This window comes from Prionailurus viverrinus, chromosome F2 (genome assembly GCF_022837055.1).
Source record: "Prionailurus viverrinus isolate Anna chromosome F2, UM_Priviv_1.0, whole genome shotgun sequence".
NCBI classification, from domain to species: Eukaryota; Metazoa; Chordata; class Mammalia; order Carnivora; family Felidae; genus Prionailurus; species Prionailurus viverrinus.
Genome location: NC_062578.1, coordinates 48,954,725 through 49,076,620, shown reverse-complemented (window position 1 = coordinate 49,076,620; position 121,896 = coordinate 48,954,725). Strand labels below are relative to the sequence as shown.

Genomic DNA, 121,896 nt, shown 5'->3' with positions numbered 1-121,896 from the left:
ACTGGGTGACAGAGCAACGTGTGTGCGAGGTCAGAGGAGATGCTGCTACCCAGTAGAAAAGTCATGAGTAAAGGGAATGTGCAGTTCTTAGTGGTTGGGTGTTTGGACCCTAGAACAGACTGTCATCCACTGTTGTGTGACCTTGGTCACTCAACTTCTCTGAGGGTGAGTAAAAAATGCTCATCTCAGGGGCGCCTGGGTGGCGCAGTCGGTTAAGCGTCCGACTTCAGCCAGGTCACGATCTCGCGGTCCGTGAGTTCGAGCCCCGCGTCAGGCTCTGGGCTGATGGCTCGGAGCCTGGACCCTGTTTCCGATTCTGTGTCTCCCTCTCTCTCTGCCCCTCCCCCGTTCATGCTCTCTCTCTGTCCCAAAATAAATAAAAAACGTTGAAAAAAAATTAAAAGGAAAAATGCTCATCTCATAGGGACAGTCAAGATTAAATGAGGTAATCCCTGCAAAGCACCTAGCACAGTACTTGACTCAGTCAGTACTTGCCAAATGTTAAATATCCTGTCATTGTGACAGGACAAAGCGGCCCAAAAATTAGGGGCTTAAAACAACAATAATTTATTATTTCCTCGCAGATCTGGGGATTCTCCCTTAGGGTCCCTCATGTACTAACAGTCAGATGGTGAGGGGGCTAGAACCGCCCTGAAGGTTCTCCCATATGTCTGGCACCTGGGGCCAAGAAGACACAAATAACTGATGGTTGAATGGCTCCCCAACCGTCACACTCTGTCTCTATAGCATGAGATATATACATGTTTGCTCTATGGACTCTCCAGAATGGTGGTTTCAAGTAGCCAGACTTCTCACATGGAGGCTCAGGGCTCTAGGGAAAGTGGACAGAGACACAGACACAGACACAGAGACCTGACCTTTCCTGACGTAGCATCAGAAGTCTCAAGGCATCACTTCCTCCATACTTTTTTGGTCAAGGCAGTCACACAAGCCCATCCAGGTTCAAGGGGAGGGAGCACAGTCCTCACCTTTTGATAGGGGGGTGGCAAGGTTCTAAAAGAATATGTGGTGTGGGAAAGATTGTTATGACCATTTTTGGAAAAAACAGTCTGACACAGTATTATCACAGTTACCGTATATTGAGCACCTGCTGTGTGTTTTGTGACTTCCATATACTATCTAGAAAGATTTAAAAAAAAAATTTTTTTTTAACGTTTATTTATTTTTAAGAAAGAGAGACAGAGCGTGAGCAGTGGAGGGGCAGAGAGAGGGAGACACAGATTCCAAAGCAGGCTCCAGGCTCGGAGCTGTCAGCACAGAGCCCAGCATGCGGCTTGAACTCATGAATCATGAGATCATGACCCAAGCAGAAGTCAGACGCTCAACTGACTGAACCACCAGGCACCCTCTTGAAAGATTTTTTTAAGTTTATTTATTTATTTTGAGAGAGAGAGAGAGTGTGTGAGCAGGTGAGGGACAGAGAGGGAGGGAGAGAGAGGGAATCCAAAGCAGGGTCCACACTGCTAACGTAGAGTGGGGCTCAAACTCATGAACTGGGAGGTCATGACATGAGCCTAAGAAATCAAAAGTCGGACGCTTAACTGACTGAGCCAGTCAGAAGCCCCTCTAGAAATATTTTAAAGCACTGGATTGGTTGAATTAATTGTAGATTTAGGAGCTGAGCCTGAAAATAGACATGATATGGGGGATCTGCAAGAATCACAGAACGTAAAATCCTTTTCCGCAGAAAGGGGACACGGGGATAGTTGCTCATTATCAAATGTACAACAGTTACACACAACTCACAGCTCAAATTGCATTCAATTACTCAAAACAAAGCTTACCAAATTTTGTTTAAACTGACTGCTGGAGAAAATTAAACTAATTTATCTGCACCCGCTAAAAATGATTTGTTCTATTTCTAACACATAATGTCTTTGAGGCTCTGGCAGCCTTGCTTTGTCATAGTAACCAATGCTAGCATGCATTAGCCTGATTGTGCTCCAGCCTTCCCACGGGCCTAAATGGGAAGGTGTCGAAGGAGGAAGGGACGCACGAGCACCCTCATGTTGCCTCACGCATGGGCAGAGGAGATGTCTATGCCTGTGTGCATGGAAATGACTGGTGAGCCCCTGGGACTGTGATTTCCTCCACTTCTGACATCCTCTAAAGGGCTTCTTTTTTTTTATTTTTTTACGTTTGTTTATTTTGAGAGAGAGAGAGAGAGAGAGAGCGCGCGCGCGTGCATGAGAGTGGGGGAGGGGAGGAAAAAGCGAGAGACCGAATCCCAAGCAGGCTCCACGCTCTCAGCTCCCACGAGCCATGAGTCTGACATTTAACCTCCTGAGCCACCCAGGCACCCCCACCAAAGACCTTAAGAAGCATATTTATATAAACCAAGGAAGCAGGTTATCTGGGAGGGAAACACTTCAACTAGCTAGTATACTAGGGGATTGGGCCATCTTCCCAACACCCGTGACCAGGTCCTGCTACCTATCGGAATGCAACCCCAAGGGTGTGGGCGATCGAGAGGAAAGAATGGAAGGCTGGCAGGGTGGTGTGCAGCCTGGGGTATTGCATAGTCGCAGGGAGCATCTGGGAGTCAGAGCCCCGAAAGGAGGTGTCCCGGATCCAAGAACAAACCTCATCATTCACAGCCAACCCTACACATGGAAATCAGTCCCAAAGGGACGTGTATCAACCAACTGGGCGTCAATGAGGAAAACAGAAACTACATGAGTTGCTCTAGCAGAAAGCTCAAAACGAGTACAAATAATGTATAAATAAATGATAGGTGGATTTAAAAAATAAAGTCTGATACCTGAAGGAGAAAGTCTGATACGTATTCCAAATAGGTCCTCTTCCCAGGCCAGTACTTGCAGGACTTGGGCTCAGATGGGTCGGCTGACTCCGAGTGGAGTCAGAGAATAGGGGCACAGGGTGAAGGGATGTCACTTCAACTCCAGACCTAGACAATGCCAACTGAATAGTCTCTGTGGATAAGGAAGAAAATGGAGCTTGCCGTATGCCAAGACAGCATGCTATTCCATCCCCTTCCGCTAGTACTTTCTTGACCTTTCTGGGAGGTCCTAATGGACTGTCCACCTCTTTCTATACAGCAGCCTCTCTCTATAGAGATGGCCACATGACCCAAGCCGGCCAATCAGAGCTTCCCGTCTCTTAGCCAAAGAGGTCGATTCACGGGAGGATGTGACCTGGGTTGTCTCTGGGGCTTATGGCTATTCGGACACAGCTGACACGAGTGCGCTTTCTACTGTGGTTGCTGAGCATGAGAGATGGAGGGGGCCGGGAGACATTGTGCCCGTCATACGGGGGAGAGTTTGTTGAATGAAGTGAAGCGTCACTAGCAGAGCTGGGAGAGAGAAGCAGCCCTACACCAGCTATGTGTGACGCCAGACCCACCCCTGGACTGCCCAGCTATATGAACCAAGGCATTCTCCTTCAGCTAAGCTCGTCGGAGTTGGGTTTCTGTCACTCCCCACCAAAGAAGTCTTGACTAACACCAGCAGTAAAACATCATCAGATTCCAGCATAGAATTTGCGGTACTCAAGATACATTAGATTCTTTGTAAACTATACGGCTGTTGTAACGCTATTTTGTGGTTTAATGCATTCCTACCCATTTCAAGATTCCTAAAAACCTATCTCACTTAATTGTAATCTTATCCAGTCATCTCACAAACATCATGCAAAGTACAGTTGAAGGAACAGTCATCTCTTCTTCTTTCAATGCAAAAAGAAATCCTTAACGGAAATCTATGTTTTTATTGCTAACTTGAGATTCAACCTAAATAAAGTTAATGACATGCCCTTTATGTAATAGCCCCTTAGCTACAATAAGGAGAGTGGGCTCTGTTTTATTTCCAGGAGAGGAGGTTCCAAGGTTAACATTTATCTAACTACAACTTCTGTTAAAAGAGTAGGAGGGAATATGGTACAAACAGAAAAAGATCTCGATTCTTCCTGACCACTGCTTCTTTAAGCAACTGCTGACCAGTTGTTCCTCCCTGTCCCTGGATGAATTCTAAGCAAAGTCCCACAGCTTTTCCAGTCATTCTGTTGATTAGTGAATAGGCTCCTTCTTCAGCTATTGGAAAGTCCAGTTCAGTCTACTATCAAAGCTATAATCCCACAACCAATTTAAAGTTCAGGACCGACTCAGGCTAAGAGACTCAAAACAGGGGCGCGTGCGTGGCTCAGTCGGTTGAGCGTCCGACTTCGGCTCAGATCATGATCTCACGGTTCGTGGGTTCGAGCCCCGCATTGGGCTCTGTGCTGACAGCTCAGAGTCTGGAGCCTGTTTCAGATTCTGTGTCTCCCTCTCTCTCTGCCCCTCCCTGAAACACGCTCTGTCTCCCTCTGTCTCAAAAAATAAATAAACATTAAAAACAAAAATTAAAAAAAAAAAAACTCAAAACAGAAGAGGAAGAGCATGGTGGGCTTCTCCCCCACTCCTCACCTCCATCAAATACTGTCCTGCCCCTCCCCCAGACTCGGAGCAGGGAGGGGAGAGCGGTAAGGGCGGCAAGCCCCAGGACGGTACTTGACCAGTACAGGCCGTGTCAGGAACCAGGACTCAGGGGTGCAACCTGCCCCAAGGCTGACTCTCTCCCACCTGGAGCTTTTGCAGATTCCTCGGAGGTCTCTCTGTGAGGGAATACTAGACACAGGGCTTGCTCCTTGACCTGACCACTCATAACTACCCTCCTGGCCCCTGACTTCTGCCCCATCCTGAGTCACTCTGCTGGGGTCACTTTGCCTTGCAGATGGTCCTTCAAGGCAGAGTCCCTTTAAAGGTAACTCAGGGAGCTCCTGGGGGGATCTTTCGGTTAAGCGTCGGCCTTCGGCTCAGGTCATGATCTCGCGGTTGTGAGTTCAAGCCCCGCATCGGGCTCTGTGCTGGAGCCCGGAGCCTGCTTTGGATTCTGTGTCTCCCTCTCTCTCTCTGCCCCTCTCCCTGCTAGCGCTCTGCCTCTCTCTCGCTCTTTTGAAAATAAATAGACATTAAAAAAACTAATAAAGGTACCTTAGCGCCAGCTCCCTTCCATGGGGTCCTCATGCAGCTATGAGAAGCTCCCCACTCTGAGCTCTCTCCTCGTCCTGCCACCATGGGCCACTCCATCCAGGCTCTGCATTCATGGTTTGAAATGTGGCTCAGGGTCAGTCCCTTTGTCCCTCCCAACTCCAGAGGGCACCTGACTGGTTTCTGTGGGCGCTCTCAAGCCTCAGAGTCTCACCAGGCTCACTGTGGGGAAGGGGCTGGGGACCGTCACAGGCAAAGGGGCAGAAGCGGCACCTCACAGTGCAACGGCTCCCGCCCTAGAGAGCTGCTGTCCGCTATCTCACGCTGCACCCCAAGCCTCTTCTTCTGGGGTCTCCGGGGCTGTGACAAGCTGATTTCATAATGGCTTAGAGAGTCCTGCACACATAAGCATTATTTCTCTTTCCCTTTGGGGGGGGTCTCTGCTGAAACTCTGAGACAACAGAAGGTGCGTCTAACACCCTGGTGCATGTGAGTCACAAGATTTTTTTTTTTTTTTTAAGTTTTATTCATTTAAGTAATCTCTACACCCAATGTAGGGCTCGAACTCACAAGCCCGAGATCAGGAGTCAAGTGCTCTTCTGACTGAGCCAGCCAGGTACCCCCACAAGATGGCTTTTTTTTTTAATTGTTTATTTTTAAAAGAGAGCACGAGCTGGGGAGGGCAGTGAGAGACAGCGAGACAGAGAATCTGAGGTGCGCGCTGCGCGGACAGCAGCCCGTCCGACACGGGGCTCCAACTCCCAAACCGTGAGATCATGACCACAGTCGAAGTCGGACGCTCACCCACTGGACCACCCAGGTGCCCCAAGATACAGTTTTCGAACACAGTTTCCTCTGTTCCCTGCCGGCACCCCGAGAGACGCACAGGCCAGGCATGGTCACGCTCGTCCTCCATGTTACCAGGAAAGTGGAAATGGGAGCTCCGGAGCTCCAGGCGGACAGAGGAGAGGGACCCGGTGCTCTCACTTCATCTCTTGGTTGACTCTTGAATGCTCTTTCCATGGCGAAAGGCCAGCACGGGGCTGGGAGGCTCCCCCATGGAAGTCCCCCCACCCCCCACAGCCTGCTGGTCACAGCCGCCCACAGCCCAGCCGGAGGGATCGTGGAGGCCCTCTCCTCACACATCACCTCCAGCTACGTGGGACTCACCACCCTTCTTCACACACACGGGCTCTTTCTCCCACCAGCTTGCTGGGGCTTCCAGAACAAGGTAGCACCCGCTGGGGGCTCCAGCCACTGGGACGTGTTCTCCCACAGTTCCGGAGGCCAGGAGTCTGGGTGTCCCGTGGCTTGCACACACATCACTCCCATCCCTGCTTCATCTCTTTCTTCTCCCAAGCTTTCCTAAGGTGGATGGACGTCTCTGATGGATTTGCAAAAGCCTTTTTAACAATCTCCCTAGGATCCCATTCTGGCATCTGCTGGCTCATGATGTTAAACACCAAGTTAAACACCAAGTTACAACTGAGGCCCATCTTCCCCCCCCCACCCCCACCCCGACCCTTGAGGGTGAGAAGACCAGTCAGAGAAGGACAATGTCGCCGCCCTCACCTGGCATGGCTCACGTCACAAAGAGAGAGCGGGCTCCCCCCCCCCCCACCTTTGGTGAATGGGGACCAGATCTGGGTGATTTCCCTGCACCCTACACTGTCCTGTTCCGAGGAAGGATTTGATTTCACCGATACAAAACCTGCCACGTATTTCTTCTCCCAAATGAGTCAGTGGGGAGGAGCTGAAATGGCAGTTGTTTAAGAAAAGAAGTGTAATATTTAAAGAGAGTTTTCCGCTTCCCCCTCGCTTGGGGAAAGGAGCCCTTAATATTCCCATCAACCGTGACACGTGTGAATCACACCCCTTTCGTTCTTACAGAAGCGGCATGATTCATCGCGAACCCTGCCTGCCAGCTGTGGATTGCGTGTTATTCTTCTGACAGGGCAGACTTTCCCCGAGGAAGAGCTCTGGGGACCCGCCACTCCCAGCTGCGTGTTACTGTCAGCCAGCCTCTGTTCGTGTCCTTTCAGAGACCGGAGATGGGCCAGGGTAACCTCGACACCAGCTGTGAGCTTGTGACACGTTCCCAGAGTCTGCGGACGGGCTGTGCTCCTGGCGTCGTGCAAACCAGGCCGCCGTGGCTGAGAAAGTGAGCCTCAGTTTGTGTGTCTTCTGTTAATTTCAGATTTTGTGCATAAAGAAACATTGATTATGTTTTAGATTTTTCTAATTAAAAACATTTTTCATTAATTATTTATTTATTGATTGATTGAGAGAGAGAGAGGCAGAGAGAAAGAATCCCAAGCAGGCTCCTCCCTGTCAGTGCAGAGCTCAACTAGGGGCTTGAACCCACGAACCATCAGATCATGACCTGAGCAGAAATCAAGAGTCGGACGCTTAACCAACTGAGACACCAGGCGCCCCTATTATTATTTCAATAAACCTTCCTGAAAATTTACATACAGCTGACTGCACCCATTTCATATATATATATAGAGAGAGAGAGAGAGTTTTGACAAATGGATAGATCTGTGCAACCTCCACCCCAATCAAGATAAAGAACATTTCCGCCGTCCCAAAAAGTTCCCCGCGCCCATTTAACATCAACCTCCCCCTCTCCCACCTTAGGCAAGCACTGAGCTGCTTTCTGTCACAACGGATTGGTTTTGCTTATTATAGAACATTATGTAAGTGGAATCACACAGTATGTGTGATTTCTCTTGTTCCGTCTGGTTTCTTTAGCCCAGTGTCATGTTTTTGAAATTCGCTGATGTGACTGCATGTATCCATAGTCTATTTCAGTGGCTGAGTGGTATTCCGCAGTATGGATACATCACAGCTAGTTTACCCATTCCCCTGTTGAGACGCGTTCGGTTGTTTCCAGGTTTTGGCTACCATGAACAAAACTGCTATGAACATTACTGTACAAGTCTTTCTCTTGCACACATGTCTAGAAGGAGAGCAAGCTGCATTGTTAAGAATTCGTCAAAGGTGATGGTGCAGATTGTGCCCAGGAATTGGGGAGAAATGTGAATACTGCAGGTGATTAGATAAGAAAATTATAAATAGAATTTAAGAACTTCAAAGAAAAATAAAGAGCCCTCCTCTAAAAAAGAAAATTATAAGATTATTATACAGTGAAAATCAAATGGTGTGGGTTCCTGTGGGATGGGTAAGACGGCAGCAGATACGGAATGTTCTGGAGTTGAGGGATTTAACAGTTCCCTCGTAAAACAGTTCCCTGACCTTTCTCCAGTCTCAGACTAGCCCCACACCTTCCGGAACCACCACAAAATGAAAGTAGATATATCTGATCCTTACTTCACAGAGCTCTAAGGTCATCTCTTGGAAAATGTTTGGGTCCTTTAGGAGAACATTAGCTATAAAAGGCCAAGGTGATGTATGCTGTACTTATAAATATGGACTGAGTGCGGGAGGCCAGACACAGAACAGGCATAAGGTATTTAACCCAGAAATTCTCTCCAAAAGGTAGTACAGAATAAGATCCGTTTTATTACTGAATAAGCATTAAGCCAGAATGTGATGTGCAGCACAATGTGCTGCGAATTGCAGAGAAAGAACAAAGTCTCACTCTTTTATAGAGCCAGGCAGACACGACCCGTTCCATACGTGTTCTCAAGACAAACCATCACTAGTCCTCAAGTACGGGGAAGTGATGGCACCATTGGTCACACGTAGTGCATTCTAACTCTACCTGGTAGTTGAGGACCTTGTGTGCTAGCTAACTGGCTTTATCCAGAGGAGAAACGACCTTCCGACTTCATGATAGGAGGTTATCTTGAGACTTAGAGGGAGGTGCTCACTGAAGTTAGGCTCCTACGCTCCCGCCTAAGACAGAGCACTGTCTCCCTTGATGTTCACATTTCAAAGACATGGGGCCTAGGTCCCCGACAGAGACACTCCTGGGTCACAGCATTGGCAAAATGCCAATCTAGTCTTCAAAACGATTTGTGTATTTTTCGGGGCACCTGGGTGGCTCAGTCGGTGAAGCATCTGACTCTTGGTTTCGGCTCAGGTCATGATCTTGTGGCTCACAAGTTCGAGCCTCGCATCGGGCTCTGTGCTGACAGCTCAGAGCCTGGAGCCTGCTTTGGATTCTGTGTCTCCCTCTCTCTCTGGCCCTCCCCCACTTGTGCTCTGTCTCTATCAAAAATAAATATTTAAAAAAATTTTTTTCTTAAATGATATGTGCATCTTTCAAAGATGGGAGAAGGCACTTATAATGGCAAGTTTCCTAAAATCAATGCTTGGAAAAAAAAAAGAGAGAGAGAGAGAGAAGGGAAATCTCTTCCTTTATTTTCAGCAGGAGGAATTGAATCTGCTTTTAGTTTGTATTTGTTCTGACAGTACACACTGGATATTCCTTAAAATGATGCACACAAAATAAATCCGTTTTGGCCCAGCACCCAATCCGGGGCCTCCGGCTTTGGAGTGAGTAAGGTTGAGGGATATGGAGCAAGGGGCTTTGATGCAGAATGCTATTCTGGAGGCTTCCCTCGGACCCTTCCCATCTTATGGCTGCTAAGAAACCATCCTCCTCTCCTCCCACTGCCAGCTTGAGGACCTTGACTCTTATTTGGTCCTTGCAATCTTCCAGAGGCCCCAATAAAGTCCCCAATTGACCCCTCACCTCTGGAGGCACCTAGGGTCAAGGACACCTCAAGGCAGGGGCCGTAGCTGGGCACTGTTTGGGCTCAGTGAATCAACGTCTACGCGGAACACAGAGAAGCTTGTTAGATCCAAACCCAGCATGACCTGCGCCCCCTTTCCTGAGCCAACGTCCCTTTTGTTCTGTCTACAGAGACGTGTGACGCTGCCGGTCCAATTACCGCAGTCTCTTTCTAAGACGTTATCAGTTTCTAAATGTTTTGAACTGAGACTGGGTGGCTTCCCTTCCTAATGAACTCAAGCGGCCTCTTCCCTGATGGTGGCAGCTAGAATTATGGCTAGCTTCACTCTGAGAGGGGGGTGTACAGAGTGACCCTTTTGTCACTCTTGTTTATCTGGGCTTGTTTCCGGGGAGGAGGAGGACATTGTCCAACAGATGCGTTACTTTACCCCAGCCACTCTGCTCTCGCGTAGAGCAGCTGACACAGCGGGTGTGGGGCTGAGAGTTTGTGTTTGCTGCTGTGTGACACTGCGGGAGGGGGAAGATGGTCGATACTGTCATTATTTAAAGTCACTTCCACCTACTGGGCTGAGTCACTGGAAGGAACGTCGCTGCCTGGGATTTTGCATCAGTCTCAAAAATATGCCTCTTACAAGGCCTCCTTAAAAGGAAGGCTGAGTGGGTCTGCAGTCCTGCACACAGCTGCCTCTCTGCTCAGGGCCTGGGGTCCCCCGCGGCACCCCAACAGCAGTGATGCGGCACGTTTGTCTCTGACAGGAGCTCTGAGGGAGGCAGGGCTCGTTCCCCCACTTGGCCCACAGGCTGAGAGTGGATGAGGCGGGGGCGCTGCCCCAAGGCAGCGGGAGAGCAGCCTGGCCCAGAATCGGCATTCCCTTCCTCCTGGCCTAGTCCCAAACCAGTAAGGGAGGAGAAAGGGGTTTTGCGTCTGAAAACATGGACCCCAAAAGTGCACCTGTGGCCGGCCAAGTCAACAGAGACAAAAATCCACTTTGGCTGAAATGACCCGACCCCCTGACATTAGATTTCAGAAGAAATGAGACCATTTCCTTTTTTTTTTTTTTTTTTCTTATTCTTCAGACTATGGTCAATATTCTCTCCCTGCCCTCTTGTCCCAAACAAGAGGCTTCCTATAAAAGCCTTGACTGGTTTCCAGAACACCTGTGACTATTCACAGGGAAACCAATGATTTCCCAAGCGGTGAGTTCTAACGGTTCTAAGAACACAGCTTTGGAGCCGAGGCAAACTTTGGTGACTTTGGGCAAGCGACCGTGACCCTGCATCTAGTTACTCGTGATTTTTTCATCACAGGGTTACTATGAAGGTTAAAACAGATAACAGATGCAAAACACTAAGCACAGAGTCTGACACTTATTAAGCCCCCTATAAATGCTGAAGATAAAATTATAAAATGTTCAATAATTTTTTTTTTAATTTTTTTTTTCAACGTTTTTTTTATTTATTTTTGGGACAGAGAGAGACAGAGCATGAACGGGGGAGGGGCAGAGAGAGAGGGAGACACAGAATCGGAAACAGGCTCCAGGCTCCGAGCCATCAGCCCAGAGCCTGACGCGGGGCTCGAACTCCCGGACCGCGAGAGCGTGACCTGGCTGAAGTCGGACGCTTAACCGACTGCGCCACCCAGGCGCCCCTAAAATGTTCAATAATTATCTCGTGCTACCTATCTGGACACTCTAATCGCTCTTGTTTTACTTTTTAAGCACTTTCTATAATGACAGTCCCTTAAGATTTCCTCAGTAAAAGAGGTTTAAGCATGTGTCCTAAACTCTACGTTCCACAAGCTACCAAAACAAAGCTCCTCTAATGGAAACATTTACTTTTCACTTGTCATGTGGGTGACTGGAGCCCCCTACTGTCAGGGGCGCCCTCAAGTACTTGGTTTAGAGGATTTTCCATCCAATTTCCAAACTCTTGGGAGCCTTTCGAGAAGTCCTGGTTAAGGCTCAGGAGGATTGGTTAACCCATGAGAACAGGTCCCACACCACTAAGAAGGTGAGAAAAGAAAGCTTCCCTCTGCATAGTAACAGGGCACGCTCTCCAAGAGTGAGGCGAGCTGGGACTTCTCAATGCTGCTGCTTCTTTTTTTTTTAATGTTTATTTATTTTTGAGAGAGAGAGAGAGAGAGAGAGAGAGAGAGAGAGCACAAGCAGGGCAAGGGTAGAGGGAGGGGGACAGAGGATCCAAAGAGGCCTCTGCGCTGACAGCAGCGAGCCCGATGTGGGGCTCGAACTCGCCAACTGCGAGATCACAACCTGAGCCAAAGTCAGACACTTAACCGACCGAGCCACCCAGGCACCCCTCGATGCTTCTTGAATACTCCAGAGCCCCTCTCCACCCTCCTCACCTCCTCGCAGAGTCAAGCCTCCTTTCACTGCACCTCTGGACCTTGAGGTGTCTTTGGGGTTCTTTGCTACATGGATGCCAACCAGAGCTACTCATGGCAGACACCTCATTGCCCCCACTTGGCCCAGCTCTGAGGAAGGGATGGGGTCTGGGAGCTTCCCCCAGCCTCCTAAAACAGGCAGCAGAGGGATTTAGCCACATGACATCAGTAAGGGCTGGGGGGCGGGGTGTAGAGATGGGCCCTCTGCCCACAAGTTGTCTGCACAGAATTCAGACCACCGCTAGTGAGTGGCTTTTCCAATGGAAGGTCCAGGTCCATCTGTCTGATCACTTGGGAACGAAAATAGCAGCATAACAACAAAAGACAGACACTTAAATAGCCCTCGCTCTGTGCCAGGTATCGTTCTCAGCATGCTACTTATATTAACTCTTCAGTTCTGTCCTTAGGCCCCAGAATGGAAAGAGTCTGAACTCCCTCCAGGTCCTGGGGTGAGGAAGAATGCCAGGTGAGAGGTGTAGGAAAAAAGAGAGCTTTCTCTTTTCTGGAAAGTCTGCCAACTTGGAACCCCTCCCTCCCCATCTCCTCTGAGATGTTCCTGTTTCACAGAAATTCAGCCTTTCTTCTGTTTTGGAATTCGGGCATCCCCAAACGCTCCCCACCCCTGCAATGGCTGGTCTCCTTCCCCAACACCATCAGCAGACCACCCACCAGGTGGCTCTGGGGCTGCACTTACCTTCTCTGGGCCCCACTCAGGTTTCTAGATCATCACCAGCATCTCTAGCCTAGGCAGCTGCCTTCACATCCTCTGGCCCCAGCAGGACATAAAGATCCTCGGTCCACAAGGAAAGGTCCAAGAGGGACCCCTGAGCTGGAGAGCAAATGATATTTTGAATCCTTCCACTACTGCTAAAGAAACAAACCCATGAACTTCTCCAGGGCTGGAATTTTTTCTTTCGCTTTGTATCTCCTGCAGCTCCTGTGACTACACACGGCAGGCACTCAATAAATGTCCACTTAGGAAAAGAATGAATGATATACTTGCTCGGCACACTCAGACCTCCCTTCAGGAATATCCAGATTCAGCATGTAGTTGGTGAGCAACCGGTGGGCACTTCTAACCAGAGCACTATACCAGTAACCAAGCTGAGAGAGTGTGGCGGAATCATAAAACCCTTTGTCCCTCTGCCAAGACAGTTTGAAGGCAGAAGTGTTTCGTGATAAGGGCAGAAACGAGCTGTGCTTCAGAGGCCCTGTCAGTTCGAGGATTTCACACCAGGTCAAAACTTCAGAGACTCCACGATGGGTCAATAACAGCTAATGGGTAAAGAAATGCTCCAGCCGCTCTGGGTGCTGTAAAACCGAAGTGATTCCCCAGAATAAGCGCCCGTCTCCTCAGTCGGAGCCCGCAGCTGCCGCCCACATGCCCAAGAGAAAGGCCCAAGGAGACAAATGCCAAGGGAGAAAAGCACCAGGGCTCTGGTTAAATCTGCTCCTCTGAGAGGGAGGGGGGAGAGTCACCCAAAGGGAAACTCCTGTGGGTAACAGAGCAGCCATATCACTGCCCAGAGAGTGGAAGGTGCTGGAGAGGCCAAGCGATGTGGTGCACTTTTAAAATAACTGATGATCGATGGGTAGTTTTTTTAAGTTTTTACTTTTAAAGTTATTTGAGAGAGAGAGAGAGAGAGCACGTGCATGGGGAAGGGGGCAGAGAGACAGAGGGAGAGAGAGAATCCCAAGCAGGTCCTACTACTCTGTCGGCGCAGAGCCCAACACGGGGCTTGATCTCACACACCGTGAGATCATGACCCAAGCTGAAATCAAGAGTCAGATGTTCACCGACTAAGCCACCCAGGCACCCCTAATAATAAATGTATGGTTTTGATGAAATAGTATTTTCCCAAGTTTTTAAAATGCAAATTTGTCATTAAGAACCCAGGCTCTCTCTTCTGCTATCTCAGAGGACTGGGTTTTTTCTAGGCTTCTCATCTCATTGATGCAGGATGGCTGCCACAGCTCCAAGCATCACATCCTCATGCAACTACATCCAAACACATAATGAAAGGAGACAGGGAAGAAGGGCTCTTGTGCATATTTCTTTTTAGTAGGGAGGAAAATCTTTCCTACATGCTCTTCAGCAGATTTCCCTTTATATCTCATTGGTTAGACTGGGTCATATACCATCCCCTAGCTACAGTGGAGGCCAGAAATATCTGACATATTTAGTCTCTACTGTGGGTGGTGAGCCCTTCTAACAGGGTATGAAAGGAAAAGGAATCTGGACTACGCTGAGAGACAACCAACAGTGTATCCACAACCCTGTCTCTCTAATACCAGGATGCCCATCATCCATTGACCATCTTCCACCCACCATTAGACAGGGGGCACCTGTCTGTGCCCAGGAGTCAGTCTGTTTCTGACTTATGTTTTAATGTTCCAAACACACATAAAGCCTCTTCAAGGAGAGGAGGTCCCTAGACACCTCGAGGTGATGGCATTGGGGGAAGGAAATATTTGACATTGTACACAGGCAGGGCTAACTGGAGGGTTTGTTTGGGATTTGACTCCTTGCTACCCCTTCAAGCCAAGACACAAGGGCACTCCCTAGCCACCCCCGCCCCCCATTATATTAGAACATGAAGGCTTTTAGCCACGCCAGGCCCTGCTCTCAGAATGGTCACTAGCAAAATACCATGAGAAGTGTGAATTCAAACCCACAGTTTTTCCAATCACCAGTCTAAGTGGAATATTCCAAGGAATAATATGGATTGGAAACAGAACTTGGGTCTGAGCATGCTGGCAGGTGGGACTTCTTTCAGTAGTAAATAAGGCAAGACTGGCTGCTGTTTTTCTATTTAGGACTCACCGCTTCTTAAAGCCAAACAGCAGAAGCACTGCTTCGTTGAGTAAAAATAGAAACAAATAACATGATCATCTATATCTAGGTCTATTTCCTTTTCTATTAAAGGGAAATACCCCAAACACTTGCAGCAAAATCAATAGTAGATAATTAGGCACACTAAGTAAGAATGCAATAGGTAAGTGAAAACAGAATACCAAACAGGACACTAAAAATTATTGTATTACACCACATGCGGGTGCACGTGCATGCACACACGTGCAAACACACACACACACACACACACACACACACGCAGAGTAATGTGTTATAAAAATAACACAGTTATGTGGGATCATGAATTATTTAAGATCTTCTCTTTTTAGAAAACAGATAGGAAAGATAACTGAATTAATTTGGCTTTCGACATATTGGAGCAAGATCTTGTTCCCTCCCTCACACTGAGGCTCTCCCACACCCCAGTTATAAGTCACACAGTGCAGTGGATGCATCAAAGGCTAACTCGGGGTGCCCGGGTGGCTCAGTCGGTTAAGTGTGACTTTGGCTCAGGTCATGATCTCACAGCTCATGGGTTCGAGCCCCGTATAGGGCTCTGCACTGATGGTGCAGAACCCGCTTGGGATTCTCTCTCCCTCCCTCTCTCTCCCTGCCCCTCACCCACATGCACTCCCTCTCTCAAAAAAACAAATAAACAAATAAAACTTAAAAAAAAAAAAAGAGAGAGAAAAAAGAAAAGAGCTACCTTAGCTCCAAAAGCGGATGAGCAAAATGAGCTGGTTGGGATCAGGGAGACAAGCGAGAGGGGATAGTTAAGTCTCCATGTATAAATGTAGGTCATGTGCGTTGAGTTCAGAAATTTCTCTTATTAAACGTATTCTGTGTGTGTGCTTAATACCATGCGTTAGGTTTATAAGAACAAATATAACTATACTGTTGCACAGCAAAGACAAATTGTGTATCTATCCTAGACCCGTGACTTCAGAAAATTCACCTTCCAAATTCTTCCATGTGTGTGATAGGACTTCTTGATCCTTTATTCACAAATCTGAAATACTCATGATTCTAAATGTCTCTTTTTGATGTTTGGTAACAGGAAATCCAGGCTGACAGAGCAGTTATTTAGCTGCTGGTTAGTTTCCTCGTTAAGTTACAAAGGAATGCTGCGATTCGGAAGCCAGAAGCCTCTTGAACCTCATTTGGAAAGGCTCTTTACCCGTGCTAATGAGCACTTAGAAGGAGCAGACTACGTTTCTCTGTCACTTACAACTGCTCTCGGTTCTGCTCTTCCAAAAACTGAACTTAGTGAGAAAATGGCAAGAATGAATCTGCCGTGCCTGCTTCTCTTTTTCTTTAGTGTTTAATAATTCAAGACAACATACTCTGCAAATACACCAAAGGGGAAAAAAAATATTCAGGTTTGTTTAGCAGCCTCCCAAGAAGAAAATGGGTTAGTGATTTTTCAAACTTTTGAGGCCACAGGCCACAGCGAGAAATACATTTCACGTGACAAAGCTTCACAAAACAGTATTTAACCTTAAAGCTTGTGAAGCACACAGTTTTGTTTTATTCGATTCTGTTCTGCTCTGTTGTCTCCTATTTTCTTTCTTTCCTTTTTTTTTTTTTTTTTTTTTAAGAAAGTGCTGATGGAAACCTCTACCTGGGGTTCACCACCCTTGGACGAATCCTGGCCCACATCTTAAAAACACTGGATTAAATGGTGATTATAAATTAACAAGGATTAATACAAAGGATATTTTAAAAGTCACGTATAATACCGGGGCTGAGGGAATAAAACAAATCCCCATGTTACAGACCAGACTATAATAGCAGGTCTTGTGGGATTTTATTACTTCTTCCTCTACTTAAGCCCCCTCCCCCCAAAAAAGAAAAAAAATCTGTGTTAATTAAAATAATACTGGGCTTGAATACAGTCTCACTGTAAAATTTGCACAACATAGAGCTAAAGTAAAAATCTTTGTGGGGCCCCTGGGTGGCTCAATCGGTTGAGCATCCAACTTTGGCTCAGGTCATGATCTCATGGTTTGTGGGTTCAAGCCCCGTGTCGGGCCCTCTGCTGACAGCTTGGAGCCTGGAGCCTGTTTCAGATTCTGTGTCTCCTTCTTTCTCCGCCCCTTCCTGGCTCGCACGCTCTCTCTCTCTCTCAAAAATATTTTTTAAAAATAATAAAAAATAAAGTAAAAATCTTTTCAGGCCATTCCTCACTCCCCACCCTGAGCCTCCCCAGCAATAACTCTTTCCAGGCCTTTCCTAAGCATTTACTATATAGGTCTATATAAAAAAAGTGGAGTTTTGCTTTCTGTTTTAATAATATAGTCACATATTATAATACTGTTCAACTTGCTTTTTTTCTCATTAGAATAGCTAATATCTATTTCATGTGTGTGCAAACTACTATACTAGGCACATTATATTAACATGCTTTTGGAGGATTTATTTTATTTTTATTTATTTTTTTAATATGTGAAATTTATTGTCAAATTGGTTTCCATACAACACCCAGCGCTCATCCCAAAAGATGCCCTCTTCAATGCCCATCACCTACCCCCCACTCCGTCCCACCCCCCCATCACCCCTCAGTTTGTTCTCAGTTTTTAAGAGTCTCTTATGCTTTGGCTCTCTCCCACTCTAACTTCATTTTTTTTTTCCTTCCCCTTGGAGGATTTATTAAAATGCTAAATTAAATTGAGGTAAATCATTTCTTAGAAACCAACCGACACCTTTTAGTGTTTAACCATACCTAAGATACCTAGCTTTTTGTCTATAAACATGAATCTTCGTATTATTTTTTCAAAAAGCCTTACTCCACTTGTCAGATTCATGTTTTCTTCCATGTTATTTTTTTCATTTGCTGGGTTTAGCGCCTCCCCGTTCAGCATGTTGGGTTTTCCTCAAATACTGGGGGATTCCTGGACGTACGCATGTGTTAGCGCTTGAGTGGCCTTCTAGGTCTGGCTGTGAGCGCTGCGTCTGTTGAGCAGACTGCCTCAGGGACAGGCCAGAGGGGAGCAGAGCAGACAGGGCTCCTTCCTTCCCTGGCTGGGTGTTATAGCCCCTCAAAGCCTGGCTGGCCTCATGGGTGCAAGTATTCACGGTCTTGCCAACATCTCCCTAGAAGCAGACATGCCTTCCTACTGCAGCTATATAGGCACAGAACTACTTACAATTTTTTAAACGAATAAGCAGCCACTGACACTAGATGTATAACTAAAGAGAGCTTCTTCCACGAATTTGTGGGAGCAGTTGACCTTCACATAAATTCCAGAGAAACAATAACAGGTCCCACAAGTAGTATAAGGTCTTTCAACAAAATCTCCATGAAGACCCAGAAGACAGAGCTACATTATCGGAACACATAAACCCTGTGATTCCACCTTCACTCACTGCCCAAGTCACGACACACGGTCATCACAAACCCAACCTGACCCCGCTAAGGCAAGGAAGAGAATTTATTGCTACATTATAACTTAAAAGTTCAGGTGCACATCAGGCTTCAGAAAATTCTAAATCCAGGGGCTCAAACTAGGTCAGCACAAATCTATTGGTCTCCATTTTTTAGGTCTGCTTTGATTTTTCAGGTTGGCCTCATTCTCTGGCAGGCTCTTTCTTAGCCTGGTGAGGTCAAGAAAGCCACCTCCATCTCTGGGCTGCCATTCTATCCAGCAGTCTGTCCCACTGAAAGGAGAAAGGCCTCTTGTCCAACAGTTCCAGGAAAAGTCCCCGATCAATGTCTCAGTAGCCTGATGTCTGTCGGGTCCCCATTCCTGGCCCAATCACTCTTAAGCTGTGTGGTCACGGCCCACCACCGAGCTGGCCGACTGATTCAGCACCACCCCACTTACCCTGAGAACAGGGGCTGGAGGATCGGGGTACCATCACTCAGGGGAGGAGGACCAGTTCTGGGCTGCCAAAAACAACCAATAACCACGTCGCTCACCATGCCCAAGAAGAGGTGCCTGCTATTACAGAGACAAAGGATTCTTTGGAAGAAAATGACGCACAGGATCATCAAGAAAGGGAAAAACATTTGTGATATTTCAGAGTTCAGAGAGAGGATAGGTGCAGCAGACAGAATAAGGGCCCCTCAAGATGTCTACGCTGTGGTCCCTGGAACCTGTGAATGTATTACCTCACATGGCAAAAGGGACTTTATGGATGTGATTAAGGTTATGGACCTTGAGATGGGGAAATTATCCTGGATTATCCAGGTGAGCCCGTTACAATCACACGGCAGGAGCAGAAACGGGTGTTGAGAGGTGGCCGAGTGAGAAGATTTGGTGCCCTGTGGCTGGCTCTAAGCTCTAGGGAGCTCCACGCAAGGACCAGCGACAGACAGCTACTCGCTAAGCATGGCCTCCAGCCAATAAGCCAGCAAGAAAACGGGAACCTCAGTCTTACAACCTTATGAAGTGAATTCTGCCAACAACCCAAACTGAGTGACGAGACGGATCTTCCCCTGGAGGCTCTAGGAAGGAACCTGCCAACACGTTGATTTTACCAAGTGAGATCGGGGGCAAACTGCTGACCTATCAGACCATAGGATGGGAAACGTGTCATCCAAGCTACTGAGTTTGTGGTAACTGGTTCAGGCAGCAACAGAACACTGGAACAATAGGAATGGTGTTGGCGAGTGATGCTCAGAGGGGAAGGGGAAGGGGAAGGGAAGTGGAGAGCCCCCAGTGGCATTCTGCCCAACTATTCCTGAGAACTCTATCAGGTGCCTTAATGATATGATCTCATCCGAGTCCGTGAGGCACATAGGGGAACCCAAACACTACTCATCCACAGCGGGGCGTGTGCCAATGTGCTCCCCCTCGGGGGTGGCTGAGTCACCATGCAGCCCGAGGGAAAAGGTGTCATGGGAAAAAGCCCGTGCCCTTTCCACCACATCACGCTCAGCAAGTGAAGGAGAAACTGGAAATCAGGTAGACAAAACACACACCAGAAGAGAGACACGCATCTCACAGTGGGAACAAGGACGGAAGGAGGTGCAGGGGAAAGACTCCAGAGAGAAATAGAAGGAGGAGGAGAAGGAGAAGGAGAAGGAGGAGGAGGAGGAGGAGGAGGAGGAGGAGGAGGAGAGGAGGAGGGGGAGGAGGAGAAAGGCATTTGAGCTGGCCTGGAAGGAGCAGGCACTTTCTAAGCAAAGGAGAAACATGGAGATGTGAGGGGGTGGGGACAGTGAATCTTTGAGAGAGAGAGAGAGAGAGAGAGAGAGAGAGGGCAAGCTGGGGGTTGGTGGTGAGCAGAGGAAGCAGGTTGACAGGAAGACAAGAGTTAAGGCTGGAAAACTGGGTTGGAATCAAAAGAGCCTTATAGGCCACACTAAGGAGTTTAACTGTATGTGCGACAGGGATCCATGAAGATTCCTAAGCAGAGAGTGGCCGGGCCAGGCTGTGTTTTAAAAAGCAAGGGGCAAGGATTGGGGCACAGAGATTGGAGGCTGGCAGGGGGCAGCTGCAGTGATCTAAGGCAGAAACCATCAGGCCCCTAGGGACAGCCGTTATTTGCTGAGTGCCCGTCTGTGTCAGGGAAAAGTGCTTGGACCTCACTGCTAATCCTCGCAATAACCCTGTGAAGGAATTCTTATCTTCTCTTTATGAAGATGCTGAGACTCAGAGAGGTTAGTTGGCTTGCCTAATGTCACACAGCTACTAAATGGCCCAATGAGGATTTTAATTGAACTCCTGCCAAGGAGCCGGATGTTAAAACCTGTGCTTTTAACTCCAGAAGTAGTTAAAATCAAGGATTAAGAGCTGTTTTAGAACTAAGTGGATGGAATTGGTGACTAATTAAAAGGGAGGGAGGTTGAGGGAGAAGGGAGAGGTCTCTGCTTGATTGATGGGGTGTGTGCTAGGATACAGGAGGTGCAGGATGGGGGAGTCCAGTGCTTCTCAGCTGGGACGGCACCACACCCCCGGGGGCATTTGGAAATGTGCGGGAGCGGGGGGATGGGGAAGTGGGGGGTGTCTTGGTTGTTCCAGTGCTTAGGTGGGACCAAATATCCTGCAAGACACAGGACTGCCCCACTCAGCACAGAACTGTCACAACCCAAATGCCACTGAAGATAATCCCCAAGGACATCTCCCTGCCAGACCAGAGAGATGTGGAAATGAGAGACTGAGTTTCAGAAAATAAATGACACCAGAATCCATGAGATAGACAGGATGACACTAAGGAGAACTCACAATGAGAGAACATTCTGGAAAAACTGCAATGTCAGCATCGAGAGTGTGGTCTCTGGAGCGGCAGTGGCATCAGCGGAGTCCAGTTAGAGGCAAAACCCTTGGGCCCACCCTGGACCTGCTGAATCGGCAGTCCTGGGGTGGGGCCGGCAAGCCCTCGGGGCGATGTTCACGCACAGTCGCACAGTCGAGCGTGAGGACCACGGTGGAACAGCTGCACAGAAGACGGAGAGTGCCGCGCAAGAACCAGGAGGAACGAGAGTTCCTGGGGGAAGGAATGGTCAGCAGTGACAGATGCGACGGAGTCAAGCAGGGCGGCCGCTACATGTGACTGAACAGGATGCTCTCCGTGGCTTTGCCAAGAATAGTTTCAGTGGATGGGCAGATAGCAGCAGCTTGGGTCTCAGCAGGCTAAGGAGTTAGTTATGTGGAGTTAAAAATAAAGACTGGGGAATAAAAGGAAAAGAAGGGATCAGGAGCAGCTCAAGAGGGACACAGGGTCAAGGGAGAGCTTTTAGGATGAAAGAACAGAATTAGGTTTACATACCACAAATATAAAGGGGGAAAATAAGCAGGAAAGAAAATCATAGGAGCCAAGTGCCAGAGGCCTGTGCACCAAGGGCAGGTAGTGGACGCTAAGATCAGTGCAGTGTTGCATGTGGAGGGTCAGGGAAATACTGGTTGCAGCCCTTCCAGAAATGGGAAGGACAAAGGCATCAAGGTTAGAGACATCGGGAAAACGAGAGCATTTAGCGCCTGGCTTGGTGCCTGGCTCCCAAGAGGCTCCCAGGACTGACAAGCCCAATCGCTCCAAATTAAATCCCAGTTTGACCATCCAATAGCCGTGTGATCTCAGGCCAGGTAACAGACCTGTCCAAGTCTCAGTTTCTCCCGTCTGCGGAAGAAGAGGCCAGATCTCAAGCAGAAAGCAAAGGGTCAGGGGTTAGGGAAAGATCTTAAAAAATTAGGACATCTGGAGCAATTCCTATGGTGAATGAGAAGCCATTGACCAATGACCAAGAAAAAGAGCACATACAAAACGTGGTAAGAGGGTCCATGACCAGAAGAGCAGAGCAGAGGGGCGTAAAACCTGCAAAATAAAGTCATAGCTCCGAACTGAGGTTTCAGTCCCTTTTCTCTGGGTTCAGCTCCTGTTCAAATCAAACAGCACACAACTCCAACTCCAGGCTACTGAGAAAGCAACAGCTGCCTGTGATGGTTAATTTTAGTGTCAATTTGATGGGGCCACCAGGTGCCCAGGTAGGTGGTCAAACATTATTCTGGGTGTTTCTGTGAGGGTGTTTCTGGATGAGATTAGCATTTAAATTGGTGGCCTTGGGGGCGCCTGGGTGGCTCAGTTGGTTAAGCGTCCAACTTCGGCTCAGGTCATGACCTCGCAGTTCGTGGGTTCGAGCCCTGCGACGGGTTCTGTGCCGAGAGCTCAGAGCCTGGAGCCTGCTTCGGATTCTGTGTTTCCCTTTCTCTCTGTCCCTCCACCACTCGCACTCTGTCTCCCTCTGTCTCAAAAATAAACATTAAAAAAAAATTTTAATTGGTGGACTTGAGTAAAGCAGATAGCTCTCCCTAATGTGGATGGGTCTCACCTAATCAGTTGAAGGCCTGAATGGAACAAAAGGCTGACCTCCCCCACGTGAGCCAATTCTCCTGGCTCATGGCCTTCAAGCTAGGACATCAGCTCTTACTGGTTCTACAGCAGTTTTGGCCTCTGGACTCAAACTGGGGCACTGACTCTGGAGATTTTGTACTTTCCAGCCTCCATAATCCTATGAGCCAATTCATTATAAGAAGTCCTTTTTGTGCTCGCTCGCGCGTGTGTGCACGCGCACGCACACACACACACAGCTGACCCTTGAACAACACAGATTTGAACTGTATGGGTCTACTTACACACAGATTTTTTTATAGTACAGTATTATAAATGCATTTTCTCTTCCTTACAATTTTCTTAGTACCACTTTCTCTAACTTGCTTCATTGTAAAGAATACAGTATATAATACATAAAACATACAACAGAAGTGTTAATCAATTGTTTATATTATCAGCAAGGCTTCTGGTCAACAGTAGACCAGAAGTTAAGTTATGGGATTTAATTTAGTCATGTGCTTGGAGAATCAGAAGTTATACCCGGATTTTCGACGGCATGGGACGGGGTGAAGGGGGGGCCTCTAACTCCCACGTTGTTCAAGGATCACACGTGTATCATACTGGTTGTGTTTCTCTGGAGACCCTGACGAATACGCTAAGTATTTTATGATCTTATCATTCATTCACTCAACTTAAGAAAGGTCATGCAATGGCTAGTGACATGAATTTCCAGGCAACTAGGTTTTCTTTTCAACTGCAATCCCTACAGGAGAAAAGCACGCTCACTGGAAAGGGGTTCTTAAATGAAGAAAGAAAAAAGGAAGAGGGACGCTTTGGTGGCTCAGTCGGTTAAGCGTCCAACTTCGGCTCAGGTCATGATCTTGCAGTTTGTGAGTTCAAGCACCACATCGGTCTCTGTGCTAAAAGCTCAGAACCTGGTGCCTGTTCCAGATTCTGTGTCTCCCTTTCTGTCTCTGTCCCTCCCCTGCTCATGCTCGTTCTCTCTCTCTCAAAAATAAATAATAACATTAAAATTTTTTTAAAAAAGAAAAAAGGAAGAAAGAATAAGCAGAATACCAAGGTGAAACAGTCAAAATGGAACCCGAATGTTAAAAGAAAGCCTTTGACCAAACAAAATTAAGAATAGGAGGTAAGACTAGGAAACAAAAAAAGGCAAAAAAGATAAACAATGGCATCGAAGCGGGGAACAAAAGAGGAGTCTAATACACGCTGCTGTTTCCTTACAAAGTTAGTGTGGGATTTAATGAGTTTCTGGAAGCTGATTAAACCAGGACAACACCATGTACCGGATTTCAGCTGCAGAGCTAACTTTCCCAGGCAGGAGGAACTGAAGCGCTATGTCTGCGTGTAAAGATAAGAGCGTTCCAAATCATTTATTTTAGAAAAGAAATTCTGACTCAGAGGCAAGCAGCCAACTAGATTCTGGAAAGCTCGGACTATGGAAAATTTGACACTTCCTTTCAGCATAAGTACCTATGACACAGGCCCCATTCCAGAACCGACACTAACACTTCTCAAGCAGTCCATTCATACACCCCAGGGTTCGTGTCTCTCCAAAGCTCTAGTATTTCTCCTGGAAGAACGTTAGGGGTCCGTTACAGCAGAGCCAAATGAATGCCTCCAATGACTTAAGAGGCAGAGGCAAGACAGAAGTTAGAGCGGCAGCAATTTGCGTGATACTTTTCACTTCCTGTATTAAGTTAGTGAGTGGGGATCACAGCCTCTTGTCTCCCAGCAGAAGGCTGGCAGTCTGAAGCAAAAAGACAACTTTCCCCTCTAAGGAGTGTGGAAGCGAGAAATTCAGACATATCAGAAAAATGAGGAAGAAACCAGAGTGTCCCTTCCATCCCCCAAAAGTCCCGTTGTCGTATGTTGGCTCTTATCAAAGGACTACTCTGTGACTAAATCAGATACAGCGTTAGCCAGTTATGTATCGAATGTGACTGAAAATGCCAACTTACTTTACAAACACGTGATAACCATAATCTTGAAGAAATCAGGGCAGTTGCAAAACAAAAACAAAAACAAAAAAACATCAATAAGTTTATGAATGGTTAAATTCTGCCTGGATCTTCACGGACATTTGCAGGACAGCATGAAGTATGTTTGCAAAACACTTTTCAAAAGAGTGACAAGGTGCAGAGCTCTTGGCTGCAGAGTCGGACACACTTCCTGGCATAGGGTACACTCCATTTGCCCATCCCCTGGATGAACCAGGAAGTGTGCTCGACTCACTACATTTCATGTACAGGAATCAGACAATATGTGACCTTCGGGGTCTGGCTCCTTTCACTCAGCGCAATGTCCTCAAGGTTCAGCCAATGTGTTTGTGGCATTGATCGGGACTTTGTTCCTTTTTATGGCTGAGTATAATATTCCCTGGTGTGGACATATCATATTTTGTTTATCCATTCATTCATCATGGCCACTTGGGTTGTTTCCACTTTTTGGCTACAATAAATAATGCTGCTCTAAACTTTTGTGTACAAGCCTCTGTGTGGATCCAGGTTTTCAATTCTCCTGGGTATATAAACCTCGGAATTGCCAGTCCCATGATCCTGGTGGGTTTTTAATGAAGGAATTTGCCTTCTAAATAGATGTACCTAAAGGGAAACGAATTTCAATTCACGTAAGCTGGAGGAGGACCAAAAAAGAAACGAAAGCCAACTAGTATAAAAAAGAATACTAACAACCAAATGGCTGTTAGCACATTGAACCCCCTCCTCTATCCATGTACTTTGCCAAAACTCTGAACATACCATGAGGTTTAAATGCTCACAATAATCCTACAGTGTTATCATAATTATCCCTCTTCTACAGATGAAGAAATGGAGTCAGCCCCAGGGTGGCAGGCTGCCCAGGACCACACCCGGACCCAGCCCCGGCAGATGTGGCCAGGAGAGAATATACCACCAGAGTATTCGTAACAAACACCCATGGTCTAAATTCCCTCGTCAAAGAAACTCCAGACAAAAATCAAAACAAACCTAAAGCAATACCCCGCTTTCAAAAAACACACAGAAAGGCTAAATTAAAAAGAAGGAAAAGAATCCAATATGCAAAAGGGGGCTTTGTGAGTCCCGTTGTGATCAGGATTTGTGAGCAGTGACCGGACAGTCCTCTAGGGTGATCTGAAGGTGAGCGGAGAGAGGACAAAAAAGCCAGTTAGGAGGCTGTCAAAACAGACTGGGGAAAGGAAGGGCTGGAGACTAGGGGGCATGGAGAGAGAACCTCCAGAATGCCTGAGTGCCTGGCCGCAGAGGTGGGAGCACGGGGCTGGAGGGAGGGGCTTGCTTTCCGACTGCACTCTGTCCTCCCTCAGCCAGCTGTCCTGCAAATGGTGCCACTGGGCTCAGGAACCAGGCAAGACCCAGGCCACCATACCGCTGATGAAAACAACCCGCAGACAGGTACTGTCCTCTCGTATATAACTCACCTCTTTCCCTGTACACCGTCCCTCTTCTTGCTAGAGACCTGGACCGCTTCACTGTTTTATGAACTTCTTAAATTCCTAAAGACAATCAACAGAGACAAGAGACAGGTTTCAAGAACCTGTGCTGAGCATCTCCTTGAGGTCTCCCTACAGAGCCTGGCATAGCGCATGCCCTGCACACAATGAGTGCTAAGTGAGCACTGACTGACAGAAGAAAGTAGGTCCCCATCAGAACCACATAGCTGTGTTTCCAATTCTGCTGATTCAATATTTCCCATCAGAAACAGCTTTTGGTCTTTCAATATTGCAACCAGTTTACCCTCATGCACGCACAGGCACAAAGTACACGTAGTTGTCTTTTGTGATCAAAGTGAAAGCTGTGTGTGTAGCCATCTGAGGCACATCAACAATGACTCAGAAAGCAATCCCTTCCTTGTTTCTCAAGCTGGCAGGGAAATTAAGTCTGGAAATAAGAGTGAATAGAAGCTAGGCTGGCTCTGCCAGTTATTGGAACAAAAAAAAAAGCCAAAGGACATGGGACACACTGGAAACTAAAAGGCAAAATGGCTCACTACCTGAGCCTGACCAACTGGGCCTGTGCTGGCTGATGCAGGAGCCACTAGCCACAGGTAGCTATTTACATTAACCAAGTAAGATTAAAAATACACTTCCTCAGGGCACCTGGGTGGCTTGGTCCGTTAAGCGTCCGACTTCGGCTCAGGTCACGATCTCATGGTCCGTGAGTTTGAGCCCCGCGTCAGGCTCTGTGCTGACAGCTCAGAGCCTGGAGCCTGTTTCGGATTCTGTGTCTCCCTCTCTCTCTGCCCCTCCCCTGTTCATGCTCTGTCTCTCTCTGTCTCAAAAATAAATAAACATTAAAAAAAAATGAAAAAAAAATACACTTCCTCACTCACACCAGCCACATTTCAAGTGGACTACAGCTCACATGGGGGAGGCTACCAGCCTGGGTGGTACAGACACAGAATGTCCATCATAGAAATTTTTTGTGGACAGTGCTGAACCAGATTAACTGTGTGGTCATATTTGGAGGCAAAAAAAAAAAAAAATCTATTCTTCACTCACTGACTGATATTATATAGGTTGATAGGTTGACTTTTATGGACAGATCTCCTCAAGTATGTTTTCAGACTTTTGATTTCACAGATCAGTAATTACAATACTTTTTCTAATCTGGGGTTGTCAGTCTCAGTGCCTTTTTCCTGCCCAGCATCACATCCCTGGTACCTAAAACAATACCTGATTGACGGTATGTGCTAGAAAGCTGTCTGCTGAATAAATGAACATATGTGCACACAGGTGGACAGGCAGGTTGTATATATCCTTACTTTTTGCATTTTATCTTTGGTGAAAACTGTCACTGGCTGGCACTAGTCACCTCAAGGTATTTGGGTTCTAAACACTGGTTCTATGCACAAAGCGCCTCATACATACACACACAGGTTGGATTAAGTCACAAAATGAATACAAGTTGTCTAGAATTTTCTGAGACCTTTATATGAATAAATGCTTGTAACAAAATATTCCAAATCAGAACATTACCTAGTTTTTGCGGGCTTCTCTAAATTGACTGTATGTTTCGTAAACAAACCATGAAGGGGAGTTGGGGGTTAAACTACCTGTTTGCTTCTAGATGGCACCAGAGCGCCCTCTTGTGGTGAAATATAGTACCTGTGTAGTCACAATTTCTTTAAAACAAAAAACAAAAAAAAGTGACTTTCTGCTTCTCACCTTAAAAACTGGACTGACCTGTACCTACTCTGAGAATCAACCCAACTATGTACCAAGATAGTTAAGATCTGGCAAGTTGTGGTGGTGATAAAAGGTAATTTAAGAATGATTTGTCACAGAACCATCCAAAGAGGTCATCCACATACCTAGGAAACAGCAAAATACATCAAAGCTGCTCTCTGGATTTGATATTCTGGATAGTTTCTGTTCATCCTCTGGTTAAAAAAAAATATTTCGAAGTTCAAATATATACAGTTTTTCCTTTTTCAGTCTGAAATCAACAATTATCTTTGCTGCACCCAACTGTTTTCACTTTTTTCTTAATATCCTCTTGTTTCCTCATACAAACCATTCTCTGAAAATCTGTTTTGGTTGTTCTTTTACACTCTTATAAGCAGTGATAAATCATTCCCAAAGTGGGTTTTCATATAAAGGATAGAAATGTGATTCTGGTCACTTTAGGTTATTTTTGCAAATTTCAATTTGATATTCTATGGCCTTGCCAGGGTAGAAGACACCTGCATTCATCAGTTTCTGCGGAGGCAGAACTTTCTGGTTCTGCTGATTAATAATAATGTAGAATGCTTCTTTAGGTGGCAGAGTAGCAAAGCTGATTTATCCTTAATGATCCTATTGAGTATTGTCTGTGAGAAAGAGAGAAGAATCACTATTTGAACGAGACCCCAACATGCTCCCAAATCCTAAATCAACAACCCTATCTGGGGGTTCAGAGGAAAGGTCTTCCAAAGGTGGTCTCATTTAGCTGGCTGATCACCAGCATCCGAGTCTCTTGGGTGTTTGTTAAAAATGTAGATTATTCGGGGCGCCTGGGTGGCTCAGTCGGTTAAGCGGCCGACTTCGGCTCAGGTCATGATCTCATGGTCCATGAGCTTGAGCCCCGCGTCGGGCTCTGTGCTGGCAGCTCAGAGCCTGGAGCCAGTTTCAGATTCTGTGTCTCCCTCTCTCTGACCCTCCCCCATTCATGCTCTGTCTCAAAAATAAATAAACGTTAAAATAAATAAATAAATAAAAATTTAAAAAAAATTTTTTTTTAATGTAAATTATTCTTCGGACCTACGCAAGACTTACCACATCTCTGGGGAGTATGGCAATGAATCTGCATTCTTATTAAATTCCCCAAGTAACAACCATTACAGATCTAATCAATTTCACTATTAGGCAAACTGTCAGGAAATCTGTTTGTGTTTGCTCACTACTGCTTCATTTTAAACGTTCTTCTTCTTGCATTATCTTGACCATTCTTGGTGTGAAGTACGTTGTCGTTTCTCATCAGTTTCACTTTCTTCTCTAGCTAACCATCCCACGAGCTATCCCCTACTGCCGATCAGTTCCATGGCGTTACCTTGTTCCCTTTTTCTCCACGTCACGGGGCCCGGATGAAAATCTGTTCTAAGGGTGAATCTGCTGGTAAATAAAATAGTTCTGGTGGGTTATATTTTCTAAAAAGGCCAGAATTACATTCATATTAATCTAAAGCTATCTAGGCTAGAAAAATAAAGACCCTAAACAAGTTTACATTACTGAAACGGTTAAACTTCAATTTACAGACAACTAAGTTACCATAGTTTTCAATGTACTTCCTCTAGAACATAATATTGTTACAGATCTTCTAGTAGAAACCATCTTTTACTGATGCTAATAGATAAAAACAACCATTTTTTTTTTTCTACAGAGCAAGGCTTTCATTATAGGCTATTCTATAATATGTGTATGTATGGTTTTTAACCTAGTGCATTTGTTATTTCTTTAAAAAAAGGGGGGGGGGGGAGGGTGCCTAAAGAGAATAAAGGAGAATAACCTCATATCTAGATCAATTTCTTGTTATCTTATTTCCAACATTTGGGACTATTTAATTTTGAAGTGAGAACAAAGGAAAGTTTACATTTGCTGAGTATTTGTGATGCACAAAGTATTACTTGAAAGGTATTACTTGGTATGTCCTTATTTAAAAAGCTGCATGGGAGTCTGACCCATCCAGACCACATGGTGTCTGCCTAAGAACAACTTCAGCCGGTAGGAAAACCTTCCAGGTTGAATTACCTGAGCTGCTGAAATTAGCATACAACAGCTAGACACATCATGACCCGTCACCAACGAAAATGTCTGGGCTCCCAAGTTCCTGCCAAACACCAGCGCAGTTTACTATCTCATGAACTACACTTAATTGCCTTTTCTATATCGTGACCTTTTGGGGTGAAGGTGAAGGAATATGTCTGGCTCACTCCTACAGGACCCAGTAGAGGGCGGGAGGCATGATATGGACAAAAGAGCCCAGCAGTCAGAAGTCTTCAAGACTTCTTCAAGAGCTCAAGTTCTGACTCCAACTCAAAATCTGTGAGATCTGAGAAACCACTACAGTGCTTTGCCCCTAAGCCTCCACAAGTAGAATGGGGACCACCAGTCCTTCCAGCACAAACAACATAGGGAAGGGGTGAGGCAACAAGCGTCGAGAGCACCGGCGGAATGGTCTCTGACAGACACCCAACAAATGTCTAATGAATGTCAAAGTCATCTGAGCTCTGTCTCAGAGAACCAGCAGCCTCTGAAGCAAACAAGGCAAAACAGTAGGAAGAGTCCCTTCCCAGGAACAGTGGCTGCCATCACGGGTGTAAAAACTTCAATGCAGACTGAAGCTCAGAGACCCACACTGCTTTAACATTATGCTACGTACACAAACTCTACTCACCCCACCACACACACGCGCACGCGTGCACGCACACACTTCCTTCCATCTTCAGACTCCACAATGTCACAAATCTTGAAATTCTCAGATTAAACATGGGTGAAAAGAAGCTACAGGCACTCATCTAGGATGGTGAGTCCGTGCATCTAATAAGCTCTCTCCCCAGCCACCATTCAAAGCACTCCGTGTGCAGGGGGGCATCTATTTCAGTCAGCACAGCAGCCCTATGAGGTGGGCACTCAGGTTGTCCCCAGTCTATGAAGGAGGGACCGGGGTGTGGAGATACAGGGCTCATCAGTAGCAGAGGTGGGCCTGGGCTCCACAGCTACACTCTCAGCCACTCTGCATCCCTGACAGAAATTATAGTGAAAGTTCCCAAGTTCCAAATGTACGCTGGGATTTTAAACTTGAAATAATCCCTACCTACATGGGTCAAAACATGTTATAGTCCAAGTAAAATCTTAAAGTCATCACGTAGGCCTACCAATCTTTTACTGTAATTGTCAAAACACGTCCCCGACCCCAGATTATGCCCATTGTACAGATACTAAGACTCAAAACGACGCTTGCAACAGAAGGCAGAGAACCAGAATTTTTCTGATATCAAAACCAAAAATTTTCAGCTGCCTCTTATCCAAAGGAAAATTGAAAATAAAATCTGCATTCTGAATGTGTCTTAAATTTAGAATTCTGACAGATAACTTGGCAGTTCGTGTCAAAACTTTAAATATACATACCTATGACCTGTGAACCCCAGTCCCAAGGTCTTGCATATGGAAATACTAATACAAGTAAACAAAGATATTAGAAGGATGTTTACTGCAGCAGTGTTTGTTAAGAGCAAAAGCAAAAAATAACCTGTATAGTCATCCAGTCAGCTATATTATGGCACAAATACATGATGGAAAACCATGCAGCCAGTTAAAAGAAACTGGCTCTAGACAGCATCTAGACAGATGGACCTGTAGCTATTCTGGATATTACTAGTAAGCAAAAAAGCAAGTGACAGAATATATGCAGTCTGATCCTACTTTTATTTAAAAATAAACTGTTGGCGTGTGTGTGATATACACGTTGTGGCAATCTAGTAAAAGGCCTGGAAGAATACACAAAAACTTCCTTAAGAAGAAATGTGAGAGGCAGGAAGGGTCATCTCTCATTGTTTACTTTACAAAAGTCTGAATTTGAAGTTAATTTCTCTTGAAATAACAATATAAATTTTTGAAGTAGAAAGTATTTGGAAGGTTAATTTCTAGAAGGAATAGAATAGGTTAGAAATGCCCTTACAACAGAAACTTCTCTCACCCAAGTGCAAGCCTGGGAGTGCACAGGAAGGCTCGCACTGCCACAAAACCCTCTTCTAAAAGTTCCTTCGGGATGTGAAACTAAGTCACACGATTTCAGAGATTTTTAAAACTAACACTGCCTCTTTTCAGACCATGTCATCAATGACATATATGTCAAAACGAAGACTTTTATCACAAATCTTAAGAAGGAAACCTGCAAAATAAGGACTTACACAACACAAATGACCGAAACCGCACAGTTTTGCTATACTTTATTCAAAGTTGGCCCTTCTCTTAATTTGAGCGAACTCAAAGTCTAGTGTCCAAATGTAAATATCCGTCATACGTTGAAAAATAATCTTTACATTTGTGCTGGGACCCAGATTTGGCACACTTAAATCACTTAAATCATACCCGAGTCAGACACAAACGGTCGACACTCCATACATAACAAAACCCTGCAAGTGGGACAGCAAGTTAGCTACAATATCATTTATCAAACTCACAAACTCAACTGTCCTTCCAAAGTTACACACACCACAATGCACCTTTGCACAGGTCATTTTATTCTCTCCTGTGGGTGTCAACAGTGCTCACAGATTGTAATTTGAAACATTCAGAAAGCACATACCTGAATATTGTCACATTTCTTTACATCATGATTCAGTCACTATTAAACAGTTATGTCTACTAAATACAGTGAACAAAATGGTATAAACGTTTACCATTCCCTTGTAAACAAGGTTTTTGTGCACAACAGTAACAAATGGAATTAATGCATACCACAATGAGGAAAGACCTTGTCTTTAAATAAACTATTCTGTTTATAAATAAACTCTGATTTTTTTTTTAGTACACATTTACAGACCTGATCAATAAAAAGAAACAAGACATCTATTCTCCTTGAACAAGAAAATACTGAGAAATGGACCACTACAGAAGAACTCACCTAGGAGAGGGGGGTCAGAAGCAAGCAAAGGACAATAGAGAGTTAAAAGTACTGTCATACTGTAACCTATTTCTGTTAGAATACACCAACACAAGGACAGGATTGTCTGGGAAGGAGCTCTTTTTTACTTGAATTCCAGCAAGTTGCAATCAATCTTGTAGTACACATAGGGGTAGTATTCCTGCTGACTCAGGTTTAAGCCTGGAATATCCATAGGAGCCTATGGAAAAAAATCAGAATTATTCAATGAAATACTTACAGAAATCAAAAAAAGAAGAAACCAAGTATTACCATTCACCTTCCTATTGAACACCTACTGTGGGCTAAGTTTGTATGTTTACCCTAATTTAATCTGAGTTAGGCATTATTACTCCTATTTTGCCAATGAGGAAACACAGTAAGTAGTAAAGCCAGATTTAAGCACTGACTCCAAAGCCTGTAGGTGTTTAACCATAATCCTACCAATGTATAAAATCTTTAAAAATTTTTAAATCTCAGGTTTGGGATATTGGGTTTATGGGACATATGGCTTATAAAATGTTGAACAGAAGTAAACCAAGCATAATTTTAATGATATAACTTACTATTTTAAATGTTTTAAAAATGTTTTTATTTATTTTTGAAGGAGACAGAGACAGAGCATGAGCGGGGGAAGACCAGAGAGAGAGAGAGAGAGAGAGAGAGAGAGAGGACGCGAAGCAGGCTCCAGGCTCCGAGCTGTCAGCACAGAGCCCTCCTTATGTGGGGCTCAAACTCACGAACTGTGAGATCATGACCTGAGCCAAAGTCAGTCGCTTAACTGACTGAGTCACCCAGGCACCCCTGATATCACTTACTATTTATGCATGTTTTAAGAATACACTGGTAGGAAATTATGTATCAAATAGTTGGACATCATTTTTTATTGATAATGTAGGAAGTAATTTCCTTCATTTTCTTCTATCAAGAAAAACTGACTTTCCATGGGTTCTAACTAATGCAAATGTGAGTGACATACTACCACCATCCTTAAAACGAAAAGAAAATCAACAAGGTATTTGAAATAAAAAATATGAAATAAAAGCCCACTACAATTTTAAACAGCAACAACAAAAACACACGTATGTTGTTTATATCCTCTGTTTAAAAGAAGATATAAAGACACCCGTTTAGAAAACTGACAGTTCCCTTTAAAATGCTCCTCTATTGACTTCGCTACTTCTACCAAATACAGTTAAAATAACTACTTATTTTCTTCTTCTCTGCCATTTATTAACTTTTGTAAACAAGTGTATCACTGGTTGCTTCTTTATTTCTACAGCTATGAACATCTGATCTATAGCAAGATAATGACTGGCTTACAAGCAAAGCACTGCTCTAACTAGTATAAAACGGTAAACAATGTAAATTACTTGCTATGTTTAGCTAACAAATTAATGGAGAATCTCAAAGCAATTAAAGATAGATTAAATAATAGGATATTTACTATCCCTTTTCTATCTCCTTCCAATAATTTTTTCTGAAATTAATTCCAGTTCCTACTCTAATAAAATACCGAATAAGTACTTACATCAATAATAGCTGCCGCACTGCTGTCTAGATGTTTATACAATTCATATAATACTTCTCTTAGTTTCTTCATTGTTTTCTTATTGGGCTGAAGGAGCATTGCTTGGAAGTTCACGGGCAAGCCATACCTTATCAGGAAGCAAACGTGTAGTGTGTAACACAAGTAAACATATAAACAGACTTTTGTTTCAAAGCAAATATTCTCATACTCTTCTTTAATCACAGTTAATAGAGAGAGGGTACCTCGTTTTAATGATCACCTTTGCAAGTTCAGCTAATTATACAAAGAAACTCAAATCTTCTCTGGTCCTCACTGTCCACTAGAAATCTTTCCTTAAAATGAGAGCCAATTGTCTACTAGGAATTATTTTTAATTAGTCTTCAGTTTCTAAGGTAATCTATGAATGCCCCCAGCAAATAGCAATAATATGTACACTTAGTAGACACCTTCATAATAATAAACATAATTACTCACATCTTGAAAAACCAATGAAATTTACAAAGAGTGAGCATGGCTACAGGCAAGTATTTTGAACTATTTCTAATATAAGCAAAATGTACAGAGGATCACAAGATGATTGAGATTTTTAAGTGTCTCAAAATAAAATATTTTAGGTTAATATGAAACAATGATTTCAAATAAGTCACCAATACACTGTGTACTAAACTACCTATAAAACATACAAAAGATCTACTTTTAAGCAAACATTGGCTAAATAGTGTATAATTTACTTTTAGCTTAACTACACAAGAAAAGAATCAGGGAGTACAGCAGCATGGATCACTTTTTCTAATCCTGGTATTAAGGACAAGACTAACATGCACGTGTGATACTGCCGATCTCTCCCTCATAGCTGTCCCTTCGGTTTCTCGGCTGCAATTTCCCATCACTGGACTGTGTGTTATAACAAAGAGGCCAATGTAAAGGGACCTATGACCTCTTCAATTTCAAGTTTCTTAATTAACTTTCTTTACCTTAAGACAGACTCAACAAAAACTCTCAACGCTTTCACATGAATCCACGCAATAAACGCCTCACTGAAATTTACTTTCAGCCACCGTACAAGTGGTCCCTATAAAGAAGGAAAAAAAATTACCACAAATTTAGTATAGAAATGGCAATTAAAAATAGACAAATCAAATATTTTTATTTTATTTTTTTAAACATTTTTTTAATGTTTATTCTTTGAGAGAGAGAGAGCACACGAGGAGAGGGGCAGAGAGACAGAGACATAGAATCTGAAGAAGACTCCAGGCTCTGAGCGGTCAGCACAGAGCCCAACAAAGGGCTCAAACTCACGAACTAGGAGATCATGACCTGAGCTGAAGTCAGACGCTTAACCGACTGAGTCACCCAGGCGCCCAACAAATCAAATATTTTTAAAGGAGTGACTATCTAGTAAGAATCTACAAGAAAATCAAATCACATTATAATTCGTTTTTAAAAATGTTTCATTATTCTCATTATCTTGGATGCTTCATCTTCAATAAAATTAAAGGGTTAGTCACTACTCTATTACCTCAGTAGACAATTCACAGAACCTACTCACTACACAGGAAAAGACATACATTTTAATGAAAGTAATTTAAACTGATACAGAATACAGATGTGCCCTATGCTTGAAAACCAAAATACAAAAACCTGGATATATTATGCAATACATTTCAGACATTTAAAATAGAACTCAATTTACAAACAACTTCTCAGGAATAAGGATAAAAAGTTATGCAATAAGTCTTTTTTTTTTTTTAATGTTTGTTTATTTTTGAGACGGTGTGCAGAGAGGGAGACAGAGGATCTGAAGTGGGCTCTGTGCTGACAACAGAGAGCCCAAGGCGGGGATGAATTCATGAACCGTGAGACCATGACCTGAGCTAAAGTCAGATGCTTAACCGAGTGAGCCACCAGGCACCCTGCAATAAATCATTTAATACCTATCCCTAGGTCTTAATTTTTTCTTTTGTAAAATCAGGGATGTTCATCTAGATCTCTTAAACCTCTGCACATTCCAAACTTTTAAAGATTCGATTACATTAAGTTCTTTTTGAACTTAAAGTATTCAGTATGATTTCCAGTATTAAATAAAAACACTTCTTCAAAGAAACAGCTTTCAAATAACTCAATACTGCCTCTCAATACTTAAAAGACATACATGATCAGTTCAGCTAAGTTATTTAGACAACATCATTAGACTCATTCAATGTACCAACCAATTAATTTAAGGAAAAAGGATCATAAGACAAAGTGAAAAATCTTTGGTTAAAATATCTGTTCTTTAAAAGGGTTTTGGTCCTTCCTAACAAGTTGGTTTTACTGGGCATTACTTGGTTAGGGTTAGTTTTATCCCAAATGAGATGATATGGTTTATAAAGTACCTAGGAATAATTTCAAATGGGATTTGCTTTTATTTCTTCTTGCATTTCAAGAGAAATCCATTTTCAGTCATTCTTCCCCTCCCAGACAAGCTTTTTGTCTTCACAATAATCCAGCACTTCAAAGATGGCAAGGAAGTTGACACCATCTTCCGTTTTCACAATTCTATCCCCCTTCCCCATTTTGCCCAGAACATACTAGAACTCTCCAGTGGTTTAAATACCAATTGCTTCAGTATAAGATTGCGGCATTAAAAAAATTTGCCTCAAGTCAAAATTCTTACTGAAAAAGAAAGAATACTATTTAATTAAAATAATCGCTCACTACAGAGGCATTAACACTGTATTTAAAATTAATTCCTGATAGGGATTTAGATGGAATAATTAAAGGTATGGATTTCAAGATAACTATTCATAGATCGAAGTTTGTTTAGAGATAATAACCAGGGGTGCCTGGGTGGCTCAGTGGTTAGCATATGACTCTTGATTTTAACTCAGGTCATGCTCTCACAGTTCATGAGTTTGAGCCCTGCGTCGGGCAATGCACTGACAGCGTGGAGCCTGCTTGGGAGTCAGTCTCTCTCTCTCTCTCTCTCTCTCTCTCTCTCTCTCTCTCTCTCTCTCAATAAATAAACTTAAAAAAAAACTATCAAAATAGAAAAAATAACTAAAACCAAGTGTCTGAAAAGTAAAATCAGAGTTTTCTTTTAAATAAAAAGAAGAAAGCAGTGCTGCCCTCTTCTTTTGCTTAACACTGATAATACTGAATATTAACAACACATACAAACTGCTTTTTCTTGTCAGTAGAAAGCCTGTTCATTTCTTCTTTATCTGCTTTCATCTCCTCTTCATTATACTGGAAGTCACGAACGATGAATCTAAATTTTGGGGGGTGGGGAGAAAACCAAAATTGTCCACTCTGTGTATATAGGTAATCAACAAATTAAAAATCAAAAAATAATAATCTTACTTGTTTTCCCTGGCTTTGTGTCTGAAGTCATCAACTGCCTTCCTAAACAAGGTGACATTGCAAAGGTAACTGTCTTGGTCCTCTGAGAGTACACTATGGGGGAAAAAAAGTCCATTTAAAGTTTGATATTTATTCTTCTCTTTCACACTGAGGGCAGACTTCACAAACAGGAGGAGGAGGAACAGTAAAGGGCAGCAGCCCTTCTTCCCAAACCACCTCAATGCTAACCATCTGTGTTTACGATTTTTTATTTACAATGCCTTCACAGCCCTATGTTACATTTACCTGTCTCTAACCCAACAAAATCCAACATTAACTCAAGTGAAGTGTCCAAACTCTAAGGACCATGCTTTTCCATCTGTAACAGTGCCAGGCCGGCTGAGGCAAAACCAGGAGCCAGTTTATTTCCAGAGTTTCCCTGCTTTCTTGCAATAAGTACCTTCTTCTCTTCTGGAAAACAAATTCTCTCTCTCTCCAGCCCAACCCAGCCCACTGAGGCCTGGCCCACCTTCTCTGCATTGCCAGTACCTGCTACCACAGATCTTTCCTTTGTCTCCCTCCACATCTTAACTCAAAAACTGACAAATGCAATGGTCTAAACAACTTCTGACGCATCTCAGATTTTTTTTTATGCATCTCAGGGCTTCCTTCTAGGCTCTAGAAGATCCCAGCAGCGAGATCAGAACTTCCTCCAGTCACAGTTCCCATGGACATCACTGGAATGACTTTTCTAGACATGATGGGGAAATTTTAACTACCACATACATCTGAAATGCCTGGGGTAAAGACCCACTGATTGGAAAGGCAAACTTCACAGTTCATGTATACTATGATCCTGATTTGGCTTTCAAAACTTACCTACAGCTACTTATGTACAGAATCCCATGTATGAGGTCTATGAAGCTATACACTGAATTGTTCCAACAGTGATGATGGTGGGGCAAGAGAATCACTTGGTGGTGGGTGGCGGGTCGGGGGGCGGGGGTCTCTTCTCCTTTCTATCTTTCCTGTATCGGGTTTTTTTTTTGTTTGTTTGTTTTTGTTTAGTTTTTGTTTACAACATGGTACTTCTAAAATCAGAAAAAAATGTTTTATAAGCCTGAGGGAGTGCCTGTGGAATTCAAAGATAGTTTACTAAATAAGGGGGTGGGGAGGGGGGGGAAAAGTTTAGTTTTTCCAGGAAGTCTAAGAACTGCCTGATTGGCAGTTAATTCAGGAGGCAACTACAATGCTTTAATGCAGAATGGCTAGAAGAACTGAAGCCACTGATTCTCAGTCTTCCTCTCCAGCAATAGGCCCAGCAGATGCCTCTGGGAGGAATGGCTACTGTCATCACTGACACAGACAGAAACTCAGCTACTGTGGATTTAGAACATTTAAACTTCCTTTTAAAAGGTGCCCTCTCTGGCTGGCTCAGTCGGCAGAGCATGTGACTCTTGATCTTGGGGTTGTGAGATTTGGCCCCACATTGGATGCAGAGATTACTTTAAAATAAAATTTAAAAAAAAATTTTTTTTTTTTTTAAATGAAAGGTGCCCTCTCAAAACGATTACCCTTAGTTCCTGCCCCCAGTGACTATCAAATCCAAAGCAAGGCAGCTACCAAGTGGACAGAACTTAATACAAAACCTTTAATGATCTTCTGGTCTACCAGGCTTGACTCTAATATGCACACTGTGATCAAAAGAAATCCAAATCCAACCTGACAGGCTACTACAGACCCCTAACAATATCCCACCACTGTCACAGTGATCTTTTAAATTCATATGGTACTCTGCTGTTTTAAAGACCATTTCAAAAGCGCCTGATGTCTGACATGCTCTGAGACCATGAGCAGGGTGTCTATTACGCAGGCTCCTCTGTCATGTAGAGACCTAGGTCACGGCGAAGTTGTTTGGTGTATTTAAAATCCTTATGATGAAGGGAGCCAGGATAAAAATTCAGTCTTATTTTAGGACTAAATCCTGCTGTGCTACCTTATTAAGAAAAAAATAAATAGAAACCATATATTTGCTTTTCCTTCCTATCCCCAGGAAAGAGATTTCTTAAAATCGTATAAAAAAACCAACCACGTGTCCTTGGTACAATGGACTTTCAATCATTTAACATGTACTCAGCCTCAAAAACAAAACAAAAACCACACACCACCACCACCACAAGAGCACGTACAGCGTCTCTCTATAAATGTGCACAGCTCTTGCTACGTATTAGGAATAAAACTAGGGGGTGCCTGGGTGGCTCAGTCAGTTAAGTGTCCAACTCTTGATTTCGGCGCAGGTCAGGATCTCATGGTTTCAAGCCCCGTATCAGCCTGTGCACTGACAGTGTGGAGCCTGCTTGGGATTCTCTCTCTTTCCCTCTCTCTCTGTCCCCTCCCTCACTCGTGCTTTCTCTCTCAAAACTAAACTTAAAAAAAAAAAAAAAGGAACAAAACTAAGACAAAGTGGTTCTCTGACCTCAAGACACGGGTCTAATAAAGGAAACAGAAAGAAACAAGTAACACGATACAGAGTTGTCAGTGTATCAGAAGATATATGTGACATATTGGGGCAAAAAGGGAATTAATAACTTTATCTCAGGGGCACCTGGGTGGCTCGGCCAGTCAAGTGTCCCACTTCAGCTCAGCTGGGGATTGCACAGTTCATGAGTTCAAGCTCCACGTCGGGCTCTGTGCCGACAGCGTGGAGCCCGGAGCCTGTTTCGGATTCTGTCTCCCCCTCTCTCTGCCCCTCCCCCACTCATTCTCTCCCTCTCCCTCTCCCACTCTCTCAAATAAACATTAAAAAAATAATTTCAAAAACCAACTTTACCTCAGAGAACATTAAAGAGTTTCACAAAAGCAGTGATGCCAAGTGGAAGTCTGAAAGACAGGCAAAGAAGAGAACATGCCAGTAGAAGCCCATATGCAAACGCATATAGGTGTGGAATAGCATGGTGCATTTGGGGGAACTGCCAGAAAGAAGTGTAGCTGGAACACAGGATACGAAGGGGGTGTGTGTGTGTACACACACGTGCCAGTAACAGACTGGTACACCACAAAAATGAAAATGGCAGCAATGCAGGAGACTGATGAGAAGAGGAAAATATTGGAGATAAGGAGCCCAGATAATGGCAGTTACAATAGGCCAGGCAAGAGATGGGAGTCTAAACTAAAGCAGTATTAGTAGCTATGGGAGTGAGGGGCGGGGGGGGGGGGGGGGGGGGGGGGGAGAGGGGGAGGAACAGCTTTAAGTTGGTGGACCCGTATGAACTGTTGGTATCTGACCACTTTTGACCTACAAAATAGCAATTTCCTATGGTTCAACCAAATGCTACGGATGGTAGAAATAACACAGCTGGTTAAATTGGGGTGGGGCGGGGGTGGGGGAGGGAGAGGGAAGAGTTCAAAATGAAGGACTCCCATGTTCTGGTTTGGTAACTAGGCAGGTCTTGCTCCCACACACACAAGGGAGATGGGCGACTGAGGCTGAGGTTGGGGGGACAATGTCCTATGGTAGTTACCGACGTACAGACATGTGCAGTGCCCGAGAAATCCAGGCGTGTAAGTCCGAAACTATGGGGATCACCAGGCCACAGACGGAGATTTCAGGGTCCCAAAGCCGCAGGCAGAGGCCAGAGCCCTGGGGGTGGTTGAAAAGGCGCTGACAGAAGAACAGGTGTCCCACTAAGACAGAAGAGCCCAAGTCCACTAGCCAATACTCAGGGCTACCAGATTCCGTCTCACTCATGCAATTCAGGCATAGAAGCCAGGAGGCTGCATTACAGGCTAATGAGGGGAGGAAGTCAAGGAAGTCACAGGGTCCAGAGACGATGGTGCATGCAGGACAACAGTTAAAGTGATGACTTCAGAGTCCAGGTTCAGCAGGAGAAGCAGCATGACTGGAGGAAATCAACAATGTCAATGTAAAGGGGTGGACTTGAGATGTGGACAAGGTCAAAGAGCAGGTTCTGTCACAGTGAAAAAAAGAAACAGAAAGAAGGCTCTGGGTCAAGAGCTGGATTACAGGTTTAAGCCTTTCTAAAAGTAAAGCCTTTCTAGAAGTCAGGGATGTGGCAAGGGAAGAGCATGCAAAAATCAAGTGGAGTTGGAGATCTGTGAGTGGCAGGGATCAAGGAGCTGACAAGCCAGAAGCTGGAGGGATTTCAAACCAAGCCAAAACAAGCAGTGACCTTAAGTGATATATGAGACCAAGGTATAGAAACAAAATGAAAACCAGAAGGAGAGGAAAGAGGTAAGAAAGTACCATCTTTTCATGATTAAACATGGACGTAAACACTTCCCAGATGTGATGCTGGCTAGGAACTGGCCAGGAACAGCCTAAAAAGGAGCTCAGTTTGGCTTAACTCAGCTTGCCTAAGTTCTACTAGATTCAAATAAATGACCCAAACACACTCCCTTCTTTTAGTTCTATTACAGAGAAGTACCAGCACTATGTTCACACAGATGTAACCAGGCCTGAAGGAAACGTCAACATTTTCCAGGTGTTTCACGGCACTTTCAGTAACCCATGTGAGTGGCCGTGCTTCTGGAGCTCACTGAACTCTGCCTGCCACTTCTGATTTCTTAGTTCACTCCTAAGACTCAGACCTGCCATCTTCTCTGTCCCCTAACCAATCTTCCCATGTCACTGCAGGGGCATCTCTCCTGCTTTTCTTCATAAAAGTTATCTTTGCAAGCCCAGCTATACAACCCAAAGGAAACTTTTCTCTGCACAAGTTTTTTCTAGGCTTTCCTAGCTACGTTCCTCTAGCCCTCTGAACACCAATCTCAGTGAAGAACCAATGCATTTGTGGTACTGCTTCCAAAAACACAGAAAAGGCAAAAGCTAACCAGCAATTGGACCTGGTCAGAGTATCTTCACAAGCAGAAGTACGTAAAAAAGAAAAGTGGTAACCCTAAGTACCACTTAGGTGGTGAAAAACACCTCTCTTTGAGCAGGCTTTCCAACAAGAAGCAGAACAGCAGCCAGCCTCCACTTCTTTGGCCGTAACTTTGCATGGCATTTACACACATCCATCCCTACACTTATCTACACAACAGTGGCATGGCTCAAAGTCTGCAATAATTTTAAGAGTTAAGTAGAAAATTTTGCAGATAGCAAGATTCTAAGGTTTTTTTTTTAAGTGACATTGTTTCCTTCAGGTTTGAAGACAGTATTTTTCAATCCATTCTCCTACCTCACAATTCCACTCTCCTCTTCACTGCTCCCAAGTAAAGACTTACGTACCAAAAAGCGACAAGTGAATGCATTACTACTCACAAATGACTTAAAAATAAAGCACTTAGAACAATTACTAGCACACAGCAGCTACTCAAAAATGTTAGTTACTATGATCAGCAAAAAAAACCAGCATCAAGTCCTAGAGTTCTTTCCCGAACAATGGACAAAATTCCAGACTAACCCACTACAGCCTGTCTGTCCCCCACGAGTGAATCGTGCTATTCACGGTGCCGGCTGAGATGCTGCTGTTCTTGCGGACTAAATTTAAAAAGCTAAGCCTCATGGCAATGGTTCCAAATGTCTTTTGAACTGAGAAAAAGGTAGAACAGATGTTTCCACCGACTGGTGGTCAGGGAGTACTTATCTGTCATTCAGAAGACAGGTGTTGTCTACACTAAACCATTCCCACCTGGCATTTTTTCCTCTAAACTACTAAATTAATCTTCAAAAGATGTAACTCTCTGAAGTAATATTTTTAGAGTCCTTCTTTCAGAGTAAATCAGAAACATGTCTCCACACCACTCTTCTGGACCTTAGGCCTGGCATATATACAACTTGTGAGGACATTCCATATGCACTGGGTCCGTAGCCCCCTCCTTCCCCTGCCTCTTGGACACCAAGTCAACCTCTTTGGCTTTAATGGCCTATAGAGTACAAAGGTATATGCAGTTGTTATTTGTCAGCTACAGTGGAAAACTAATATGAAGACACCACCTTGGTCTTCAGTTTGCCATGCGAAGGGCTGGTGTGTGAACAGAAAGCATTCCCCGAAATAGGAAAAAAAAAAAAAATTTGTGATGAGCAGAGGTTTGTGGTTTAGTTCTCAAAAAAATCAACATTCATGAAACTACGATAATCATATGACCTCATGTTTTGTATACCTTACCAAGCCTTAAAACAACCTCATAATGTGTACTGGGAAGGTGCTATGCTCTTTTTACAAAGAAAATGAGGCCCGGAGAAATTAAGCCTTACCCCAGGTCACACGGCAAGTTGGTAGCAGAACCAGCAATAGAACTCAAATCCCTGGGTCCAGTACTCTATTATACTAAGCCACCTCCCATATAAAAACTGGAAAAGCAAATACTTCATGGGCCCAATCTCACTAATACCACTTCTTTACTATCTGCTATACCTTCCTCTCACCACATGTTGCCACCTCTTGAGGGGTATCCATACAAAAGAATCCTTGGGGGATGCATATATACTGTATTTAATACTTCCTCGGAGAACATCTCACGTGGAATGATAGAACACAGGAAAAAATGACAAGGTAGTGTCAACAGTACGAGCCCTAATGTTAAAAAACCTGACTTTTAGTCCTAACTTTGTCACCGGACACTAATACAGCCAAATGCAGCCATATGCCTTAGATAACTATTTAAGTCTTCTTGCATTTTTACTTCTTTATCCACAAGAGCGATAACTGCTCCAACTACTTCACAGAATTGTTGTAAATATCAAATTAGATAATGTATATTAATCTATACATTTAAAATGCAAAATTTTTAATGGAAAATACAGATTACACAGTCTATGCTCACTGGAAAGTGATGGTGAGTATTTACAGAACAACATGGTACTCTAGCAGCCATTTTGGTACATTTCCTTTGCAAGGAAATGAATGGCAGACACATAGTAGGTATACAATAAATACCGGACAAAACATTTTCAGAAGGTGGCACAGCACAGCAGAAAAAGTACCACACCAGTGACCCAGGTTCTAATTCTAGCCCTGCCATTAATGAGATGTGCGACTCTGGGCAAATCACTTCACCTCTGCGGCCTCAAACTTCTACATCTATAAACATGAGTGAGTCGATCATATTGTACAAAATCCCCTTCAGGTCTATGATCGTGATAACTAGAGTTGGCGTAACTTATTTATGAGGTGAAAAAGATGGTTCTGAAACCATAAATTTCCCACAAAGAAAAGGTAAAAAGATATTTCCTAACCCAACATCCCAACTATAAAAGGAATTCTAGGAAAGCAACAGGTTTTACAAAGACTACCACTTACTTGCTAGACCTTGGAACTACCATTTCAGCTAGTGTTTCATACTGCTTAATCCAGTCGTTGTGGTTTAACCTGCAAAAAAGGTACAGTAAGTAGTGGAAAAGAAAAACAAGTCTTACCTCCTGCCCTGTTGAGACAGAAAAAAATATGGGACAAACAGGAAATTCAACTAAAGTATACTTCAAATCTATGTCACACACAAAATTCAAGTTTCCTACTGAGAATGAATTTCAAATACGGTGAGCAGTGAAGCAAGAAATACAGTTCACCACTCTCTTACATCCGGTAACTATTGCAAAAGAGGCACATCCTAGAACTAAGTTTGGAAAGGTAGTAAAGCAAAGTATACATTCTAAATTACCTTCAAACTTCAGAGTCAATAATGCATTACCTCATTAAAAATAAATAAATTCAAAGGCCATACTGAAATCACTATCATTTCTGTTCACTGGCCATTATGAAGGGCTGGATCAAACTATTTACCAAAAGCACAAAGTACCAGGAAGTATTGAGTAAATTAAGTGACAGTAAACCATGCTCCACAGAACATTGTGCAACAATTTTCTCTACAGACCAACGGATTTTGGGGGTGTGGGGAGAGAAGGTTATGTTTGCAATATAAAGAACTACAGGATTTATAGGTCAGGATAGTGACTAATTCATCATGGAAGGTGCCCCAGGTCCTAGGTTTCAATTATAGCGAAGAGAAAACTATAAAAACGTCTGATTTTAATTTTCAACAAATTTTCAATAAAAATAGAGACAAATCTTTTATCTGCACAAAGGTTATTTTCCTACATGCATAAAAACATAGACACACAGAAATTATAAAAAATCAGTGCTCTATAGTATTCTGAAGTTAGGGGAGAAAAGCAGAAGTCAGATGATAGTGTAGCCACAGTAAATTCAACGGAGGTGCTTTCCCATCCTTTCCAGGAGGCATCATTTTCTAACACTCCCCATTTCATAACCAGATAAAAAAAAAATGGAGAGCACAGCAAAGGAAGAATTCGTACACCGATACTGTGAAGAATCCCCAACTTTTCCACCTCAGTTTGGATCCTCCAAAGATTCCCTGATAGCAAGACTTCAGTTCAAGTCAGAAGTGAAATCATTAAGTGTTTCTCTCTCATAGACACACATGCACACAGAGTTCTAATTCTTCCTATGAGTATCGAAAGGCCTCATTTTATTAACAATGATCAAATGTTAATTAACACAGAAGACCTAATCCAAAGATTTCAAAGGGTTATCTAACCCAGCAAACTATGCCGGGAGCCTGCAACTGTTTTTGTAAACAAAGTTTTACTGAAACAGAGCCACATCCATTCTGTAGGTATAGTGTATGGCTGCTTTCAGCTACAACCACGAAGTCGACATGGCAAAGGTGAGTAGCTGTAACACAGACCCTATGGCTGGCAAAGTGTAAAATATTAACTATATGGCCCTTTACAGAAAAAATTTGCCAACCCCAGATCTAATCTATCCTTTGCTTCTTAAAGGGCTTAATTCATCCTAACCAATCATAAAGATTTTTCACAAGGGCCATCTGGCTGGCTCAGTTGGTTAGGCGTCCAACTCTTGATTTCAGCTGAGGTCACGATCTCACAGATTTGTGAGTCTGAGCCCCACGTTGGGCTCTTCAAGCTCCGTACTTTCTCTCCCCATCTCTGCCTCTCCTCCTCTCTCTCAAAATAAATAAATAAACTTAAAAAAAAAAGAAAAGATTTTTCAGAAAAACAAAAGCTTCCTACTCCGAAAAATCTAAAATCTATATTTTTTTAAAAATCTAATAATTTAGCATTATTTAATTTTTAAATAAGCCAACTCTACTAAGCTGCTAAATTTGATTTGGCATCTCAATTTATAATTGATGCCTCCATTATCAGATTATGAACTAAATTCTACTTACGTGCCACCTGAGTGCATGTTAGTTGATGGAATGAATGACAACGTAATAATATTCCCTTTACAATTGAGTTCTATGGAAAACTTCAAATTACAGTATCAGACACTAACATTTTTTTAATATTTTAACAAGCAAAAGTAATTAAAAGACATACTTGGGAACCACGACCAGTAATGTGACGAGATACTCTGAATCAAGAACAAAGTCATCCTTCTTCACAATTTCTGCTAAACTTCTAGTTAGCAAACTTCCTCTGAGGAGTAAGAAAAAAATAATCAGGCTGATCATGCCTCCATAACATAAGAAGTATCAGGCTAATTACATTCACATCTATTATGTGTACACCTCAAGAGACTGATTAGTCTTAGGTAACGTTTCTACTTTGTAAGAAGACTAAATTTAGCTGAGTATTTCCCACCCTCACTATCAAAGAAATGCTACCATTTATCAATATTTGCCTCTAGTATCTCCCCTTGTGTTTGCTTTAATTCTTATAATTCAACTCTTCTCCTGATTACATATCTAGTACCTTGACTGGGCAAGTGTTATTCATTGTATGCCAATTAAAACCTATTTCATCATAATTACAAAATTACATCATCTAAGGACAATCTCTGATCTTCCTCCCTCTCCCCAGGTATCATCTGATCCTAGGCAATTTTGGTTAGTTAACCCAATAATCAAATCAGTCTTCATTTGGTCTCCCAGTACATTTCATAATGAAAGTGACTTGCCCTGTTTGTACCACTGATAGTATCCAACCAACTTTCCCTCTGGAATATGAATGTGTAACTTGAATAGTTAAACATTTAAAGCTACACTTGCAGTGGTCATACTACAATGAGATCAAGAAAACAAACGTGTCCTATTTTTGGAAAATCTAACATGTAAAAAAGCTAAACTTGGAAAACAGATAAACAGACAAATTACATTCTTTGATAGAACTATTCTTTGATAAAATTCAAATAGAATTCTTTGATAGAATTCTTTTAAGCAGCAGGTGATTGCTATGCAATTAAACTATGATTCGATTTGAAACAATTTTAGGCAATCTTTCAGTGAAAACACAAATGGATAAAGGGACAAATTTGGACCCAACTCACAAGTTTTATAAAACAAGAATAAATCAGCTTCATCTGTTTTGACTAGTCTGAATTAATAAATTTTTCTCCGTGATGTGAAAAAACACCATTTTAATTATAGAAATAGCATAAACTGGAATTCACTAAACCCCAACAATAGCTCATTCAGGACTTGCCCAATTCTTAATATTCACATATGCTTACGCATTCTTCCGTTCCAAATTCTGAAGATTCCCTTTCAAGTTATTATATGCGGATGCTCTAGATTTCAGGTCATTGTCAATCTGAGTCACTCCCTTTAAAAATGAAAAACAAAAATAAGCAAAATTTTTCTAACAGAAATAAAGTAGCTGTACCTGAACACTTTAAAAAACAAATACCACTAGTTGCTGATGTAACAACTATTATTTTAAAAGGACAACTTTTTTTTTTAATGTTTATTTAAATTTTAGTATATAGTGCAATATTGGTTTCAGGAATAGAATTGAGTGATTCATCACTTACGTACAACACCCAGTGCTGATCACAACAAGGGCCCTCCTTAACACCCATTACCCATCTAGCCCATCTCCCACCCACCTCCCTCCATCAACCCTCAGTTTGTTCTCTATTGTCAAGAGTCTCTTGTGGTTTGTTTCCCTCTCCTTTTTTCCCCCTTCCCGTATGTTCATCTGTTTTGTTTCTTAAATTCCACATGATTGAAATTATATGGTTTGGTCTTTGATTAACCTATTTTGCTTAGCATAATACATCCTAGCTCCATCCACATTGTTGCAAGTGGCAAGATTTCATTCTTTTTGATATAAAAGCACAATTTAAAAGATGATTAAAAAAATAACTTCCTTCATTTTTAATAACCCTGGTAATTTCCATATGAATCTTTTCTACTAAAGATAGTGTTTTAGTCCACATATATTTTAATTACTGTTATGATACTACATCTTAAACCATAAATGGAATCTAAGCCACGGGGTGTAGAGATTATTAATTAAAAAGCTTTAAATTCACAAGGCTGAAGGATTAATTTCCAAAAGTAATGAAGCTACACAGAGTTTTATTGTTCATAATGCCACTGTTCTTACATAGAATATTTTTTCAATTAAATTAAAATTGTGGTTAGATGTATTTATAAATGTTACAGAAGCTGATTTTTCAAAAAGAGTCCTAAAACTACTAACAATGTAGGGAGAACATACAAATCAGCAGATTTAACATTTGAAGAATGAGTTTCAATTCAGCTCTACCATTATCAGTTGTGTGGCAATACGGTAAGTCAATTCACCTCTCTGAGCCTATTTCCTCATCTGTAATAGTATCAGAAAATGATGATTAAATCCTTGATAACTGGACCAAAATAAGGAGACTTCAGTCATAGTCAGAGCACCACTTTATATTATCAAACTACTCATTTTCATTATATTATGATTACCTCAGCTTTAAAATCCTTGATAATCTACTCATTTATATTTAACTATACAGCACTTACTCAAAGTCACTGAAAGCTAGGAAAAGGAAAGTCTGTCCAAGTAATTTAAACTACACTTTTCATCTCAGTCAGGTCAGAATGTTGACAAACAGTTAATAGATCCTTGTCTATCTGCCTTGTTTGGAGTTTCAGGTAAGACTTTTATATTTTCTCTCAAGTTCAATGACTATAATATAAAAGGAACTCTTAACTCGGTGAGTTCATGGATGAGCTTCAGGATCTGTGTACTCATTGAAACCGTACATAAAATCATGTGTACATGAATACAGGCATTTTTCTGTGTAGAGGGTCAATACTGAACGTCTGAAGGTGTCAGAAAACCCGTAAAGTTTAATGTCTGAAGCAGTACTGTATGTAAACATGCCAAAGTAATCATTATCACTAGCTGAATGACTCCTAAATCTTTAATAGATTCCAATTTCCTGTTCTACATAATCTCAGTTAACCCTTCAAATTTGTATCAGTAATAATTATAGGATTTTAAAGTTTTTTTTCCTTAAACACTGTTGATGTAATATTTAAGTTAACCACTTAAGTAAGTAAACTACACAACTTGGATAATGTACACTGGAAAGTAAAACACTTTTTAACATCTTTCTTTTTTGGTAAAGTTGTAGTAATGGTACCTCCTATTTATATCAGTCACATATAATTTAGTTGCTTTCTCAAAACCTAAACAGTATTTCACAGCTAAATACTTATAAAATCAATAAAGCCACTATGAATCAGTGTGTCCTACCTGTGTCATTTTTTATCTTACCTTGGCAATTATTTCAGAAATATTTTTCAGGGACTGCTTGATTGGATATTTAGCCATGTCCCACTGAAACCTTGTTATATAAGTAACCAAGTCAACTGAAATAGGGAAATAAATTAATTACTGAGAAGCAATAGAACGTTCATAGTTTGCTACACAGTAATAAATTTTAATGCTGAAATTTGCATCGAGAAAATCAGTAAAAACGTCATCACTGCTGGAGAGTCCGGATTTTTAAAATGTGGAACTATATTCAGTAATGGATTAATCAACATTTTTACTTTGTCATCTGACTGGATCTCTTCTTACTCAGAATTTTATATTTATAAATGCTCCTTCTAACGTGATGACTTAATAAATGGAATATGCTCATACCCATGATATACCTCATATGTAGGAGAAACAGACACAAAGATTAAGAAACTACTCCTCAATAAGTAGAATTTGATGCAAGTATGTTCTTTCTTTGCCAGCCTACCCAAATAAACTGAAAATAAACCTGTTAAAACCAGGTAACAACCGTTTCTAGGAGTCTATACAACAATCTTCAAAACACAGGCCCTTTCACATTCAAATGAAAAGAATAGAAAATGTAAAGGCAAAGAGACACTCAACAACTATTCCCTGGAAAGTTCAGTAATCAAGATGACTTTACTTCTCAAGCCTAATGGGATCAAGGTCAAGGAGACCAAATGGCTAACTGGCAAAAATAATTTACATCAAAATATCCTTCTCTCCTCAATTTCTTCCTACATTAATGTTAAGGGGTCAATATGGATGCGATTTCTAAAAGCAACTGCAGACGCAAGGCCACCCAGGTGGACTGTCAATCCCCATTCCACCTACTAGACTGCATGTCCTAGTTCATCAAATACCTACAAGATCAGTAAATGCATCCTAACTTAACATATCTACCTTCTATCCTTCTGCCCCGAACACAAATTAACAGAAATAGTAAACAACTAGGTCAGGATCACTATTGTAACAAAGAGCAAGAATAAATCACTAAATTTTTGTTTTACTAAGTATTTATTCAGCATCTATTATTTGCAAGGAGAAGAAATGAGGTTAGAGAAACACTAAATTAAAAATACAGTTAACCCTTGGCCGAGAAGAAACACTGCTGGAGATAACCGACTGTTAAGAGACCCACGCAGGGTGGCATCAGGCCCTTGAGTGTGGCAGGAACCTTGAGAAAGCCACATCCCAGGCTTGTGGGGCGACTTTTCCACGACCGCCACATGTTCCAATTGCCAAAGAGATGGATGAAACTGTTGCCACGTTTATCATGAGGACCATCTTGAAAATCCCAATGACTGAAATGATGAAAATCCTCAAAGCCTGGGATTTTTTGTCTGCAAATCAACTGCAGACCGTAAACTTCCGGCAGAGAAAGGAATCTCTCGTTCAGGACTTGGTTCTGCTCTGTGAGAATAAGTGTGCAAGTCTCCACGACACAGCCCTTGTAGACATCATTTATACTCAATTTCATCGGCACCAGAAAGTTTGGGATGTTTTTCAAATGAGTAAAGAACCAGGTGAAGACGCTGACCTTTCTTGATATGGAACAATTCAAAAGTTCATTTGAGAAAATTCTTCGGAGAGCATTAAAAAATGTGAGGGTCAGCTTCAGAGACGCTGAGGAGAATGCAGTACGGATCTGAATTGACTGGGGAACGCAGCATAGAAAGTCAAACCAGTACAAACCTGTCTGTGTGCTGTATTACTCCCAGACTCCCTACGCCTTCACTTCCTTCTGCCACCTGAAGAGCAATATACCCCTTCTGGGTCAGGCACTGACAGTGGCTAGCAATCACCGTAAGGTTGTGAAAATGGACCTCAGAAGTCAGTATCTGGACTCTCTGAAGGCTATTGTTTTCAAACAGTATAGTCAGACCTTTGAAACTCACAACTCCACCAAACCTCTACAAGAAACCCTTGAGCTGGACATGCACACGGATTCAGGGACCATTCATGAAAACAGAATCGAAAAAGAGAGAGTCCAGAGAGTGACTCAAGAAACTTTTGGAGACTATCCTCCACCAAGACTAGAATTTGCACAATATAAGCTTGAAACGAAATTCAAAAGTGACTTCCATGGGGGCATCTTGGCTGAGAGAAAAGAGCCCCTCCGGTGCCTAATGAAGTTCTCTAGCCTGCATCTTCTGGAAGCACTGAAATCCTTAGCACCAGCTGGTACTGCAGTCACACCACTTTCTCCATTGCTCACCCAATAAGGGAATGAATTATTTTAAAATCAGAGACAAATAAGATGTCTGTGGTTTTGTAAGCACGGTACTTCCTTGACTATATTGCATATGCATTTCAGTTAACAGCTAGCTGGAAAGCTTCTGTTTATGAACTTGTGTTTTAGAAATTCATTCTTAATATTGACAGTCCAGAAATGTTCAATATGCTTGTTGGGACTGATTCTTTCCTCCTCCAGTATGCACCCCGCTCCCCCATATCCTGCAAAGCATAGAAATTGAGGGCCTTTAAAAAGCGATAAGGTGTCCTTTTCCTCACTCCTATCTCTCCTTGATCCTGGAGAGACTGGGTTCTAATTGCTTGTTTCCAAGGATTTTGTTTGAAGCCTTGGATCATGGAAAGAAACAGCAAGAAACTATCCTCAACTCAAAACTTTCTAGGAAAATCATAAAATTGGTCCATTCAAAGGGTAGAGTTGGGTCCATTAAGTTATTGCAGGAAGTAGAATATCAGATGATTCAGTAATATAATAGTTTCAATGTAAGTATGATACTTTTCATAATCTGTTTTATCCTACATATGGCATTCAAACTCACCATACTACACTGATTTGTGAATAAAGATTTCAAAACTGGTACATCAGTTACGTCTGATGGCAATTCTTCAGTGATCATCACAATATAGCATGTCCTTTCTTTTTTTTTTTTTTTTTTTTTAAATTTTTTTTTTCAACGTTTATTTATTTTTGGGACAGAGAGAGACAGAGCATGAATGGGGGAGGGGCAGAGAGAGAGGGAGACACAGAATCGGAAACAGGCTCCAGGCTCTGAGCCATCAGCCCAGAGCCCGACGCGGGGCTCGAACTCCCGGACCGCGAGATCGTGACCTGGCTGAAGTCGGACGCTTAACCGACTGCGCCACCCAGGCGCCCCAGCATGTCCTTTCTTAATAACATTTCGAAATCTACTTCCTATTGTGTTCCACAAAGGATTTGGGGTGTAAAAATGTACATTACAATTATGATAAAATTAAAAGGTGAGGCAGTCTTGGACAAATGGGAAAGCAAACGAAAAGCAAGGACCGAATAAAGGTAGAGATAAAACTGCCATGTAACAAGATACGAGTGCCTCCATCTGCTAGAAGATTGAAAAACTGGAGCGGAGTTAGCCAGTGGTCAAAGCAGAGAAGAAAACACCATTCGTGAATGAAGATATTTAAAAACTGGTGCATCAGGGGCACCCGGGTGGCTCAGTGGGTTAGGCATCCAACTCTTGGTTTCAGCTCAGGTCATAATCTCACGGTTTGTGAGATGGAGCCTTGCGCCAGGCTCTGCGCTGACAATAAAGGGCCTTCTTGGGATTCTCTCTCCCCCTCTCTCTCTGCCTCTCCCCTGCTTGCTCTCTTTCTCTCTCTCAAAATAGATAAACATTTAAAACAAATGTTTTTAAATACAGTTAACTCTTACTCAAACTACTCCACACTGCTGCCTCGGCATCCATTTTGTGTGGCCAAGTGGCCCACAGGGAACTAGAAATTACAGAAGCCTTTTCCTTGGGAGCAGTTCTAGGTAAGAGCCTGCAGAGTGGTAAGAAATGTGAGTTCCTGATAGACTCCCACTGATAAAACACTCTCCCCCACTGCCCAGGGCCTTCTCCCTAAGACAAGACCCCCTCAAAGTTTGCCAAAGCCCCACTCTTTTTGGTTTGAACTGAACAATCCCAACTTAGCCTGGGAACCCCAAAGCACTCCACCCGCAGACCCTAATAAAGGCATGTGCCCCAGGTCCTGCCACTCTCTGCCTGCACCTTGATCTCCCCGTATGGTGCCCCCTCCCACAGGACCCGTGAGTAATAAACTTCTCTATTTCACTTTCCCTTGAGGTCTTTTGCTGAATCATGGCTCAACATCCCATGATACTCCAGGACTCTCTACTCAACAAATGTTAATATAACAAAATCACAACAGTGACATTCATCACAGTAGGCAATACAGGACAGAATGAAAGAAAAGGGTTACTTCTTATTATAATGACATATCACTAAAGATGAGCCTAAATTAAAATAAAGTGTCATTTCATAAAGAACACCAAATACAAGTGCAAATGACAACAGTGAGGTCAAACTATCTTTACAAAGTCATTATTATACCAAGCAAACTATTAGCTTCCAGCTACAGAGAGGTCAGTAGCAGACTACTCCATGGCACTAAGGAAAGAAATGCCATATTCAAATTTGAGGGGAAAGGCATTTCCCCTGCACTAAAATTAAAAATTTTTATTCCAAGGCTTTAGAAGTTGGATGCTATTAAATATAAAAGCTAGAGAAGACAAGTATTCAGCTGGAAAAATGCTGAGACACATAACCTAGAAACACTGTGAATGTGAGTTAACAACTGGCTCCAGGAAAGAACTCAGGTAAATCTTTATAATATTGCTTTTAGAAGGACGTGACATCTATGTCATAAGCTATATTATCTACTATGTATGTAAGACTGTCTTACACAAAATGTTAAGGGGGACAAGATGTAACTGGAATATCACCAAATTCAGTACTAATAATTATATCTTTAGTGGCTTTCTATTATATTTAATATCCTTATCTATAGATTTTTTTACATTCTTTTTTTGTTTTTATAGCTAAGTCATTCACCTTATACAAGTCAGTATCAAATCTTGAAACATTAGCTTACCTCCATTGGCCAACAGATTCTCCTGAACTTTATCTTTACTATCTTCCAATACATCAGCCATATATTGAGCCACTTTCTTAACCACCCTTGGGAGGGGAAAAAAAAAATCAATAATCGTTTCCAGGAAAAAGACCTAAATTCCATGCTTTACAATGAACACACTACATACACACATGAATTGGACTATATATCCATTTACATGTATCTATTTAATACAGAACAAATGGGTTATAACTTCTTAAGTAATGTTTTAAGGATAGAAGGGACCAAGGTTTTGTAACATGCAAAGCTGAACTGAGTAACTGTAGACTTTTAACTATTTAACTATTTCTTAACTATTATTTAACTATTTAACTACTATTAACCATTAGGAACAATGCTAAAGAGAAACCATGGTGTCGTTAACTACTGAGGCACCTACACATCACCTTATCAATCCCTTCATTTTATATAAGTAAAGACACCAAAGTATAAAGAGAAGAAATGACTTAGTCACAAAAGTCACAAAATCACAAAAGCAGCTAATGGCAGAGCTGAGACTAGAAACATAGTGTCTGGACTTTGGTGTTCTTTCTCTGGTTCCATGTCTGCCTCTAGGCCCTGGGGGTGGGATACAAAAGCATACAAGACAAAATATCGAGTTGAAAAGATACCAAAACATACAAATGACTAAATACAAAGCAATGTGTGGTTAAGTGCCAACTGAGACTACCAGGTTACAGAGAAGAGAAGCATAAAAGAAAAAGGGATCACTTTAAGATACTGGAATCAAAAAGTCATAATGACTCTGGGGCATCAGGGTGGCTTGGTCAGTTAAGTGTCCGACTCTCGATTTCGGCTCAGGTCATGATCTCACGGCTCATGGGTTTGAGCCCTGCATGGAGCTCTGTGCTGATAACGTGGAGCCTGCTTGGGGTTCTCTCTCTCTGCCCCTCCCCAGCTTGTGTGCTCTCTCTCAAAATAAATAAACTTTAGAAAGAAAAAAAAAGCACAATGACTCATGAGCAGGGCAATAAAGGATAGGAATGGTTTTGAAAGGATGATTAAGATGGGAAGAAAGTATACTCTTGCTACAGGGCACCCTCCGAGTCAGGATCAAGAGAGGCAGAAAAGCCAATGGGCCCTCACAGTGTTATGAGGAATCCAGGCTGCCCAGCGTGCTGAGAAGGGGAGAGGGGGAGGGGGGGGAGGAAGGTGGCCCAGAGCCAGACTGCAGATAGACAGCCTCTGGGGTCAGACTTTGCAGAGAAGTACAGTATAACACGGTCCAAACAGGGTTTTTGACAATTCATCTGAGGACCGTATGCTCAATGGCAGGGAGAGTAAACCGATAGACAAATTAAGAAACTCCATGCAATATGAACCAATAAGGCCCAGAAAAAATCCTGTGCTGAATGACCTCAAACCTAATCAAGCAGAACTGCAGAAAAAATGATAAAGCTGTTAAGTCTTCAACTCAGATTTGTACACACATTTGGCTATGTCTCCAAAATTCACTTATCGCTTCAAAGGCGACAAACCATTATTCCCATATAATTTCCCAAGCATCCTGTAAACAGAACCATTTGCTATGAATATGTAAAAATGGTCATATGTTTGCCACAGAAATAGTTCAAGAGTGTAGAACGGCCTGGTGTCAAGTTTATACACTTAATGTGTAATTGAGAACTTCACAATCTCCCTGTGCATCTCCACAAAAGTTATCTATGTCCGAGTACACATGGTAACCTTAAAAGCTGCTCTTATCATTAGATTACTTGGTAAGTAAAAACTGTAATTTACTCCACATTATCACAATGTTCAGACCTAAAAAGCTAACATCTGTCAATTCTACCAAGGCCTAACAACCACAGGATTTTTAAATTCTTCAAAGGTTTCAGGAAAACTGACGAAGACAAGTTGCATAACAGTGCAGAAGAGGAGACAAAATGCACAGGCAACTTTTAATTCCATGACCAAACAGACTGAATTTACCCTAAATACTTTCCAGATTCCTCCCCTAAAAAATGTGAACAAACCTTAAACTATATGCAGGACATCCCAATGACAATTTAAAGAAAGACCTATAGAGCCACCCAGGTGATTAACAAGAATCCAAGTAAGTGTTGATAATTACATTCCCAGGGACTTCCCTTCTTCAGATTTCTTTGGTTGTCACCACCTGTGGGGATGGGACTGTAGGGAAGACCATCATCTCAGGAATGGCAACTACAAAGAGTTTTCCTCAACTAAAAATGTGTAATCCAGAAACCAAGAGATGATTCATACTATCAATCAGTCCGCTGAGAATATCATCAATAATTACTTTCACATTTGCCCTACCATGAATTACATGAAATCAGTAACCGTAAAGTACTGTTACTTTTTCTTTCATCCTTTTACTAATTCTTATGCCAAGTGTCTTGCCTCAGTTGAAGCGTGTAATATCTCTTGCCTAATCTACTTTAAACCTGTCTCCTAATTGGCCTCTTTGCCTCCAGTGTTAAAGACCATCAGTATATCTTCTGGTCTATTTACTTACTATATGTTGGTATGTTAAATCAATATAGAGAGGCAATATTTGCCTCTATTACCAGAAACATTGCATTATGGTGGTTCTATCAATTCAGAAAAGCCTAATAGCACACATGGGAAATCCTTCTACACAGACTTCAAGTTCCCTTAAAGCTTCAATCAAATACACATTTCTAAGATTCTCCAAAATTCTGTATTTTACAAAATTGTACCTATTCACCTAAACCCTACCTATTTAAAAGCTCTGTATTCCAAGAGTCAAAGGGATTATAGACTGATTCTGCCAATTGACCAAAATGCAAAAAGTTATCAAGGACCCACACCCATCTTCGGCTAAAACACAAAGTAAATTTCAGAAGTAACTGAAAGTGGAGTTTAGAAACACCTACGCTCACGGATTAAAGACTTAATATTGGTAGGATGGCAACAATCCCCAAATTGACCTACAGATTCAACACAATCCCCCTCAAAATTCCAGCTGACTTCTTTGCAGAAATTTGACATGATCCTAAAATTCATATAAAAATGCAAAGAATCAGAATAGCCAAGACAACCTTGAAAATTTAGAAAAACACAGAGAATTCACACTTTCTGATTTCAAAGCTTACTACAAAGCTACAACAATCAAGACAATATGGTACTGGCATAAAGACAGAAATAAGGAATAGAAAGAAATATAAAATAAAACTGAGAGTCCAGAAATAAACCCTCACATTTATGTTGAATTGATTTTCAGCAAAGGTGCCAGGACAATTCAAAAAAAAAAAAAAAAAAAAAAGTCTTTTCAACAAATGGTGTTAGGACAACTGGATATCCACATGCAAAAAAACCCCTGAAGTGGGGACTCCTACCTCACATCATCTACAAAACTTAACTCAAAATGGATGTAAGACCTAAAACGTAAAAGCTAAAACTATAAAACTCTTACAAGAAAATATAGCTATAAAATTGTGTCACCTTGAATTAGGCAATGGTTTCTTAGACAAACAAAACACAAGCAACGAAAAATAGATACACTGGACATTAAAATGAAAAATTTTGTGCTTCACTCTCTCAGGTTTCCAAGATGACCAAGAAAGAAGGAATAATGGTCATGCCAAAAAGGGCCGTGGCCCCATGCAGCCTATTCTCTGCACTAACTGTGCCCGTACCATGCCCAAGAACAAGGCCATTAAGAAATTCGTTATTCTGGGGCACCTGGGTGGCTCAGTCAGTTGAGCGTCTGACTTCAGCTCGGGTCACGATCTCAAGATTTGTGACTTCCAGCCCCATGTTGGGTAGGCTCTGTGCCGACAGCTCAGAGCCTGGATCCTGCTTTGGATTCTGTGTCTCCCTCTCTCTCTGCCTCTCCTAGCTTCTGCTCTGTGTGTCTCTCTCTCAAACATAAACAAACATTTAAAAAAAAAAAAAAGAAGTTCGTTATTCAGAATATAGTAGAGGCTGCCGCAGTCAAGGACATTTCCGAAGTGAGTGTCGACGCCTAGGTGCTTCCCAAGCTGTATGTGAAACTACATTACTGTGTGAGTTGTGCCATTCACAAGGTAGTCAGGAATCGCTCTCACGAAGCACGGAAGGACCGAACACCATCGCCCCGATTTAGATCTGCTGCTGCTGCCCCACAACCTCCATCAAAGCCCACGTAAAGAGCTAAGTCCTTAAGGACTGAAGAAAAACTGTTCTCTGTTAAAAAAAAGTAAGACGGAGATTATACTTAAAAAAAATTTTTTTGTGTGTGTGTGCTTCAGAGGTGCCTGGCTGACTCAGTTGGTAAGGCATGTGACTCTTAATCTCAGGGTTGTGAGTTTGAGCCCCACATTGGATAGAGAGATTATTTAAAAATAAAATCTTCAAAAAAAATTTTCTGCGTGTGCTTCAAAGGACACTATCAAGAAAGTGAAGACAATCCACAGAATGAAAGAAAATATGTGCAAGTCACGTTATGATAAGGGACTTGTATCTAGAATATATAAAGAACTCTTAGAATTCAATAATAAAAAGGCTAATAAGCCAATTTAAAAATGGGCAAAGAATCCAAATAGACATTTCTCAAAGAAACAGAAATGGCCAGTAAATGCATGAAAAAATGCTCAACACATCATTAATCATTAGGTAAATGCAAATTGAAAATGCAGAGAAAGGGGTCTCTGGGTGGCACAGTTGGTTAAGCGTCCAACTTCAGGTCAGGTCATGATCTCATGGTTCGTGAGTTTCAGCCCCCCCGTCCGGCTCTGTGCTGAGCCTGGAGCCTGTTTCAGATTCTCTGTCTCCCTCTCTCTTTGTCCCTCCCTCAACTCATGCTCTCTCAAAAATAAAATAAACGTTAAAAAATTTTTTACAAAAAGGAAAATGCAATGAAACACTATTTCATACCCACTAGAAAGACTATAATCAAACAGATGAATAGTAACAAGTTTGTCAAAAATGTGAAGCAATGAGAACCTCCATACTCTGCGCTGGTGGGTCTGTAAAACGGTGTAACCACTTTGGAAAACAGTCTGGCAGTTTCTCAAAATGTTAAAAATAGAGCTACCATATGACCCAGTAACCCCACTCCTAGGTACACATCCAAGAGAAATGAAAACATATGAGTATACAAAAACTTGTACACAAATATCCATACCAGTATTCTCAAAAAGTAGAAATAGCCTAAATGTCCACTATCTGATAAATGGACGAATAAAATATGGTACATCTATACAGTGGAGTATTATTTGGTAACAAAAAGAAATGAAATATCAATACACGCTACAACATGGATGAATCGTGAAACATTATGCCAAGGAAGAGAAGCCAGTCACAAGAGATCACATATTAGAGGATTTCATTTACACGAAATGTCCAGAATAAGCAAATCTGTAGCACCAGAGAGTGGGCAGGGGGAAGGGGGAGGCAAGGAATAGGATGTTTGTGATGGTGGTAGTGGGAGAGTGATGAAGATGCACCGTGACTGACTGTGGCGATGGCTGCACAACTCTACGACTATTCTAGAAATCACTACACTTAAAGGGTACACGTTGTACACTTTAAACAGGTGAATCGCACGGTATGTAAGTTATATCTCAATAAAAATATTAAAGATAGTCACCATTTTCATACTTCAAACAGGTATATTTTATTGTATATAAAATGTACTTTCATAAAGGTGATTTACAAAGAAAACAAAGAGTCATTTTCTCTTATTATTTTATTTATTTAAATAAATTACTTATTAGCATCAAATTAAATTATTATTTATTTATTTTTATTTATTTTGAGAGAAAGAGAGCACTAGCAGGGGAGAGTCAGAGAGAGGGAGAGAGAATCCCAAGCAGGCTCCACGCTGTCAGCGCAGAGCTCCACGTGGGGTTCAACCTCACGAACCGTGAGATGATGACCTGAGCTGAAATCAAGAGTCAGATGCTTAACTGACTGAGCCACCCAGGCGCCCAAGAGTCAGCATCTTCTAAAACCATTCCAATAAGTAGACTATGCATGTGATAATAAACCCAATGTCCAGGTAGCCTGAGAACAGTGGCTCATTTTGCTCTAGTCAATGCATATAAATACATTACCCTTCTACAAATGCATCCAGTTTAGCCAGTTCATCCGACAAACCAACCAAGACATCCAGTGTGCCAACCTAGAAGGGAAATACAGCATTTTACTACTTAGGTTTCATCCCCTGCCATTTTTTTTTTTTTTAACAAGGTGATACAACACCTTGATTTGAAGGGCCCATAAATCCTAAGTTCTCCGTATTTTATTCCATGATGTGCAAGTGTGGTTAAAAAAGTTTGCCAGACATCTCAAAGGTATTTATATGCACGGGATAATCCTCTAATTCATGGGTACAGCCAACATTTAAGAGGTGAAGATTCTGCAATGGCAGGCCTACGCGTCTGCTTCTACTGCCCAGTGATGGGTGGACCATTTGAAGTCATGGTTTACAGCAGCAGCTCTTAAATAGGGAGGGGTCCATGACTATCAGTGTCTCAAAGGAATTCGTAACTCCCAAAATACGAAGAACCGGTAATTTTAAGTTATTTCTTAAATGATTGCTCTATATAACTACCTGCTAAGTTACCCAGCAAAATAAAAATACTGTGATTTTTCCATTCTGTAAAATTACTGATAACCTGCTTCCCTTTGAGGCTGCTAGGCTACAGACCTTCAATAAATATTAAATAAATTAACCACATTAAATAACTAAGGTAGACCTGCAAAGTATGATTAAAGAGGTCTAATGGTAAAACGTTTGCAACGTTACTGAAACTTGCATGAATTTAATAACAAAAAACTGGGTTTGCTGTGATATTGAAGTATATTACTAAGATTTTTCACTCCTGAAGATATATGTGAATGTAATGTATCAAATATTTTCATAACATTTCTCATTACAATTCAAATTACAATTTAGAAAAGCACAAAAGTTTAGAAAAATGTTATTCACTTTGGTAGTTTACTTCTAAAATCTCAAGTTCCTCATTATTTAAAATGTGAAGATTAGAGGGGCTCCCAGGTGGCTCAGTCAGTTAAGGGTCCAACTTCGGCTCAGGTCATGACCTCTCGGTCAGTGAGTTTGAGCCCCGTTTTGGGCTCTGCGCTGATAGCTCAGAGCCTGGATGGAACCTGCTTCAGATTCTGTGTCTCCCTCACTCTCTGCCCCTCCCCCGTTCACTCCTCTGTCTCTTCTCTCTCTCTCAAAAGTAAATAAACATTAAAAAAATTTTAAACACCGAGAGAAAATCAAATTAAAAAACAAAATCTGAAGATTAGAAAGAACAAGATAAGTTTTCAATTAAGCCAATGGCTAGAAATGAGTTTTTTTTTTTTTTGAAGGAACCCATATCTCTAATTTCTACCAAAATGTAAGCAAAGACAACTGTTCTCTTCACAATGAACTCATACACTACTTTGCACCATGCCGTTTTACCTTTAAGTCAGGAATGTTAAATTTTGAAGTAATAGCAAGATTATTGTTCTTTGTAGTTGCTGCATGCAATTTCTCCCATGTTTGCTGACATGTTTTCTCCCCAGGAGCAGATATAAGCCAGAACTCAGTCATATTTGTTACCAAGTGTTTCTTTCCAAATCAAAAGGGACTCTGAAAGGTAAAACGAAACAAACAAAAAATACCTTCAATGCCATTTGTTTCTAAAGTATTTCAGAGTCACAGGATAAGTGATAAATATTAACCTTTTTCAAAACGAATCCAGCATTGGCAGCTGATCCCAAGCAGAGTCAAATGTACCTACCTGAAGTAAATCCACATAAATGGTAAAAGGGGATTTATTTATGATACTAGGGGGAAAAAAGATGATGAAAACCTAACACATGTAGTATCTAATTTTTTTTTAACTACAAAACATTCTAAAATGGGAATTATTCAAAGAGGTGCAGCTACGGAAAATACCAGCCACCAAACGTTTCATTCCACAAAAGCAGTAGGAAGAATCACAAATTTACAGGCTAATCTTAAACTCTTAAAACAAAAAACCAAAACAGGAAATTTTAAAACATGCATAACTTTTACCTTTGAGAAGGAACTGAATCAATGCACTTGAACAGAAGCCACCAAATAAATTTGTCACATCTGGCTTAGCAAATCCTACAAAGTTAGCCAAATTAGTTATTAATTTTAACCCATATTCAACCTAAGGGAATCTCCTCACATCCCTGGCATATAGTTAGCTGCCATCAAACTTTACGAATTTGCAAAACAATCTTACCAATTGGCCTTACACTTAAAAATATAACAGGGCGGGGGCTGGGGGTGGTACACTATTGGATCTAAGTGAGAGGCTGTGGACCTTCCTCTCCAGGCAGTTCCATTAAGACACAACCAACCCTCTTATACAATCTCTCTCCTTCCCTCCCACGTGGAAAAATAAAAGTCCAGAGCCAAATATATTCAGAATCTAAGTTTAGGTAAAGCACACAAGCTCCTAAAAATGAAAATATTACCGCACCATTATTTCTACTTGAATATGTCTTCATCAGGACCACCATAAACTTTCTACTACCAGTCACTGTCTACACTCTCCCGAATAGAAAAGAACTACCTTACAAAGCTGTCCTGATAACAAAATCATGTAACGAACGTGAAACGACTTTGTAAATTTAAATTTACTTTAAAATATAAAGTATAATAATCATAATGGACTTTTATTAACTTCATAATTTCACTCATCCTATTTTTAGAATTGTAATTAAGGTAATCCTAGGCAATCATTACACAATTGAAAGTGAACACAGATGCCATTCTATATACTTTGCTATCTTTTTCCAATTTCTGTTTATACAGATCTACTACATACCAGGTACTGTTTTAAATGTTTTAGGGGCACCTGCGTGGCCCGGTCAGTTAAGCATCGGACTGCAGTTCAGGTCATGATCTCGTGGTTCGCGAGTTTGAGTCCCACATTGGACTCTGTGCTGTCAGCTAAGAGCCTGGAGCTGGCTTAGGATTCTGTGTCTCCCTCTCTCTCTGTCCCTTGCCCACTCACATTCTGTCTCTCTCTCAAAAAAGAAGTATTAAAAAAACAAAAAAATAAAATAAAAATAAAAATGGGGTGGAGCACCCGGGTGGCTCAGTGGGTTGGGTGACCGACTTGATTTCAGTTCAGGTCACGATCACAGGGTCGTGGGATCGAGGTCCATGTCCGGCTCCACACATGGAGCCTCCTTGGGATTCTCTCTCTCTCTGCCCCTCCCCTGCTGGTGCTCTCTCTCAAAACAAATAAATATTTAAAAAAATAAAATAAAAATATCTAGGGAAAATATGGTACAACGTTAATAACTGTTAAATCTGGGTAGTAGGTACACGATGTCTGTTAATCTAAAGTATTTGAACTTTTCTGCATACTTGAAATATTTCCAAATTAAGTATTGTTAACTGTTACAAGAATGTAATTACTTTACAATAAAACAATGTTTAGCAAATTTATAAATTTTAATGGACTCTCAAACAGAATATCCAGAGAATAGTCTTGTTACTATGTTAATCCCCCAAGCACAACTTTTCTGTTTTAAAACTAGTCAAGATGCTTTCTAGTCTGTTCATACTGTGTTATGACCAAGTATGGTAATATATTGAACAAAAACCTTCCTGATGTCTTGGAATTTTTTGTCAAGAAATACTTCAGGGTCAACATATTCAGGAACTCTAACTGCATAATATTGTAAAGGTAAGAGCTTGGGCTACACTTGTATTAACTCCAGAGTCCATCTCAGTAAGTTGCTCTTTAAATTCCTGATGAAATGTTGTGGTTCTATCTCCTGCTTTCCTGTCTTCCCCTAACCCGAATCACCTCACCTAAGCTGCTCCAAACCTTGCTATCCTTTCATTTGCCTTTGGCAACTTTGGCTCTGGCTTTTCCACTTCTCTGGTCTCCTCCATCTAATATTCTTGCACTTATCAAATCTAGTTTTTTTTTAGCCCAAACACCAGTCATAGCACTACCTTAAACTTTAAAATTCTAAGTTGACAAGAGAATTCATAACATCTTTAAACCTCTTTTAGTAATCCAGATCTTCTACATGATGGTAGTTTTTGGAAATCTGAGGTTTTATTATATTTATACAAGCAGTTTTGTTAAAGTGTATCTGATGACATTTTATACCTCCTCTCCCTTCCAAAATAGCAGGTGATTAAATCAATAAGTTCTTTCTGATATTTTAAAATTATCCAAAGTGCAGCTTCTTCAAAGACTGTAATAATATGAGCTATTACAGTAGATGTCACTATCATACCATTTAGAGTTCTAGAAAATCTTTTTTATCCAACAGGTTTCCAAAGTATTTCAAAAAATAAGAAAAAGAACCCCATTTTTCATCTATAAATAACTGCCCTATCCTATTTCACTGAGCTATTATCAGGACCAAATAAAATAATGTCACGATGATTCTAAGCAAAAGTAGAGTCTAGAAATGTCTAGGAAAGAGGTACCTGCTGGCTCAGTCAATGGAGCATGTAACTCTTGATCTCCAAGTCATAAGTTTGAGCCCCACACTTAGCCACCAGAAATTATAAGTTTGAGATTGGTTAAAAAAAAAAAAAAGAAAAGAAAAGAAAAAGGAAATGTCTAGGAAACTTATAGAAAGTACTCTAATTCCATTTTAAACTGGAGCCCTCTCTAGGGGCTAATTGTTTGGATATGAGGAGGAAAAGGTGTTCTCTATGTTTGGTATTATGTTATACACATCTCATATGCTATCTCATTTAATTCTCACGACAGCCCTATGAGCTAGGTAGTAATACTTGGGAGAGGTTCTCATTTACCAAGGCCACATGAGTGGCAAGTGGGGTTCAAACACCACGGAGTTTGACTGTAAAAGGCTATGTACTCTCTATTGTGTCATACTAGAAGAAAATGTTCCGCACTCAGACCCACATGAGCTCCGCTATTTGAAGAATCCATGCGTAACCTTAAACCCTTTTGTCCTGCTTCCTTCTGGGCTCCAAGCAACCAGTAGGCCCAAGGAATTCTAAATAAATTGAGCTTCCCTTCCCTTTTCTTTTCATCTAAGATCATCAGAATGATGATGTTGATGTCTGGAACAGCAACGCCCAGCACCCCAACTATGCTAGCTCCTAGAAGGAACAATGATACCTCCAAACAGAAAAGCAAAAAAAAAATAGTTTCAAGAGATATGGAGATAGAATTTAAATTTAATTAAATTTAAAAAGAGAAAAACAGCACAAACTTTAGAGTCCCATTAATAGTTAAACTCCTGACTCTATTCCCTCACTAGTTTCCTCATCTGTGGAATACTATAAATCTCTTCACACAACTGTTGGAAGGAATCAACAAAATGATGAACCTAAGAATTGCCTTTGAGAACAGCATCAGTAAGTCTTATGCAAAATTCCTTTTGTTCTGTTTTTGAACAATGTCCACTGTTACCCTGTGGACACAAGTCACATAAAAAAATTTCTCCTTGAGGGGCACCTGGCTGGCTCAGTTGGGAGAGCATGTGACTCTTGATCTTGGGGTCATTGAGTTCAAGCCCCACACTGGGAACAGAGCCTACTTAATTAAAAAAAAATTTTTTTTTCCTTCAAATTTAAAAAACTTTAAGCTCAGCTCCATATAAAATTTATCTTTGCAGATGAATATACATATATCTTAAATGAAATTGTATTGCTAAACACATTTCCCCTTTTATCTCAGCTGCACTGAAACAGTCAAAACTGGGTGTCCACTGTTTATCTTCTCATCAAGAACCTAGACATTTCCATCTCCTCTGAACGCTTCAAATGACTTCTGTTTTTATTCCTAATCATTTCCCTTTTTTCATCTTGCATATTGGAAGTCAGGCATAAATACACACGAATCATATGTTTAACAAAAGGGAAAATTAAAAGGTACCCTAATCAAATGTTGGAATTCCTCAAGACTCAGACCTAGGTCTGACTCCCTCTGTTATATTTGGGTATAAACATGTGCATGCAATTTTTCTCTTGAGGATGTTATCTGTAACAAGACAATTCCAGGCTAGATGCTGAACTCTCTCAAATTTTTACCTCCAGCTCAGACTCCTCTGCTGCATCCAGAGCCATACCCAACAAGCCTCCTCAACTAACTACAAGACCTCTCCACTTGGAGGTCTCAAAAACATCTAAAACCCAGTGTTTTTAGTCAAATTCATGTCTTCCCCCAAACCTCTTCCTACTCCAGTGTTCCCTGGGTTATCACAAGTATACCCCTGCAACATTAGACAATTAGAACTGTCAAATGTCATCAAGATAACAGCCAATACTTACTGGGCACTTCCTATCTCCTAGCACCAATAAAAATACTTCATATATATTAACTCATTTAGTATGTTTAAAACAACCTTATCAGATGGGTAGTAGTTGCAAAGAAACCAAGGCACAGAAAGTACCTCATATGAGATACACCACAGAATGGATATCATACATTGTGACAGTATATATTATATGCTACAGATAAATATATTATATGCTCTCATAGCAGTTTCTTTTTAGTATTTCCCTGAGGGACACTTTTTATTCAAGTCTTTCTTCCAAATAAACTTCCCATTAGAGTTGGTGGAAACCATGATAATTTTTGCTCACAACTCAGTACCTGGCACAGAGGCCAGTATGTAGAACCTCAAAAAGTACCTACTGAATATTTGTGAATGAATAAATAACTGTGAGGATTAAATGAGATAATCTAGTTAAAATATCTGGTTTATTACTGGTTAGCTCCCTTCACTTCCCCTATGTTTTTAAAAATCAACTTTATGAGAATATAAAGTTTCATGAGTTGTTGACAAACGTATACACCTGTGTAACCACTACCACAACCAAGATTTAAAACATCTCTTTTGTCCCAAAGCCTTCCCCCACACCCAGTCCCAGTCAACTCCTACTGCACTGCCAGCCCTGGGCAGATGCTGATCTGCGGTCATACGACAGCTCTGCCTAATCCAGAAGTTCGCTGTGAATGAAAATACATCATGTACTCTCCGGTATCGGACTCCTTTTGTTCAGCAAGTCTTTGGTATTTGTCCATGTTGTATCAACAGCAGTACATTCTGTTTTACTGCTTATTAATTCATTGCATGAATGTACTACGGTTTGCTGATCTATTTGCATGTTGAGGGACATTTAGACTGTTTCTGCTTTGGACCCATTGACAACAAAGGTGCTATGAACATTCCACGACAAAGCTCTTTTTGAAAATATATTTTCATTTCTCTTAGATAAACATCAAGAAGTGGAATTCCAGAGCTGAATGATTAGCGTATGTTTAACTTCATAAGAAGCCGCCAAACTGTTTTCCCAAGCAGACAGGCCATCAGAAAGATATGCAAGCTCCAGGTGTTGTATGTGCTCACTCAGTGCTTTCAACTTATCAATTCTGATGTCTAATTTACCAACTTTTTCCCCATAATATATGCTTTCTGTGGCATAAGAAAAATTTGCCTATTCCATGGTCACAAGGATTTATCCAGCTTAGACTTCATTGAGCTTCCTGAATCTGTGTTTACTTTTCATCAAATGTGAAAAAATCCCATCCATCTTCTTCTTCAAATTTTTTTTCTGCTTCCCTTTCTCTTCTCTTGATACAAAAATCACACATTAAACCACCTAATACTGTCCCACAGGTCAAAAAGCTTCGATTCATTTTTTTTTTTTTCAGTTGTTTTCTATGCTTCAGTTTGGGTATACTCTTGCTCTATCTTCTAGTTTGCTGAACTTTTCTTTAGAGTATCTGCTATTCATCTCACAAAGTGAATTTTTCTCTTTAGATGTATTTTTCAGCTAAGTTCCATTTTCAAAAGCCTTTCATTTTTATCCTCATTATGTTCCGTTTTCTGTTAGATCACTAATTCACAATGTTACATTGCCAATCACTGGATTTTGTCGTCTTATAAGAATGTTGTACTCTCTTCTGACAGGTACTTGAGAATTAGCATAATACACTGGAGGCTTATTTTTAAACTTTGTTAGAATGTGTCTAAAGCTAATTAAGCTCTACTACTAAGGTCTTTCTGGGGATTCTAGTGAATGCCCTAGGTATTCAAACACTTCCCAGCCCCATGTGCCCTGGATATTGTTCCACTTAAAGCTCTCTAGTCATTCTTTGCTGGTCCTCCTACAGAGACCTATATACAAATTTTGGGTGGTTTTTCTGTCTGCCTCCCTCCTTTCTGACAATATGATCTGCAACTTCCAGCCAGGTAAGTGTTCCCCAACTCCAGTCTCCTCAATTCAGCAAGACCAACATGCTTTACTTGGTTTTTCCTTCTGAGACCATGATCTAAAGAGTGACTCCAGACAGAAAGCAATTCCAAGTAGAAAGCAGAGGAACTATGGATCTCGCTTCATTTGTTGCCAGTCTCTCAGTTCAAATACTACCTGTTGTCCAATATTTGGAAGAATTTTTTCATACATTTTGTCCAGTTTCCTAGTTGTTCATGGTAAGAAAGCAAGTATGGTACCAGAAGATCCATCATGGCCAAAAACTGAAGTCTCATCTAGTTTTGTTGTATAGACTGTTCATCAGTTTTTGTTGTAAGTTATCTGACTGCTCTGTTTGTTTCTATGTAGGGATCCAGCCATAACCTTCCAGCCTCACTCAGCAGTGTTTTAACATTTAATAGAAAGCGGGAGTAACAACAATGAACCTGAGAAATGTTAACAAGTTTAAGCTGACTGTAGTAATACTGTGAACACAACAATGAAAATGTATTGCTTTAGTAATATGGGGAGAAATTGTTCATTTTTGTTAAAAAAAAAAAAAAAAAAAAGAACAGATGGGGCTTGAATTAATGTCCCACACATTCATACATGTTATTACTTCCAAAATGTATGGCATGCCGACATGATTGATAAAACAAATTCATTTAAAACCATTAAAAAGACATAATAACTTGCTATTAGTACTTTCTCCTCAATCTAAAATAACTATACAATACCTGAAAGACCAAAAAGTTTTGTGCTTAAAAAGAGACAATTTCTAGAAGGCAGTTTCAATATTTATCAAAAACCATAAAAATGTACACATGTCCCAGCTATCCCAACTTAAAGAAAGGAAAGGATGTATGTACATGTGAACATTAAATTATAAAGAAACTGTTAAAGATTACCTCTTGGGAGTGAATAATGAATGTTCTCATTCTTCCTATACATTCCTGTTTCCTAAGTTTTCAATAATGAAGTACTATATGTGAACACACCCCCGACACAATTTATTTAAAAAGGCAGTATCCTCACACTTGAAATCATGTAAAAGTTTAGAGACCACTAAATGGCATGGTAACAATGAACCCTGGAGATAATACAAAAGGGCAATGCTGGTTAGTAATAGTTACGTCTGAAGCATGAGATCAAGGTTGGTAAGCAATCCTTTTATCTCACTGGAAATTACAGCCAGAGAAAACCCAAATGCCAACTTCAGGAAGCACAATGTAATGGCCAGAGCACTGCACTGAAAATATGAACACCTGAAATCTAATTCCAGTTCTGCTTATCATTGTCTGTGTAAGTTTCTTCATTTGTAAAATGAGAGGACTGGATACGATATCCAAGATCCCTTTCTCCTCCTCTATTCCATTAATCTATACAGGGTGAGATCCAAGAATTTTTTTTTTTTTTTTAATATTCTTGTTACATCCCTCAGGTAATTCAGGTGATCACTCCGGTTTCAGAACCACTGTCCTAAAATAGGCATTTCCGTGATTAAGTAGTGGATTGCGCACTGATTATATGGTGAATGTTATTAAAAAAATGGTAGATATTCTTTAATAAGATGGCTAAATGTCATATCATCAAGAATCATACAGTATTGCTAGTTCTATAATACAGAAATGGATTTTTGTTCTGTGGAGTTTAGAAACCCACTTTTTGGGGTGGGAGGGAGGAGAGGGTGGGTGATGGGTATTGAGGAGGGCACCTTTTGGGATGAGCACTGGGTGTTGTATGGAAATCAATTTGACAATAAATTTCATAAAAAAAAAAAAAAAAAGAAACCCACTTTTTGCATGCTTTCCATGGCAGGTTATAAGCTTAAAATGTGAAAAGCAATATGATACCAAGTACAGAACAAAACAAAATCTGAGTAAACTCTTACTTTGCTCAAGAAATGCGAACTTTTATTTAATTTATGAAGGACAGCATTCAGAGGATTTTAGACGCCCTACATAAAAGTCCCTTCCTTGACCACAGTGTAGAATCCAGATTCATTCCCAAAACTTCTCCTTAAAAATTTTTTCCAACTCTAAAAAAATTGCTGTAGACGATAGAAGGCTGACTAACTCACAAAAATGTCTGCCCCTACTTTGCTTCTTTCCTGGAAATAAAACTCAAATCTGCCAGTCTTCACTGTCATCACTACTGATGTCCTTGTCTGAGTTTTTCTACTTTATCTTCACAATCTTCCTGAACTCTACCAATCTTGTCCTCAGGCCTGCCTCCCTTTAGTCCTCTTTCTACTTGCCTCCGCTCAGTCCATTTTGCACAAAACAACTCCTTTCCTGTTTAAAACAACTCAAACTTCCCTTCACGAAAAGATTTCCCCAACTACACCCAACCATGCACTAGAACCATTATTATAATACCAAACCAGTATGTCCCCCTCAGTATGTTCTCCCTCAACCCATTTAGAACCATGTAATTAACTAACTGCATTAAAGCAGACATCTATTTTGTGTTTTGTCACATGTCTCTTGCTTGACTGTAATTGTTTTCAATTTAGGATCATATCATTTATCTCACCAAACGTTGTGGGTGCTTAAGTTTCCAGAACCGTAGTGGGATCTAAGAAGCAAAACAAATAAAATGAACTCCCTATCGTGAAGGAGCTTACAATTTTGAGCATGCAGGTCTGTATGAGTAGGTAGGTCTGTGTGTGTAGCTAGGGGTGGGAGGGAAATTTAATCCAGATGACAAGATAGAAAAGAAAAATCAAGGCAGCATCCAGTGGAAACACAAGAGAAACACTGATCAAATTTTTAAAATACTTCTATATTGTCTGACTGCAGTAAGTATGCTGCTTTTAAAAACAAACAAACAGTGGGGCGCCTGGCGGCTCAGTCAGTTGACTGACTGACTTCGGCTCAGGTTGTCATCTCACAGTTCATGGGTTCAAGCACCACATCAGGCTCTCTGTTGTCAGCAAAGAGCCAGCTTTGGAGCCTGTCTCCTTCTCTCTCTCCGCCCCTCCCCCTCTCTCAAAAATAAACATTAAAAAAAAAAAACAGTAACAATTATTTTTCAAAATGGAAGAAAGGAGAGAAGAAAGGAAAACCTGGGTGCAAAGCTCTGAGACTATTTACTGTTACCAACCCATTGCTGGGAATCTGAAGGCCGTGGATTATTTTCCTACCACAATTCACTTGAAAATAAAACAAAAACAGTAAAGCAATAACTATCACAACATAAATGGTGGGGATAATAAGCTCAAACAGAGAGCTGCTAGCATTTCTTTTTGAAGGTATGAGCCGGACCCAACTTAGGGGCAATCACAGAAAATATAGCACCCCTGTAAGTGCTCCAACACTGAACTGACTTTAACTCTTTCAGAAAACAATACGTTAATCTTTGAAATGCAACCACCTTTCACAATAAATAAATTTTTGCAATGAGACTGAAGGGGGTCTACATGCAAAACCACCTCCTTTTCAGTCCTTGGGAATACAGGTTTACTAAATAAAGTGCCTATTTCAATAAGCACGAGAAGAAACACCTTGGATGTCAGAGAAATATCACATAGCCTTCCAACTGTGATTTAAAAAACTAATAAATTATTTAATAAAATTAAAAAAAAATTTTTTTAAATGGGGGGCACGTGGATAGCTCAGTCGGTTAAGCATCTGACTTCAGCTCGGTCATGATCTCACAGTTTGTGGGTTTGAGCCCTGCATGGGGCTCTGTGCTGACAGCTCAGTCTGGAGCCTGCTTCAGATTCTACGTCTCCCTCTCTCTCTGTCCCTCCCCTGCTCACACACTCTCTCTCTCTCAAAAATAAACATTAAAAAAAATTAAAAAGAAAAAAGAACAACTTTTTCCTCTTTGAATGTTAAAATTCTACTCTTCAAAACAGAACCATCTTGAGATTGTGGGAAGGGCTTGGCTTACTGGTATAAAACTTGTTTAAAAGTTTCTAGTAACTAAAAGGGGAATTTTACCTTTCAAGGAGTAGTCTCATGACTCATACAGAATGAAACTTAAAAACTGTCAGAACATATTTCTTTAAAAAAGCCTTAATTTTTGCTTTTTTCTGTTTTCAACTAAAGTATTTAAAATTGTTCTATAATCCCATTACAGACTACCTGAATTTCATGCCATAAATACATTTAAAGATGGAAGACAATTTCATCTTTAATAGACATAGTTTATAAATGATCATCATTTTTATTTCAGTTGGCTAGAAACAATTTGTAAAAGCCAAGCCTGGGGCACCTGGGTGTCTCAGAAGGTTGAGCACCCCACTCTTGATTTTGGCTCAGCTCATGATCTGAGGGTCATGGGATCAACCATGGGTCGTGGGTCACCTCATCTGTGTCAGGCTGAGTGTGGAGCCTCCTTGAGATTCTCTCTCCCCCTCTCCCCCTCAGCCCCTCTCTCCCACATGTGCTGTCTCTCTAAAAAATAAATTAATACTAAATTGGCAGCGCCTGGGTGGCTCAGTTGGTTACGGGTCCGACTTAAGGCTCAGGCCACGATCTTGTGGTTCATGAATTCAAGCCCCACATCAGGCTCCATCCTGACAGTGCATAGCCTGCTTGGAATTCTCTCTCTCCCTCTCTCTCAAAATAAAGATATAAATTTAAGAAGAGGAGCCAAGCCTTCCTTTTGCATAGATATCTGTCTTAAACACTGAAGGGTTAGGGAGGGGGGTGGTGTTAGGTTGTGTTAGGGAAAATTTCTTGTAATTTCTTGTAAGCTAGACATGGCAAGGAGGGCACTGTACACCTATTACTGAAAGTAATCATCGGGACCTTCTGAGCTCCTAGAGACTTCCTCTCTGCCATATGCAACTCAGCAATGACCCAAGGAACAAACAATTCCTTCCAATCCAGGGGAATCCCTGAATCTACACTCATGGCTTCCAAAACGTTATTTCCCTTTTCTTTGGGGTGGGTTTTTTTTTTTTAATTTTTATTTTAAGTAGGCTCCACACCCAATTCGGGGCTCAAACTCACACCCTGAGATCAAGAGTCACATGCTCCATGGACTGAACCAGCCAAGCAACCCTGGGCTGGTATTTTGTAACCGTGAATGGACCACAATACCACGTTCAGCCAGAAGATGCTTATGTCTACAACACAGCGTATCCTAGCCTGAAATTCATCAAGTTACAGACCTTCAACATGTTAGTTTTCTCCCATTCTTCACTCTAGAAGCTTGAGATTCTGTTTACTGGTAGTGACAACCACTTACTGAATATGCACTATGTGATAACCACTTCAGTATGCTAAGTAATTTTGTGCTTAACTCAAAGAAGATATTACTACCACCCCCACTAGAAAACGACAGAACAGTTAATGAAATTATCTGCCCAAGATCACACAGCTAGTGGCTATACACATTTTACATGCTAGCTTATTAAAATACTACTCTTAACTTCTAGATCCCCAATAACTAACAGAGTGCCTATCACTTAACAAGCACGCAAATATCTGCCCAACAAATAAATGGTAGCACCACATGTGTTTTGCAAGCAAATGGTACCTCTCTCCTCCAGGAGTCTGGAAATATACGGGAGCATTTTACATTCTCCCCATATGGAGGCCAGACAACAGACAGTCCTGTCCAAAATGCCAGTAGCACTCATACAGGAACACTAAAGTATAGGCTGGTTCATAAAGAAAAGCTTTCATGGTAAAGTTAATCCACCTATTATCAGTTTTAATTTACAAGTAACTTTCTATTCACTGATAGCTTGCTTAAAATATCTTTTAAAAACACATCGGTTTCAGGGGGTGCCTGGGTGGCTCAGTCAGTTAAACATCTGACTTTGGCTGAGATCATGATCTCACAGTTTATGGGTTCAAGCCCCAATTGGGGCTCTCTGCTGGCAGCTCAGAGCCTGGAGCCTGCTGCAGATTCTGTGTCTCCCTCTCTCTCTGCCCCTTCCCTACTTGCTCTCTCTCTCTCTCTCTCTCAAAAATAGTAAACATTAAAAAAAGAAATTTAAAAAAAAACAACAACAAAAGAATATAGTTTGCTGGGAATGCAAGCTGGTGCAGCCACTCTGGAAAACAGTATGGAGGTTCCTCAAAAAACTAAAACCAGAATTACCCTAAGACCCAGCCATTGCACAACCAGGCATTTATCCATGGGATACAGGTGTGTTGTTTCGAAGGGACACATACACCCCCATGTTTATAGCAGCACTATCAACAATAGCCAAAGGATGGAAAGAGCCCAAATGTCCATCAAGGGATGAATGGATAAAGAAGATGTGGTGTGTGTGTGTGTGTGTGTGTACATATATATATATATATATATATATATATATATATATATATATATATACATATACACAATGGAGTATTACTCGGCAATCAAAAAGAATGAAATCTTGCCATTTGCAACTACGTGGATGGAACTGGAGGGTATTATGCTACGTGAAACTAGTCAGTCAGAGAAAGACAAATATCATATGACTTCACTCATATGAGGACTTTAAGATACAGAACAGATGAACATAAAGGAAGGGAAACAAAAATAATATAAAAACAGGGAGGGGGACAAAACAGAAGCGACTCATAAATATGGAGAACAAACAGAGGGTTACTGGAAGGGGTGTGGAAGGGGGGATGGGCTAAATGGGTAAGGGGCATCAAGGAATCTACTCCTGAAATCATTGTTGCACTATATGCTTATCTGGATGCAAATTTAAAAAAATAAAATTAAAAAAAAAAAGAATATAGTTCCAAAGGTCAGTCATCTCAATAAGATTTTAGAATGGTCTGGGTCATTGCCTGAGCTATCTTTCCAAGGGCACTATGCTAATGGTTTCTACTAGGTCTTAAAAACATTTATGAAATGGGAATCTAACATGAATTAGTTTATACATAAAATGGTATTAAATGTCACATCCAAAGGGTGAAAAAGACTTACTCCTGCAGACAGATCAGAATATGTACAAGAACAAAATTTACCTAGGAGGTACTCAGTCAAAACTGTAGCTACCCCTAAACAAACTCAAGTTCAATAGGAAGACTGCTCTGGAACCAGTGGACTACAAAGGAGATCCTGCCGTAAAGGTTTATTTCGGCATTCCAGTTTTGCTCTTTGGCCAATGGAATTATTTCACAAGTTGTGGAAATAATCATAGTATCCAACTTTTGAAGCCCAAAAGTTTCTTTTTAGGTTGTAAAAGCAAATGTAAATGAAGCTCCTAAGACTAACATGCCAAAAATTAAAAACGAGTATCTTCTATCCAGTTTTAAATGCAAAATTACACTATCTAGCTCTCAGCATTTACTTTAGTCAGATGCCAGGTACTGTTTCTTTAGATTTTATCTAGTCCCTGCAAGATATACCAAGAGAGAAAGATCCGGGAGCTCTGAGACACAACCCTGAGGCTCCGCTGCGTCTTCAGCACACCTTAAACCTTGCTTGTTGCCAAAGAACCGTGATTGACAACCTGAGCACTTTGAGCTCTACTTTGTTGCTCATTATCTCCTCCAGCCGCTGTGTACTGACTAGGTTTACCCAAGCTTACAGAAAAGCAGTTTTAAAAGCGCTGACCACCACTGCCAATCCTTTGACGGTGTCCTACTAGAAAAAGTTCACCAAAACTGCTGAATCAAAGATTACAATGTACTTTAGGAAACTCAGCCTTCTCTCTAGATATGATTGTGGTTAAGTATTATGTAGGTGTATCAGCAGGAACAATACCAGGAGTCAGTACACTCTGGAAGTTATGCCACACTGAGACAAAACTGTTTCTAGCTCCAAGGGTCTTAACAGGTTCCTACCTTTACAATGAATAGCATTTTCATCTACCTTCTCTCAAAGACCTGTGAGAACAAGATAAACATGAAAGGTAACTGAGTCCGCCCAGTTACTATTGTTCAATAAAAGGTATTCTGGAGAAGATAACATTACCAGAGGATAAGTCTGAGAGACCAAAGACAGATTTTTGCAAAAGAATCTGTAGTCAACTCCCAAACGATTCCCTGTGGACTTCAGGACTGCTTAGGGGGTAGTTAGAACTGCCCTCAGTGAAGGGTCAATATAGAATCTAATCACTCTTTCCCTTCCCTGACTCCTTAAGTCTTAAAAGTGAATACGGTTAAACCTTCTCAATTCCTTAGTGGAGAGAGAAGGTATCCTGACTTCAAACCCTTCAGTGGCTCTCCATTTCTTACAGGAGGAATCTATTAATTGCTTTGCCACCTCTTGGCAGGAATTACAACAATGTCCTCCCAAGGTGGTTTCCCCTCATTTACTTTTGCACCCTCCACTCTCTCAACAAAATTTTATTATTTTTTTTAATTTTTAATGTTTATGTTTGAGAGACAGCATGAGTGAGGGAGGGGCAGAGAGAGAGGGAGACACAAATCTGAAGCAGGCTTCAGGCTCCGAGCTGTCAGCACAGAGCATGACATGGGTCTCGAACTCATGAGCTGTGAGATCATGACCTGAGCCGAAGTCAGACACTTAAGTGACTGAGCCACCCGGGCACCCCAACAAAATTTTATTTTTATTTTTTATTTATTTATTTTTTTTTTATTAAAAAAATTTTTTTTCAACGTTTATTTATTTTTGGGACAGAGAGAGACAGAGCATGAACGGGGGAGGGGCAGAGAGAGAGGGAGACACAGAATCGGAAACAGGCTCCAGGCTCTGAGCCATCAGCCCAGAGCCCGAGGCGGGGCTCGAACTCCCGGACGGAGAGATCGTGACCTGGCTGAAGTCGGGCGCTTAACCGACTGCGCCACCCAGGCGTCCCCAAAATTTTATTTTTAAAAACCACGTCTAGGGGACCTGGGTGGCTCAGTCGGTTAAATGTCTGACTTCGGCTCAGGTCATGAACTCAGGGCTGGTGAGTTCAGGCCCCATGTCGGGCTCTCTGCTGTCAGCATGGAGCCCACTTTGGATCCTCTGTCCCCACCCTTCCACCCTTCCCCCACTTGTGTGTTCTCACTCTCTCTCTCTCAAAATAAATAAATATTAAAAAACAACAACACGTCTAACTCACTTTACTGACTATAATCTTCACTGGCTTCCCTTTACTTTTAGGATAAAAGCCCTGCTGGGCCTGATCCCAGCCTTCCTCTGCATGCCTCTCTCACATAGCTCCCTCCAGGTTTGGCCATGCTAGCCCTCCTACAACTTCTCAAAAGCTTTATTCCTCTTCACATCTCAGGGCACTGACATACATACGCTGTTCTTTCCACCTGGAACATTTTCAGTCACACCTTCTCCTCCTTTCTAGCCTCTTTTCAGCTATCAGTTTGAAAGTCACATGCTCCAAAAAGCCTCCTTTGTACTTTCTAAAAAGGCATCTCCTTTACAAACTCTTTCACACTACTCTGTTATTCCTTCCAAGCACATTTCACACTTGCACGATTATTTATTAAAACCCATCTCCTCCACTTGACTGTAAGCTCTATGAGAGAGATCCTGTTTTCTAAACCTTCATAGCAGCATAGTACTTGGCATATATATATATATAGAGAGAGAGAGAGAGAGAGAGAGAGAGACAGAGAGCTCAGTTGAATGAGTATCAGTTGAATGAATGAGTAAATATCATTCAGTAGTCTTCATTATCAGACCCCAACTTTATTTCTCACTTCTCTGTAATTCAAATCCACCACAAACCTGGATTTTTTACTCCCCTAGAAGCACTTTCTTCTCATCTTCAGGCCTTCAAATCCTGTGGATTTTCCTCACCTAGAAAGTTCTCATTTCTCTCCACTAGTTCAAATCCCACTGGCTTGCAAAGGCCCAGCCCCAGTTATCTTTCCTCCAGGACATTTCATGATAGTGTCGGTTCATATCTCCATCCCTACTTCACAATTCCAAAGCACTTAGCATTCTTTTTGATAATTTCTTGTAACTTCATAGTACTTCAATGTTTCAGGTGTGTGTGACTTCTCTCCCCAACACTGGTGGGAACTCCTAAGGCTGGACTGTTTACACCCCACTCCCGCATTCCTAGAGCAGTGCTAAGTTCTGAGCTCTCGCTGAAATATTTCATTTTTCCCTAACATACCGGACTTTTCCTCTGAAAAGAGTATCAGCTTCTATTTACTCATTTTCAGGTGATTCAATTTGCCATACGTGACTCTCTCAAGTTCCTTTGCAGGGTTTCTTGCCTACCCTTCCCCCATTCTAATAAAAAATGGTTTGAGTTCTCTGGATTCTCACTCTTTCCCCTGCCTATAAAGATCCTGCATTCTGTGCGAGAGACCCCTGCCAGTAGTGAAGGGCTCGTAGACCCTTTAAACTGCCATCCCCCTACTCACAAGCACGTACACCCAGTGAAGGCTCTCGAGCTCGCTGTGACTTCACACAACACCACCCCAGATCCTCATCTGGGCCACTCTGTCACATTTCATCCCTCTCAATCAAGGGGCGTGGATTTGCTCCCCACCCTCAATGCAAGGAGAAATGTCCCAGACCCTCACTGTTTTGCCTTCCTGTCTCTGCTATTCCGTACCCCCTAGGGCCATTTCTTTTTCCCTGCTTCCTCTTCCTTAGAAACAGAACCTACGCCCAAGGTTTCAACGAACTGGCGCCGAGAAACCAGCCACAGCCACCCAGCCAGCTCCAACGCCACAGCTTCGGCCCCGGCGCCCGCCCCCATCCCTCCCAGACGGCGACCGCAGCGCAAGGTTCGGCCTGGCCAGGACTCCCCATCCGGGGTAACCATCGCTCACTGACCCAGGAAGATGTCAAACGACGAAGTGGCTGCACTAACAGGTACGGAGGCGGACAGCCCGGCAGACGTTAACGGCTCAGCGCTCCATCCCTCCCGGACCTAAGCTCCGGCCCCACGGCTTTCACGACCCCAGCGTCTACGGAGCAAGTCACGTGCCAGCCGGGGCAATCAGCTGACCGCGGCGCGCGCCGCTTCGCCTACGCGCGCGCCACTGCGCAGCCGCAGCTGCCGTCGCAGCAGCCACCTCCGAGGAGGGGCGGGGCTGGGATGCTGTCCCGGGAACCTGGAAGACCCGGGAGGGCAGGCGGCCGCTGTTCCGGGGTGGGTGGAGTTTGCCGCCTCTCCCAGAGTCCCGGCGCCGTCCGCTCCGCCCCCTGCGAACGTCACCACCGCCATCCCTAACGTTATTCCACTTCTTCAGGTGTCTGTGGGTCAGAATTTGTCTCCAGCCGCCCCCCATACGGGCTATTCCATTCGGGGTTTTCTTCAGACGGCCCCGTTTTCTAAGTAATATCCTTAATAGTTCTCTTCAAGTGGTTCACGTCTTCCTGCCATTCCACTTCCAGTTAATTCCATAAATGTTCGTGGAGCATTTACTGTGCACTAGGCGTTCTGCTAAGTTTTTAAGAATTTACCGGAGCGAATCCCTCCTTGCCACGAGAGCACGTTCTCTAGTTCAGGAGTATGTGTGGCGTGAGATAAACATCACAACAGTCGAAACCACATTAGATCATGGGAAACCGAGAAAGGTTTCAGGAAAAAGTGTGGATGGGAGAAAGCATATCCTTAGGTAGCAAGGCGCTCTTCCAAACCCTGCATATTTCATTGGCTTGGGAAAATGGGGGGGGGGGTATTATTCTAATTTAGAACATAGTTTTAGAGATGGTAGAGAACTTTGGGATTTTCTAATTTAGTCCTTTTAGATTTGCAGATGAGGAAAGTGAAGAACCAGAGGTTTACAGGGGTACTTAACACATGAGCATAAAGGTATCTTGTTTTAGATCCTGGCTCTGCTACTATCTGTGTGACCTTAGGCCTCTAAAGTTCAGCTTCCTTACCTGTGAAATGGTGGCAACGATACACATCTTTTAGAGGTTTTGTGAGGATTGAAGGAAGTATGCATTCAGCACAGTGACTGGCACATAGGAAACACCCAGTGAATGGTCACCAGTCTTACTGGATATTACAGGACGGAAGTTTTCTGAGCTATCCTGGGCTTTTTCTGCTCTTGTGTCCCTGTAGAAGAAATTCACCACAGAATTTCTTAGAGCCTCAGTATTATATTGGACAGAAAGTAACAACCAACCAAACCATCCCCAACCTGATGCTTTTCACCAATTCTGGAGGAAGTTCAGGCAACTCCCAACAACCAGTTCTGTTACACAGCTTTGGAAACTTGTCAGGAATTCCAAAAGCTTTATCTGGTATCACAAAAATGGCCCTGAAGGCAATATTCTGTTAGCTCTGCACTGTCCAATAAAACTTTCTTCGATGATGGAAATGTTACTCGGTGCTGTTAATACGATACCTACTAGCCTTATGTGGCTGTGGAACACTTGAAATGTGGCTAGTGTGGCCAAAACTGAATTTTAAAATTTATTTCACTTTAGTTAAAATTTAAATACGCACGGGAGGTTAGTAGCAATTGGTTTGGACAGTGCAATTTTAGGGTCTGCATTTAAAACCTTTCCGGGGTTTTTGTTTGTGTGTGGCCCTGAAGCAGAATTCTCATCCCATCCCAGTTTCTTAAATTTAAAATTTTTTTTTCCAACGTTTATTTATTTTTGAGACAGAGAGAGACAGAGCATGAATGGGGGAGGTGCAGAGAGAGAGGGAGACACAGAATCGGAAACAGGCTACGGGCGCTGAGCCTTCAGCCCAGAGCCCAACGCGGGGCTCGAACTCATGGAGTGCGAGATCGTGACCTGGCTGAAGTCGGACGCTTAACCGACTGCGCCACCCAGGCGCCCCCCAGCTTCTTAAATTTTAAACTCAAGTGCATCCAATTCTGGCCTCCCGACACGTTTACATGGTTGTAAACACCATGTTATACTTGAGAGATCGTGTAATGTAGTGCTCGGTAAATGTTAGCTCTAATTATTACTAGGTCTGGTGTATGTCAATTAAAAATCTAGCAAGTGTTTATATAAGCAGGGAATGAGTGCTTTTAAGAGTAGGAGAATGTGTTTTACAAAAAGAGAGCAAACTCACTTTTCTATACTACATGTAGGAGCATGCTTACTAAGTATGTCAGTATGTATAACAGGCATGCCACACTTTTCCCTCCATTTCCAAATATATACTCCACACCAGGAAGTGCCTTCTAAGCTTAAAGGCACTGAAAAACTGCATAGAGAACACTTATTTTTTTTCTTACAATTTTTTCAAGGGGAAAAAGATAAATATTTTAATTAAACAAAGTGAGAAAAGTAGTTCAAGCTAATAGCACAATAGGAATAAAAATCATGTCACCTGGGGCACCTGGGGGGCTCTGTTGATTGAGCGTCCAACTCTTGATTTCAGGTCTAGTCATGATCCCAGGGTCGTGGGATTGAGCCTTTAGTCAGGCTCTGGGCTGAGCATGGAACCTGCTTAAGATTCTCTTTAGGGGTACCTAAAGAGAATGGATGGCTCAGTCCGTTATAGTGTCTGATTTGGGCTCAGGTCATGATCTCACAGGTCGTGAGTTCAAGCCCAGTCTTAGGTGCTATACTGACAGCTCAGAACCTGGAGCTTGCTTTGGATTCTGTGTCTCCCTTTCTGGTTGCCTTTCCCCCACTCATTCTGTCTCTCTCTCAAAAATAAATTTAAAAACATTGAAAAAAAGGTTTTTTTTCAAGATTCTCCTTTCTGCATTTCTCCCCAACTCATGCTCTCTCTCTCTCTCTCTCTCTCTCTAAAATAAAAATTAAAAAAATGTTTGTTCATTTGATAACATTAGGGTGGAAGTAATCAAAAGACAGGAAAATATTTACACAAAATATGTCCATTATGTCATAATGTCTGTTTTCATCAACAGCAACATCAATTAAAGATTTAATTGAAGGACTAAGCCCCCTATAAAGGTGAAGTGTTGAAAATGATTTGAGGTTTATATCTTGAATGTTGAGTTTAATATGAATAATTAATTCATACATAATTAATGATTAATGATATATATAATTAATAAATAGAATACACTAGACCAATGATTCTCAATCAGAGGACATTTGGCAATGTCTGAAGATGTTTTTGCTTGTCACAACCTGTGAGGAAAGGGATATTACAGGTGTCTAGGGGTAGAACCTAGGGCTGCTGCTGAATGTCCTACAATGCATAGGACAGCCCCCGTGACAAAGAATTTTCTGATCCAAAATGTCACTAGTGCTGAGGCTGAGAACCCTAGACTAGATGCATGATATTCTCAGATTCCAAAGTTTTTATAACTTTTTTTTTTTTTAAGTAATCTCTATGCCCAGTGTGGGGCTTGAACTCCCAAGCCAGAGATTAAGAGTCACATGCTCTACCAACAGAGCCAGCCAGGCATCCCATTAGATTCCCAAATTCTTGATTACCAATATGATATATAATACTCTGAGTCTTCATCTATAAAATTGAGATGATAATATCTACCTCTATTGTTGCTGTAAGATTTAAATGGAATCAAGTAATGTTATGGTCACATTGCCATTTTGGGTTGTCAGCCAGACTCACTTACTAGCGAAGAGATTGGTTTCCATATGCCACCCTCCTAGTGAATTCTGGACTCATCATAGTCACAAATTTCTGCATATGATAGTCCTTGCTTGAGAAGAATAGAAACACAATTTTTTATCAATAAATGCCAACTGAATGATGGCATTCATTCAAATGAATAATAAAACGCCAAATGAATAATGGCGTTTTAAAACAGGGTTTCATTTATTCCTAATATAACAAATAATAGATATTAATTATTAGTAATTAGAAAGTATAGACAAGCAAAAATAAGAAAGTAAACGTCACCTGTCACCTGTCGTTCCACGACTCAGGGAAAATCAATTGGGTACATCCCTCATGAATATTTCAATTCAGATGTACGCACATATGCAACCTTTGCCCTAGGCTCAGAGCAGCAGGTGTGGAATGTCTTTGTCTAGCCTTCCCCAGAGCAAGAGCCAAGGACATCCATGTTTCTAGGGCCTCAGCTGGGCTGTCAGAAAAGGGATGTCTGACATTGTCTCCATTCCATGCCCTGCTGTTAACCAGGATCACCTGTAGTGACTTCTCATTCATAAAGGGGTTTTTTTTTGTTTTGTTTTTTTCTTCTGAGCTCCACAATCATACATATAACAACAGCAAATACAGCTGGACTTCTAAAGCACTTAGCTTTGTGCCCAGCACTGTTCCATGTGCTTTGAATATATTAACTCATTTAATCCTCAAAACGACTCTTTGAGACAAGTATTATTATCCCTATTTTACATATGAGGAAACTGAGGAATGATGGGATAATGTCATTTGACTAATTAGTAAGCAGCAGATCTGAGTTCTGAACCCAGGCTGTTTCCCGAGTCCCTGCTCTTAGCCTCTGCTACATAAAGCTTCTCTTTGCACTCTGAGACATACTCCTTTTCTACTCTGAATTCTCACGGCATTCTTAGGGCATTTCATTTCACTTGCATTACAATTTATCAGCCTAACCAAGACCACCTTTTACTCAGTCTTGAATGGGTATCGTACATGGTAAGCATCCAATAGACGACTAAATAGATTTTATAATTAAAAGAAAGGCGGGATTTTCAAACATTGAGTGACAGAGGGGAAGGGAAGAGGTTACTGAGTCATTAAACCTGTCAGTTCCTTTCTTCTGTTCCCTGAATTGTTGGTCCCTGAACTAATAGAAATGATCACCTTTGTCATTGTCTCCTTGGAAATGTTATGAAATGTTCTTGGGAGCAGCAAATATTCATAGAAGTAGGAAGATAAAATATATTAAAAATTTTTTTTTATGTTTTATTTATTTTTAAGAGAGAGAGAGAAAGAGAAAGCAAGGGAGGGACAGAGAGAGGGGGGGAGACACAGAATCCAAAGACAGGCTCCAGGCTGTGAGCTAGCTGTCAGCACAGAGCCCAACACAGGGCTCGAACCCATGAACTTTAAGATCATGACCTAAGCTGAAGTCGGACGCTTACCCGACTGAGCCACCCGGGCACCCCTAAAATATATTTTTTAAAAAGCAGTTCTGGGGGCGCCTGGGTGGCGCAGTCGGGTAAGCGTCCGACTTCAGCCAGGTCACGATCTCGCGGTCCGTGAGTTCGAGCCCCGCGTCGGGCTCTGGGCTGATGGCTCAGAGCCTGGAGCCTGTTTCCAATTCTGTGTCTCCCTCTCTCTCTGCCCCTCCCCCGTTCATGCTCTGTCTCTCTCTGTCCCAAAAATAAATAAACGTTGAAAAAAAAAAATTTAAAAAAAAAAAAAAAAAAAGCAGTTCTGTCCTAGGGCACTGACTCTTGATTTTGGCTCAGGTCATGATCTCGTGGTTTGTGAGGTCGAGGCCTGCATCAGTTCTGCACTGACAGCATGGAGTCTGCTTGGGATTCTCTCTCTCTCTCTCTCTCTCTCTCTCTCTCTCTGCCCCCTGCAAAAATAAATAAATAAACTTTTAAAAAAGCAATTCAGTCCTTTCATCTGTATTTCAAGATTTTGTTCCCTTTATTATTACTTTCTAATTTGCTGATTCCAGCTTTAAATAACACAGTGGGCAAGATTTTGAACAAGTACTATTCTGTACTAGGAAGTGGCTGGCTTCAGACCAAATCAATTTAATTTTCCTCTTATTTACACTAATAGCCTAGAAGTAATAGCACAGGAAGTTAGCATCCAGTAGTTATAATGAACCAATCAGTTTTTTTAAAAAAGGAAAAAACATGCCAAAAAAACCCCTGATAATAATCATAAACATGTTCTCTTTAGTCCCTCATTTATTGTTACATCTAATTCCTCAATTTACAAACATAACATCTTTTCAAACAGTTAATAATACAATGGGTTTACTGAAGGGAAAGTGTGTTAAAACAAATTAACAGACATAATGAACACTGATTTCAAGTGCCTTTTCAATACTTTTATCTCAGCCCTCACTATTTTATTAAATGTATTTATGTGACCCCTGTAGGGAAAGAATTCTTCATGGGTCTCTCACATCTCTGCACGTCTTGTTAGTAGAAGCACTAACTTCCCCAGACTATCTTTTCCAGGATGTTTGTATAGCACACAGCGTCTCCTTCTGAAGTGCTGGACAGCCACACATACTGTACCGTATGAAAGATCTGGGCTCCTTAAGCTCAGGGTTACACGCCTGTAATGAAATCGACTATGTGTCCCCGCATCCATCTATGTCCCCGCTGTGGGCATCGGGGTGGAGGAACGGATAGAAACACACTGAAGCCCCCACCACGTACTGTACTGTGAGTCAAAGACCTCTGTTTCTGACGCAGGGGTCTTGTGTCTGCGACTAGCATCCATGAAGCTCTGACAGGCCAGGCTAACTTGTAGTGTTCAGTCTCAGACCTTTCCCAGCTCTCAATAGTTTTGTGACAGGGACTACGGACTACATCGCAGACACAGCTTTCTGGAAGAGGAAGGATGAGGATCTCATGGGCTGATTTATGGATTTTGCAAGAAGTCCCTGAAAATAGATAATAAGCGAAGCTGTATGGTCCCTGGGAATCAGTTGTAGGCTACATCGAATGTCTGCTGAGCAATAAATGGTTCTCTGCTTTATAGCCTGTTGCCAAGGGAGAACTGGGGAGGCGGTTGCAAGTCATGCGGTCTCAAAGACTAGCTGGGGCCAGGGTTGCCGGGCTGCTAACTCTCCTCCAGGCGGAGGCACTTCCTCACCATTCTGGCAATCAGCCTCAGCTCCTCCCTTTATAATGACTGGTACTGATACGTGTCCTGGGTGAGCAGAAGCCCCTGCCCCCACCCCAGTCAAAGAACAGTTACAGAGATCATAAGGATAACGAACACTTGGCTGAACACACTATTCATCAAGTCTCCCTAGAGTGGCCTGTTGGGGGCCAGAGTGGGGACATAATAAATCACGGTAAGTTTATAAAAATTCCTTATCCTTCTTGCAAGTTTCTTCCAGATGAAAGGTCCAAGTGAGCACAGAGAATGACTGGGGAAAGGTGAAGGGGGAGCCGCTGGAATGGGACACTTGGATTTTGTGTTGGAGGAGGGAGAATAACCCAGCCCCTGGGCAAGTAACACCCTAGACCTTAGCAGGTATGGAGGAGGAAGGACCTTGAGGATCTTTGTCCTTTAGATCATCCCCAGAGCCTTCCTCAGAAAGGAGAACATCCTATCATGATTCTCCTAAACTTTCCTAGCACTTTCCATTTCATTCACTGCTTTTCCCAGCCTGTTGGCTCTGAGAACAATTGGAGGTTTGATCCTCTTCCCCTTAACCTTACCGCCATGTTTATCTGAAAGAGCAAGGAATGGTCCCAGCTCCTGCATGTCCTACACAAAGCACCTGTCAACACTCCTGGATGTCTTCCCGAGCCCCACTCGTATAGTCATTGCACAGTCATTCCAAGGGGTGGATGAATGCCACCTGCCTGGTGACACGGGCAAACGGACAATTTTAGTCTGACTGCCCCCAGGCAGCTCCTCAAACAAGACTAGACTCAAGTATTCCAAGTGACATGAGAACTCTAGGACTTAACAGCTGGTGGGTGACCACATTAGTGGAAATGTCAACCTGTGCCCATTGAATGATGTAGGTTTAACTTGGGGGGCTCCAACAATTGTAAGCAACACTTTCTTTCCAGGACTCCTGGGTACACCCCCAGGAGTGTATTGCTTGCCTAGAATCTAGGCATTATCTTGACTTATGATTAATATCATCACATCACTTTATTTGTGGAGGACGGAAAGTGTATTTAACACAAATTAACATCTCGCAAAATACTCTTGGCATAACTGATTCTCTGGGGACCACGAGAGTTTTGTGAACATCAGGAGTGAGCTGGGTAAAGGGAAGGGGCATTGTAAAGCATGATCTTAGACAGACTGGGTATTGGGCAGGGACTCAATGCACCCGTTAAGGGTGGCCCTGGTTCTGTCACTTGCTACCGTACCTGAATCTCAGTTTTCTCATCCATAACCCTTGCAATAGGCTTATTAGGAGGATTAAATGAGATCATGCACTTATGCAAGCACCTGGTGCCCATTGAGTCCCCACAAAATGCTAGCTATAATGATCATTATCATTTATGAATAAAACTGGAACACAAGAAAGGAAATTGAGTCTCAAAAAGGCAGTTAGCCAAGTTCCCAGAATAGTAGCTGGTGTGTTAGGCACAGGGTGATGATCATGAATCTCAGCATGGTGAGCTAGAGGGCCTCATATCTGTCACCACAGAGCCCGATGCGGGGCTCTAACCCACGAACCGTGAGATCATGACCTGAGCCAAAGTCGGATGCTTAACCGACTGAACCATCCAGTCACCCCATAGCCTTCACTTTTTTTTTTAATTTTTTTTTAACATTTATTCATTATTGAGACAGAGAGAGAGAGAGAGAGAGCATGAATGGGGGAAGGTCAGAGAGAGAGGGAGACACAGAATCTGAAATAGGCTCTAGGCTCTGAGCTGTCAGCACAGAGCCCGACGCAGGGCTTGAACTCACAGACCACGAGATCAGGACCTGAGCCGAAGTCGGACGCCCAACCGACTGAGCCACCCAGGCGCCCCATAGCCTTCACTTTTTAAAAAATGTTTTTTAATTATTTATTTTTGAGAGAGAGAGAGCACAGGTGGGGAAGGGGCAGAGAGAGAGGGGGACAGAGGTTCTGAAGTAGGCTCTGCACTGACAGCAGTGAGCCCATGTGGGGCTCCCCTGAGCCAAAGTCAGACACTCAACTGACTGAGCCACCCAGGGGCCCCTAGCCTTCACTTTTAGAGGTTAAATTCACATTAAGCATCCAGATTGCACTAAAACAATCCTTGACATTAATAACACCCTAACCATATCAATTTACTTGCAGAGCATCCAGATGTAGCTACTATTGTATGAAAGCAGATGAGATGATCTTTTAGGTTTTAAAAAAATAATCCTATAAAATTAAATCCAGTTTATATGACACTACCAAATCCACCATGGCTTATAATTTTTCCCCCCTCTGGCTGCCCTATTTATTAACTCTATGATCCTGGAAAAATATCAAATTCCTAACCTGCTAAACGATATGCATATTAGCACCCCGTAAGTTTTGAAGTTTGAGATAATGGAAGTCACAGTGCTTTGAAATCATGCTTGCTATATAATTATAGTTATGATTATTACATACATTCTCCAACCAGGCTTTACAAACATCCAATCCAAATGGTATATCAATACCAGTGCATTCACTGAGAAAATAAAATACACACACACACACACACACACACACACACACACACACCAGCAAAGGGAGTGAGTACAATGCAGAAATAAAAGGGTGAATTAGGAAAGGGAAGTAAAAACTAACCAGATATAAATGAAAATGACATTGGCAACACGAAAGCAAGCACGCGTGTACCTGCTGGTCGGAATTTAGACCCTATTTCTTCAGACAGTTAAATAAGAGCTGGGGCAAATTAAGGTTTTCTTCCCGTATAAATGTAAATTTTGCAATTCAGAGGGAAAGAATAGTCTCACCCTACACCTACAAGTTTCTGAGTATAGTAAATTATAAAGAAATTGGGGCAGGGGGTACGGGTGCTGGGGAAGAATAAGAATGAGCAAATGTTTTCAATCCATTATAAAACAGCAGCCTGATCATTGTATGTGATTGTATTCTCAAATAAAACAAATACCTTCGAATTTGGAATTTGGAAACACTGTTTGATTCACCTTTTCCTCAGCAGTCGATCAGCTTAATTAAGCCCAGAAGGGAAAAGTTGCACAGTAAGTTCCCTTTGTACTTACGGTTCTTTGATAAGAACTCTAAAACACTATTTTGTGGATCCTAGCAACCATTTTACAAATATCAGAAGGTAAATCACCAGTTCTTTAATTTGATGACTCATTAGATGGCTTTAAACAAAATTTTACCTACCTACTCCAACCACACCCTTACAGCCACCCTCCCTAACTCTCATGGAGCTTGTACTAGAACCCCCTAGGCTTCTTGTTTAAAAATGCAGGTAACTGGGGCCGTGAAAAAACCCTGAATTAGAATTCTAGGGGTTGTGACTTGGGTATCTGTATTCTAATAGAACTTCACTATACTTGATAAATCTTTGCCCTAGAACTGGCTCAATACATCTGAATCTCTGTGCATAGTTGTGTTATTCATTTAGCATTTAGGGTGTACTGGTACGTATTCATTCATCCAGCAAATTCATACGCGCCTACTATGTATCCAAACTGTGCTAAAAACTCTGCTGTCATTTTTTGGAGTGTCTACCACCAACCAGATTAAAAGGCCCTTTGAGATAGGGATCCTAAGCAAACATTTCTTCATAATCCTAAAGACTGATAATATAGCCTCCATTTAAAAGTTGGCCCCTCAGGGTCAATTCCCCCTCCTTCCTTTCTAACAGAATTTCAGTTTTGTCCAGGGACTCATCTGCATAGCCAAGTATTTCAGAGGAAATTGTCAGGAATGAGTCTGATTCCTCTAAAGGTAATGCCATTACCCTTACAAGAACTGTGTCAGACATTTGCATGTGACCTAATTCTGGCCAATGAGGCATGAGGGGAAGTCGGCTGGGAGGCTTTGGCAAAGTTTCCTGCCTCCTCCAAGAAAGCTACAGGAAGAGGTGGTCTCTCTTTTTCCTCCAAATAACGATACTTCTGCTGTGTTATCTGGAACTGCGGCAGCCATCTTGTTACTTCTCTGAGGAAGAAGCTTCCACTGGGGACAGCAGAGAGGAGAAATGGGAAATACTTCGTTCCTTAATTAATTAATTAAAAAAAATTTTTTTTGAGCCTCTAATCAACCAATGGTGACAGCTACTCTACCTTAGGGCTTCCGATTCACTGAGAGAAAGAGAGAGAGACAGAGGGCAAGCAGGGGAGGGGCAGAGAGAGATAGAGGGAGACACAGAATCTGAAGCAGGCTCCAGTCTCTGGACTGTCAGCACAGAGCCCGACGCGGGGCTCGAACTCACAAACCATGAGATCATGACCTGAGCCGAAGTCAGACATTTAACAGGCTGAGCCACCCAGGCGCCCCGAGTCTGCATTTCTTTATTTGCAGCCAAAGCACACTGATGGTTCTAGATGATGTTGACAATGACTGGAAAAATAAAATGATAGGCTTTCCATATTCACAGATGGCACTACTGACCACAAGTGAGGTTTATTTGTGGGGCTGTAAATAAAAACATCAATGCAAGACCTAGAATCTGTACAGAGCTACCCTCTTTCTCCTAAGCCCCTATAACCTTTTCATGTGCCTTTCAGACAAAGGAAGGTCAGGAGAAGGTGAGTGGCTCCCAAAAATGTCTAGTGGCCACCATTGCCCTCTTGCTTTTCGGCCACCTCCCCCACCCCCTGGCTTGAGTCCTCCTCCTCCCTTGGCTTATCTGACACTTGCTTACTATGTCGCTTTTCTTCGTTACATGTCAACACTGTTCTCCCTCTCCTTCAATGGCTCCCTTCCTCCTCTACCCACAAAAGATGAGTCTTTCCAAAGAATGGACTCCTCCCTTCTCCATTTCTCCCACTCTACTGGAGTTTCTGACTGCTTAGCAGACAGTTTTACCTAGATATTATCCTCTAATCAAAATCAGTGTGTTCAAAGTCAGACCTACCCGTTTCTATCTGAACACCATCTCCTCTCTCTGGAAACGATACCATAATTTTTTCAAGATTAAGACCTTGATTGTGATCTTTGATTTCTCCACCTTCCCCATCATTTTCTCCTGGCTCCAAGTCCTTACAAGCCCTCTTGCATAATTTCTCTCTCATACATCCTTTCCTTCCGTTCTTACGGCCACTACCCTGGTTCAGGCTCCGACTTTATCACCTTAGACCTGGAATACCACAGTAACTCTCTAATGCATTCCTCTCTGTTCTTGCCTCCTGCCCTGTGCCCAGCCCTTCTTGCATAGCCCAGAACATCTGCCCCGTCAGAAACCTTCAGTGAGTTTCCACTGCCTTTAAATTTATGTCCAAACTCTCTGGCCAAGCAAGGCTCCAAAATGAGACCCGCAGTTATCTTTCCAGGCACGGCTCCAAACATGCCTCTCTACAAACTCAACACAAACAAGCAAATTTACCCCTCATTTTTCATGTATTCCTTACAGTTTCCTTCCTTCAGCCTTGGGTTTATACTGGACTACCCTCTGCCTCCTCCCTGTCTCCAGCCACCAAAACCGAACCTGTTTTCCAAGGCTCAAGTAAGAGTCTGAAAGTGTCCTGATTGCCTCATATGGAAGTTATTCATAAAAGTAATAATGACGATTTAAAACAATAAGTACTATTCAATGAGTGCTTACTCTATGCCAGCCACTTGTAAAATGTGGATGATAAAACCCACCTAATGGAGTTATTGTGAAGAGTCAATGAGCTGATGTACAAACAAGGCTGAGACCAGATCCTGGTATATGTGGAAGGTGCCCAACACATATTGACTGAATCGTCACTAATTATGCCATTGAAATGTCACAATGAGGCTTTGCTGCAGTCCAAATGCCATGTGTTGGCTATTCAAAAGAGAATGAATGTGGAGGAAGTGGTTAAGATTACCAGGGGGGTTGGGAAAGGAGAGACCCAGTTCCAGTCCCTCCCGGCACCCCCAGCACAACTTTCCGAGTCGCAGGCAAATAATCATGTCTTTGTTTCAAATCACATATATTGTCTGGTGATATGCTTGTTCTTCACATTTCTAGTGTGTGTGTGTGTGTGTGTGTGTGTGTGTGTGTGTGTGTCTATGTCTGTGTCTGTGTGTGTCTGTGTGTGTGTGTCTGTGTGTGTGTGTGTTTCATAGCCCTTCACTTCCTTGTTCTGGGAAGCGAAATGCAGAACTCCGAGAGCATTGGGAAACAAGTTCTTTCCAATGTGATTAGAGGTATAAAATCATGTGGGAGACTAAAGAGAAAGCTCTTTTCTGGTGAGCAAAAGCTCCTCATAAATTTTTATCCCCTTAAAAATAAACAACAAAGTTTCCCCCTCGTGCTATATTTATTCTTGCTGTTTCTCAAACCAAAACACAACTTAAGAGACCGTTACTACACAGGAATGTTAAATACGTGGTTTGCATGCTAAGTCTGTGACAATCCTTACTCACATTCCAATGCTAGGAAATTAGCAATTTAAATCTCTCTTTGAAACATACTGTGGATTTACTCCTCAGAACTCCCCCCCCCCAAATCCCAAACTGCATTCAGTTACACTAAAGTTAGAACATTATGATTTGCATAATAAGTATTTGTTAATAAGTAAATATCCCAGTCCTCTAAAACTGAGATGGGAAGTGTAGTTAGAGTTCGGACCTACTTAAAAAGATTCATTTAGGCCAAGGAAAGCCCCGATCTGGTGCTTTGAAAAATATGGGGCCATACGTTCATGAATGACACAGGATTTAAAATTCCTGGAGGGAGAAGGTCCACCTGCTCCAGCAGGGGGCTGGATTATGACACACAGGGATGCAATCTCCATTTCTCGGGAATTCAGGTACAAATTAGCATGTCAAGGATAGCCGAGTTACTCCCTGGAAAGCTACAGCATATTCTTCCATCCCAACATTCTTATATAGTCAAGACTCCCTGCTTGGGTTTTAGCGCCACACCGCGTGGGGTGCTTCTTAAAAATACAGATTCTCACGCTCAACCCAAGGCCTGAAAATCTGTATTTTTAACAAGCACCCATGTCTCAGCTGACTCATCCTTCAATCCACATCACCTTGCAGAGAAGGTTGTTTTATCTTCGTTTGTTTGTTGTGTGGTAACAGATCTTCTGGCTTTCTCTTTTTTGAAGCATGTCCTTCCGGGGTGCTAAAGATTCCCCAGGTATGGTGCCAACACCCAGCTCTGTCCTCTGAAGCAGATCCTCCTCTTCTTTTTGCCTCATCAGTATTCACCTTTTCTGCAGCACCCTTTCTTTCCTGGGGGGGACGAAGCTCTTCTGATGTGTGTTAAAGGACACCAGTGACAATTACTCACATGAGCTTTTATATGTGACTTTCAATGCCTTCATTATGATTATTCTGTTCTTCCGTGGGCCTCTTGTCAGAAAGTGGTTTGAAATGCATAAAATGAAATACAAAGGAAACCAACTGTATTGAAATACTGCTCTCAAAATATGTTTTTTTTTAATTTTTTTTAACGTTTATTTATTTTTGAGACAGAGAGAGACAGAGCATGAACAGGGGAGGGGCAGAGAGAGAGGGAGACACAGAATCTGAAATGGGCTCCAGGCTCTGAGCTGTCAGCACAGAGCCCGACGCGGGGCTCAAACCCACGGACCGTGAGATCATGACCTGAGCCGAAGTCGGACGCTTAACCGACTGAGCCACCCAGGCGCCCCTCAAAATATGTTTTGAAATGTGAAATAGTAACGTGTTCTTCTTCATTGATATATCAGAAAACAAGACCTAGAGGCATATCTAATAGTTTTCTTAATTTGAAAATATCCCGAGCATCAATGATATCTCGAAATATTCATAGCGACGGTAACGTCATGCAAAAATACCTATGATTTCAGGGGCGCCTGGGTGGCGCAGTCGGTTGAGCGTCCGACTTCAGCCAGGTCACGATCTCGCGGTCCGTGAGTTCGAGCCCCGCGTCGGGCTCTGGGCTGATGGCTCAGAGCCTGGAGCCTGTTTCCGATTCTGTGTCTCCCTCTCTCTCTCTGCCCCTCCCTCGTTCATGCTCTGTCTCTCTCTGTCCCAAAAATAAATAAAAACATTGAAAAAAAAATACCTATGATTTCTATTGGTGACGAAGTCTTAGGTGGTGCTAAGGTGTGTTGACTACATTCATAATTAAAATTTCAGTTAGGTGAGAATACAGATATAATTTAATATAATATTTTTCTTCATCCAAGTTCACGGACCCCCTGAATTCAAGGTCCTTGGGCCTTGGATCCTGATTAAGAAATCTTGCCTTCATCAAATGATTTGATTAATTGTGGAAATTTAGTCACTGTGGCTGGGCCAGTGCAGGCTTTCCCTACACAAATAGAGTGCGTTTGAGTTTTTTAGCCACGAGTCTCTGAAAGTCACCCACCATATTGCCTGGCGGTTAGTAAGGGATTACAAACGTTTTGGAAGGCTTCTCTTCCTTGCGTGTTTATTTGTTTTATGTCCCCTGGAGACTTCACCTGTTCTGGTAATGCCCCCAGGCCTTCCTCTCCCCCTCCCATCCCTCTGTGGAATCTTCATTGGCTCCCAGGCCCTTACTGGGCCAGGCCCCCTTTCCCCTCCCCCATCCAGCTTGCTGCTCCAGCCTGGGTCCGTTCCCTTCCCTCCCCTTGAGCTTCTACTTTCCACTGTGTCCCCTAAAAAGCTCCTGTCCCCTCTGGGAGTTACCCGGTTGTGTTTTCCAGTTTGCCAACAAATGCTTACAAAATCCTTCAGAGGTCTCGTCCCGTGAGAGATACTGAAAAATACCATTTCTCTTGGCCCACTGATCAGTCAGCTTTGGACAACACTTTTTTCACCCTGTAGTCACAGGCATTAGTGATAGACACGTCAGCAAGTTATTTGGCTGAAGCCTCGGTGCTCACCAAAGCACTGACCTGGCCTGCTTCTCTCTAATTGAGTGCCAAGCCCCCAACCCACACCCACATTAAAATAAGCAGTTGATATCCGAGAAAGAGAGAGAGAGAGAGAATTTTCCATGTTCACACAGAAGGAAATTTAGACAAAAGAGGCTCAATAACATGTCTAAAATCAAGAATAATGACAATAATAGATTATATTATTGTATTAATAAGTATCGACACAATAATAGTAATATTATTATTTCAGAGTCAGTGGTTTTTCACTTCTATTCCCTGGACACAGATTTTGAGACAAGGAATATTCATAGGAAAATGATGTATTAGGGAGTGTTCCCAGGAAAAACCATTAGGGGAATAAGGAAGTGGGGCAGGGAAGAAAAGAGGACCAAGTAAGGCTGTGACACCAAGCCGAGGTGACTTGGGGAGGGGTAGCTCACACCTCAAGAGTTGTCCCACCCAAGGACAGGGATGGGAACATTCGTATCCCCATTTCTGCCTGTGGTCCATTACGGACTACAGGTTGTGGAGGGGGATAATCGCCAGGGAGACCCGGCTTTCTGCAGCACAGGTAAAGCAGGCTACGGCAGAGATGGGGTGGCTGGTGGCAGAAAGCACACCCAGTGTCAGGGCACGCTGACAGCATCTACTGAGGGGACCTCAAGAAAGGAGCAGCCTTATAAAAGGAAACAACATATAGGGCACCGGGGTGGCTCGGTCAGTTAAGCGTCTGATTTCCATTCACGGCATGATCTCAGGGTTCGCGAGATCAAGCCCCATGTCGGGTTCTGTGTTGACAGCACAGAGCCTGCTTGGGATTCTCTCCGCCCACCCCACCCCCGCTCTGCCTTTCCCCTGCTCTCTCTCTCTCTCAAAATAAATAAACTTAAAAAAAAGGGGGGGGGAACAATAACATATAGCTCTGACTTTGTTGTGTTCTATCTGTATGGATAACATTCCCTGCTGGAGAACAAGCACCAGGAAAAGCGCAGCCAGCACTGTTCTTCGAGTCAGGAGGCCTGGGTTTCAGTCAGGGTTTGGGCCGCAGCGTGACCCTGGGGGAGACGGTCAGTCCCGCTGGCCCTCAGCTTCCCCTCCGGACCCCGTGCAACGTCAGAGGCAACAATGGAGATGCCAAGTAAACACTTGTGGGTCGACTAAAATGGTAGTATTTCAGCACCGTAGGAATTTAGGTCATGGCTAACCTCCAAGCTCCCTCCCTGCTGGGTCTTTAGCACGAGGCCGCCTCCCGGTTTCCATGTTTCTGTCATTCTTCTAGGGGGAGTTTGCTTTCGTATATGTGATTCAGCTCTTCAGAGGGAACCCGTGACAGTCATGTGAGATGTGTTTAATTTTGTACGGTTTAATTGTACATTAGCCACAGGGTCTGCTAGATGACTCTGCTTTTCCGAGGAAAACTTTTTCAAGGTTGTTTTTTTTTTCTAGGAGACCGAAAAGAGGGAAACATCAATGACTATTTCCTTTGTAAATATCCACGTCGGACTAGAGAAATCACATAGAGTGGCTTTTTGTCCAAAACAGGTGAATAAATGACTCTTTTTTTTTTTTTTTCATTCTCAGGATGAGATTTACACTGTCAGACTTGTACTCCAGTTTTGTGGTATTCTACAGTCAGGTCGCAACTAGAATGAACGTTGTCAATGCCGTTATATGAGGCAGAATCGGAGTGAGGAAGGCAACTCCCGTGACCTGGTAGACACACAGGGGTGCCGCCCAGATCCCCCTTCAAGGAGGTATGTGCTGTCTGGCTGGGGGGGGAGGGTGCAGTCAGCAAACAGCCCGGCCATCAGCTCCTTCTTGGTGGGTCTCAGCTGCCTAAACGGCCTCGTGCAAGGTCATGCCCTTCCCAGGAAAGCCTGAGTCCAGTGGCTGAGGAAAGTGGGGGGGGGGGGGGGGGGGGTATTAAAGCCTAACTGTTTTGACCTAACTGGGGAAAGCATGACAATAAATGCTTGCTCCAGATTGTCCTGTTGGGTTGCTGAAGCCTTTGTTGGGTGGATGTAACAGTTAACTTCTTCCCCAAAGCAGTCCTGCTTCCTCTCACATCCTTTTACGGGTGTTCATCTCTGACAATCATCTTGCACCCCAGACTTCCAGAGACTCTAACCTGCGGCCATCGGTGCTGGGCGTGGTCCCAGAAAGCAGGGGACAAAGTGAGGGTTTGAAAGTGGATCACACACCACCAGGCTGGCCGTCAGGCCCCCATCGCTGGTGGTAAGTAGAGTCCAGATGCTGCAACACCGGCGGCCATTCAATTGTTACATCTCCCAGGGCGGGGGGCTGGGGGGTGCGGGGTGATTTGGGCACGAGTACCAGGAGAAGCCAATGCACTAGTGGGTGCGATGTATCAGGTATTTGAAACTTGGAAAGAAAAGGTAGATATAAGGATAATTGGATTGGGTGGCTATGGCTAAGTCCCACTGATGGCTACAGAAACTTAAGGAGCAGCTGAGGGTGAAAACCATGTATGAAATCCAGGCGTGAACGCCAGAAGGCTCACTGGATATTCACAGATGCACCTTCAGACCTGCAATGGTGGGAGAAGAAAAAATTTTGGACTCTTCCAGCTAAGAGACTGGACTTCATAAAAAATTAAAGCAGGCCCATGTCAAGAGAGGGGACTAGGTTAGAAAAACCTTTAGTCCTAACAGATGGAATGGAGACATCTTGGTGGATGTCCCCAAAGATTTTGACATCTCACTGTCTGAATTTCCTAGGCCGTTGGCCACCCGAGAACTGGCATGATGGGTACATGAATGGAGAGGCCACCGTGACAGAGATGAAGGCTGAGAATATTTCCAAGGGCACATAAAGGCAGTTCTTGCCTTGCACTCTGAAACCGTGCAGTGTTAATAATCAATGGGGAAGGGGCGCCCCGGGGGGCTCAGGCGGTTAAGCCCCTGACTTCAGCTCAGGTCATGATCTCATGGTTTGTGAGTTTGAGCCCTGCATGGGGCTCTCTGCTATCAGCACAGAGCCCACTTCAGATCCCATGTCTCCCTCTCTCTGCCCCTCCCCAATAGTGCGTGTGCGTGCACATGCGCACATGCGCTCTCTCTCTCTTCTGTCAAAAATAAACATTTTAAAAAAATCAGTGGGGGGGGGGGGCGCCTGGGTGGCTCAGTCGGTTGAGCGTCTGACTTCAGCTCAGGTCATGATCTCACAGCTCGTGGGTTCGAGCCCCGCGTCGGGCTCTGTGCTGACAGCTCGGAGCCTGGAGCCTGCTTTGAATTCTGTGTCTTCCTCTCTCTGCCCCTAACCCACTCATGTTCTGTCTCTGTCTCTCTCAAAAATAAACATTAAAAAAAATCTTTAAAAAAAAAAATCAGTGGGGGAAAAATGATAATCATTCTGCGACTTTAAAAACGTTTTGTCAAAATATTAAAAACCGTTTTACTGTTGGTTGTACATGTATAGGGAAACAAAAAAAAATAGTACGACTAATATTCTGTTAGTCAACTATGACATGAAAACATGAGAAAGTCTGGAAATTAGTGGTTTATTCCTGTATAAGTAAACTTAGCAACAAGAGTTTGGACAATGTTTACCATCTTGTATACTTTTCTATATGGAGAGAGCATCTCTTTTATGCCTCTGTGGAGAACTGTTGTATTCCTTTCTAAGTCTGGATCAGTTTCCGACATTTTATGCTTTGCGCTTTCCACGAAATTGAGCGGGAATGTCATGAGAATTTTCAAAGAGCCGCTTCCGCGTGAGGTTTCTGCCAGGTCCGCTTCCTCTGGGACACCTCCACTCTCTTGCTGCCACCTCGTTCTCAGTTCCGTCGCTACCTTTGGCCTTCACTAAGTTCCTCTGCTGTGCATCTAGAGGCTCCCAAAGGGCAGCTGGGGGCGTGTTCCCAGAGTCAGCTGTTTCTTCTATAATTCGTTTGACTCGAATTTCACTTCCAGCCTTATCACTGTGGGGATGCATTGCCATGCTTTCATCTCTTTGGCCAATTCCCTTTTTCGAGTATCCATCGTAGTCAACCGTCACATGGGTAGCTTCACTGGGAACCAGGTAACACAACTAGATGCTTGGCTGCCCGCCTGTGTGTGAACTGAACAAAGGTGGGCAGTGACCGGTCACCACCTGACTTTGAAAGAAGTGATGGGATCAGCACCGATCACGACATGCATCTTCTATTTACATAGTGATCGTTGGCCTACAGAGCTAACATTGGGGTTTGTGCTCTGCACAGTTTGTACAGTTAATAGAGTGTTGTAACAGATATTTGAACCGTGTTGTTGGGGGACCGGTGTTATTTAACTAAATCATGGTAACTGAAGTTTTGTGCGTATTGGAACCATGCAAAGCAAGGACTAACTGTACTTCCAAGACTGATGTAGTTACTGCCACTGTCCAACGTCCAATTTGTCTGCAACAGAGACCAATATTGAGCCCTTTACTCCTCAATGAGGCCAACTGGCCAAGTGGGGGCAAGTTGGCCACGTTGGGCCCCTTCCATTTTTGGAAAGGTCAACAGTTTGTTCCCGCAGGACATATTCCGGTATGAGCTTTCCTTTCCTCATCCAGCACCACTATCTGAGGGCGTACAGAGTGTTTGACCCACCAGTACCAGATCCCACGTTGTGTCAGACAGGGGAACTAACTTCACCAGAAAGGAGGTGCGGAAATGGGCCGTGACCGTGGGATCCGCTGACCATATCACCCAGACGCTGCCAGCCTGATGGGGCTGGAGCAGCCTGCTGAAGACAAAGCTGAAGTGCCAGCTAGAGACATTACTCTGTGAGGATGCATCTTCCAGAGCACATCATGTGCCTTGAACCAAAGTCTTTAGGTAGCTTTGTATTCCCAATAGGAAGTGTAAATAAGTCCAGATGGCCTCACTTACCATCATTCTCAATGACCCACTTCTGAGGGACTTTGTGTTTCCTGTCCCCACATTGCTGGGCTTTGCAGGCTTAGAGGACCTCAGCCCCAAAGAGGATTCACTTTTTCCAGGGGACCCAGCAAGAGCGCATTGAATCATAAGCTACAGCCATTGCCCAAACACCTTGAGCTTCTTGTGTCCAGGGGCCAGCAGGCAAGAAGAGAAGTCACCATTGTGGCAGGGGTAATTGACCCTGATCATCAGGAACAGGTAAGGCTATTATTACGCAACGGGGCAGGGAGAAATTCGTGCCCGATCATGACTGTAAATTGACAAGTACAGGAGCCTGGCCAGAGAAGGAAATGGTGACCAGGGCTCAGGCCCCTCATTGATGGCAGTCCAGATCAAGCCCCCAGGTAGGACTCCAAGGCCAGAAGAGCTGGTAGCCGAGGGTGAGGGGGATCTACAACGGACAGTGTAGGAGGAAAATGATGTAGGTCAATTGTTGCCCCAGACCAATTGTAGAGATGGAGGCAGAATTTGTTCCTCAAAAAGTGTACCTCAAACAGAGAGGCCGCTGGAATCCTGGGGAAGCTGCTTTCTCAATGCCCATAAAGAATGGGTTCAAGCAGCATAAGGAGACGAAGGACATGGAGACGCCAGCCCAGGATCTCCCTTCAAAGAAGGCCTGAGGTGCAGCCCAGCTGCAGGAAGAGGGGTTCATGGATAGCCTGTAGCTGTCCTTTTCTTCAGAGCTGTCACAACTACAGAGAGCCACGTCACCTGAGCTTGCACCTTTCTCTGGTGCCTCGTAAGACAGGAGTATAGAGACCCAGCCCTCCCAACCTGAGGCAGGACACCGATGGGGAATACGCACTTTAGGGCTCGCCACCAGGCTGAAAGCTTGGGGTGGTATATCACAGTTCAACCTCTGCCCAATCCTGCTCCTCCCCCAACCCTTTTATAAGTATTGATCCCTAACAAACATCCCCCAAATTTCCTCCCATGCCTACTTCTACTTCTCCAACAGCAGGTGTCCATATCCTAAGAACTTTTTGGGTTAAACCACCTATCATGTAATTTTCATGTTTCAATCTTATTTTATAAGTAATTTAAGAGGGGAAGAAAGCTCTTAGTCCCCTAAATATACGATCTCCAGCCAGCCAGATTGCAGAGATCACTAAGTTGTGAACGATAATACTATTTATTTATACCATGTGTCACAATTTACGAAGCATTTTTATATTTACAGGGTTACTTGTTCTAAGCAGCCATTCCATGCACTAGGCAGATATCTGTATCCTTTCAAGAAAAAGACAAAAACAAAAAACAAACCCAAACTAAGATAAACTGCAGAATGTCTAGGCATAAATCCCAGAGAATATTCCCCACTTGTGCTCAAGGAGTAAATACAAGGTTATTCACATAAGTGAAAAATTGAAATGGTGAGAGGCTGGAACATTCCTAAATGCCCCTCAGTAGAGGACTAGATACAATGTGATCTGATCATCAATTACAATACCATATGGTTAGTTGGAACAGATGAAATATAATTCATCATTTATAAACTACATCAAGTCTCAGTATAAATCTCTGAACATAATATTAAGTCACTGAACAGAAAATTTCAGAATATATATACTATGATATCATTTAAATAAATTTTTAAATAATGTAAAAACAATACTAAGCATTAATACATATATAGAATTTTATAAGTATTCTTATTTTATTTTTTTAATGTTTATTTATTTTTGAGACAGAGAGAGAGAGAGAAAGAAAGAGAGAGTGGGGGAGAGGCAGAAAGAGGGAGACACAGAATCTGAAGCAAGATCCAGGCTCTGAGCTGTCAGCACAGAGCCACACGTGGGGCTCAAATTCATAAACCGTGAGATCATGACCTGAGCTGAAGTCAGACCCCAACCGACTGAGCCACCCAGGTGCCCCAAGTATTCTTATTTTTAAGTTTATTTTATTTTATTTTATTTCGGTAATCTCCACACCCAACGTGGGGCTCAAACTCATGACCCTGAGATCAAGAGTCTCAACGCTCTTCTGACTGAGCCAGCCAGGCACCTCAAACTTTTTGAAGTATTTTTTAAAATTAAAAAAAGAAAAAATTTAGTGTTTACATATTTATTTTTGAGAGAGAGAGAGAAAGCCGGGGAGGGGCAGAGAGAGAGAGGGAGAGAGAAATCCCAAGCAGGCTCCGTGTTGTCAGTGCCTGATGAAGGGCTTGAACTCATAGACTGTGAGATCGTGACCTGAGCTGAAACCAAGAGTCAGGTGTTTAACCGACTGAGCCACCCAGGCTCCCCTTAAGTATTTTTAAAAAGACTGATTCAAATAAATAAATAAATAAATAAATAAATAAATAAATAAATAAATAAATAAATAAATAAAAAGACCGATTAGAGGGGCGCCTGGGTGGCTCAGTCGGTTAAGCATCCAACTCTTGATCTCAGCTTACGTCTTGATCTCAGGGTTGTGAGTTCAAGCCCCTCATTGGGAGGAGCTGGAGCCTACTAGAAAGAAAGAAAGAAAGAAAGAAAGAAAGAAAGAAAGAAAGAAAGAAAGAAAGAAAGGCACTGTAGTCCCTGCAAGGCTTCAGGTGGTAAAGCATAAAGACACGGAAGGTCCCTTGCTTTATAGGAATTGTCCTTAGATTCAAGATACTTTTAAGGCAACATTGGGACCTGGCAAAGAAAGACCCCATTGAATCATGGCTGGTAAGTACGCACAGCTTGATTTTTTTAACTTCCAGCTCTTTGCAGAGACCCGTGATCCTCATTTCCCTTTCTCCAGGGCTAACCCACTCCTTCCCACGCTCAGATTTCTGATTCTAGAATACAACGTGTGCTCTGTGAAAGTCAGAGGCAAAGGAATGCCCCTCACACCCCAGCCCTTCCAGCCCCCCAGTGCCTTCCCATCCTCATCACAATGAGGTTTAGTTCTGGGGTTAAGCCCAGTGGCGGTGAGCACCAGTCCGCCTACCACTCAGCACTTGGGACAGTTTTAGGGGCCTTCTGTCTGCCACCCCCAGACTGTATAAAGAGAACAGCTGGGTGGAGGCCCATGGAATCTTTCTTATAGAAAGGCATTTAATCGGAACGGGAGGTCCATTGAAAACCGACCCAGTGAGCAAGGCACGCACATGTTCATGGCTCTGGAGAGTGCCCACACCTGGGTTTCTTCTACCCTGTTCAGTGGGACTGAGCACTGAGCTCAGGGAGAAGCAAGAAGATACAATTTTATCCTTTCCTAGTCTGGACAAGGCAAGGAAAGACTGTCTCCATGCCTCCTCTGGTAAGACAGGGCTTAGCCTCTTTTTGCGTGAACTGCTGATGAATGCAGTGTTGTAGGAGTACCCCAAACCTATTCCAAACTCTCCAAGCTTTGGCTCAATCTGATTTATCATTTTTGAAGTCCACTTAACAGTGTGTATTTCTTGCTTTTTATTTTTTTTACCCCTGTTCTAACCAGAGTGCTTCTGAGTTGTCTCCCACTCCTCATAGGTTGAAATTATCCAGGCATCTGAGATCATCCCAGCTATGAGAGTTTGCAACGTAGGGAACAAAGAGAGCAAAAAATATTATGTCAAAATATTTTACGTATTGAATTTTAAAAAGCAATTATTTGAGGTTTTGAGACACTAATGTATTCTTTATACCAAGTTCAACCAAAGGGATCACAGACAGCAGAGAAGATTGTTTCGTTACTGAGAATAAAGATCACCTGTATTTCATAAGACTGGGACATTTGAGAATTAAGTAGACAGGCTTTGCGAAGCACTTGGTAGTGTGCCTGGTTCATAGTAGGTGCTTAATAAACTCAGTTGGCATTCTGTTTTGCATGTACCATATTAAGTCTTCGATGCAGTTTAAGAAGATTCCTGCTCTCTCTGAAACAGCACTTGTCACAGGTTCCAAGCAAATAAAATTAACTGGAGATTTGGTTAAATTGCAGATTCTGACTCAGTGGGTCTGGGGCAAGGCCTGGCAGTCCAAATTTCTAGCCCCCTCGTGTTGCTGATGCTGCTGGAATGAGATCCACTTGAAGTATCAAGGTTCTACCTCAGGCATTCTTGGAGTACCTGGCTGGCTCAGCCAGAAGAGCGAGCGACCCTTGATCTCAGGGTTGTGAGTTTGAGCCCCACGTCGGGTGTGGAGATTACCTTTTAAAAAAATGGGGGCGCCTGAGTGGCTCAGTCGGTTAAGCGTCCGACTTCGGCTCAGGTCACGATCTCGCGGTCCGTGAGTTCGAGCCCCGCGTCAGGCTCTGTGCTGCCGGCTCAGAGCCTGGAGCCTGTTTCAGATTCTATGTCTCCCTCTCTCTCTGACCCTCCCCCGTTCATGCTGTCTCTCCCTGTCTCAAAAATAAATAAATGTTAAAAAAATGATCATTCCTACTTATCTGTATCTGACAGTTGTGAATATACTGTTTCATCCCATGTGCCTTCCTCGACCCCTGATCACCTATTCAGATCCTATATAACTTTCAAGGAGTACTTTAAGCTCCACTGTTTCTTTTTTCAATTTTTTTATTACATTTATTTATTTTTGATAGAGACAGACAGAGTACAAGTGGGGGAGGGGCAGAGAGAGAAGGACACACAGAATCTGAAGCAGGCTCCAGGCTGTAAGCTGTCAGCACAGAGCCCAATCTGGGGCTCGAACTCACAAACTGCGAGTTCATGACCTGAGCCGAAGTCGGATGCCCAACCAACCGAGCCACCCAGGCGCCCCAGAAGCTCCACTCTTTCGATTAAGCCTTCTTCCCAAATTTTTGCAACCCTAAATGATTAATATTGTCTTTGAAGCCCTGAGTCAAATTTAATAGGACGGGAGATGGGGGCCTGGATGGCTCAGTTGGCTGAGTCTCTGAATTCGGCTCAGGTGATGATCCCATGGTTTGTGCGTTTGAGTCCCATGTCGGCCTTTCTGTTGTCAGCAAAGCCTGCTTCAGATCCTCTGTCTCCCAATCTCTGTCCACCCCCCCCCCCCCACTCATCTCTCTCTCTCTCTCTTTCAAAAATAAACATTAAAAAAAATTAAAAAAAAATAAGACTGGAAAGAGATTGGGTAGTCAACCTAAAAATTTGGTTAAAGTGGGAATATAATTTAAATATACTGCTTTACACTTTTAATAAAATCATCTAAAATCACCTTGTTGACCAAGTTTTTTAACAATTAAAAAAATTTTTTTTAATGCTTATTTAATTTTGAAAGAGAGAGCGTGAGCGGGGGAGGGTCAGAGAGAGAGAAAGCCAGAACCCGAAGCAGGCTCCAGGCTCTGAGCTGTCAGCACAGAGCCCATTGTGGGGCTCGAACCCATGAACCGTGAGATTGTTACCTGATGCTTAACCGACTGAGCCACCCAGGCACCCCTGACTAATGTATTTTTTCATGCGAGGCCTAGTTCTTTTGTGCAAGTAGGTTTCCCGATGGTAGAGATTTGGAACTTTGCACGTATCAGTACTAGGTAGGAAGTTGTTCCTGCTACAGTGTCCTCGTCTTTACCTACCCTATGGATCACTACTGCTCTCCCTGAAGCACTACGTTTTCTTATTCTGTCTGCCTGTGCCAGTGCTAACGTCGGCATACCCCGTGGTTCTCAAAAGCTTACCAGCATGGATTTGGTCTGTGTCAGCCATGCTGCTTAGTCAGATGTATATGTGTCCTGTTTTTAAAATACAAATATATTCCTTTTTTAAAGTCTCTTAAAAAATGTTTTATTTTTGGGGCGCCTGGGTGGCTCAGTCGGTTAAGCGTCCAACTTCAGCTCGGGTCACGTTCTCACAGTCCGTGGGTTCGAGCCCCGCATCGGGCTCTGGGCTGACGGCTTGGAACCTGGAGCCTGCTTCAGATTCTGTGTCTCCCTCTCTCTCTGCCCTTCCCCTCTTGAGCTCTGTCTCCCGCTCTCTCTCAAAAAAATAAATAAACATTAAAAAAATGTTTTAAATGTTTTATTTTTTGAGAGAGAGAGAGAAAGCAGGGAAGGGGAAGAGAGAGGGGGACAGAGGATCCAAAGCAGACTGCACGGATAGACTGACAGCAGTGAACCCGATGTGGGACTCAAACTCACAAACTGCAAGACTCTCAACTGACTGAGCCACCCAGGTGCCCCTTAATATAAATATTTTCTTTTTTTTTTAATTTTTTTTTAACGTTTATTTACTTTTGAGACAGAGAGAGAGAGAGCATGAACAGGGGAGGGTCAGAAAGAGGGAGACACAGAATCTGAAACAGGCTCTAGGCCCTGAGCTGTCAGCACAGAGCCTGATGCGGGGCTCGAACTCACGGACCGCGAGATCATGCCCTGAGCCGAAGTCGGATGCTCAACCGGCTGAGCCACCCAGGCGCCCCCATAAATATTTTCTTAAAAGGAAATTAAAATGAGTATGCTTACCTTTCAAAAAAAAAACAAAAAAAAAACAAAACCAAAACGTGTTCTGCTTCGTCTTTCTTACACAAATCATCCCTATTACATATTGTTTAATTGTTTTGGATCTGACATTTTTTCCCTCAAATTTTCACAGATTTCCTGGCCATACCGAATTTGACCACATTTTTAAAACGACTTGCCTTAGCTTATTTAACTTGTCCCATAGATATTGCAACTCTTTCTTTTTGCCCCCCAGAATTCGTTGGTTTCATTATATTTAAGTTAAATTAGGGAGTTGCAAGAACAAGTAAAAAAACAGAGCTGGAAACAAACACAACCGACTGGTGGGAGTATGATTCATCTGTGAGAGAGGAAGTGGAGGAGTGGGATCTGTAGTAGGCTGAATAACGGCTCCCCAAAGACGCCCCTCTCCTAATCCCAGGAACCTATGAATGTTACCTTATATGGCTATGAAAAGTAATAAAGGGAAACCTCGCTTAAAATAGAGTCAGGAGACCACAAGGGGGAGCCCTCAGGCACTACCACTTGCCATCGAGTACAGACCCTCAACAGAAGAAGCTTACGGAGGACCTCAATAGGAAGACAGGCATGTTGCCACTTGATACGACTTTACTAACGCCAGCAAGAGGAAGGAAGATTTTTCTCTTTGCCTGGCAACAGCCCAGACAATGAGAGACAGTCACAACTCAGCCAATGAAAAGCCACTACAGTTTGAGCTCTGAATTTATTCCTATGGACTTTTTGTTTATAACAGTCTTCCCAGCTTGCCCCTTTCCTCTATGAAAGAGTATTCCTTGGGGTGCTTGGGTGGTTTAGTTGGTTAAGCGCCCGACTTCAGCTCAGGTCATGATCTCACGGTTCGTGAGTTCGAGCCCCGCGTCGGGCTCTGTGCTGACGGCTCAGAGCCTGGAGCCTGCTTCGGATTCTGTGTCTCCCTCTCTCTCTGCTCCTTGCCTGCTCGCACTCTGTCTGTCTGTCTCTCAATAATAAATAAACATTAAAAAAAAAAATAAGAGTGTTCCTCTCCTTGTTCTGTGGACTTTGCCTATGGCTTTAGCTATAGCTATAAAAGCTATAGCTTGCTTATTCTGAGTTGCAAATCCTTTGCTATTCTCAACTAAACCCATCTTGCTGGTAAAATAACTGTGATTAAGAGGATTTTGAGATGGGGAGATTTTCCTGGACTATCTGGAGGAGTCCAACATAATCTCTTATAAGGGTCCTTGTAAGAGAGAGGCAGGAGGGTCTGAATTGGTGGCATAAGTATGTCACAATGCAAAGAAGAGGTCAGAGTGACAGGAGGAAGGAGCAGTGAAACAGAACACAGAAGCTTTCCGGAAGCTGAAAAAGGCAAGAGAATAGATTTTCCCCACAGAAATTCCAGAAGGAATCAGCCTGGCTCGCACCTTGACGTTAGCCCAGTGAGACTGATTTTGGACTTCTGACATCCAGAACTGTGAGATAATAGAAGTGTGTTGTTTTAAGCCACTGTGTGTGTGGTAATTGCTGCGGTTTCCATTGGTACTAGCACGGGACCCAAGTGTCGTGCTCTGGAGAGGCACCCAGAGTGCTGGGGGCAGAGTGGCACTGAGGACATGCGTCAGTCTGTCTGGCAAGTGCAGCCGGTGAAGAGGAATCAAGAGCACTTCTACTGTAATTAATTTGGCACTGTATTTTGTTTACTAATTCTTTCCTACGTCTTGCCGGAGAGATGGGGAGATTCTCCAGGGCATCGGTATATTCTTTTGCCAGCTTTGCAACTTGAAAGATTACATTTTAAGTCAGCAACTGATCACTTTTGTTGTTTATAATAAAATATGGTCTGTGTGGAGTGTGTGTAGCTTAATCGTCAGATTGGTATATTTAAGATTTTTTTTCCCCCTGTCAAGAAAACTGGATTCTCGACTGTGCTAAAAACCTTTTACCTAGGAGATGTGAGATGGAGAAAACTTAGCAAAGGTTTTGGGGTCCTACAGGCCTGCATTCTGCTACTGGCAATGCTATGGCCTGGGAACTGTTAGGGAATTTCTCTCACCTTCGTTCTTTTTTACCAAAATGGTGATTATAATAGTATCCACCTGCTAGTCTTGCTGGGAGGAATGAATACAGTACAAAAATAATAATAATAATAATAAGCTTGGTCTCCAGGTACACAAGTAGGGCTAGTAGATTCTTACAATTGTATTGTTGATAGAGCTAATGCTCTAGAACGGCATGAAGGAGTAAACAAAAGGATACCCTTAACAGCAGTGCAGATCATCAGACTTCTTTATATATACATTTTTTTAATTCTATTTTTAAAAATGTACACCCAAATTAGCATACAGTGCAACAATGATTTCAGGAGTAGATTCCTTAATGCCCCTTACCCATTTAGCCCATCCCCCCTCCCACAACCCCTCCAGTAACCCTCAGTTTGTTCCCCATATTGATGAGTCTCTTCTGTTTTGTCCCCCTCCCTGTTTTTATATTATTTTTGTTTCCCTTCCCTTATGGTCATCTGTTTTTCTTAAAGTCCTCATATGAGTGAAGTCATATGATTTTGTCTTTCTCTGACTAATTTCACTTAGCATAATACCCTCCAGTTCCATCCACGTAGTTGCAAATGGCAAGATTTCACTCTTTTTGATTGCCAAGTAATACTCCATTGCGCATATATATATATATATATATATATATATATATATACACCCCATCTTTATCCATTCATCCATCGATGGACATTTGGGCTCTTCCCATACTTTGGCTATTGTTGATAGTGCTGCTATAAACATGGGGGTGCCTGTGTCCCTTCGAAACAGCACACCTGTATCCCGTGGATAAATGCCTGATAGTGCAGTGGCTGGGTCTTAGGGTAATTCTGGTTTTAGTTTTTGAGGAACCTCCATACTGTTTTCCAAAGTGGCTGCACCAGACTTTTTTATATTTTTTAAAGCTAGAAGGACTCTTAGGGGTTGGCAAACCACAGCCCACAGGCCAAATTGGCCTGCTTCCTGTTTTCATAAATAAAGTTTTATTAGAAGACAGCCATTCATTTACCTATTGTCTATGGATGCTTTTGCATTACAATAGCAGAGTTGAGTACTTGTTATAGAGACTTTACCGCCTGCAAGATCTAAAATACTATTTGAGGGGCGCCTGGGTGGCTCAGTCAGTTGGGCATCCGACTTCGGCTCAGGTCATGATCTCACAGTCCGTGGGTTCGAGCCCCGTGTCGGGCTCTGCGCTGACAGCTCAGAGCCTGGAGTCTGCTTCAGATTCTGTGTCTCCCTCTCTCTCTGCCCCTCCCCCACTCGTGCTCTGTCCCTATCAAAAAATGAATAAACGTTTAAATAAAAATTTCTTTAAATTTTTATTTTCTTTTATTTTCTTTATTTCTTTATTTTTCTTTAAAAAAATAATAAAATAAAATACTATTTGGTCTTTTGCAGAAAAGTTTTGACCACCTGATCTAGAACATCTAATTTTACAGATAAGGAAAAAAGTCCCAATAAGATAAGTGACTTGGTCCAAAGTCACATGGCAGTTAAGACAGAACTAAGACTATAATTTAGATGCCTTGACTCCCAGGTCAAAGCCTGTATGAGACAGAGGAAATGGCAGGTCTCTGAATTCAGCTCAAAATGGGGTCCTTTGGTGGAGTTTGGCTCTGATCTAGGCTTCTAGGGAAAAGACTGCCAGGTGCCTTCTTCAGACACTCCCTGGTTGGTACACATCTTCATATCCTCACATATGCAACTTGTAGATCTGCCCCAGAAGAAATGCTAATGCAGAAGTAGAAGGCATAATGTGAAGCCTTATGAAGGCTTCATAAGGCTTCATATATTTCCTCATATATGAAGAAATAAAGAGCATTGAAATATATCCACAAGGTAAATACAAAGCCAGTGTTATATTTTTAGTTTGTAACCCATTTTTCCCCGTACGTTTTTTTTTTTTAATGTTTATTTATTTTTGAGAGAGAGATTGAAAAAGAGACATCGAGTGGGGGAAGGACAAAGAGAGAGGACAGATGATCTGAAGTAGGCTCTGCACGGACAGCAGCTAGCCCAATGCGGGGCTTGAACTCACAGACTGGGAGATCATGACCTGAGCCGAAGCTGGACCTTCAACCCACTGAGCCACCCAGGCGCCCCTCCCCCTATGGCTTGAAATACCGATGAATAAACAGCAATTACAGATTTATGTTAATGGGAACATCATGTACAAAGATGTAACTTGTGATGAAAATAACAACATGAAAGGGGAATGGAGTTGCCCAGAAGCAGATTCATATATACGATTGAAGCTAAAGTCGTATTAATTCAAAACTGATCGCTGTATGTTTAAGAGTGGAATTGTGATCTCCAGAGTAAGAGTATGAACATGATTAAGAATATGACTAAAACCAAATAAACAAAACATTTAAAAAATGGAAAAGGAAATAAAAAAGGAATCAAAACAGTACGCTACAAAACAAATCAAACATAAAAGAAAAGCAATAATGGAGGAACTGAGGAACACTGATTTCCTTCCCAGGTTCTTCTCTTGATTTAACCTTTGTGTTAACGACTGCAAAATAAGATGAACATGCCACCAAAGGAACCCATTTTGAGCTGGATTCAGAGACCTGCCATTCTCTCTGCCTCATACAGGCTTTGATCTGGGAGTCAAGGCATCTAAATGATAACCTTTTCAGAGTGGCTTCTTTTGCTTGGTAATAAGCATTTAAGGTCCCTCCATATCCTCTCATGGCTTGATAGCTTATTTCTTTAGTGATGAATAATATCCTATTGTCTGGGTGAGCCCCAGTTTATCTATCCATTCATCCACTGAAAGACATCTTGGTCCATGCATGGTCCCCTTGCTTCCATGTTTTGGCCATTATGAATAAAGCTGCCAGAAACATCCATGTGTGATAATGGAGAAACTGAGGAACACCGATTTCCTCCCCCGGTTCTTCTCTTGATTTAACCTTTGTGTTAATGACCGCAAAACAAGATGAAAAGAAGACGCTGTGTATTGAAGAATATTTTGCGATGCTTCTCCAGCAACTGGGTGTCACAAAACGGAAGTCGTCGCTCGTTCCTCTGCGTCTCACTGGTTCCTAGTTACTCTGACTTCTCCTTTCAGTGTACTGGCCTGCTGGGCTCTTGCAGTGGTTCTGTAGGGCAGCACCAGCACTGAGGTGATTCATTTCTTTAGGTTTTATTACGCTGTTTGAAAGATTTTTGAGTTATATTATTTTTTTTTAAGTTTACTTATTTGGAGAGAGAGAGTGCGTGAGAAAGTGTGTATGCACAATTAGGGGAGGGGCAGAGAGAACACCAAGCAGGCTCCAAGCTATCAGCACAGAGCCCGATGTGGTGCTCAAATCCACGAGCCATGAGATCATGACCTGAGCCAAAATCCAGAGTCGGATGAAACACCCAGATGCCCCATATTATTTTTAACCGTGAGTTTCCATGTCTTTTATGTAAGAAATTCCAAATACCTGAAGAAGCTCAAGTAGACAGTGAACGAAGGGAAACTACCTTGTTACGTCAGGATCTGACAACTGACGTTAACATTTCAAATTATCGAGTCCTTTTCAATAACATTGGGTGTTTACTGAAACAAGATTTGGAAACATTTGGGCTCTTTCTGCACATTAATAGAAAACCCAATGTGCGTTAAGACAAGAAGAAAACCTACTGGTTCAAGGAACTGAAAAGTCCAAGGCTTCGGGCACTCAAGACTATGTCATCAGGATCTCTCAGGTTCCCCCAACTCTGGGCTCTTCTGCTTCTGTGTTGGCTCATTGCTGAGCCAGGCGCTCCCCTGGGCTGGTAAGATTGCTGCGGGTTCTCCGGCTTCACATCCTTGCAGGTTCAGGTAGAAAGACAAAGTCCTGGGACTCATTCTGATGGACTGGCCATGGGTCCTGGAGGATTTGGAGCACTGATGTCCAGGCCTGTCCCGGACAAAGCACATGGGCGGAGAGTATGGGCAGGGATGGCTTCCCTAAAGGAACTCAGAATGTTACCAACAGAAGGGGCCGTGGATGCTGAGTCGCTTCTATACTCCTTCCTACGTAAAATGCCAGATGGCAAAAAGACCACCAGTGTCCACACAGTCTTCCCTCAGATGCTCCAGAGGGGAAAGGCTGGTCAAGAAGGAGGTCAGACTGCCAGGGTGTTCAATGTGACTGCAGTCCAACCCCCTCATGTGACTTCAGAAAATGAAATGATTCATTTCTGAATCCAGAAAAATGAATGACATCCACAAGATTACAACTTCTTTGCAGTGTTTGCTTGAAGGGTGAGGGAGTCCAGGTATCCTGGCCCCTCATGCAGGCCGTTCAACTAAGTACCCGTGGCAGAAGGGGTTAATTAGTCGAAATACTGAGTGCCCAAAGATAAAAATTTTTCTCAGAAATGGACAAAGATGGTAACTTACATTTTCTCTACCTCCTCCTATACCTATAAGATGTTGAAGTATATATCTGTATATGTGTAATACAAATAGATTTATGTTATACGTATCTACATAGATATTACATAAATAGATATATGTATGTGGGTGTGTGTGTATGGAACATACATGTGGAAAGAGATTGTCTGCATTTTAGACTCATGCCTGAGTAGAAACACTTAAATAAAGGTGTTTTTTTTTTCCCCCTTCAAAATGTGTGAAGTTATAGGATAATTATAATTCAACACCAGGGAGAAGGAATTGATTTTCTCCAAGTTCCCCCACAGTTTGTGTTATTTTTATTGACTTTTTTCTGAAGCTCATTTCCAAACATCTGAGTAAACATACAAAATAAATATTCCTCTTAAGTCATTACTATTGTTGTTGGGGCTGGAAGCCAGGCCCTTGCATCTGTCCCCTTTCCCATTATGATTCTGTAAATGCCTGTGAACAGATGGCTTGCGTGCTCCGCTGAAACATCTGGAAAGCTTGGGCTGTGTTTGGCTACAGAGTCACAGATGTGGCCGGGCGCTGTATTACACTGGAGGCCAATCTCGGCACAGCTCGTTTGACTGTATCATACCAGGACAGAGGAAAAGGCCCTCAGCTGAGGACATAAACATGGAGATCTCATACTTGAGATGGGGGGTGTTTGTTCCTATGATTTAAGAGACATCAAATGACTCTAATCCAATAATCAAACATAGGTACTAGGTCCAACATTTGGTTTCCTTCCCCCGTCCACGATAATCCAACATGCAACATGTCCTACGAAAAATAAGCCTTGTTAAGACCTCTTTCTGTAAGTTGGCCATTCATCTGGCCTTTTCACTGTGGTCACTAGTCTTGACTACAGTTTTTAGGTGTGGATCACCCAATAAGTATCTAAAGGGGTTCTTCGACTTACAGCTTTATAAACGTATATAATAAAATGAACTTGGTACAGCCATTTTGGAAGACAGTTGGCAGTTTCTTACACACTAAACATGCTCTGACCACACCTTGTGGCAATTGTGCTTCTTGGTATTGTATTTACCCAAAAGAATCAAAAACTTATATCCACACGAAAACTTACACATGGATGTTTCTAGCGGCTTTATTCATAATCGCCAAAACATGGAAGCAACCAAGATGTCTTTCAGTAGATGAATGGATAGATAAACTGTGGGTCATCCGGACAATAGAGTATTATTCAGCACTAAAGAAATAAGCTACCAAGCCATGAAAGGATATGGAGGAATCTTAAATGTATATTACCAAGTAAAGGAAGCCATTCTGAAAAGGTTGTATATTGCATAATTCCAACTAGAATCATAACATAGTGGTTTTCAGTGGATGGGCGGGGGGATGAATAGGCTGAGCACAGAGGATTTTGGGGAGTAGTGAAAACACTCTGTATGATACTATAATGATAGATACACATTATTATACATTTGTACAAACCCACAGGATGTACAACACAAAGAGTGAGAACACAAAGACAAACTATGGCCTTTGGATGATTATGATGTGTCAATGTAGGCTCATCAATTGTAACAAATGTACTGCTCTGCTGGGGGATTTTCTTAATGGGGGAGGGTATGCATGTGTACGGGGGCAGGGGCTATATGAGAAATCACTGTACCTTCCCCTCTATTTTTCTGTGAAGCTAAACATGTTCTAAAAAAAAAAAGAGCTTAATAATATAAATAAATCAGTAGATAAAATGAAGTCTAAGCAATAGCCACCAGTTAATTTAAGCTGCTTATATTTATTCATTCATTCTAAAAATATACTGAATGCTTCCTACAGTCTAGGCACTGAGCTACTGAACTCAAGGCAGGAGGCAACACTACAAATAATATGCAATTTTTTTATATGAACCCATCATCCCTCTTAAGTGAATTGGTAAAAACCCTTAGACATTCTGATCCAGAAGTCTCTCTGTGTGGTTCAACCAGCTCCATTTCTTCTGATGCCCAATAAACCTTTTCTGCCTCACTCAAGAGTTTAATCAGTGGCTGTTAATCCCAACTGCAGAAAATCCTCTCCCCAGTTGTACATAAAGTTCATTCTCTAAGTTCAGCCATCTCTTTGGCAATGGAGTTCATTAATATTGGCTATGGCAGGAATCTACATATCGCTGGAATTTAGGAAATCTCTACTTCTTCAATATGTATTTTTCACAGTTTAGGCTGAAGCCATGTGTCCTGTTACACACCTTGCCTGGAAATGCGGCTCTTGAGGTGCATCAGAACTGTGGGAGAGTATTGAGAGGACTTTCACAATCACTCACTTTTTGAAGGAAATAAAAAGCGTCCAAGTTGAAAGAACAAATTCCAGGTACTTTAATTACCTGGAAGAGTTGCCTCTATTGCTAAGAAGTTCTTGAACTATATGATACTTCCTGTTCAACACCATTAGAAGCTTCCTCTAAAGTTGGCATTCCTCTCTCTCAATTTGCCATGATTCTCTTCCATAGTTATTACCTGAAGCAGGAGTTAATATTAAATACTTTGTTTAGCATACTAAACGGGAACTGGAAGGTCCTGGGGGTGGGTAATCGAGAGAAGGTCAAGGTGCCTCAGTATGAGACTCTTTCGGACCTTATGCCAATCCCTCCCTGCTCTCCTGACGTGGTCAACTGGGAAGACTGTTCAACGCCCAGCTCAAGACCACTTGCCACAAGCTATAATGGACTGTTTCTTCTCCTTTATGCGTTTTTAAGAAAATGTTTTATTTTCAACAGTCATATTTAAGGTTAAGGGCTCAATCTTGAAAACTGCATAAAGTTAAAAGTTTTGGATGGCAGATGTGGACAATCTGAACCAAGTGATCTTCAGTCCCTGCCTGCTCTAGAAAATTATCTGAAGGCTATTTCTTCTGAAATTCACTCTTCATAATGACCAGGACTTGATTAGGTCAGCTTGCCAAAATTGGCCAGGTTATTTCATTATTTAGTAGAAGAGAACTTTTCAAACTATTTATCTAGGAGACATGACTATTCTCTCTGTTCTTGTGTCCCAGTCTCAAGGTCCCCAATGCCATCAAACTTGGTGTCTATTAGTGGAGGGATGGATGAGTAAGTAGGTGGGCTGCATACTGTGGAATCCTGTGCAGCAGATAAAACAGCAAATGAGATGAATGGACAACAATCTTAGCTCTTTAAAACACAGTACTGGGTGAGAAAAAAAATAGAGGAAAAAATAAAACATAAAGCACATATGCACAAAACACTATCTTGTATGAGATAAAGGTACATTATTTTAAATTTAAATTCAAGTTAGTTAATATACAGTGAACTCTTGGCTTCAGGAGTAGAACCCAATGATTCATCTCTTACATATGCTACTCACTGCTCATCCCCAAAAGTGCCTCCCTTTGTGCCCATCACCCATTTAACCCATCGCCCCCCACCTCCCCTCCAGCAACCCATCGCCCCGCACCTCCCCTCCAGCAACCCTGAGTTTGTTCCAAGAGTCTCTTACGGTTTGCCCCCCTCTCTGTTTTAATCAAGATAAAGGCATATTTAAGGAACATAATAAACACACGAACGCCGGGGCGCCTGGGTGGCGCAGTCGGTTAAGCGTCCGACTTCAGCCAGGTCACGATCTCGCGGTCCGTGAGTTCGAGCCCCGTGTCAGGCTCTGGGCTGATGGCTCAGAGCCTGGAGCCTGTTTCCGATTCTGTGTGTCCCTCTCTCTCTGCCCCTCCCCCGTTCATGCTCTGTCTCTCTCGGTCCCAAAAATAAATAAAACGTTGAAAAAAAAATTTAAACACACGAACGTGGGTACTTGAGGTGGGGAGTGGGGGGTTGGGGATAAAGGGGAAAGATAAAATACACGAGAAGCCCTGTTGAAATTGTGATCATAAGGTAGTGTGAACTGAGGATGAGACGGACTCTTTTGAGGTCTCAAAAAAGGCATAAATAAATGCTAGTTTTCAGAAACATCATCCTGTAAATTAGTGTGTCCCAATTGAGGCCCGATGGTACTTGAACATTCTCGAAGATGTTAATAGGTATTCCCCAAAAGGAGATGCCCTGATCAAGCACAGCTGGGAAACAGATTAAACAGAGCTGATCAGGGTTCTTCACTTCAGGTGTTCCCAGAGCATATGATACATAGCGTAACCCAAGGTGGATATATGCACCATTTCCCAAACTTCTTTGGTCTTAGAATGCTTTTTACCAAATGCCGTTTTTGTAAGAGCACAGGGCAGGAAATGCGATTCTAAATATTTACCCCAGTTAACTTTCTTCCCTCAGGACATCCTTCGTAATTTATCCCTCCCTCTGCTGCAGGTCTCATCTCTTCCGTGAAACCCTCTTCGTAACCCACAACTGTCTCTGTTCTGATTTTATTGCTGCAACTCTCTGGCCTTTGGACAGAGACCGATGAGTGGTAAGATCAGAATACTTCACTGTTACTGCAAAATACTTATTCCTGTAGCAGTAAGATCAGAATACAGCGGGCAAACTTCACTGCTGCTTCTGCATAAACTGTTTGCTCTCGTAAGGATGATGTGACATAACCTTTCATCTACATCCTAGCTTTTGGCTAAGTTGGCTTGAATAAATTACAGGGAAGGTCCTTTCAGCCAATCATTTTACTCCATCTATTCAGATCAGATCAAAGTAATATTTACCGCTTGCTTCTCCCACTGGCAGGTGGGGGGGGGGGCGGTGAGGCGTATGTACAAAGCATCCTAACAGCCACAAGAAAAAAAGCTTTCTTCACAATGTTTCGATGCTCTAATAAATTTAAGGGAAAATGAGAGGGCAAAACAAGGAGTTTGCAAGCTTCCACACAGAGCTCCAGGTCAATCAAATGGCTTCTTAGCTCTGCCTAGCTCTGTTCCTCGGGAATATTCGATGAAGAAGAAAGAAGAAAGAAGAAGAAGAAGAAGAAGAAGAAGAAGAAGAAGATGATGATGATGATGAGGGTGGAGGTGGCGGTGGCGGTGGTAGCTACCTATAAAGTCCATATTTCAGGCCAGGTATGATGCTAAGCATGTCTTTTACCCCCACAGATTTAATAAGAGAGGTCACTAAAAAGCGCCTCTGACCCAAAATGCCTTCCCCACCTGCCTCCCATAGACCTAAAATTTCCATCTTTTTTTAACATTCTGTTTGTTTGTTTGTTTGTTTGTTTGTTTTTGAGAGACAGAGAGGGATAGAGCCTGAGCAGAGGAGGGGCAGAGAAAGAGGGAGACACAGAATCTGAAGCAGGTTCCAGGCTCTGAGCTGTCAGCACAGAGCCCGATGTGGGGCTCAAGCTCACGGACCACGAGATCATGACCTGAGCCCAAGTCTGACACTTAACCAGCTGAGCCACCCAGGCGCCCCAATTTCCATCTTTTTTAAAAGAGTTTATTTGTAAGTAATCTCTACACCCAATGTGGGGCTCGAACTCACAACCCCGAGATCAAGAGTCACATGCTCTGTCTGAGCCAGCCAGGTGCCCCTAAAATTTCCATCTTTATATACCAGTTCCTACAGCCCCTTCTACATTTGTAAACATGCCACAAGTATTATACTTAGTGATACCTTTGTATAAATTTGTTTATTGTAAATTTAAAAAAGTCACCCAGCAGAAGACATTGGTCAAATATTCAGCTTTGATTGTGGTGTGGGGGGGGTACTCTTTGGCAGAACAGAGACAGAAGAAACAAAGCAATCCAATTTTTCCTCCCAGTGTTTGCTTAATTAAATACTTGACATTCACTAAGAACTCACTATTTATAAAAGATACTTTCAAGGTCCCTGGAATTTTACAGATCAATATAGACTGCAATCCTTACACTTAGCACTTATCAAGGAGGCAATCACCAATAATTATAATACGATACAACTGCTTTAGTAAAGACATGACAATTATGTATGTAAAGCACCCAGCCCAGAGGCTCAGCACAGAGGGGTTGCTTTCTTCTCCCTGTTTCTCTGTGGGAGTCAAATAAAGCTTCACAGAGAAGCACTCTGTCTTGGAGAATAAGTAGGAATCTTCCAGGCAGAGAGCAGGAGGTGACGGCAGTGTGCTAGTGAATGTTTAACAACCGGAACTCCAAGGGCGGTGGGGGGAGGGGGGAAGCCCTGACGAGAAGGATTTGCTAATTTCCACGGTGTACATTCTCCTACTGTGGCAGATTTCAGGGTACCAACAGGATGCCACTGAGCAGAGTTGGGACCAGAGATGTGCCTGAGCCGACAAGAGCCAGCTCCAGCATACCACTGGAGGACAGATGGAAGGAACAGCACGTTCTAAGGTGTGGAAGTCCAAAAATGTCTGGTGATCAATTGGCTATTGTCCTGAAGAGTGTGAGTTAGGGTCTGGAAAAGAGATGGAACCAGAGAACCTTGCACGGTCTGAACCAGAAAATCCACAAGGGCGAGATAGATGTAGCCTGTACTGGGAGAAACAGATCTTGAACGAATTTGGAAAGCCGTTTGGAAAGAGATTACAAAAGGCATTGAACTTTTGCAACTTTCTCTTTTACGCAATTGATAGCAATCTAAACCATCCAGGATTTACCTCTAAATTCTAGCGGTAGTATGCAGGAATTGCCAGAGGACAGAGAGACTGGGAGGAAGGTGACTGGTCAATAAACTCTCAAGACAGTCTTGAGAAGAGCTCTAAACGGCCAATGCTTGGCATCTCTGGGCCACAACTCAGCCATCTCGGTCGTGCTCATAGATACCCTATCTCATGGGGTTCTTGAACTCAGGTCTCCGGAAAACGACAAAAGGAAATAAACATAATTTTTAAAACACTCCCAAATACAAACTACACAACATAATGCGCGGCTTTCTCAAACAGAAATGTGAGTTTATACCCAGTGAATTCTTTTATGAATTCCTGTTCCTCCGCAACAGGGAATAGTTTATCTGCTTCTGCTTACCTTCTTACCAATTTTTATTGCCTCTTCCTGAGTATCACACTGGCCCCATTAAGCTCTCGTGTTTGTGATATATTTCATGTTCAATGACGCAAGTGCTCACCCCCTTTCACTACGAACTAGAAAAGTTCATTTTTGCAGCTGCAGCTTCCTGCTGCTCATGGTGATGAGCCAGACTGCCTAGGTGGTACGTGTTGTTGTTGCTGAACTCAGCATCTACCCTGGAGATGTCCCACTTTTCCCAGGCCTCCTGGCCTAAGCCCCACTCCCGGCCCATGGCCCTGGGTCTATGTCAGCTGACTGTCCAGAAGGCTCCCTGACAGAGCTCCCTGGTCAATAGTGGTCCATCAGACGGTCACGTAACTGCCACCTCTGTGGCTCGGCCACACAGTGCTGTGACGCTTTCCAGGCATAGGCATGTATCCTCATGGGTGGCTCTGTGATTTAAAAAGGGAGGGGTGAGTGTGACAGTGCCTGCAGAATCTCATACCATCCCTCTACCTCTCTCCCCCTCTCCTTCTCTCTCTCTTATTTTTTTTTCCGGTTTTCCTTTTCCTTCTGGATTTGGCATCGGAACCAAGCATTTATTAGCGAAGGCTGCATTGCCCAGCTCCCTGAACTCTTGTACCACCAGCAGGTGGGGACAGCAGCAGCAGCAGGAGAGCACAGGAGGTGAGGGAGAGGTGGAAAACTCCACTGCTGCTTCTTTCTCACTCCCCCTCAGCCTCACCTCGGAGCCAAGCAGGCAAGTCTGCTCCCTTCCTCCCGTGCATGCTAACCCACTCTGCCGCACCGAAACGCGGTGGTTCAAAGTGTGGACCCTAGAGTCTGACCACTTGATCCAAATCTTGCTTTGTCACCTGCCAGCAACGTGACCTCAGGAGGCTTGCCAGATTTAGCAAAAACAAACAAATGTCAACAGGAGACTCATTTGAATTTGCCCGATATACAATGAATACTTTCTAGTATAAGTACATCCCACGAAATGTTTATACTAAATCATTATGTTATTTATCAAATTTAACTAGCTGTTCTGCAGTTTATCTGGTAACCCTAGACCTCAGGCTAGCTACCTAACTTCTCTGTGTCCAAATTTCCTTTTCTAGAAGTTGAGAATACAGGGGCTGCCTATCAGCAAGCATTCTTATCTTGAGGATTAAATGAGATAATATATATATAATGTTAGGAATCTGCCTGCTGGCACACATATGGTATGGTGGAATGCATGGACTTGGGAATCATATAGACCAGGTTCAGCGTGACCTTGGGCAAGTTAAACTTCTCTCTGCCTCAGTCTCATCATCTACAGTATCTTACCTTATGTTGTTGAGAGGAGTAAATAAAACTATACAGGGGAATCATTTAGCACAATGCCTGGCTCATAGTAAATGTAACCAATAGTATGCTATGTAATATATAGTCTAAGAACACCATACTCACTCCCTCCATGAGCCATCTTGGTTTTTTTCCACTTAAGCTTTACTCTAGACACGGGACTTGAACCCATGACCCCGAGATCAAGAGTCAAACGCTCTACCAACTGAGCCAGTCAATCGCCCCTCTATGACCTATTTTTGCTATGCCACTTCTCCATCTTATTCCAGAGGCACTGATTTCACAGCCTCTGAATTTCTGCAGTCCTTGATGATTTTACCACAAACTGGACCCTTGACTGCATTTTTCCATGTACTGCTTGCTAACTGTCCCA

The 121,896-nt window shown here is 42.5% G+C and overlaps 1 protein-coding gene and 1 pseudogene across 6 annotated transcripts; one reads left to right on the top strand and one right to left on the bottom strand.

Annotated features, from left to right (window-relative positions):
- Window positions 1-12,773: 12,773 nt before the first annotated feature.
- ATP6V1C1 (ATPase H+ transporting V1 subunit C1) lies at window positions 12,774-80,132 on the bottom strand. Of its 6 annotated transcripts, none has more exons than XM_047842602.1 (17): window positions 79,951-80,131; window positions 62,524-62,694; window positions 61,163-61,230; window positions 55,098-55,183; window positions 50,205-50,299; window positions 48,163-48,254; window positions 47,031-47,129; window positions 44,971-45,039; window positions 37,730-37,822; window positions 37,544-37,637; window positions 35,362-35,459; window positions 34,388-34,514; window positions 32,967-33,058; window positions 29,263-29,324; window positions 28,046-28,543; window positions 26,154-26,228; window positions 12,774-12,898 (listed from the first exon to the last, which is right to left on the bottom strand). In XM_047842602.1, the coding sequence occupies exons 2-15, from the start codon at window positions 62,653-62,655 to the stop codon at window positions 28,530-28,532; spliced, it is 1,221 nt and encodes a 406-aa protein (XP_047698558.1). In that variant the 5' UTR covers window positions 62,656-62,694; window positions 79,951-80,131; the 3' UTR covers window positions 12,774-12,898; window positions 26,154-26,228; window positions 28,046-28,529. The 6 variants fall into 6 exon arrangements, with proteins under 6 accessions (XP_047698558.1, XP_047698560.1, XP_047698557.1 ...); XM_047842604.1 differs by having other exon boundaries at window positions 29,263-29,321; XM_047842601.1 differs by having other exon boundaries at window positions 12,782-12,898; window positions 28,046-28,114; window positions 79,951-80,132.
- On the top strand, window positions 51,463-52,472 carry LOC125156492 (centromere protein N-like; annotated as a pseudogene).
- Window positions 80,133-121,896: the final 41,764 nt, after the last annotated feature.

What these genes read in the sequence shown, in the direction of transcription:
- ATP6V1C1 (XM_047842599.1), bottom strand. Translation starts at nt 62,655, where the DNA reads ATGACTGAGTTCTGGCTTATATCTGCTCCTGGGGAGAAAACATGTCAG. An exon ending in TGCAACTTGCTGGAATTCAA is followed by an intron (nt 29,325 to 32,966) that starts GTAAAAAAGAGC and finishes TTTATTTACCAG; the next exon opens with CAGATTCACCCTTAGAACAG. An exon ending in GTGGAGAAAAAGGGAACAAG is followed by an intron (nt 28,115 to 29,262) that starts GTAACGCCATGG and finishes TTTTTTAACCAG; the next exon opens with AGGATGAACAGAAACTATCC.